General features: G+C 39.9%; 1 protein-coding gene across 1 annotated transcript; it reads left to right on the top strand.

Moving 5' to 3' along the window:
• The first annotated feature begins 129,136 nt into the window (after positions 1-129,136).
• LOC113415035 (tetraspanin-3-like) lies at positions 129,137-130,180 on the top strand. Its single transcript, XM_026672259.2, has one exon. It carries the CDS (start codon positions 129,137-129,139, stop codon positions 129,953-129,955), a length of 819 nt encoding a protein of 272 aa, XP_026528044.2. The 3' UTR covers positions 129,956-130,180.
• Positions 130,181-144,179: the final 13,999 nt, after the last annotated feature.

The following is a 144,179-nucleotide window of genomic DNA, read 5'->3' as shown; positions in this document are numbered from 1 at the left end:
CATTCTGTATTCAGATTTGCATATGGAATATGCAAACTGCCTAGCAATCAGAGGTCCTACTTTCTGTTCTGTAGATAGTGGCATTACAGCAAGCTTTCCGGCTTTGTGGATCATTGGGTGGGGGGGGGGGCAGGGGATGGTTCCATGCCAGCGACAGGTGAGCACGCATGCATCTCCATTTGCGCGAGTGGACATGCGTGCCTGCCGCTCGCACAAATGGAGCTGCGCACACTTTTCCCTCCCCCACTGCATGCAGAAGTGGATCTGTGCGTGCGCTCGTCCACTGCATCCACGGCCTGGTTCTGAACCGGCTACAGCCCAGTGGTTGGCCACAGCCTGGGGGTTGTGGCCCCCTGCATTACAGAATGTAATCACTTAGGAAGCACCAGATTTAGAGCCTTTACCAGAAACTGGCCTGTGATATATTATTATAATATGATGGCATACTGATATACAATCAGCACACAGTATTTGAAGGCACTAACTGACCAACAGAAAGCCAATAATATAGCAATAACAATAGCATTTAGACTTACATACTGCTTTACAATGCTTTTATAGCCCTCTGTAAGTGGTTTACAGAGTCAGCATATTGCCCCTAATAGTCTGGGACCTCATTTTACCTACCTCAGAAGGATGGAAGGCTGAGTCAACCTTGAGCCTGGTGAGATTCGAACTGCCAAATCACAGTAAGCTGGCAGGCAGCAGAAGTAGCCTGCAGTACTGCACTCTAACCACTGCACCACCAAGGCAATGTCTTCTTGTTTCTTATTAAGAAATTAATAAGAAACAAGAAACACCACCCTCAAGTTAATGTTACCTTGACTAATGAAACACTAAGTTAATCTTTTTGCATAAATACCCCTCTTCAAAAAAAGGAAGCACTAACTATTTCATCCACCTAAAACAGTACTGGAATAAAAACAATAATGAATATGCCAAGTTGAACTGGAGAGTTATTTGGCATCCTTGAAATCCTAACAAGTAGTGCCAACAGAATTTGAAGCAAAAACAATTTATCTCCTATTCCTGATCAATCTGTCATTGTTTTGTTTTATTTTATGCCTTAATGTTTAAATCCATTAAGAGACTCCGACATAGATTGGCCCCATAACCATTCATTTAGTGACTGTTCAAAGTTACAATGACATTGAAAAAAGTGACTTATGACCATTTTTCACACTTACAACTGTTGCAGCATCCCCATGGACAGGTGATCAACATTTGAATGTTTGGTAACTGGCATGTATTTATGACAGTTGCAGTGTCTCAGGGTCATCTCCTTTTGTGACCTTCTGACAATCAAAGTCAATGGAGAAGCCAGATTCAGTTAACAATCATATTACTAACTGGACAACTGCAGGGATTCACTTAACAAATGTGGCAAGAATGGTGGTAAAATGGGGCAAAGCTCACTTAACAAAATGATCACTTGGCAACAAAAATGTTGGGCTCAATTGTGGTCGTAATTTGAGGATTCTCCATATTAGGGGTAGGGATGCAGAGGTGGTATTCAGCCAGTTCGGACCAGTACTGGTGTACCAATAGCAGAAATTTTGAGTAGTTCGGAGAACTGGAAAATACCACCTCTAGCTGGGCCTGCCACCCTTCCCTGCCATTACCTCTCTTATATTCCCTTGTTTTTTTTACCTCAGCTGATTCAAACAGCAGAGCAGATTGCCGCATCTCAGCTGAGCTAAAAAAACAGCTCAGCTTACCAGCATTGACAGAGATTAGTCTTTGAGCCCTGCGCGCGCGAAGCCTGCTCTCAGAACCAATAGGAAAAAATTTGGAAACCCACCACTGGTAGGGCTGTCAAAAAAAAAAAAGGCAAAAGGATGGTCACAATAGCGTGATGGAAGCTCCACCTAATTGTAAATATGTGCAAAATAGATGAGTGTGCAAAAGAGGCAAGACTTTGTGCTCTGGCTCTTACAGACTTTTTTGACCTTTCCCTGCACTGCTGGTCTGAGAAAGCCTGATTGATTTTTGTAATCAGTTGCTCTCATGAGGGATTGAAAGCGGCAGGACCTCTGGGCTATTTCTTTCCTCACAAATAATTTCCATCCCCCTATGAACAGATCTCCATGGGAAAAGGCTGCCCAGCAATTCAAAAGGGACATGGGGATGTGAGGAAAAGCTTTCTGTGAAGAAAACAAAACCAAGCTTTAAAATGCACATCTAATTTAAAAAGACGTTTTGTTTGCCACAGGCCCGCGATGGCAAAGTACAATCTGTCCTTTCGCAGAGGAGCCAAAATGCATTGAGGGATCCTGTGTCGGTGAGATTAATAGTTAATGTTACAACTACACTTCTGTTCAATAAAAGACAAGCGAGTGACCAAGTGGAAATCCAATAGATAAACAAAGAGAGAGAGATGCAGTAATGGCTCCTGTCCTACATCATATCACTATGATATTAGGCAGGGGTCCCCAAACTTGGTAACTTTAAGACTTGTGGATTTCAACCCCCAGAATTCTCCAGCCAGCTATTCTGGCTGGAGAATTCTGGGAGTTGAAGTCCACAAGTCTTAAAGTTGCCAAGTTTGGAGACCTCTGATATTAGGCGATAAACAAGTGAGCCAGCCACGCACGCTCTGTCTGCCCTGGTAATTATTCTGGGTGGATAAAACAATCAGTTTTCCCATGTCTGTAATTTAAAGTGAAATTTTAAAATATAGAGAAAACCTTTAGGTTGCAAATGGGAAACTTACAAGAAAAAAGAATTCAAATAGTTGTGCCTAAATATTTGCTTCTCCATAGGTATTAGAAAAGAGAGAGCAAATGAATCTGATTGCCATCGTGCTATACCAGAAATACATAGTGAACGCCTTTAGAGATTTTGGTAGATGTTTTTCTTCTTTTGTCTCTCTTATAAATTAGGGGGGAGAGATAATACTCCTCTATCTTAGGAAATAGGTAGGAAAGAAAGGTGGAAAATATATATAATAAGAGCTATTATCTCTTGCACTGTCCTCCAAGTGAAATGTACCAAATTCAAAGCATTAGAAGTTCCTCTTATTGGTGGGATTTACAGTATCAGCCTGTCAGAATATTTCATTTTATCCTTTTTAAGAAGGTTTCTCTGAACTTTGTACTGCAAAGAACTAGGATTGAAACATTTCCTGCACTGACTCACATCAAAGTGTTATTTCTGTCTCAGGCAGAGTGGGAAACCCACATAATTCTTGGTCTCTCATTATCTTTTCATTCCCTTGCTTAGCACAGTAGGTCCAAATGTCAGCACCATTTTCCTTTCATCCTCCACAGTTCCAGGTCATTTACCCAGTCTGCCGGGCACTAGTGCCATGGTCTTATATATAAATACAATCATTAACTTTAATAGTAGCCCATTCACAGATTTGTTGCCTGTAAATAAATTGCCATCACTTACCTCCCTAGTTAATATAATAATTGCAATAAAATAGGTGTCTTTGATATCATTCATCTTGTGAATTCTCCCCAAATTACAATCACACACTTATTTTATCTCTGAACTCATCAGTCTAAATCTTGTTCAGTCTTATTCTTATTGTTATGAGTTCACTTATCAACGCTGTTTCATCAAAACTTCTATAAGTTAAAAATGAAAGATCTGCATGAGTTGTATGCAAATTTGTGTCAGTTTTATTTATTTATTTGATTTGATTTGTCAATCACTTATAAGATAATAGAGATAAGAGTAAACATAAGTATAAATACAGGAAATAGGTATGAATAATTGGGAACAATAGGACAGGGATAGTAGGCACGATTGTCCTTACATACCTCTTAGGAATGGGGTGAGGTGGTTAGTTTGAGGGAAAAGGGGTGTATTTTTATACTGTATGCAGGCACTCAAGGCAGTCTACAAGATTTCCCCCCTCCCCCCAGTATTTTTTCCCACAAGAACAAATTTGTGATGTGGGTAGAGCTGAAAATGAACTCCTGGGCAAAGTCACTCCATGAGCTTCCATGGCTGAAGCTGGACTTGAACGTGGACCTCTTGGTCCTATTCTAGCATCCTAACCACCACACATTGGCTCCTCATTACATCATACATAGCTACCCAGAGTCACCTTGTAGGGAGATGGGTGACATAAAAACAAACAAATATACTTCCTCTAGGATATATTGAAGGGGACATTTTGCCTCAGTTGCTAAGACACTGAGCTTGTCGATCAGAAAGGTTGGCAGTTCAGCAGTTCGAATCCCTAGAGCCGCATAATGGAGTGAGCTCCCATTACTTGTCCCATCTTCTGTGAACCTAGCAGTTCAAAAGAATGTAAGTAGAAAAATAGGGACCATTTTGGTGGGAAGATAACAGCATTCCATGCACCTTCAGCGTTTAGTCATGCTGGCCACATGACCACGGAGATGTCTTCAGACAACACTGGCTCTTCGGCTTTAAAACAGAGATGAGCACTGCCTCCTAGAGCCAGAAATGACTAGTACGTATGTGTGAGGAGAACCTTTACATTTACTAGGATATTACTGTGTAAACATGTTTAAGATCTTTCAAACAGGTGAGGGTTGTCATCCTTCCCAACAATACAATGATTTGAATGAAATGTTTGGCTTTGAGTGGCTGCTAATGGACTTCACCCATTCCTGCTGTTATGAATATATTAATATGATTTATATCCCATCGTTCATCAAGAGCTCAAAGTGGCATAGATAATATTCCCTTCTTCTCCTTCTCCTTATGGCAACCCTATTTTTCTTTACAACTTCAATGTGCTTCCCTGGCTGAAGGTGACTTAGAACCAATATCTTCCTGTTCCTGGTTTAGTATCTTGAACACAACACTGTGCTGCCAGTTCACACAATCTTTCAATTAAAGAACTATTATTTGAATCTAGATGCTGTGTTACTCTGAACTGCAGCGATGGGGGGGGGGGGGGGGCGAAGAAGTAACATCACCTAAGAGAGTAATTTGGGAGTGGAACAATAGTCTATGATGACATTAGATTTCTCATGAATATCAGATTGGCTCTTCCCATGATATATAGTCTCAGCTTGTTAGAAGAGATCCAAAATAAAAGTAAATGTCATGAATTGGTAATGCTGCTTTTGTTCAGCTATCAAAGAAATTCTACATCTGCACACCCCTTCCTCAGTATTTTCCAGTGTACTGAATGAAGCCTGGAGAATATTCATTATATAAGCTAGTAGAAAATGTATTGAGATTAAATTTCCATATATTCCTTCTATTCTAAACAAGACTAGTCAATTCTATCCTGCTTAATATGTATTCACTTTCATATGCTAGCATCAATCTTGCAGCAAGGTGTGAAGATGAAAGAAGGACAATTAGCCGGGCTGTATTCACCGCTGAAGCGATTCAGTGAATAAAATATATGACTTCTTCCTTTCAATCTATAGGCTTACATCTTTGGCATATTGAAACCGAAGTGGCCAGTGAAACATTGTATAGAAGATGGGCTAAGAGACAGGGAGTCCAGAGTGAGTTAGAAAAACTGAAGATGGTAGTTGCAACTATGAGATTGAAGTGCTACCTTGATTGTTTGAGCAGTAGTTAGAATGCAGCAGTTAGAATGCAGTAGTTAGAATTGCAGTATTGCAGGCTATCTCTGCTCACTGCCAGCAGCTCGATCCTGACAGGCTCAGGGTTGACTGAACCTTACATCCTTCTGAAGTTGGTAAAATGAAAACCCAGATTGTTGCGGGCAATACGCTGACTCTGTACAACTGCTTAGACAGGGTTATAAAGCACTGTAAAGTGGTATATAAGGCTAAGTGCTCCTGCTATTGCTATTTTTGGTCCCTTCCCCATCCTCTTAAAAGACCATATAAGACAATGAATCTAAAAACCATTTAGTTCATGGGTTTGATTTAAAAAAAATTACAATAAACCACACCTTATCTCATTTCCCCCCCCTTCTGCAACATGGGAGGGATTGAAAATAAATAAATAAATGTACTTATTACATTCATGTCCTGCCTTTCCTCTTGGGCTCTAGGCTGCATACTTATGGATATTTCCTCATTCTATGTTCATCGTTCTGCTGAGGGCTAACACCTATCTGAAAATCATCCAATTTTTTTCTGTTTGGTGGGAGGGGGGTGAAAATTAAAACCAAAGTTACGAATGGTAAGAGAGATCATTTGGAGGGCGAGAATGGGTGAGAAGCTATTTGTACTGTTGGGCAACGTTTGTCAACCTTGGCAACTTTAAGATGTCTGGACTACAACTCCCAGAATTTCCCAGCCAACTAGGCGAATTCTGGGAGTTGAAGTCCAGATATCTTTAAAGTTGCTAAGGTTGTGTAACACTGCTGTAGGATTATAATTTTCTCTTTGATTAAGACTGCAACCCAATAAACATCTGTGGATATCTAGTCACTCAGTTGCTTCCAAGTCTTCATAACCAGATGAACCTCATTTAGCTAGAACTATTTATCAATTAACTGTTTATCTGATTTCTTACAAGCTCTTGTTTCTGTCATTAGTCATTCTATCTAGCACCTTTTGCCTGGCATCTTTTTTCAATTGCTTTACATTTCCAAACACGATGATCTGTTACAATGACTCTTGTCTTCATGCTATATGTCTGAATATTGATCTATCCAAAACTAATTTCTTTTTGGATTTATTAAATTATAACATGGTGATTCTAACGTGAGCTCATGGATTAAACCAATCAGAATCAACCCATATCTTTCTTTGTAACTCACTTTGAACTGGACTTTAATTCCCCTCAACTCTGTCTACCTTAGCTAATGATGCATGTCTCTCACTCAATGACTGGCAATATCTGGTATTTTCCCTTCTCTAGATCCTAGAAGGGTTGTAATCAACATCACCTTAATTTGCCTGAAAGTCTTTTTTTAAAAAGAATAAGCTAATAACTGAACTATTTTGAAAGAGAAGGAAAAAAAAGAGGGGCTAGTCAGTGGTCCAAAACTGGACCCTAATCAAATTTCTTCTCATAATACAGGAATGGAGAACTATGGTCCTTTTATGACCTATGTACTTTAACTCCCAGAATTCTTCAGCCAGCATGACTCTGGAAGTTGAAGTCCAAAAGTCATAAAGGAGCCATAGTTCCCCATCTCTGCCATAAAACAATGTTTGTGCCTATTTGTTGAAACCTAGTGGGAAATGTTGCAATGGTTTACAGGTTGCAGAAATCAGATACAAGCCATTTTCTGGATATTTGCTTTAGCACATACACTTACAAGGACTTTCTCCACTTCCTTATCTTATATGCACTTTTTTCAACTGAAGCTCTTCAACCTAGTCTATGACTTGCTACATCAGGTCAACTTGGGCAGAGTTGGGCAACCTTTGAGAGTTGTGGGGAGATGGTTGTTTACCTACTAGAATCCATAATTTTGGGCTGTTTCTTGTTTTTCAGGGGACGATTAGGAATAAGAATGTTAACAAGATGTTCTGAAAGGCAAATCACACTCATTATAAGGTTTTTAAGAAGAGATTGGACAACCATTTGTCTGAAATGGTATAAGGGCTCCTTCTTGAGCAGAGGATTGGCTAGAAAAACTGCAAGGTCCCTCCCAGTTCTGTTATTGTTATTTCCTTCATTAATTCCCATCCCCCTTTCTCCCCTCCCATACATGCTGCTAAACAGTCACTGCCAAAATGACTTGATTTCATCATGATCTGGACCCAGTAGGATTGAGGGTTATGGTGGATTAAGAATGGAAACAAGAGCAGCTGCTCCAATCTTTATCCATATTCCCATTCTTATTTTCTGGAGATTAAAGAAAAAACCATAGACCTGTGATGGCAAACCTATGGCACGCGTCCACACAGAGCCATTTGTGCCGGCACACGAGCTGCAGGCCAATTTACCTCACTGCGCATGTGTGTGCCTCACAGCTGATTTTCGGCCAGTTTGAGGCCTTTTTCAGTCTCCCAAAGGCTTGAGGAAGGCTTCTGCAGGCTCCTGCAAGCTTTGTAGGCCGAAACCGAGCCCCGTTTCGTCACTTCTGGTATTTTTGGAAAAACAGGAAGTGATGAAACAGGTCTAGATTTTGGCCTACAAAGCTTGTAGAAGCCTGCAGAAGCCTTCCTCAAGTCTTTGGGAGGCCGAAAAAGACCTCAAACTGGCCAAAAATCAGCTGTGAGGTGCAGTGCAGGTAAGGGGGTGGTGAGGGTGAGGGTGGGTGTAGGCATGCATAGGGGACATGGCGGCGCGCGCATTGCCTTCTGGGTGCTGGCAAGTGAGCACAAACGTGCAAGCGCGCACACAATTTTTTTGCACAGGAGTCCAAAAAGGTTAGTCATCACTGCCATAGACAATAATAATGATGGTAATTAGAACATATTTTAATAAGTTAGGCATGAAGTCCTTAAGACCTAAAACAATAAATAGATGGATATTTGAATCAATTTGTTTGCATATGTTTGATGAGTAAAACAAAGAGCATGCAGATAGAGAATGCAATGAAACATTAGGCCAAATGTTTCTGGAGCAGAACACATAAAGAAACCATTTGTAGAAATGCAAAGGAAATCGACATCTAGTTTTTCAATGAAATGCTCTTCTTTTCTCCCTATTATTCCTTTCTTGTTCAATCTGTCTCAAAGTGCTTTCCTAAAGAAATTGCAACAACCACACACTTAAACTTCCTGAATACAACAAAAACTTAATATGGGCAGCAGCAGTTTCTCCCATATTTATTTATTTATTTATTTATTGGATTTCTACCCATTGCAATTGAGGAATCCTCGGTGGTTTACAGTACACCTATAAAATATCTTGAAACTTCCACAACATAGTAATAAAAAATAAATGCAATGCATTAAAACATTCATGGCAATAGCAAAGAATGGAAATAAAATAGTTTCAAACATGCTCATATATCATAACAAAAGCAACTCCTTCCCCCCCCCCCAAAAAAAACCCATAAGCAAAACAAGCCAATAAACTAATGTCAAATTTTCCCAGCCAAATGGCTCTTTAAAATAGCTTTCATAGGTTGCACTAAGCCAACACAGTGAAACCTGATATTTTGGGGGTGGGGGAGGCTATTTTAAGGCATAGGTGGCCAACAGAAAAGTTGCACCCGTGACAGTGGTGAAATGCTACCAGTTCGGCCCAGTTCAGCTGAACCAGTAGCAAAAATTGGTACCAGTTCAGCCAAACTGGTAGTTTAAAAAAACGCTCTGCCCCTGCGCTTTTCTTTATCCTCTCAGCTGATTGGCGCAAAGCCTCACCTGGTGTTTGGAAAGCTGCGTGTGCACGTGTTAGATGCGCGATCACCGAACCAGTAAGGAAACTGGTAGAATCCCGCTATTAACCTTTTATTTTTTTTATTTTTTATTTATTTTGATTTGTCAATTGTTTACAAGATAATAAGTACAAGTGTATACATAGTTGTGAATATATGAAATGGGTACATATAAGAAAAATAAAAGAATAAGAGAAACAATAGGACAGGGACGGTAGGCACGTTGGTGCGCTTATGCACGCCCCCTACAGACCTCTTAGGAAAGGGGTGAGGTCAATAGTAGACAGTCTAAGGTTAAAGTTTTTGGGGTTTGGGGAAGAGACTACAGAGTCGGGTAGAGTATTCCAGACATTGACCACTCTATTGCTGAAGTCGTATTTCCTGCAATCAAGTTTGGTGCGGTTTACTTTGAGTTTGTATCTGTTGTGTGCTCTTGTGTTGTTATGGTTAAAGCTGAAGTATTCATTGACAGGTAGGACATTGCAATGTATGATTTTATATACCATGCTTAAGTCGGACCGAAGACGGCGTAATTCAAGGTTTTCTAGTTTTAGAATTTCGAGTCTGGTGGCATAAGGTATTCTACAACGAGTAGAAGAGTGGAGAACTCTTCTTGTGAAATACTTCTGGACTTTCTCAATTGTGCTAATATCACATAGGTAATAAGGATTCCAGACTGATGAACTGTATTCGAGTATTGGTCTAGCAAATGTTTTGTATGCTCTGGTTAGTAGTGAGATATTACCAGAGAAAAAGCAATGTAGGATTAGGTTAACAACTCTTAATGCCTTTTTGGCTATGTAGTTGCAGTGTGCTCTAGCACTTAGATCATTAGAGGTGAGTATTCCCAGGTCCTTTACAGAGCTTGGGTCATCAACAAGATCTTGACTATTCAGCTTGTATTTTATTTTCTGATTTTTTTTACTAATATGTAAGACAGAGCATTTATTTGTTGAGATTTGAAGTTGCCATATGTTAGACCATTCAGATACATAGTCTAGGTCTTTTTGTAGGGTAGTAGTATTGTCTGTGGTATTGAACAGCTTTACATCATCAGCGAAGAGAACACAATTGCTCTTGATATGATCACAAAGGTCGTTTATGTAGATTATGAAGAGAGTTGGTCCTAGAACACTGCCTTGGGGAACACCACTATTGACAGGTACTGGATTTGATAGGGTGTTCCCGATTTTGACCATTTGTTGTCTGTTTGACAGGAATGCTTTTATCCAGTTATTCAGTTGTCCAGAGATACCATAAGATTTTATTTTTAGGAGTAGTTTGTCGGGTACCACTGAATCAAAGGCTTTACAGAAGTCTATGTAGATTGCGTCTATTGCTTTGCCCTGGTCGAGTTGTGTAGTCCATATGTTTTTGCAGTGTAAGAGTTGCAGATTACAGGATAGTTTTTTTCTGAAACCAAATTGTTTATTGGAGAGTAGGTTGTTTGTCTCTAAATGGAGGATGATGGATTGGTTAATAATTGATTCCATGACTTTACAGGTGACGCAGCATAAGGAGATTGGTCTGTAATTTTCAACTAGGCTTGGGTCTCCCTTTTTGAAGATAGGGATGACTGTGGCTTGTAACCATAGGTTAGGCAAGGAGCTGGTCCTGAAAGATTTTTCAAAGATTATGCTTAGAGGTTTGGCTATGGCAGTGGATAGCTTTCTTAAGAAGTAGGCACATATTCCATCCGGTCCAATAGATAGAGATGGTTTTAGGTTGCGTAGTGTTTTTTCAACGTTGTCTACTGTAAAATCGATATGTATTAGATCATTGTTGTTATCTGTGGTACGGCTAGGAAACATTGGGCATGATCCATTACTGTTTACAAATACTGAGCCGAAGAATGTGTTAAAGATGTTGGCTTTAATGGTGTCGTCGCTGCAGTCTTTACCATCGGGTCCTATCAAGGGAGGGATGGACCTTGAGTCTTTTAGTTTGTTGTTTACAAAATTGTAAAAAGCACGGTGGAATTGGTGCTTAGAAGGTTTTCCTCTTGTTTAATGTGATAATTGGTGCATTCGGTCTTTATCTGGTGGCATAAATTTTTGTATCGGTTTTTGAAATTAGCAACGTGACCAGATTTGTTTTTCCACCAGAGTGATCTCTTTTTGGATTGAAGTTTCCTTATTGATATGGGTAATCTGCTTTTTTGTTTTGTTTTGGAGTTGTTGTTGGAACATATAGTTTGATGACTCTTTTGACTTCAAGTAAAAATGTTGTAATGGTCTTCAACAGTATTGCATCCAGTGAATAGAGATTGCCAATCGAGGGATGAGAGATCGTTATCTATAAGATCATAGTTGCCTTTTTTGAAGTTACAATTAGGGATGACATCATTGTGGTGATTTTTGTGTGGACGTATGTTGAGGCAAAAGTCAATCGTATTGTGGTCACTACTGGAAAAGGGTTCTTTGGTTTGTATTCCGTAAATTAAATTCAAACTATTGCAGAAGATGAGATCGAGGCAGTTGTTCAGTCTAGTGTTGTTGGTTACTAGTTGTTCAAGACCTAGATTTGTAATAGCATTGTAGAAGGTTGTGTGTATGATTTCAGTTGTACAATTATTTAGGGTCCAGTCGATATGAGGTAGATTGAAATCTCCAAGAAAGATAAAAGGGTATGGGCAGGATGTAGCCCATGTTAGTAGTGTATTTAACTTGTTTACATGTTCGATGTCATAATCAGGTGCTCTGTAACATAGTAAGAATCGAATTGTGATATTTAAGGATAGTTCACAGATGATGGTTTCAGGAAGGGCAAGCTCCTGGGTAACTTGGATATTTTTTAGATGTAAGGATTTTTATAGAATATAGCAACACCACCTCCTCGACGATTTTCACGATCTGATCGGTAAACATGATAGTCTCTTACTGTGGTAATGGAGTCGGGGAGAGATGCATTGAGCCATGTTTCACAGACAAATATAATGTCGAAGTTAGCCATATTTAAGAGGATGAGAAATTCAGGTATTTTATTCACGAGGCTTCTTGCATTGAGTAGTTTGCATTTAAGTCTGGCAGCAGTTGGGATTGAGGTAGTTGGGGGCGTGCGTGCCTAGTCTTGGGTGATGGTGGGTGGTGGGTAGTTTTGGGTGATGGTGGGTGGTGGTAGGTGGTTGAGGTAGGGTGGTGGATGAGGGTAAAAGTTGGGTATTGGGTTACGTGTCTTACTTTTGATACAGTCAGCATGGTAGTCAATGTACAGGTCCTTCTCTCCATTGTCTAGACGGGTTTTGAGTTCGATGCGGAGTGCACGGGAGCGGGCACGTTGCTGTATGGTTAAGTCAGGGCGGCAACGGAGGTTTTTGTGGTTGGTGTTGGTTTTGGCGAGTGAGTTTATAGTGTAAATGAGTTTATGTTTGCTTGATTCATTTTTGCAAATGATCCTGCACAAGCGTGGGGCCACAGAGCCGTCTCTATTTTTGAGCTCTCGGTCAATGCGGGAAATGTCAAGTATTTCATCACCGGAGATGGTTGATGCTTGGTAATCTCTGATGATGTTTCGGACAGTTGTGATGTCATCATTGACAATGCTGTCTTCTAGTCCAACCTGTGAGGGTCTATCATCCCTCTCCTTGCAAAGTGGACAAACACTATCAGAATTTCCTGGGATATATTGATTAGACAGGCTGAAACTGGTTGGAGAAGACAGTCCTGGAGGAAGTTCTGTCCTTCCCCTGCCACCATTGAAAGATACCACCAACTGAAGAGGGATGGGAACTGCTGTGAAATTGTGCCTTCCAATTTCCAAACCCTGAAGGCAATCCAAAAGAGTACTACCATGGCTGGTGGTATTGAAGGCTGTCAAAAGATCAGGAATTTCACTAGCAAATGCTTTTTAACTATTGTTGTATTATAATTGCATTCACGGACAGAATGAGGATCTAGTTTAGGGGTCTTCAAACTTGACAGCTTTAAGACTTGTGGACTTCAACTCCCAGAATTCCTCCTCCAGTCATGTTAGCTCAAAAATTCTGGGAGTTGAAGTCCAAAAGTGTTAAACTTGCCAAGTTTGAAGACCCTTGATCTAGAGTACTGGTTCTCAAGCATGGCCACTTTAAGACATGTGGGCTTCAACTCTCAGAATTCCCCTATCAATCATTGGCTGGGAAATTTTGAAAGTACAGTAGTCTTAAAGTTGTCATGTTTGAGCAATGCTGATCTAGAGGAAACCAGGTTGAAGAAGAAGATTAAAAAGGGAGACCCCAGTCTAGTTGAAAATTACAGACCAATCTCCTTACGCTGCGTCACCTGTAAAGTCATGGAATCAATTATTAACCAATCCATTATCCTCCACTTAGAGACAAACAACCTACTCTCTAATAAACAATTTGGTTTCAGGAAAAAAAACTATCCTGTAATCTGCAACTCTTACACTGCAAAAACATATGGACTACACAACTCGATCAGGGCAAAGCAATAGACACAATATACATAGACTTCTGTAAAGCCTTTGATTCAGCGGTACATGACAAACTACTCCTAAAACTAAAATCTTATGGTATCTCTGGACAACTGCATAACTGGATAGAAGCATTCCTGTCAAACAGACAACAAATGGTCAAAATTGGGAGTGTCCTATCAAATTCTGTACCTGTCAATATTGGTGTCCCCCAAGGCAGTGTTCTAGGACCAACTCTCTTCATACTCTACATAAATGACCTCTGTGATCATATTAAGAGCAATACAGCTCATCAGTCTGGAACCCACATTACGTATCTGATATTAGCACAGTTGAGAAAGTCCAGAAATATTTCACAAGAAGAGTTCTCCACTCCTCTACTCATTGTAGAATACCTTATGCCACCAGACTTGAAATTCTAGACCTAGAAAATCTTGAATTACGCCGTCTTTGGTCTGATCTAAGTATGGTATATAAAATCATACATTGCAATGTCCTACCTGTCAATGAATACTTCAGCTTCAACCATAACAACACAAGAGCACACAATAGATACAAACTCAAGGTTAACCGCACCAAACTTGATTGCAGGAAATACGACTTCAGCAACAGAGTGGTCAATGTCTGGAATACTCTACCCGACTCTGTGGTTTCTTCCCCAAACCCCAAAAACTTTAACCTTAGACTGTCTACTATTGACCTCACCTCTTTCCTAAGAGGTCTGTAGGGAGCGTGCATAAGCGCACCAATGTGCCTACCGTCCCTGTCCTATTGTTTCTTTTATTTTTCTTATATGTACCCATTTCATGTATTCATAACTATGTATATACTTATACCTATTATCTTGTAAACGATTGACAAATCAAATAAATAAATAAAATAAATAAAATAAAAATACAGATCCTATAGACTTCCAGAGGAAAATGCATTAAGGGAACATTTTGAATGGAAGGAGGAGTTCCCCAGCCTAATCAAATAAGGAGTTGTATTGTACAATGTCTGCAAAATCAACTACTGAAGATGAAGAAGACAGCTCCTACAACAAGGGTCTTCAAACTTCAAAGTTTAAGACTTGTGGACTTCAACTCCCAGAATTCCTGAGCTAACATGATGGAGGAGGAATTCTGGGAATTGAAGTCCACAAGTCTTAAAGCTGCCAAGGTTGGAGACGTCTGTTCTACAACTTATTGTGCACCTTTTCTTTAACATTTATGTATTTGGAACTTCTTCTGGAATGCTGCCATAGCAAAGATTGCTTATCTGCTGCCACAAGTAGCAGATCCTATTATTTGATTAACAACCGACTTGACTTTTTGCTTCACTCTCTATTTCCTTTTTCTTGGCTATATATATATTTGGTTGCACAGAGCTTTTTCACAGTCTGCTTTTCATTTATAAGGCAAGAGTAAAAAGTAAATTCATAGCAAAACATGCAACAGAAAGATTGTACAGTGTTACATCACTTTGTAGGCCAGCAATTTTTATCTATGCTTTATTATTCATTTTAATCTTACAATGATTTACAGACAGATCTAATAGGATATACTGTACTTCATTGTTCAGCTGTCAGAAATTAAAGCTGGATAAAATTATGTACACTCAATTTGGTATTTGGGGAAAAAAAGGACACAAAAAGAATCTCTACCAGCATTTCTTATCTTAAACACTCATTGTTTTAGATGAATGAATAATAACAAGAATGCAAATAATTAATGTTACAATTAAATTATCATATTGTCCTATGCATTTCAGTCACACTGTATTTTATCTTTTTCCAGTGACTTCAACTTTCTATTTCCAAAAACAGTTTGTAACATGCATGTCTTCTGTTGCTTCATTGCACTGAATAATTAGAACAGAACATCAATAAGGCACTTGGAAAATACTCTTTTTCTTTCATTTGTCAATTAATGTCTACTCACTCTTCTTCTTTGCAAAACTTTAGATACTTAATGGGCTAAAATTAAGTAGGCCTAATAGGTTTCTGAGAGCCCATTTAGATGTGTATTATTTCACTATGAAGCAAATAATATTTCTCTTTGCTCTCTATCTTGCTATTCCACACTTCATAGCTGTTTTTAGATTCTGATTTGTTAGAGTAAAAGCATCAACCCAAAAAAGTTTGCAAAATCATCACCTCATCAACATCGGAAGATGTATGAATTCACATTATAAACCCATTTCCATCTTGGCCCTAATGAGAGTACAAGAATAAAACTGACTTTTCTCCTATATCTCTGATGCCAAACACATTTACCTGGCAATATTTATCTTTTTTGTTGAAGGGAAGGAAAATCTGTTTTCAAAATAAAAAGGAGCAATGTTTGCTAGCTCTCATGCCATCATCCTGTTTTTTTGTACTAAGCCATTTGGATTGAGTGCTAGTTTGGCCCAACATTTATTGGTCCCTATGGGTTGCACTGTTTCTTTCTTTACACTTAATTTGTATGGAGCTTTAACTTTGTAAAACCATCTTTTAATTTGGCAGCCTTATAAAGATAGAGATAAGATCCAACATTAGCTACACCACTGAGAATTGCTCCAATTGCAAGAAGAGAAATGGTAATTGTAACAAGAATGAAGACAGATGCTATGGACAACTCTCTCTAAGATCCCTTTCACATCCAGAGCACTCTAAGAAAACTGAGAAAAGTCCCCAGATGTCCCTATTATAATTGAGAGGGAGCTGAGACAAGTAACCAGGTATTCAATCAAGATGCCAAAGGAAATGCTGCAAAACAGCTTTTGCTCTGGAGCTACAATGATGAGTGGTTTCCCACTGCTGGGTCTTCTCTTTCATTCCAGATGCTGAAGAAAGTTCTGAAGTCCATTTTGAATCAGCAATACAGATGTTTTAAGCAAAAAAGAGGGCTGTGAAAATATCTACAGACCCCTCACATCCTGGACATAAATTGTTTCAACTCCTACCCTCAAAACGACGCTATAGAGCACTGCACACCAGAACAACTAGACACAAGGACAATTTTTCCCTGAACGCCATCGCTCTGCTAAACAAGTAATTCCCACAATGCTGTCAACTTATTTACTAAGACTGTATTACTATTATTCCTCTCATCCTTCCTAGTACCTATCTCTTCCCACTTATGAATATAACCGTGTTGCTTGTATCTTTACAATCCATATTGTTTTATTTGTTTCCTAGTATGATTTGATTGCTTATTAGTAACCTATGACTATCACTAAGTGTTGTATCTTATGATTCTTGATGAATGTATTTTTCTTCCTTTATATACTTTTATATACTCAACACAGATACTTTTATTAGAAATGTCTGTGGAGATTCTCAATCATCCAGGTCATGGTTGTCTTAAATGTTAACTGGACATTCTTGGGGGGTTTTTTTCCTTTGAAAATGTTTCATTTCTCATCCAAAAAGCTTCTTCAGTTCAACATTATTACAACATCCCACCAGTCCTGCAGAAATCAAATTCAGAAAGCATACAGAGATAACTGATTCAGCAGGATTCATTAATTTCTTTATATACATAATAACAGATCAGTAAATGTACAATACCAATAGTAGATTCTTCCAACATAGTAACTTCAGTTTCAACAGGCAGACAAGAAGAGACTTGTTTTTGGCTTTAGAGCTCAGAGCACAGAGCAGAGATAAGCCATGCCCAGACTCCCTCCTTAAGTTTCAGTTTCTAATTCATCTCCCATTGGCTGATCTGTTGCCATGCTATTCATTGGCTGACCTTATTACCATGTCTCTGCCAGTTCATGAATATTCTGACAAGTCCGTTCATTCTTGCAGTGAAACAACAGGTGATATATACATCATATCCCATGTCCTGTTAGTATCCCATTCTGATATCATAGGCACGGCACCTGTTTTCCAGTGTTGTGCCTCGCTATGGTCCGCATGTCTCTTAGTAAATAATATTTTTCATTAAGTTTTCTAGAAGCATTCCTATCAGAAATGTCTGTAGTTTCAATCCAAATAGGCTCCTTTATTAGTACAAATGTTATTTTTTAGAATTTTGGGGATGTAGTTTTTTCCCAATACTTTGAAACTTTTTTGTTTTTTGCATAACCACCAAGTGTGATGTTGAATATTCAACCACAAACAATGACTTGAACAAGTGACTTTAACTCAGTCTCAGTTTATTTGAAAACTTTCTTTCCCCAGAAAATCTTGAGTTAACAAACAATGCTTTTAGAAAGAAAGCCAGTCACTTAGAACCAGAAATATGCTAAAGATTCCAAAACAAAGGATTCATAGGAAACACCCATGAATAAGAATAAATGCCAAGAATCCATTTTCAGACATGCCAGACATGTATTTACAATCTTCCTATTTAGCTTTCCAAGAATTTCTCCCTCCCTTTCCCAATTTCCCTGAAAGTCGGTTCCTTTGAGATTATGCATCCAATTTTTAATCCATTTTTGTGAGGTGAAACCTGACCCACCTATTTATGTCCAGGCTACCATACAGTCTGGAGTGAAATTTGGGCCGTGGGTGTGTTTTAGGAAATAACACACCTCTGGATGATTAGCTGCAAAATTGCGGTGGAAATAATTCATTTTAATTTGCCTCCATTTTGATGCAGTACGTTTGCCTATATTTTGATGCTTGGTGCTTTGGGAAGGGGGGATTTAACTTCCAGGCTGGAAGTTTCATATTATTTTATTTTGTGGCTCAAACACTTAACGGGATTTACAGTGTACGGTTAGCTCTTGGGTTTTACGTTGGAGAACATAAAAGTGTTACGGATAGGAATGCCTGGGGCGGGAAACTACTCAGCAAACACTTTATACATTTCAATAGCATAGGTTAAAAAAAAGTTCTTTACTATTGCAGGTCCATATCACATCTGCCTATTTTCATCAGGGAGCCCTTTCCTGAATCAAATTACAGTTTTAAACAGGACAGCATAAAGACGCATACTTAAATATGCTCTTTAAATGTCAATTTTCCCTCAAAATATGCACTGAAATCACATTTACACTGCCAAGATCTGCGCTGGAAATTTAGAAAGTGTAAGTGTTGGTGAATAGATAATATCTCATCTGCATGTCGGTTTAAAGAACCGAAGAACTGGCAGTTCTGCAAATCAGTTTCAAGTTACAAGTAAGTTTCAGCTAAAGTAGAAGAGAGGCAGGCTTTTTCCCTCAATCCTTCCTAGATTTCACCTCTATAAAAGAAAGTTCCCAATTCAGGCTGTTCTTTTGTCAAAATGTTTGCCACCTTCCAAATAAAAAAATTGCTAGGTGCAATTGGGCCAGTAGGATTTTGAACCATGTGTGGTTGTCCCAAAAGTGCTTTTTCCAAAGGCAACTGGATGATTTATATTCAAATTTTTCAAAAGGATTTATATTCCTTGCAGTCATCTTCTCGTTAGGAAGGAATATTAAATCCTTCCATCCTCCATTCTTCCATCCTTCCATTTGGCCACAGCTTGAAGAAGCTTCTTGGGTGAGAAGCTAAACGTCTTCAAGGAAAAAACGAAATCCAGTTGCCTTTTGAAAAAGCACTTTTGGGACAACCATGACCTGGATGACTGAAAATCTCCATAAACATTGAACCATGTGGCTCCTGCCCTCATTACAACAAGCCCATCTATTAGTAGATGAAGATTGTTCAAGCTCTTGAGTCAACCAAAATGCTGAGTCTTGGCCCTACTGATAACTGCAACGAGTCACCTCCCCCTCAAACCATCCAATGAATCTGTTAATTTTAATTAATTATATTAATGTTAGTATGTTATGTTAATTTTTAATGAATCATGTTAATTTTAATTAATGACAACTATCCTTTTTGAGCAATGTTAGAGCACAGGGACAAATGCCTGATTCATTTTATGAATGATGTTCTCATTCTAGTAACACCATAAATAACTATTCTGTCTCTGCCTAAAACAGAAATAAGTGGAACACCTCTTCAGAAATAGCATCTCTTATCTTATAAGAAATTTCAGTGATGGGCGTGTAGGAATTTGGTCCGCTTATTATACAAATTTGTAATTTTGAACAACAATGTTATTTTTACTCAGGTTCATTTTTTTATTATTTAAGTTTTTATTGATTTTTAAAAACAAACATAAACAAACAAAACATAAAAACATCAAGCCATCTTCCATATGTATACATACAGTTTGCCGGTTGGTTTACAGATTGTTTTGTGCTTCCATTTCGTAGTCTTCAATTACAATTACATTGCATATAATCTCGTATTTTCAATCAAAAATTAAATACCTTAGTATCATTATTAATCAATCATTTGACTATACTTTTATTCATTCATGTTTTACAAGATAATCATAATTTACTTAGTTTGTTTTATAACAGTTCATATTATCATCCCAAATCTATCCTAAAATCATTTTGTAGATATAATAAGAAAGAAAGTACATCTTTATATATTTATTATTTTCTAAAAGTCTACATATATTTACTCAGGTTCATTGAGCAAGTGGTCCAAGTACGTAGAGAGTTTTTGTCAATATATCAGTCCTCAGCTCACAACCACAATTAATGCCACAATTTCCATTGCTAAGCAAGGTGGTTGAATCACGTCCAGTTTTATGACCTTTTTGCTGCGGTTAACTGAATCACTGCAGTCGTTAAGTGAATCAAGACAGTCATTAAGAGAATCCAGATTTCCCCATTAAGTTTGCTGGTAGGAAGCTGGTTGGAAAGATGGCAAATGGTGATCGCATGATCCCAGGACACTGCAACAGTCGTAAGTACATGCCAGTTGCCAAGTGCCCGAATTTTGATCATGTGACCGTGGGGATGCTACAATGGTCATAAGCACAAGATCCAGTCACAAGTCACATTTTTCAGGACCATTGTAACTTCAAACAGTTACTAAATGAATGGTTGTAAATCAAGGACTACCTACTGTACAGGTCTTTATTAGTAAGGTTAATGAATCCCATAAAATGGTCACCTTATTTGAATTTGTATTATTCAAAGCTTTTTCTATTTTGTGGAAAATAGAATAGAATAGAATAGAATAGAATAGAATAGAATAGAATAGAATAGAATAGAATTCTGTGGATAACTTGATGCAACTCAATGGAAATAGCCAATTAAAACTTTTAAAGATAATTTTGTATATGTTTATTAATGAAACACTGTACCAGTAATCCTCGACTACAACCACAATTAAGCCCAACATTTCTGTTGTTAAGTGAGGCATTTGTTAAGTGAGTTTTGCCCCATTTTATGAACTTTCTTGCCTCCATTGTTAAGTGAAGCACTGCAGTTAATAAATTACTAACCTGGTTGTTAAGTGAATCTGGTTTCCCTTTGCTTATCAGAAGATCGCAAAATGTGATCACATGATTTTGGGACACAACAATGGTCATAATGTGAACCAGTTGCCAAGCATCTGAATTTTGTTCACATGATCATGGAGATGCTGTAAAACAACGGACTGTGAAAAACGGTCATGTCACATTTTTCAGTGCTATTGTAATTTTGAATGGTCACTGAACGAACTGTTGTAAGTTGAGGACTACCTATAGAATAGTAGAAGAGGATAAACACAGGTTCAATGCATACCTGCTGTATTTCACTGTAGTTCTTCAAAAGGAGCCTCTTCGTTGTTAAGGTTTCTTCAAACAAAATCTTTGGATTTGTTTTGCATGCATGACAATTACCATAACATCTAAAACGACAACTATGCCTGTACTTCAACCTCAACCACATGTATGCTTCACTTGCACAACTTGAGTTTTGGGTCACATTAAATATAACCTGAGATCTATTTATAAATTGTACTAAATGGAATTTTGCATTATTCAAACTCATAGTAATTGTGACCTACCTGTGCTAATGTTATATATAGGTCTTTTAAAATATCTGCTCAATTATTCAGAGTCACCTCTTTAACTGATCAGTATGTTTTAGTTATTTAATTAAACAGACCAGATGCAAAATGCTATGACTATTCCCAATGATTTTTATGAGGTTATATTCCCAGAAGTGGAGGATTGTGCTCTAAATTTTGTAGGTGTAGCCCAAGAAGGGTGGATTGATGTTAACCTATTTTTGCATAGCAAATTTATGGTCCCCCAAATATTAAATATACATCGAACAGAAGACATACATTTGCTGATTTGTTAGAGGCACATCACATGATCAATCCAAAAACTATTGCAAAATATCATAATCCCTCAGGCTGACCCTATCCAGCAGATCATTTTTTTTTTTCTGTACGAAAAAAGCAAAAACTAAGAAATCCAGACCAATGGTAAAATGCTTTTACTGTGTATTCTTAGTGGCAAGCAACTAGATCTATTTCCTATATCATGGCTGTCAAACTCACCGCATCATGCTGCCGTCATGTGATGTTTTACAATGTTTTCCCCTTTGCGGAGCTGGGGTAGGCATGGCCTGTGCATGACGCATACAGCCCCTGGGCCACCAGTTTGACATCCCTGTAGATTCTCAGTTCAGGCACTGTCCTTGTTCCCTCCTAATCCCACCTCCTAGATAATTGTGTGTCAAGATCAGTATTATATTACATGCAACGTATGAATAATTTAAAAGACGATTTCCCTGGGCTACCTGTTTTGAAGAATGACTGGAGAAAAATAAGTGAATTAAGGATGCCTGCAGCTAGGTAGTTCTGTGTAAGCTAAATTAAGGATTCAACAAGCCTATGTAAGTAGTTCCCTGGTAATTGCTTTTGCATAGCTGTCTCTTAACTTCATGGCCTCTGTTCAGATTAGACTTTACCTCTTACACTTTTCAGTGCTCCCCAAAAGACTTAGACTTCAGGTACAGAACCAAACAGAATGAAGGTGGCTAGAGATGAAAAAATACAGAGGTGCACTAAGAGTAGATCTCGATTTACAACCGGGACCAGAACTTCCATAGCTAAATTATGCAGTCATTAGATGAATCGCAGTCGATTTTATGAGCTTTTTTTTTAACCTGGTCTATGACAATTCACCACGGACAACTCGTTATGGGGATAATTTGCTGCAAGACAAGAGTTACACTGATATAGAAGAAATGGTGGCAGAGGTGGTATTCAACTGGTTCGCACGTACTCAGGCGAACTGGTAGTGGTTATGTGGCATGGGTTGCTGAACCGGTGGCAACCCCTGGCTGGCCATGCCCCAACCTGGTCACCTGGTCGCTCACTTGCGATCGCTCTCCGAGCTTTCCGTTCCCCATGTCCTCTTTCTCCACAGGGGAAAGGAAGAAAGGCATGGATGCTGCAAGTATCACTTTCTCCGTGTGAGTTAAAGTGTCTGGAGTGAGAACGAGTGCGGTCTGACAGAGGGGGTGGGGGAATCCACTCAAGCCTTGGATAAATTTAAAGGAGCTGCTTCCAAAATGCTTGTCTGTTAGCTCTTCTCTCTCTCTCTGTGTGTGTGTGTGTATGAGAGAGAGAGAGAGAGAGAGAGAGAGAAAGAAAGAAAGAAAGAAAGAAAGAAAGAAAGAAAGAAAGAAAGAAAGAAAGAAAGAAAGAAAGAAAGAAAGAAAGAAAGAAAGAAAGAAAGAGGAAGGTAGAGAAAGAAAGAAAAAAAATAGGAAGAGAGAGAGAGAGAGAGAATACTCTGTGCTATTATTTTAAATTGTTCCATTATTTATCATGTGTTAATATTTTACACTGTCCCTACACCTAGAGTGATTTTTCTGCCTTTCTTTTGCCCAGGGCTACCACATATTTTTCAAGGTTTACATGCATTCTTTGTCAATAGTCCACACGTGTTTAACAAGAGTTGAAAGGGACCTTGGAGGTCTTCTAGTCCAACCCCCAGCCCAGGCAAGAAAACTGAGAATGCCAAACTCTGAGTAGAAATCCTGGGAAAGGTGTCAGAATAATACTTACAAGGGACCTTGGGGTGAACCCTATACCATTTCAGAGAAATGGCTGTCCAGTCTTTTCTTAAAAACTACCAGTGATTGAGCACCCAGAACTTCTGGAGACAGGCAGTTCCACGGGTTAATTGTTCTCACTCACGGGTTAATTGTTCTCCATTGCTTCTTGTTTTGCCTTCTGCTTCTTTAGAAAATTGTCCTCCTTTCTTTGTGGCAGCACCTTAAAAGCCTGTTGCCTATCACACTCTTGAGTAAAGCATGTGAGCCACTTCCTCCTTTCAGTGGTCCATGAAAGTACATCTATAGTATGCAGATAATAAAGTCAAAAAAGGTGAACAACATTTTTACAGAACTATAGATAAGTTGAGGCTGGGTGACAAGGAATGGCTGGGAGGGGAGGGGCCAGATGAGGCACCCCTTGATATGAGTGACATTGAGTTGGCCATGCCCACCCAGTGACATGACCACAAGCCACGCCCACAGAACCGGTAGTAAAAATTTTGAATTCCACCACTGAATTGTGGAATAGAATCATTAAAGAAACAATTCAAAAAGGAGAGACATAATGAAATGTAAATGACAAAATTAAAATGTTTTATTTTAAATGATTAAATTGAAATGTTAGATTGCCCAACAGAGAATTCTCCTGTGCCATTCCACAGTGGTTAAAGCAAATGTGGCTTTCCCAGCTGACTTCGTTGGAAGCCCTGTTGCAATCTCATGGCTGTAAGTTGTAAATCTTTGGACACATTGTAACTACAGTAACCTTTTTACTGCCACTGTTACTTTGGCCATTAAACAAATGGTCATAATTCATGGGACTACCTGTACATGTAAGAGAAAAGGAGAGAAGCAGTGTGATGACTCGGGGCATGGCACAAAGGCAACACAGTCAGTTAATAAGAGCCCCTTTATTAGCTCCAACTTTGCCCGCAGTGTCCTGGTTACCTTCTGCCTGGGGAAAAACTCTCCCAGGAAAAAGCCTTTGATTGCAGAGAATCAAGTCCAAAATGTGGTCCACAAAAACTGTAACTATAAGTCCAATCAAGGCAAAATGAGGTAATTAATTTGGCAGGGCAGGAGCAAGAATTCCAGACATGAAGGCACGGCAAAACTCAACACGGTTGGAAAGATGCCAGAAACACACATAAGCAAAGCCAACACAAAATAAATGTATGTTTGTTCCCAACAGCTGCCGCATGTAGCCTGCATGTCTCTTAAACTTTCTTCCCAGGTGTGGCTAATAAAGGGAATCATGGCCCTTTCCTCCCCCATAAGCCATGGAACCCACATTGTTCTCTTCTCCGTTCCTCCCTGTGTGCCCTAGGATGAAGAGGGGGTGGGCCTGGTTCTTTCTCTGAATTCCCTCTCCCTTGTTCTACCTCTTTCCTTCTCTGCCCAGCTGGACTTTGGCCTTCCCTAGTTTCCTCCACAGCCAACGGAGCCATACTCCCACTTCCTGTCAGCTGTTCATCTTCCTCCTCAGATTCGGACTCCGACAGCGGCATGACAAGCAGGAGAAAAGAGATGAAACTAAGCTACTGAAATCAAAGAACGTAACAGGTTTTTTTTGCTATTAAACAAATTCCCCCCTAAATATCTTCCCCAAATACCAAAGTCTAAAAAGCAATCGTATCATTAAAAGTTCCATCCTTCATGAAAGCCAAAATCAGCTATCTGGGCAGGGAGCCTTGCTGAATAAGACTAGAGGCAGGCAAAGCACAATGTCTAAGATTGTCAGTTGCTGCTCTGCCTTGATTGGCATAATGTATCCTCCATCGACCACTTTGTCCTTTTTCTAACAACCACCTTCAAACCGTGCCTCATCGTTCCACATTGAATTGAAAACTTCACCTCATTTAAGGTTACTGCCAATTTATTGCACTTCTTCGCTTTCACCTTTTTCAACCCCCTGTCACCTGCCTCTTGTTTATATTATTGAGAGAGCTGATTGGATCCACTAAAAAGGTGGGTGGTGTTCTGTACAGTTAATTAGCATTCTTGTAAACCCCGCGCCGTGATTGGCTAAAGCGCACGGCGATCGGATTGGCCGAGCGAGCCGCACCGATTGGCCCGTTAAGGATCTCCCGCGATTGGACAAGCCAAGAGCGGGAGATTAAACGATGTCATTGGCCGCGGCCGCCGCGGCTTGAGAATAAAAAGCCGCAGGTTTTTCCCTTAAAGCCAAGCATGTAACTGGAGCACAATAAAGAGCTGAACTTGTCACTGACTCCGAGCTTCCTTCCTGCACCGGACACAACACTGGCGACGAAGGTGGGATGCAGGAAGAACCTCCAAGCACGTGTCTGGAGGAAGACAAAGACCGACGCGATGGCCGGCCTCACTCCGCCCGCGCCTTTCAACCCGGCTACCGAGGACTGGGAATCGTACGCAGACCATTTCCAAATGTTCCTCGAGAGTAGCAACTTGAAGGACGCAAACGGGAACAAGAAAAGGGCCGTTTTCCTGACACACTGCGGGCCCGCAGTGTTCAAGATGGCGAAAGCCCTCGCTAAACCCACCGATGTGAAGGCGATGGACCTTGCACCATTACTCCAAAACCACTACGCCCCACCGCACCCATTCTCATCCGGCGAAACGAATTCTATCGGCGGAACCAGCGGCAGGACGAGAGCATCAACGACTTCATAGCCGCTCTGAGGGACCTCGGGGTATGTGCAGTTCCAGGAACTAGACGACATCCTCCGGGACCGCGTGGTCCTAGGTCTCCGGGACCAGGCATTGAAGAGCCGCTTAATGGCAAAGGGCGACATCAGTCTCGATGTCGCCCTGGCAGAAGCGTCCCGCAGCCGAAGCCACCAAGAAATCAGCGCCCGACTGCGGAAGGCAGAGAACGGGACCTCGCCGACAACCCCGAGCAAGCCGCCGAGAAACCGCCATACACCACGGCGACCTGGACTCCGCCTCAGACACCCCGGACGAAGGAGAAGAAGAAGACGCCCATCGACTCCAGACAGGACGAGACCGACGAGACCAACGAAGTCGTAAGTCGGGGACTCAGTGCGCAGGGTGCGGGGGAAACCACTACCGAGCAGACTGCCGCTTTTTCGACGCGACATGCCGGCATTGCAATAAGAGGGGTCACATCGCCCGAGTCTCGCCGGCTTAGGAAAACTTACAGCCCCGACACCGAGAACCGAGCAACCGGAGGCGAGACAACACACCCCAGGCACCGAGAGCGCCAAGCCGACACTCGCTGGAACAGAGACAGCCGGGGCCGACGAAACGGGAAGACCGACAGAGGAGGAAACCCACCAGACATTCACGACCACGCCGAGACCAACGATACCCGAAAGGTCTATGTGGAAGTGAGCATCGAGGGCGAGCCCTGCCGAATGGAAGTGGACTCGGATCCTACCTCTCCATGATCGCCTGAAAGAAATCAAGCGGCTGGTGCCTAACATCCACAGGGCAGGGCTGGAGAACCAAAATTGATAGTCAAGGACTACCAAGGAAACCGAATCCCGTCATCGGGACCGGACAGTTCGAGGTGACCTTCAAGGGCCGCACCGCAAAACTTCCCCTGACAATCGTGGACCGGAACCGACCCAGCCTCCTAGGACTCCAATGGTTCGCACCACTGGGCATCGAGGTCACCGGAATAAACCACATTGAGGAAGCCGACTGGGAGCAGCAGCTGGCTAAGGACTTCCAAGAAGTATTTGACGGCACTTTAGGCAAGTACCGAGGGCCCCCTATCTCCTTCAGTCTAGACCCAAACATCGCCCCATACGCCTAAAGCCGAGGCGGGTGCCTTTCGCACTCACGGGAAAAATAGACGAGCAGCTTGACAAGCTCGTCAAGCAGGGGGTTCTGCAACCCATTGATCACGCCCGGTGGGAGACCCCAATAGTCACCCCAGTTAAGCCAGATGGGTCAGTAAGGATCTGTGGGGACTATAAGGCCACCCTCAATTGCGCCTTGCAACAAAGCGCATACCCCGTCCCAGTCGTGCAACATCTACTTCACTCACTGGGGGCAAAGCCGCAAAGCTCGACCTGGCACAAGCCTATCAGCAACTGCCGGTCGACGAAGAAACCGCCGAGGCACAGACTATTGTCACCCACCGGGGCATTTCGTTTTAACCGACTCCAGTTTGGAGTCAGCGTGGCCCCGGGATTTTCCAAAGCCTCATGGAGAGACTCCTACAAGGAATAAAAGGGGTGGTCCCTTATTTCGATGACGTACTAGTATCAGCAGCCAACCGGAAAGAACTAGAGGGTCGCCTAAGGGAGGTACTTGAAAAATTCAAGAGGGCCGTTTAAAAGTAAAAAGGGAAAAATGCCAGCTTTACACAGAGCAAGTCGAGTTGCTGGGTACCTCCTAGACAGACATGGCATCCACCCGACCGGAAACAAAGTAAAAGCCATCAAGGAAGCCCCAACTCCCAAAAACAAAACAGAGTTACAGGCATTTCTGGGACTGCTCAATTTTTATAATGTATTCTTACCCCAAAGGCGACGCGGCAGAGCCTTTGCATAGGCTCCTCGACAAAACGGCAAATGGACCTGGGGGACACGTGAGGACACCGCTTTCAGGAAAACAAAGACCTCTTAACCTCGGATGCCATCCTCATACAGTACAACGAGACTCTACCCCTCACCATCACATGCGACGCTCACCTTTTGGGCGTAGGTGCCATCCTCAGCCATGCCCTAACGGACGGGAGAGAAGCACCCATTGCCTTTTTCTCAAGAACACTTAGCAAGCCAGAAAGGAACTACAGCCAACTGGACAAGGAAGCCCTTGCCATCGTTGCGGCCGTAAAGAAATTCCACGAGTACCTTTACGGCCGCCGATTCACAATTATCACAGACCACAAGCCGTTGTTAGGAATCCTGGCGGGAATAAGGCTACACCGAACATCCTATCCCCCAGGATGACAAGGTGGTCCGAATTCCTCGCCGCCACGACTACCGGCTCACACACCGTCCCGGTAAGACAATCACCCATGCAGACGCACTGAGCCGCTCGCCATTACCCGACCTCGAAGACGACCCAGCACCCACAACGACCACCCTCAGCATAGAGGCGTTACCCGATCTACCCATAACCGCGCAGACATTGCCCGAGAAACTAATAAAGACAAACGTCTGGCGCGGGTATTGCATTGGGTAGAAAAAGGGTGGCCGGAAAAAGACAACGACGAATCATTCAGGACATTCAGAAACCGGCAAACAGAACTGTCTTTGCAGAAAGGTTGTTTGTTATGGGGGACAGGGTGGTCATACCAGAAAAGCTGCAAGGGAAAGTATTAAAACTTTTACATGAAGGGCACCCGGCATCGTACGAACAAAAGCCTTGGCCAGAAGCTATGCTTGGTGGCCAGGCATAGATAAGGATATTGAGGGTTGGGTGGCCAGGTGCTCACGCTGCCAAGAGACCAGACCAAACCCCTGCCGCACCAATACTAGAATGGGAGACCCCAGGGGACCTTGGTCTAGAATACATATAGACTTTGCCGGTCCCACAAGAGGAAACACATTCCTCGTCACGGTGGACGCTTACTCCAATTGGCTGGAGGTAAGCAACATGAAAACCACCACAACTGAAGCTGTCACCAGGGTACTCAACAAACTGTTCGCGACCCACGGTCTCCCGGATGTCATCGTGTCAGACAACGGGCCCCAATTCACCTCGCTGGAATTGAAAAATTCCTAGCGGAACGGGGCATTCGACACGCACTGACAGCGACGGCTCATCCGGCGGCCAATGGTAGGGCGGAACGGATGGTTCAATTCTACGAAAAAACCATCCAGAAAATCGAACACGGGACATACAAGAAAAAAATAAATAAAATGCTCCTAATACAACATATAACCCCAAATACGACAACAAACAAAAGCCCGGCAGAATTATTAATGGGGAGGAAACTAAGTTCCCCACTTGACAGACTGCACCCCACATACAACCCGGAAAAACCCCAGACTCATCGAGCAAACACCGGGCATTTACACCGGGCGATGCAGTCTATGCAAAAACCTTACCGGAGACCCACTATGGGTACCGCAACCATAACCCAACAAACAGGCCCCCACTCATACAGACTGCAAACAACGGACGGACAAGCATGGAAACGCCACATCGATCAATTAAGATCAAGGGCAAGAAACACAACCGACACGCAAGCAAACACAGGCAACCCCATTAACACAAACCAAGTGGGAGGGAAGATACAGGGGGCCAAGGAAGGATAGAATATAACCAGCAATACTCACCAGATAACAGCCAACTCGAAGCCTCACCAGAGAGAAGCAGCCAGGCCAGCTCAACCAGCCCGGAAAGACCAGGCGGGAGCGGGCGAAAAATCGCAGCTCGACCAACCCGGTAGACCGGGAGGGAGCTGCAACAACAGGCCAGGCAACACCTTCCAGACGATTCCATCCCATGGACAAAGAGAAACAAAAACCCGACCAAGCAGGTCGAAAACCAAGGAACAACTGACCTGCAAGTCCAGTAGACAGGTACGGAGCCCCGCCTACTTACGGGACTACATTACGTAGGAACAAACCAAGAGGGAGGGGTGTTCTGTACAGTTAATTAGCATTCTTGTAAACCCCGCCGTGATTGGCTAAAGCGCGCGGTGACCGGATTGGCCGAGCGAGCCGCACCGATTGGCCTTAAGGATCTCCCGTGATTGGACAAGCCAAGAGCAGGAGATTCGAAACGATGTCATTGGCCGCGGCCGCCGCGTCTTGAGAATAAAAAGCCGCAGGTTTTTCCCTTAAAGCCAAGCATGTAACTGGAGCACAATAAAGAGCTGAACTTGTCACTGACTCCGAGCTTCCTTCCTGCACCGGACACAACAGGTGGGTTGCTGATGATTTAAAGGGGCAACCTGAAACTTTAATTTTATTGTACTGGCCGCATTCTGCACCAACATATGTTCAGAAGTTAAAGAGGGAGAAAAGGGCTACTTCAGAGTTCACATATTGGCAGATGAATAGTCACTTGTATGGGCTATATTTTTATGTGTTGGAGTTCTTCAAGAGTTACAATATTTGACCATGAAAGGCATAAATTATAATATTAAAAGTACATGCAGTTGTAAGTTTAAGGAGCCCAAGTTTTATTGGAACAGATGTGGCTTCAAATGAGCCAGGAAATAAAGAAAGAATTCATTGTTTGGATGCCATCAAAGGGGCAGTAGTGTCACCAGTTGTAATTGCCATCTGGCACAGGGCAGAAGCTGTCTGACTGGCTTTTATTTAACCTTCCTAGTCTGAAACAGCCCCTTAGCATCTCTTTTACACCTGCATAAAGGAGTTTTCCCATTTGTTTTTCAGTCACCGGATTCACCAGTTCTAAATATATCGGAATGTGCAGGTCCTTGTTCAAAGATGAAGTTAGAAAAAGAAACAGAAATTCAACCATGTTTTGCCAGGTATTGGTTTAAAACGACATTATACAACAGGGCTATGCAAATCATTTCTCACAGGATTTCAACCCTCTGGATGTACTTCTCCCATTTACCAGTGGAAACATTTCTGTACGTGCATACACAATTCCAGAAGGCCTTTAGAGACCCTTAAAGCGGGCCCTGCTTTTCAGCAACTGCAACTGCTTTTCATTTTGAGAAACAGACCGACCAGAGCAGCTGAGCTAATGATTGGTGCAGGTTTATTCTTGGGGATATATGGGCTGCAAAAATCCATACAACTAATAGATGGCAGCAAACAGATACACAAAATTCTAATTCTTTGTCACTAATAATTCAGTAATAAATCCATATTTCAGCAAACTAGATATGGTAATCCTTCTATTCTATAATTCTGCAAACACTTCCCTCCCCCAACTTCAGTAAGAGGTCCCGCCCTCAATCCCCAAATTGTGGAGGGGGCGCTCAGGGATAGATGCTCGCTATCTCCTATTTCACTTCTATATGAAGCTGCTGGTGGAGGCCATCCCAACTACAGATCTCCATCCCTAGTAAAGGAATTATGGTGCCAGTGTCCCTGCCTTGTGCCTGGAGGGTGAGTGGTTTAGATGGGGAAGCTTTGGGCCAAGTCTGGATCTAAGAATTCGCTATTTATGGTTCTGGATCAGTGGTGGGATTCAAAAAATTTTTACTACCGGTTCTGTGGGTGTGGCTTGGTGGGCATGGCAGGGGAAGGATACTGTAAAATCTCCATTTCCTCCCCACCCCACTAACTTGCTTTCCAGCTCCGTTCTCCTGTGCAGGGCAACAAAAGAAGACCCAGCCGATCAGCTGGGACTCAATGGGGGACAGAGAATAGATGGGGATGGGGCCAGTCAGAGATGGTATTTGCTGGTTCTCCAAACTACTCGAAATTTCCACTACCGGTTCTCCAGAACTGGTCAGAACCTGCTGAATACCATCTCTATTCTAGATGGGTTCCTACTTCCCCATCTAGAACCAGTGCACAATCTGGGAGTCCTTTTGCATCCCAACTCCTGCTTGAAGAGGAAATGGAATTTGGAGCTAGGAGGACCTTTGCACAGCTTGAAGGTGTGTGCTCATTCCTGAAAGAGGAGGCTCTATGCTCCGCCTCTCACACCCTGGACAGCTTGCGTATGGATTCCTAGAATGCACTGTGCATGGGGTTGCCCTAAGGTTATTTGAAAGCTTCAATTGGTGCAAACTGGGGAGGCATGGGCAGTTATGTATGCATCTAGTTCTGTGCCCATTACACCTCTGGTCTCTGTGAGCTGCACCGGTTACCAACTTGATTCTGGATCCAATTCAAGGTGTTGGTGATGACCTGTATAGGGCACTACATGTCATCAGCCAGGTTATTTTTTTAAAAAAAGTGAAAGATGGGCAGTGGGAGTTATTGGTGGGTCAAGTTTTGCATGCAGGTGGAAGATACCATTCAGATGCTTTGATTATATGAAAATCCTTTCACATTTGAAAATTGAGCCTCCACCACTACAGCTAGGACTTAATCTAGGGCTTTTTTTTTTAAGGAGGGGAACCACTATTCACAGTGCCAAGGAACTCGTCACTATGCTTACATGCTTAATGTCACTCAAAAAGCTATCTATTTCTATGGTTTGCAACAGTGGCAATTATCTGTAGCTTGAGTATAGGAGAAGTTTCATTCTCCGAGCTTCTCGGAATGTTTCATTACCAGACTAGGTAAAATCTTCAGCAGAGTTTAGGGGATGGCAGTGTTCTTCTAAATATAAGGAACAGTAGCAGGGGTGGGATTCTACCCGTTCGCACCTATTCGCTAGAACTGGTTGTTAACATTCTAAGCAGTTTGGAGAACCGGTTATTAGAAGAAATTACTGGCCTAATCCTGTAAGGAAGGCAGGCAGGAAACATTCTGGTGTTGCTTACAGAAACTGCCTCTCCGTTAACCCTTATTACATTCTTGGCAGGACTAGACTTCCTGTCTCAGGAACTTCTCTGGAGTTATTTTCCCCTCCTTTGCTGGTACTTTGCTTGTGTGGAGTGACCATTCAAAGTTACAATGGCACTGAAAAAAGTGACTTATGACCCTTTTTCACACTTACGACTGTTGCAGCATCCCCACAGTCATGAGAGGCCAGGTGAGGAGATACGTGCCTCAATGTGAGTGATATTGAATTGGCCACGCCCACCAACTAAGCTATGCCCACAGAACCGGTTGTTAAAAAATTTGAATCCCACCCCTGAATAGCACCTACCCTCAACCAACCCACGCAAGTCCCTCCCCAGCATCACTTCACCTCCCAATGACCCTCACCTGATGTAACCCATCACAGACACATGAAATGAAAACAAACAAAATATTTAAAAGTTATATTTATGTAGTTATTTACCAAGCACATCTAAATTATATGACTTGAACATTGGGTGCTATCTAACAAAATGAAATTCAATGGTGAAAAAAGTAAGGGTCATGCCCCTGTCAGAATCTGATTCTGAAGGGGAGGTCAAGCAGCTGATAGGGAGTAGGAGTGTGGCTCCGTTGGCTGTGGAAGAAACTGGAGAAGGGTACAGTCCAGCTGGACAGAGCCAGGGGAGAGGTAGAGCAAGGGAGAGGGAATTCAGAGGAAGATCCATGCCCACTCCCTCTTCACCCTAGGGCACACAGTGAGGAATGGAGAAGGGAGCAACGTGTGTTGCATGGCTTGCAGGGGAGGAAAGGGCCCTGATTCCCTTTGTTAGCTGCAGCTGGGAACACAGTGTTTAAAAAGGGAAGCTGAGCACAGCAAACTGTTGAGAGCAAATCGTGAATTAGCTGGTATTGTCGAGGCTTATCTGGGTTCCTGGCATCTTCCCAACTGTGTGCGTTTTGCTGGCCTTTCAAGTGTGCAATTCCTTCTCCTGCCCTGTCAAATTAATTACTGCAGCGTGGTTTGTGTGGATTTTTATGTACAGTTTTTATGTACTTTGTTTTTGGACTGAATTTACTCCACTTAAAGACTATTCTTGGGAGAGTTTCTCCAGCTGAAGTTAACCTGGACATTGAGACCAAAGTTGGAGGTACTAAAGGGACTCTTCTTACTTATGTGACTGCGTTGCCTTTATGCCATGCCCTGGATCATCACAGTAAGGTTCTATATTTAGGCAAGAAAAATCAAATGCACAGGTACAGTATATATGGGACCTTGCTCAATAGTAGTAACTGTGAGAGAGATCTTGGAGTCCTAGTCGACAACCATTTAAATATGAACCAGCACTGTTAAGCAACTGCCAAAAAAGCCAACACAGTTCTAGGCTGCATAAACAGAGGGATAGAATTAAGATCACATGAAGTGTTAATACCACTTTATAATGCCTTGGTAAGGCCACACTTGGAATACTGCATCCAGTTTTGGTTGCCATGATGTAAAAAAGATGTTGAGACTCTAGAAAGAGTGCAGAGAAGAGCAACAAAGATGATTAGGGGACTGGAGGCTAAAACATTCGAAGAACTGGGTATGTCTAGTTTAATGAAAAGAAGGACTAGGGGAGACATGATAGCAGTGTTCCAATATCTCAGGGGCTGCCCCAAAGAAGAGGGAGTCAAGCTATTCTCCAGAGCACCTGAGGGCAGGACAAGAAGCAATGGGTGGAAACTAATCAAGGAGAGAAGCAACTTAGAATTAAGGAGAAATTTCCTGACAGAACAAATAATCAGTGGAACAACTTGCCTCCAGAAGTTGTGAATGCTGGAAGTTTTTAAAAAGATGTTGGATAATCATTTGTCTGAAGTGACGTAGGGTTTCCTTCCTAGGCAGGGGTTGGACTAGAAGACCTCCAAGGTCCCTTCTGTTATTCTATTCTATATTAAAGTAACCAAAATATCTTTACAATCCCCAAGGCATGTCACCTTGAGCACCCCTAATGTTTGGAAATTGAAAATTGGAAAGTTTGATGCCCCACCATCACAAGACTCTCACTGATGACTCACACCTGACCCATCAGATGACCATCATATTGACACACCCACAAAAAACCTCCTGACAACACAAAGCCCTTATAAACAGTGGAACCCTAACATCCCCTAAACTCCGCTGAAGATGTTACCTAGCTTGGTAACAAACGTTTGGAAACCAATGCACGAGCTTGGAGAATGAACCTTCACCCTCATCCACTTCTATGGCTACTAAATCTGGGCTGCAAACATCCAGTAGCTGCAAAGAGGTGTTTTGGGTGTGTCTGTACAATCTGTGTTGTGTGTACATCAATGGTGGGATTCATTTTTTACCACCAGTTCTGTGGCCGTGGCTTGGTGAGCGTGGCAAGGGAAGGATACTGTAAAATCTCCAGTCAAAGGTGGTATTTGCCAGTTCTCCTAACTACTCAAAATTTCCGCTACCAGTTCTCCAGAACTGGTCAGAACCTGCTGAATACCACTACTGCTGTACATTCTGTCTAGTAGTCTTTTGGCAGCCAACCAATCCTTTGTTTAAGCTTACTTTATTACCTTATTAGTTTTGTCACATGGATCTTTGAGAGATTGAAACAGTGGATGTACAGCTTCCTCCTATTTTCCCTACAACAATTACACCTCTAGTTTTACAATAAAACATTCTCGGAAAATATTCCAACCAAGGAATAAACTGAGAAAGAGGGAATGCATCCTTTTAGTTCTAGTTTTTAAAAATGCTTTCAGGATGCATTCTTTTTTATGTGCAACGATTACATTATGTCATCTATGTGTTCACTTGATTTTAAACAGGACTCAAAGTTGCTACTGCTTTAATCCTTGATTCTATTATTTTAACATGAATGACTCAAAACTTGTTTTTAATGCCGCCATTTACAAAAGTAACCTAAGTATTTAAATAAGCAACTGGTTTCACCAAAATTTCCAGAATTTCATGTCAGCATCTCAGTCTGTTGCTGCAAAATTGCCTGTCATTATGGTTTATATGCAATAAGTTTCCCCCAAAGTTTAATTAACCTCTTCTGCTGTGCTGAAATATTACATATTATAGTTAATTTAGAATGCATCACCTTCTATCTGGGGCAAAATTAAGAAGAGGGGAAAAAGGTAGCAATAAAGATTCAGAGGTAGTAGGAATATATCAATTATTTATATTAACATTCATTATCATACTAAAAGGCAGCACAAAGACCACAGGGAATTGTTGGGTTCATATAATTTTGTTCTAATTATTCCAATTTACTGTAATTAAATCAGCAGGAAAAAACCCCAGTGAGAGAAATAGTGATGTCCCTTATAATGCCAACTGACAGAAAAGCTTTTTTAATTATTTTTTATTGTTCTTACAATGATATTTACAAGAATTATATGTGGGAGTGACAGAATAGAGACCTACTAAATTCATCAGAGTTTCAAAAAGGGAATTGCTTTATAAATTTATAAATTCGGACTGCAGCTGGATGATAATGATTTGCAGTTATTAAGGAAAGGTGAAAAAGAGGACATGGAATAAAGCACTTGCAAAAGAAGATGGGAATAATTAGTCCAGTGTTTCTCAATCTTAGCAACTTTAAAATGTGTGAATTTCAACTCCCAGAATTCCCAGCCATCTTTCTGATACATACATCTTAAAGGTTGCCAAGGTTGAGAAACATTACTCTAGCACACAACGAGTCAAACTTGTGGTGTTACAATGTTGTTACGTGGCATATCATGACTTTTTACCTCTTTGCTAAACCGGGCATGGGTGTGGCCAGTGTGAAATGCATCCAGCCTGCGGGCCGCAAATTTGACACTCCTGCTTTAGCAGGATGTGAATACAAGGTAGTTATTCTTGTGGAGTTGGGTATATAGTGAACCTATATGCTCCCAAATACCATTGACCTAACCTGCTATTAGCTAATGTGGCAATGCATTAACTAATAGGCAAAGCTGCTTTTCGAAATATTCTACCATCCCAAGATTAACATGAGATGTCTTTTTGGGCAGTTGAGCAGCAGAGAGAGGCCGACTGGGGTCTTTGCTTTCCCACTATGATCATCAGTAACCTGTTTCACTTGAAACATCCCCTTCCCCTGCAAGGAACCCTTAGAAAACCACCATAAACTGCCTTCTCTCTTTTTTACTAAGCCTATTTGGCTTTTCCATAGTTTTAGCACCAGAGGACAAGGCATGTATGCTCAGACCACTGAGAGCCGAATGGATGATGGAATAGACCAGGGCTGTCAAATTCACGGCCCGCAGGCTGGATGTGTCACGTGCTGGCCACGTCCACACTCAGTTTAGCGAAGGGGGGGAAAGTCACGATACTTCACATGATGCCACTGTGATGCCACAAGTTTGACAGACCTGGAATAGACATCTACATCCATAGCAAATTTTCTAGGGAAAGACTAGGCTTCTCAGCTGACATTTGGAAGCCCCATCTCCAGAAGGCATTTATGCTTAGGACAGTTTCTTACTCTGTCAGCATCTGAGAGGTAGGAAATGGAAGGTCCAGCAAAAATTTATTTTTTGTATGGCTTACATGACCTCAGAAACTTTGAAATCTCTGGAGTAGGGAGACAGCAATAGCATGTTCCTTGTATAAGTTCTCTTGACAGATACATTTGCAGAGATTATAAAATTCACTGGGTGGGTATATCACCTCAGTAGATAAGACGCTGAGCTTGTCGATCAGAAAGGTCGCAAGTTCAGCGGTTCGAATCCCTAACGCCGTGTAATGGAGTGAGCTCCCGTTACTTGTCCCAGCTTCTGCCAACCTAACAGTTTGAAAGCATGTAAAAATACAGGTAGAAAAATAGGGACCACTTTGATAGGAAGGTAACAGCGTTCCATGTGCCTTCGGCATTTAGTCATGCTGGCCACATGACCACAGAGATGTCTTCGGACAGTGCTGGCTCTTTGGCTTTGTAACAGAGATGAGCACCACCCCCTAGAGTTGGAAACGACTAGCACGTATGTGCAAAGGGAACCTTTACCTTTTAGATACATCAGTATCAGGGAGCCGATCACACTACTCAACTCCTTGAGCTTTGTTATAGAGGGCAGGAAAACTAACAATGCAACAAATGCTGCGAAGTTCTAGAATAGGGGTAGGCAACTATGATCCCTTTACGACCTGTGGACTTCAACTCCCAGAATTCCTGAGCCAGCTGGGTCAGGAATTCTGGGAGTTGAAGTCCACAGGTTGTAAAGGGGTCATAGTTGCCGATCCCTGTTCTATAATATCTACTGAATCATGGAATCAGTTGAAATCACTCTGAAGTGTATCCGTGAGGATTCAAGAATTTGATTAGATTGAATTGGATTCCATTCATTGCTTTGAATAATTGGGGAAATATGACTGACAAATAGCTTGATTCTAAGCTGGAATTAAATCTTAATCAAATTCAAGATTTGAATTAAAATTCTATAAAATTTATTGATGATTTTGAGCACTATTTTTTTAAAAAAAACTTTTTATAACAATTTATTAAAATGCCAAACTCAAAATGAGGAAAAATATGATTTTTAATTGATAAATAACTAAAACTTTAGTTCACCATTGTGCAAAATGCACATTTTAAAAATTCAATGTTTAGGACATGTTTGTTTATTTTTAATCATTAATTTTTGGTGCACAAGGTAATAAGTAACTAGCCAGATAATATTAGAAAGTTCCATCTTTATAATAAAAGTTAAAGTGTAAGTTATATATACTGTACATTACATTAAATAATGATAGACAGTGTGGTCTAATGGTTGAGGCTAGAAACTAGGAGACAACGTGAGTTCAAGTCCCACATTAGGCATGAAACCAGCTGGGTGACTTTGGGCCAGTCACACTCTCAGCCTAACTCACCTCACAGGGTTGTTATTGTGAGGATGGAAGGAGGGGTATAAAATATAAAAATCCTATGGTATCTCTGGACAACTGAATAACTGGATAGAAGCATTCCTGGCAAACAGACAACAAATTGTCAAAATTGGGAGCGTCCTATCAAATTCTGTACCTGTCAATAGTGGTGTCCCCAAGGCAGTGTTCTAGGACCAACTCTCTTCATACTCTACATAAATGACCTCTGCGATCATATTAAGAGCAATTGCGTTCTTTTTCGCTGATGATGTAAAGCTGTTCAATACCACAGACAATACTGCTACCCTACAAAAAGATCTCGACTATGTATCAGAATGGTCAAACAAATGGTTACTTCAAATCTCAACAAATAAATGCTCTGTCTTACATATTGGCAAAAAAAAAATCAGAAAATAAAATACAAGCTGAATAGTCAAGATCTTGTTGATGACCCAAGCTCTGTAAAGGACCTTGGAATACTCACCTCTAATGATCTAAGTGCTAGAGCCCACTGCAACTACATAGCCAAAAAGGCATTAAGAGTTGTTAACCTAATCCTACGTAGCTTTTTCTCTGGTAATATCACACTACTAACCAGAGCATACAAAACATTTGCTAGACCAATACTCGAATACAGTTCATCAGTCTGGAACCCACATTACAATCTATTTAAAATTGAATGTTTAGGACATGTTTAAAAACCCCCCCCCGTAATTACCTTAGCCACCAGACTTGAAATTTAGAACTGAAAATTAATTTTTTGGTCTGAAAAGGTAATAAAATATACTGTATGTCCTACCTATTAATGAAAGTTCCAGCTTCACATAACAACAAAGTTAAAGTGTAAGTTATATATACTGTACAAACTATTGCAGGAAATAATGACTTCAGACAGTGTGGTCAATGTTGAATACTCGACCCGACCTGTAGTTTCTTCCCAACCCAAAAACTTTAACCTGTAGAGTTCTATTGTCCCACCCCTTTGCCAAGACGACCACCAACGTACCACCGTGACTATTGTGTCTCTTAGTCCCTTATTTCTTAGCCCATATGTACTCACCTTACACTTATGCTTATTATTGTAAACGATTGGCAAATCAAATAAATAATAATATAGATAATGTTAACTACCTGTGGTATGTTATTTATAAAACTAACAAAGGCTGGATAAAAATATTTAAAGAACCCACTAGATCATATAAATTGTTGGATCATTTACCTTTCATTTCCATATGTTCTATTAATAATTTAAAGGTTAGCTAGTAAATAAAATACATAAAGGCTCCAAATGCAGTTGCTTTAGTAAAGGTTTCCCTGTCATTCTTGTCCGATTCTAAGGCATGGTGCTCATCTCCATTTGTTGGCCGAGAAAGGCAGCATTATCCGAAACAATTCCATGCCCATGTGGCAGGCATGGTTGTATGCCAAAGGTGCATGGAATGCTGTTACCTTCTCACCAAAGTGGTACCTATTAATCTGTTCACGTTTGCATGCTTTCAAACTGCTAGGAAGGCAGGAGCTGGAGCAAATAATGGGAACTCACCCATTGTGCGGAGCTCAGGTCTCGGACGCGGGCTATCAGGTCTCCATCTGACAGCGTCTTTAACCACTCAGCTATCGCACCCCATCTCTTTAGTAATATCAATATATTCAAAACATTCTTTTAATACCAATCTAACGTGATTTTTTTTTCAATCAGTGTTTTTAACAGTCTTGCCACTGCTGTGGGGTTAAAATAAAGGCTAAAGTCCTTCAAATCAAGCTTGACTTTTGCTGAACTCATCTATGCAAGTTTGGGAGGATGTGGGGTGGGTGTGGGGAGGATGGACAAATTGCATTTATCTCCTTTTGAGGTGTTACTTTTTTTTTTTTTTCTTTATCTACCTTACAGACTTGGTATTCCCTTGTCATCTTCCATTTGAGCATTAGTCAGGTCCAATACTGCTTCGTTGGCTAATTAGCTTTTTTAAATCGGACAGTTCAGCTAGGTGATGACACGTAGCTGGGCAGATTTCAAATAGCTATATAGTAAACCATTAGAACTCTTCTTCTGAACAAGTCAATACTTCGTGCTTTTGTTAATTGTTCCAAGCATCTTTTTAAGGGAATGCACATTAATTTTGCACTCTTTGATAGGCTAGTATTATTTATATCTCTTTGTTTTTGGTTTGAAGGGGGGAATAGGCTGGGAGTGAGGTTTGAGATTAGGCGCTGAATAATTAGGAAACTTGATTCATGGAAATTTTCTTTGCTGGGAAAGGGTTCTGCATCAACTTTATTTTATTTATTTATTTTGTCAAAAGCTTGCAATACAATAGAAATAAGAATAAAAATGTTTAAATATAAGAAATAGGAACTAATAATTGGGGACAATAGGACAGGGATGGGAGGCACGATTGTGCGCTTATGCACGCCCCTTACAGACCTCTTAGGAGTGGAGTGAGGTCAATAGAGGCTACTTTGAGGGTAAAGGAGTGGGGGTTTGACCAGGTGACAACAGAATCAGGTAGTGAGTTCCAGACATTGACCAGTCTGTTGCAGAAATCGTACTTCCTGCAATGGAGTTTGGAGTGGTTTACATTAAGTTTGTATCTGTTGTGTGCTCTTGTGTTGCGGTTAAAGCTGAAATATTCATTAACTGGTAAGATGTTGTAACAGAAGGCTTTATGTACTATGCTTAAGTCCAATCTTAGTTCAAGGTAGTCTAAGCCTAGAATCTCAAGTCTGGTGGTGTAGGGTATTCTGTTGGGAACAGAGGAGTGTAGTACTCTTCTGGTAAAATACTTCTGGACTCACTCAATTGTATTTATGTCTGATATACAGTGTGGATTCCAGACAGTGGAGCTGAATTCAAGTATTGGTCTCGCAAAGGTTTTGAATGCCCCAGTTTGCAAATCAGTATTACCAGAGGAGAAGCTTTGTAAAATTAATTTTTTATGGGGCTTAAAATTGTGCACCATACGGTACTCTTCTGTAGTTGCACATTCTGGGAAGTGATAGTGCTAAGGAAGAAGGTTTTAAATAAATTGTCTGATTGAGATGAATCAAATTGAACATCTCCAATAACTATGAACAGATGACCTTCTCACATTTGATTTATTACAGCATCTCATTTTTTCCAATCTTAATTCTAGCCCATTTCCATATTTGTTTGTGATTTATATTAAAACTCTGCATGAAAACACATATGCATATTTTTTTTCTACTATATGTATTTTTGTACAGTTCTCTCTAATATGAATAGTCCCTAATAGCCTTCCTGCATTTTAATACACGTCTTTGCAACGAATTCTTTATGGTCCTAAACCTTTTGTTGTAGTACATTAGCAGAAAGTTGTTACAAATAACTAAAAATATTCTGTAATTTCTATGCAAATGTTCTTCGAATAGAGGTAGTCCTTGGCTTGCAATCATTCATTTAGCATTCGTTCAAAGTTACAATGGCACTGAAAAAAAAATGACATGAACATTTTTCACACGACCGTTGCAGCATTCCATAATCATGCGATCAAAATTTGGATGCTTGACAACTGGCATATATTTATGATAGCTGCAGTGTCCCAGGGTCATGTGAACACTTTTTGCAACCTTCTGACAAATAAAGTCAACAGGAAACAAAGTCACTTAACAACCTTAATTTAACAATTGCAGTGATTCACTTAACAACGGTAGCAAGAAAGGTGTAAAATGGAGTAAAACTCATTTCACAGTCTTGTTTAGCAATGGAAATGTTGGGCTCAATTGTAGTTGTATATTGAGGACCATTTATATTCAGTTTGTTGCATATTGTATATATGTTGTATATTGTATGTGTTGTATATTTTGATTGTTGAATATGAGTCAAATAAATTCCTTGCAGAGAACCTCAATATTCATGTTCATATTTTTCAAAGGATGTCTACAGAGATTCTAGGTCATCCAGGTCATGGTTGTGCCAAAGATGCTTTTTCAAAAGGCAACTGGGCTGTGTTTCTCCTTGAAGACACTTCACTTCTTATCCAAGAACTGAAGAAGCTTCTTGGATGAGAAGCAAAACTTCTTCAAGGAAAAAGAAAACACAGTTGTCTTTTGGAAAAGCCCTTTGGGATTTTTCAAGGAATTCCAGGAAAACTTGGAAAACTTGTCCAAGCTTGGACAAAATTACCTTTATGGAAAAGGATAATGATTTCAATAGTTTTATGCAAGCTCAGTTAAACAGATATTCTGCCCATTACCATTCAAGCAAGCTTAGCTAAGCAAGCATAGGAAATGTAACAAATTTGTCCTAAGGGGAGAGAAAAATATCCAAAAGAAATGAGCTATATAGTGCGGGGGGAGGTGGAATCAATATCCTCCTCCTCTTAAGATGTAAAGCTAGTAATCAAAAGGGAAAGCTCTTTATCAGAAAGCTCATATTTCACCTGTCAAAGAAAATGGAGAAGGATTTAATTAAATGGCATGATATCTGAAGAGAAAATATATTTCCACATGTTGGGGCCTTATCTTTAGTCGAACCAAATAGAAAGACACATTTTGGAAAAGGATTGTTTATGAGTTGCAATCCATCAAGCGATGCTATAGGCATCATACACAAAGTCCCTGCTTACAACAGGTTGTCAAAAGAAGTCAACACCTCCCTGATGTGTTCTGAAAACCTGACACAACCTATTGAGGAGTAATTCTTTATAGCCATCTTATATCCAGCAAAAGGCATGCTGTGCAAAGTGAGCTTGCCTGTGTTATCCGATGCCACGTGGAGATATACCGTATGATGAGGGCCTGATATAACAGAATAACAGAATTAGAAGGAATCTAGTGTGATGACCTGGGACAAGGCACAAAGCCAGCTGAGAGTTCAAACTCTCCTTTAATACTCCCCACATTATGCAAATCGCAGAGCAAAGTGCTGAGAGAGAGAGAGAGGGCGCAGCAAAATGCGAGTAGCACAATGGCTTTAAAGCAAGAAGTCCAACCAGGCAAAGGAACTAAGAAATGAGTCCACAAAGCAAGCAGGGGTGGGATTCTACCAGTTCGCACTTATTCGCTAGAACCGCTTGTTAACATTCTAAGCAGTTCGGAGAACCGGTTGTTAGAAGAAATTACTGGCCTAATCCTATAAGGAAGGCAGGAAGGAAACATTCTGGTGTTGCTTACAGAAACTGCCTCTCTGTTAACCCTTATTACATTCTTGACAGGACTAGACTTCCTGTCTCGGAAACTTCTCTGGAGTTTTTTTCCCTCCTTTGCTAGTACTTTGCTTGTGTGGAGTGACCATTCAAAGTTACAATGGCACTGAAAAAAGTGACTTATGACCATTTTTCACACTTACGACTGTTGCAGCATCCCCACAGTCACGAGAGGCCAGGGGAGGAGATGCGTGCTTCGATGTGAGTGATGTTGAGTTCGCCACACCCAGCCAATAACATGACCACCAAGCCATGTCCACCCAGTCACATGACCACCAAGCCACGCCCACCAACTATGACCAACTAACCCATGCCCACAGAACCGGTTGTTAAAAAATTTGAATCCCACCCCTGAAAGCATGGAAAAAGCAATGAATCCATGATGCAAAGAATAAGCAATAGTCCAAAAAGCAAGAAAGAAGCAAGTAGTGCAGCAAATGCCAGACGTTGGCAATGGCACACAAAACTACACAAATTCCGCATTTGTTCCCAACAAACACTCCTCCCCACAGCGTAAGTTTCAGTCCCCAGATGTGCTTTGTGAAGAGGGGCGGGGGAACGCTCTCCTCCCGAGGCCCTTGTGTTGTTCCCACCTCCTCTTCACTCTCTGTGCTGAGGGATCAGGAGAAGGCGGTCCTTGCTCATCGCCTGAGCTCTGTCGCTTCTCATTCCCACTGCCTGCCCTCTCTCAGTTGTCCTCCTGCTGGCAAGCCATCCCAAACGAGAGGGGCCCAGGGCTGCCTCATCCTGCTCCTCCCGGGATTCCTCCAAAGCCAACGAGGCCACCCGCTGTACCTCCATCAGCACTAGCTCCTGATCGTCCTCCTCCATGGATTCAGGCTCTGATGGGAGCATGACATCTAGGAGGTCTTTTAGTCCAACCTCTATACCATTTCAGACAAGTGGTTGTCCAGTCTCTTGTTAAAAGCTGTCATGCCCACCATATAACAAATGTCCTCTCTAGATTTGGTTTTCAGAGCAGTGGCAGTGTGATCTGGAGAGATCCTCACATACAGATGGATCACTTTCTGATTGACTTGGTGCTGCCTTCTTTCACAGGGAGGCCTATCTGATCATTCCGCCCCAGAATAATGGACCCCTCGCTCAGTGACAAATGGTTCTTGGGGTTGTTCCTGAAGGTCTGGCACACACTGATCGAAGTCTCAGTTGCTGGTAATGAGAGAATGGCTGGCTGGCTGGCCTGAATTGAATCTCAACTATGAGGCCTTTCTCCCCTCGGGCTTAGTGAGGCACTGAGAGAGATGAAACATAAAAAGAGATACATGGAGCATAGCTAGGAGACAACAAGGAGTGGATTTGACTCAGCACGATGGCTTCTCGAGATATCTTTGTCAGATGTTTTTATCCTTAATGATCATTATAAATTTTTATGCTTTCCAAATACACTATTTTTTAAAAAAATGTTTTCGTAATTTGATAGCCACTCAGACTTCATTTGCAAGATGGACAACCTTATAAACTGATCCAGTAAATAAATCATGCGGAAAACAATACTGTAATATATATATAAACAGGCAGCAACCTCCCACCAGGCGTGGGATTGAAAAATCCCAGCAACCAGTTTGCTGCCCAGTTGCTGGGTGGACATGGCCATGGTGGACACGGCCTACAAGAACTTCCGGGGGGGGCATTTTTCACCTTCCCAATGATCTGGAGGCTTCCCTCAGGCCTCTGGGAGGACAAAAACAGCTCCCTGAGGCCCTGGAGGCCCTCCAGAAGCCGGAAACAGGCCCGTTTCACAACTTCCTTTACTTTACATTTTCGCCTTCCCAAGGTCTGGAGCCTCTGGGAGGGAAAAAACAGCCTCTCCCGGGGTTTGGAGGCCCTCCAGAAGCTGGAAACTGCCCTATTTCCAGACTTCCGGAAGACCCGTTTCCTCCCTCCCAGAGCTTCCGCATGGACCCTGCATTTATCTGCATTGAAAATGGGCCACTTGTGAGGGGAAGGGAGGGGTAGGTGGGGCCTGTTGGTTAGTTCAAACACCAGTTCGGGGAACCAGATGCAAATTTAACATCTGGTTCACCCGAATCGGCCCAAACTGGTAGAATCTAACCCTGCCTCCCATACTCCTTCATACTCATGATTTTACTTACCTAGGCAATAAAACATCTGCAAGGAAACAACCAAGCTCAGAAAGCATCAAGAACTTCACAAATAAATGATATCTTAACCATAAAAGTGATAGGAAATTCATTGTGCTCTGCATGCCGTTTAGCATATCTAGTAGCAAAATCAGGGACAAAAGCTTTTTTCTTTTTGTCACATATACTTTTCTAGTTGGTCTCTATTATCATTCTGGGGGGAAAAATACCAAAAGAAAGAAAGTAGCTTCATAGAAGAAAAAAAATAGCATTTAATTTTATAACGAGTTATTAGAAAGTTCATCAAGCAATCTGAAATTCAATCATGACGCAGGTATTGCTCACTTGAAACAGTCATAAATATCCGGCATGGCCTTAAACATGATTTCACGCAACTCATTGTTGTGATGAAAATGAGGCTGTTCCATCAGAAGGAGCAGACAAAAAACCCTCTGGAATCTTAGATGAACAAGCATTCAAAAATGACAATTTGTTCATGCAATTATACTTTAGTTCAAGAAGTTTAATGACTTACACCATCTTCTGAATTAGAATCAAATATAGGTAGTCTTCGACTTACAGCCAAACTGTAATTGTTTAGCAATTTCTGTTGCTAAACAAGACAGTTGTTAAGTGAGTTTTGCCCCATTTTACAACCTTTCTTACCGTAGTTTTTAAGTGAATAATGGCAGCTGTTAAGTTAGTAACACAGTTGTTAGATAGAATCTGGTTTCCCCATTGACTTTGTTTATCGGAAGTTCACAAAAGGTGATCACGTGACCTCAGGACATGCAACTGTCATAAATACATGCCAGTTGCCAAGCGTCTGAATTTTGATCACGTAACCATGGGGATGCTCAGGGGTGGGCTGCTGGACGTTCGCAGGGAGAGCCCCTAGCTAAGATTCTGTGCAGTTCGGAGAACCCCCAAACCCCACCCCTGGCTGCTCCCCCTGCCCCTCCCCTCCCCACCCAGGAGTCCCCAGGCAACCCGTTTTGGATGCAGGTAAGTGCAGGGCATGCACAGAGGCTCAGGAAGGGCAAAAAACGGGCCCCCGGGAAGTTCGGGAAGGCCGGAAATGGGCCCGTTTCTGGCTTCCAGAGAGCCTCCGGAACCTGGAGAGGCTGTTTTCGCCCTCCCAGAGACAGGGGAGGGCAAAAAGGTCCCGCCACCTGCTGTGTGGCATGGCCAACATGGCCAACTAGGCCATCCAGCAACTGGGCAGAGAACCCTTTGCTAAAAATTTTATAGCCCACCCCTGGGTATACTGCAACAGTCATGTGTGGGAAATGGTCATAAGTCACTTTTTTCAGGGCTGTTGTAACTTTGAATGGTCACTGTTTCTATTGGTATCACTAAGAGAAACTTCCAGAAGCCATACCACGTTTGCAAGTTTCCTGTACTGGCAGCCGATGAAGGAGATGGATCAATTGGAAATTCAGCATCTCCAACTGAAACACAAACTTTAAGCTTCTCATTGATAGATGCTCTGTTGGAAAAATTGTCTGTTTTTATTAACATAAAGCTGACCACAGATCACTGCATGGGGTTTTTGAAGTGGGAGCCTGGCGGATTGATCTGCCATGGATCTGAGGAAATAGACCAGATCAGTGTCAACCTCAGTGATTTAAACAGCAGCTATGGGCCAATCAGAGTTGAGCAGTTCTCATTTTGTGAAATATATGCCCCTGATCCCCCATAATAATGTTTTCTGTTAAGGCATTTTTCAACATTATTACAGGAGGGTTGGGGAGGCCAATATTGCAAAGCGAAGTCAGCTGAAGACAGACTGCAGCTAGAGAATATGTAAAGTACACAGATGCTGCAGCAGAAACGCTTTGAATATGATACAAAAAAAGTCTTCCACATCTTACACTCAGCACTTCTCTGACATTTGCTCAAGCAGCCAAACTTTTTCAGGTTTCCTTTAAAAAAAAACCCAGTCATAAAGTATCATTTCAGCTCTTAAACCAGTAGCATCTTTTTTCAGGCTCTTGTTTGTTTGTTTGTTTTATGTATATATTTGTTGATTTGTTTATCAAATTTAGAATCTGTCTATTGCCCTCACAAAGGTAGGGTGCTTTAACAGAACTGAGGTGCTGGATATTTTCTCCACATGATTTTCAGTCTAATCCTCGATGTACAACAGTTCATTTTAGTGACCATTCGAAGTTCCAACGGCACTGGAAAAAAAGTGAATTAAGATGGTTTTCACACCTACAATCTTTGTAGCATCCCAAGGATCACGTGATCAAAATTCAGACACTTGGCAACTGATTTTTATTTATGATAGTTGCAGTGTCCCAGGGTCATATGATCTTCTTTTGCGATCTTCCGATAAGCAAGTCAGTAGGGAAACCAGATTAATTTAACAACTAGATTACTAATTTAACAACCGCAGAGATTTATTTACCAATTCTTGCAGGAAAGGTCATAAAATCAAGCAAAATTCACCTCACCACTGTCTTGCTTAGCAACAGAAACTTTGAGCTCAGTTGTGGTCGTAAGTCAAGGACTACCTATATTAAAAATTGTACCTCTGTAGTGATCAATATCAACTAAGAATCTATAAAGCAAAACCTTCTACTGACAAATACTTGCTGAAAATACCTTCTTAATAGTGACAAGTTCTTTTTTATTTCCCAGTTAACTATTACCGTGTTTTCAAGTATAGTTCTTGGTTTGGCCTTAAAGAAAACTTCTCCTCAGGAGGGACCTGTCATTCCCCTGTTAGAGTCTGACTCTGAGGGAGAGGAGGAACAGCCGACAGGGAGTGGAAGTGTGGCTCCGGAGGTTGTGGAGGAGACTGGACAGTCAGGGGAAGACCCAGGCCCATCCCCTCCCCATCCTAGGGCATGAAGGGAGGAGAGAGATACATGAATGGCATGGTCTATGGGGGAGAAAAGGGCCTTGATCCTCTTCATGGGCTGCAGCTGTGAGAACTGGTTAAAAGTACAGACATGCGTAAGGGCCAGTGCTGGAAACAAAGCATGGAAATATCTCTAGTCTGTCATTCCTCTCTGAGTTTGGCGTCCTTCCCAGTTTGTGTTCCGATAACTGTGGACATTTTCAAGCCCTTATCTTGCATGGTTCCCTTAATTGCTTCAGTGTGGTTTGTGTTGTTTTTACTCTTTATAATTTATAGGCATATTTATTTTAAATGACATTTCCTCCTTTTCGTAACTGTTTGTGGGGGAGTTTTTTGTCTCCAGTTAAGGATATTTGGAGCTTTGAAGCAAAGTGAAGGAATAAAAGGGGTTTCACCTGTTTTTGTGACTGTGTTTATTTTGTATCCCACCCTAGGTCATCACAGGACCCACATTGTACAACCCTCATTATTAACACCTTGTTTTTTTATGGATATCTTCTTTTAGAGCTTAGTAGAACTTGTGCAAAAGTGTAATCTGCATACCACATGGTGCATTACATTAATCATGTCTCTATTTTTGATCCTGATATATTGGCAGCTCTAAAGGACGTTTATTTATTTAATCCAATGTGCACCAGCAAATCACATGACCAAAACGAAACCAAATTTGGTATGAAGAGAAACTGCTGAAAGGAAGATCGGTATTGAAAATGGACTGAATTCAGTAGAGACTTCGGAAAATAAAATCTGTTAAAATAGTCCATGTTTTGATAGATTTCGGTATTTTCAAGCAAGATCTCATGAGCTACTGGGCATTCTCACTTTCAATCTTTGAAACATTCATAAGCTGGCATTATTTTAAAATTTTAATCAACTTATAATTGATTTGTTTCCCCTCTCCAGATGCCTGCTGGGAGTGTTCTGTGTGGCATGATACCCATATGTACCTCATTAACCATCTCGTTAATTGCATGTAAGAAGAGTTTTGCATTTTTTTTAGAGAGTCACTGAGGACACAGATAAACCTCCAAAGGGCCTCAATGACTATCTAAAAAAGAATGCAAATGACTAGCTGTCTCCAAGGAAGATAAATCCTTCCGTTTCCCACCATCCAGTCAGAGCTGAAGAAGCTTCTCGAATGAGAAGCAAAAAGTCTTCAAAGAAAAAAACCAGAAAGTCCAGTTTGGGACATTGATTATGATAGTTCATGTTTTAATATATTATATAACATGTTATGATTTGCCAGTCACCAAATCCTTGGTGCATTGTCTATCAGTTAATCTGTTCCTGTTCTACAGGTATACAGCATCCTGATAATGTAGCAATAATGATCCTTTTGCCCAAGGCATCTGAAACAGACAAACAAAACTACCAGATGCCCATTACAGCTCAAGGCACTGCTAATAGCTAGTTTTCTACATCCGGCTTGCTTTTGTTTTGGTGAGTTTTGACACAGTGTCTTCCCTAGGGATAATGTTCCGTGCTTTGGATTATTTGACTCTCACTGATGGCCCAAATCTATGTCCTGCAGCAATTGCTTTATCTTTTAGTCCCGTGGCAGGACTATGTCGGCAAAAGCGAGCAATTAATTGTGGTGGCTGTGGTGAAGAGTATGAAGGATTCGAGCACTTGTCTGTGTCGGTGCCAGCTCAAACACCATGTGTTCTTTAGGTCCCATGCAGTGATCAGAAGGAAATAACTATTTCAGAGAAGAGCCAGGCCCTTGGTGTGGGCCACCCATAAACCGAGAGGAAAGGTTATACATAAGAAGCATCCTGCTGTTCAAAGCTCTGTCAATTTCACAAGCTTTTCATCTTTTCTACTCTCCAGGGACTTTGGGGAAAAAAGAAGAAAAAGGAAAAACAACATTTTTCTTTGCAGTGTAAAATCTTTCTAGTCTTATCTGCTTTTTTTGGAGGAAAGATCCATTTATATGAGCCTTTTTTACATGATTCAGATGCTCGATTCCATTATTGTAATTTCTCAGATTTTTACATTTTGAAAGCAATCCTTTTTTTAAAAAAAATCATAATCCTATTATTCATAAATAGCCTTTGATATGATGTGTCAAAAGTTTACTTAAGGCACTCTTCCTTTGGAGCGTAGCCAGTTCTGTACACCGACCATCAGGATGTGCAAATTTAACCATATTTTTCTCATAACAACTTTTCCACTTCTATGTTGCCCTGGTTCATTTCTTTCCTCTAAGGCCATTTTCAGTTCATGTTGATTGGAGGCAAGAGGTTCCTGCACCCCCTGGGACCTGCACAGTGATGGGATTCAATTTTGTTTTACTATCGGTTCTGTGGGCATGGCTTGGTGGCCGTGGCATCGCTTGGTGGGCATAGTAGGTGAAGGATACTGCAAAATCCCCATTCCCTTCCCAGTCCTGGGGTAAGGTTACTGCAAAATCCTCATTCCCTCCCCATCCCACTAACCTGCTTTCCAGCTCCATTCTCCTGTGCAGGGCAACAAAAGAAGACCCAGCCAATCATCTGGGACTCAGGAGGCAGAGAATAGATGGAGGCGATGCCAGTCAGAGGTGATATTTGCTGGTTCTCTGAACTACTCAAAATTTCTGCTACCGGTTCTCCAGAACTGGCCAGAACCTGCTGAATACCACCTCTGGACTTGCACCCCATGCTGAAAGTGGTTAGTGGATTCAGAAGAAGACTTTTCCTCCACCCTGTGGTAGTAGTGAAATAGGTAGAATTGTATGAGGTTTTTTTTTAACGTTGTAAACCACCAGAGCCTGCTGTAAAGCACTATGGATCAGTATATGTCTTAATGTTATTCCTATTGCTATTAACATTCTTTTACATGAAAATCCACATTGAACCTCATGAATCAATTCTTACATTATTTTTAGTCTGTCAGCCACAATCAATCAATCAGAATAGAGCTGGAAGGGACCTTGGAGGTCTTCTAGTCCAACCCCCTGCTCAAACAGGAGACCCTATACCATTTTAGATAGGTGGCTGTCCAGTCTTTTCTTACAAACCTCCAGTGATGGAGCACCTACAACTTCTGAAGCTGTAGCTGTTCCACTGGTTAATTGTTCTCACTGTTAGGAAGTTTCTCCTTAGTTCCAGGTTGCTTAATTAGTTTCCATCCATTGTTTCTTGCCTTGCCTTCTGGTGCTTTGGAAAATAAGTATTACAAATAATCATTTGAAACAACTTGTAGTCATTATTCAGTGGGGATATTGGCCTATAGTTTGTTCTTAAAATCAAATATTGTCCCTCTTTAAGTATTAGTACTATACTAACCTCCTTTCAACTCTATAGCATATTTCCTCCCTGTAAGCTAAAGCTGTTTTGTACAGATTGTAAAAGATCATCCACAAAACATTTATAATAAGAACCTGATGATGCATCTGGTCAAAGTACCTTCCTAGTTTAATCTTTGTATAGCTTCAGAAACCTCTGCTATAGGTCCATTCATAATCTGTTTCTGTTCCTCTGTACTCCTCAGTAAGTTGTGTTTCTTGAGATATTCATTTATTTTTCCCAGAGAAATGTCACTTTCTTTGTACAAGTGAGAATAATATTGATGAAATGATCTCTGTATGACCATGTTATCTGCTTATACAGCATCTCCCTCTTGTAGTTTCAATATAATTTTCTTTTTGTAATTTATATGCCAGCAACTTTCTGATTTGTTTGCAAACTGAAAGGGTTTGGGGGAGGAGGGGAGTGGGGTTGGCTTCACATAGTGCATTTTTATTTCTATTTCTCTTACTGTTACATAGTTAATCATCATTATAAAAGCTTCATTTGTTGAGAAATACTTATATTCTCTTGAAATTTCTGTAATTTTTTTTATTTTCATCTCATATAGCTTGTGTTTTTTCTTGTTCCTTGTATGAAGTAACTGCTGATAAAAGCTTTACCATTCTTTAATCAGTACTTTGGTTTAAATTATTTTCAGAAAATTTTTAAAATTACTTTTCACAATTCTCCACTCTTGCTCCTTTCTGCAACAGCATTTCATTTAATCTCCATCTAAGAAAATTGGATTTTCTTTTATAAACCAAACTCAGAGGATTATGATCTAAAAACTATCCCCCATCAAACATTGATTTTCATAAGAAAAATCTATTCGTCTGAATATGTCATTTATAGAACTGTACTTTATCCTCGTTTGAGGCATAAATTCCAATATCAGAGACTTAGTCCCATGCAAATTAACTTCCACCTCAACAAATCTACCATGGTCATCAGTCAATACAAATTCTGGTTTTAGTTGGGGCTTTATATACAAAACAACTCCATTCATACTATCTGGAATTCACTTAGTGCCATCTTAAGATATGGGCTCTCCTCTTGTGCACTAATTCTAAGAGACAGAGCATTTTTCAAGCAATGTGCCAGAGATATAGACCTGCAAAGTGATTTCAGCCAGCCCCCACCCTATATTATCCCAACAAGTCCAGAAAAAAGTGTCCCATCTGCCCGTTTAATATTATTTCCAAAAACACAAGAAAGGTTTTTTTACATTACAATCAGTCCTTATTAATTATAATTGGGAACAGCAAATCATTTGATTTGTATTTAGATTTTTACTTAGTGAAGTAGTCACTAAGGGAAAGAATCTCTGTGCTCATGATCTTACCTCAGCTTTCCTCTGCAAAGGTCCTAAATGCGAGGACTGGTCACAAACTTACATTTTGAACACCATCATAATTGCAGTTGCTGAATGAGATAGTTGCTAAATGAGGACTAGCTACAACCTGTTGCAATGATCTCCTCTTGGCTCGTTTTGGAGCAGGGTTGCCAACCTTTTGGACCTATGGGACCACCAAACTCACACTTTTAAATCCCACAGACCAGAGACCCTGGGAAAATCCCCCAAAAAGTCTTCAAGAAAATTCCCCACCCCGTTTTCCTACCAATCGATCATTCTTTATTTGGGATCACAGGTTACCATCTCCAGCTCCATTCTGGGGGGGGGGGGAGAGAGAGAGAGAGAGAGAGAGAGACTTTTCACTTCATGCAAGGAAAGCAGCAGAAGTCTTTCTTTCTCTCCCCCAAACTCCACCAAAAGTGAGTCTTTGTGAAACTTGTTGCACCAGCGCAGCCTCTTGGAGCAGGATGCCCTGAAGGGTCCCAAAGACTCATTTCTGGTGGAGTTTAGGGGAGAGAAAGAAAGGCTTTTGCTGCTTTCCTTGCGTGACACCAAAAGAAGAAGAAAGAAGTGGAAAGAAGCAGTCCGGTGGCCAGGCAAGGCATGTGGGGTGAATGGGGCAAGTTCCCCCCCTCTGCCTTTTCCCCCTCCCCTCACTACCTCATGTTGTTTGCAATGCAAGTGACGCAAGCCTTGTGTTCCCACGGGCCATGTGGGTGGCGCAGCCTTGTGTTCCTACACTGCCTGGATTAATTGCTGTAGGGGTGACATTTCTCTGCAGACCACCAAAATTTTCTTGCAGACCCACCAGTGGTCCCCAGCCCACTGGTTGGCAACCACTGTTTTGGAGGACAGGTTTTGCAGTATTACCAAAGTACAACAGCTTTGCCCTTGTGGTGAGGAGAAAATAGAAATGTTGTTGTGCCATGTGTTGCTGTGCTGCCTTTCTTAAGAAAAAAAGAAAAAATCGAGAAAGAGCTATGTCTTTGGGCTTTATAAATATCCCCATTCCTAACAATATTCAGGTGTAGAATGAAGGCCAAGTAGATTAAACTCCTTGTAGCTGAACAGAAACTAGTAACTTTAGGTAGCATAGCCAGGTTTGCATACAAGCTATTTTTTTCTTTTTATGATCCTTTATTTACCCTTTATTTGTGGTGGAGTTGGGGTGACTGAATGGAGCTGAGCATTTACTGGCCGGATGCCCTTCCTGACACCTATACAGAATTCATAGCAGATATTTTTCTCTTTGCATTCTGATAAAGCAACATCTGGTCCAGCTTGGATTAAAGTATCAATCATCCAAGTGGAGCTGATTGTCTTCACCTCTAGGCCACCATGCTGCTCTTTGTATACAAGCTATAAGCAAACATAAATAACTGCTACAACTGAGTTGGCCCCAAGGTATTTATATCTAATTATTCTTACACTTATCTCCTTATACTTCTGTAATCCTATATACATGTAATCCTATAGAAACCTTGCGATATCTCAGAGGCAAACATACTGAATAATTGTATCTTTATTGTGTTATTAATACCTAATTTTATATTTTAAATTCTATTGTATGAGTTGTGATTTTATTTATGTCATGAATGAAATAAAGAAATGCTAAAATTTGCCAGCTGGATAATAGATGCAGTGAGCTTTAGCAGATTAAATATATTGCAAGATGGAAATAAAGTGTAGGGAAAACATATTAATTCAGGAATATTAAGATTCCTGAGACATACTTTTGCAGAGCTTGAATATTTGACTTGAAATCTTCATAATATTCTGTTTTCACAATTTTAATTTTTTAATGAAAGGTAATAAATAATTCCCCACTTCACACCCATAAGCTACACACAAAATTAAAGATTTCAAGATAAAGGGGAGAAAAAAGAACTCTATTACTTCTAAGCAATAGTTCACACTGACATTTAACAGTTCGGCTATTTGTGTTTAATATATATTCATTATATTTATAACTCATCACTCTTGAGGAAACTCAAGGCAGCCTATACAATACTTCTACTTCCAATTTTATCTCTACCACAGCCCCTCTAAAATTGGTTCAAAGCTAGACTGTGAGTTTCTTGAACCTTTCCAGTTCTAGCTCAATAGCTTTATCATTACACCACATTGGGTCTTACATTTTACATACATCTTACATACATCTGCTGAATCTCTGGGCATGACTAAAATACCCTATTTGGCAGTCTCTTCTAACACACTTAGCAACAATGGATGGGAACTAATCAAGGAGAGAAGCAACCTGGAATTAAGGAGATATTTCCTGAGAACAATTAACCAGTGGAACAGCTTGCCTTCAGAAGCTGTGGCTGCTTCATCACTGGAGGTTTTCAAGAAGAGACTCAACAGTCACTTGTCTGAGATGGTATAGGGTTAGGGTTAGGATCTGGGTTAGGGTGAATGTTTTAGCATATAGAATCTAGTTATTATACCAAAAAAGTAAACTGGATTCTCCATTGTTTAGGCCATAGATCATAACCTTTATTGACAGATTATTATTATTTTTTTGTAAAAACCTGATCTTTACTTAGAACCAAGGGAAAGCAAGTATTCCAGGTAAATATGTAAATGAATTGCACAAAGGTGAATTGGTCCAATGAATTGCACAACGATAAAGAATTCAGTGGCTTCCTTCAATAAAAAATTTGACAAAATTAAAAGAAAATGTAGGCATTTTATCTCGGACAATATTTTTTTTGACTGATTCCACAGATAAAAATTCTAAACGTTAGGCTTTGCTGGAATAACATCCAGTCCTATTTGTAAAGAGCATTTATGATAAGACAGTGTGATCATTCTCTGGATAATGTATATATATCTCAGATCTCTTTTATATACTCTCCATTTTGTAGCTTCTGATTGTCAAGTAAGTCACAATATTATTAATTCATGATGAATATTTTCATGTCAAGTTCTTTTCAATATGAACAAGTAATCTCAGTAAAACTAGCACATGATCAAACAATTCATGTATTCCTTACCATTCCTACTGGATCCCACTGTAACATATGCTTTGCATCTGATTATCAAAGTTGTTTAATAAAGGAGGATATTTATAATTGGGGTTGAAATGAGGGCTCCTTGGTGCTCTCAGAGCTTGGTTATTTTCTTGCAGATGTTTCATTATCCAAACTAGGTAACATCATCAGTACTAATAAGGAATCCCCACTCCCTACTAGCACTGATGACATTACCTAGTTTGGGTAATGAAACATCTGCAAGAAAACAACCATACTCAAAAGAACACCAAGGAGCCCTCAAAGGTATTTAATTAGCTAAGGTAAAATGCGAAAATATTTCATACCTTGGTCCCTTAAGTCATGTAAAAAACAGCCAGGTTTAGAACAGTTGCTTTAAAGCGTCTGACAGTTAAGTCCAAGCTAGGGGATAAGATCAGAAGGGTGGCTTAAGAGAGGTTCTTAAAGGCCATTCCATACAATTGTTTCACTTTACTGATGGTAGATAGTAAATAATAGAAGTGCCATCTAAAAGAAAAGCAAGGTTAAACTCAGGTGTTCTGTAGGGTATGATTAGTCTTCTGTTTATCAGCTGGCACCAATATTCAATAAAACGCTGAAACTTGAACACCACACAAGGTCAAACTAGCAATAAACTATAGTGAAGTATATCAACCACAGACCATGAAAGTGTACTCAGAAAAATGTTTCAAGGGTGATTTTTTTTCTCTCTTTCCTTCTTTCCCTGCAAACTTTCAAAAACATTGCAACACTGTGAAGTATTGTGTTGCAAAAATCTTGTGGCTCCCAACATCAATAGGAGAGTGCTGCTGTTACTTTCCTGTAGTAAAGAAAAAATGCTTTTAGGTGGACAAAACCCCCTTTGATGCTGGCAAAGAGAAAATGGGAATGGTTTTGCCAGTCCATTAAATGCTGTGAATTTCTTTGTGCTCAGGTTCCAATTAATACACAGAAACAAAACCCAGCACTCCACGATGTTAAAGCTGGGTGAAAAACTAAAAACTAGATTTCTCCTCAGTGACTCTGAAAGACCAAACTGTTAAAACAAATATAAGTTTTTTTCCCCCAGTTGTAGTCAATATACAATAAAGGTCAAAGCTTCATGAATTGACAAAGCGATTTATGATAATCCTATTACCTTGTTACTTTGCTTGTTTGCCTTGTATTAATAGAATGGAGAATTCTATTAGGAGGTTTTGATCCCTTATAGATTAAGCCATATAGCTGATAAAAATGAAAATAGCTGGTAAGATGTACATGAACAGAATCAGATATTGGTTAGAGATGTGGACATCACCAGTTACACAAACAAAGGCTTCTCTTTATGCTGAGGAAATGCAACCTAAATACACCACCTAAAGCCACTTCAGAATCATTGAACCAGTACAGAAAATACAGGTGCCAAATTTTGTATCCCAAATGCATTGACAAATACACTCACAAACTTTTATGACCTTATTCTTAATTTAAGGATAACATTCCACGTACAGTGAAAGCATTTTCCCTATCTTTTCTCCAGCTGGATTTCTAATATTTGTGGGTTTTTTGGAAAAGATGTAGAATGCATCATCACAACACTACAAATTTTATCCATTTCAAGTTTCTATATAAAAGTATTGCCAATCTGAGGGAAATGGTGCTCCATTATTCTCTTGTACAACAATTGAAACCACAATGTTCTGTGTTCAATTTTATGATCTACTGTATATTCTAAGTAGGTTTAACGAAGTGTGATGACCCGGGGCGTAGCACAAAGGCAACACAGTAAAATAAGCAAGAAGAGTCCCTTTATTATCTGCAACTTTGCCTCCAATGTCCAGGTTACCTTCAGCTGGAGAAAAACTCTCCCAGGAACAGCCTTTGACTGTAGAAAATTCAGTCCAGAACAAGGTACGTACAGACTGTAACTAAAAATCCAAACAAACAAAGCTGCAGTAATTAACTTGACAGGGCAGAAGAAGGAATTTCAGACTTGAAAACATGGCAAAACTCACACAGTTGGGAAGATGCCAGGAACACAGATAAGCCACGACGATATCAGATAAATTCACGATTTGTTCCCAACAATTTACTGCATGCAGCTTCCCTTTTTAAATACTGTGTTCCCAGCCGCAGAGCTAATGAAGGGAATCAGGACCCTTTCCTCCCCCGTAAGCCATGCAACTCATGTTGCTCCCTTCTCCGTTCCTCCCTGCGTGCCCTAGGATGAAGAGGGGGTGGGCCTGGGTCTTCCTCTGAATTCCCTCTCCCTTGCACTACCTCTCCCCTGGCTCTGTCCAGCTGGACTGTACCCTTCTCCAGTTTCTTCCACAGCCAACAGAGCCACACTCCCATTCCCTGTCAGCTGCTGGCCTCCCCCTCGGAATCAGATTCCGATAGGGGCATGACACAAAGCTTGTTTTAGATCAGGGTTGTCAAACTCACGGCATAACATTGTCATTATGTGACATATCATGACTTTTTCCCCTTCACTAAACTGGGGTAGGCGTGGCCAGAATAGGATGCATCCGGCCTGCAGGCCACGAGTTTGACACCCCTGTTTTAGATCATCTTGTCAGCAAAATATAACACTTGCATCTATTTTTGGTAGCTGTGAAAAGAAGGGCTTCATCAGGTATGGCAGAGGCCATTGTAGTCAGAAAAGCAGAGAGCTTATTAACAAGTAATGGAGAACAAACACTCCACTATCCATGGGTGTGCAGAGAACCAGCTGAAGTTTATCCTGTTCAGTCATTTAGCATTCATGAGCAAGGTATGAAAACAAAAACAGAAAACAAAAGTAGACTCTTTGCAGCCTCAAGGGCCCACACTAAACACTTAAATAATGTTCAGATTAAAGTGCCTTTGCAAGGTGTTTAAAACTGTTCTGGCAGTAGCGATAGGAAGCTTGTCCCAAAGGTGCTTTTTCAAGAGGCAATCTTGGATGAGAAACAAAATGTCTTCAAAGAAAAACCAGAAAGTCCAGTTGCCTCTTGAAAAAGCACCTTTGGGACAACCATGACCTGGATGACTGAGAATCTCCACAGACAATAGGAAGTTTGTTTTCCTGTTCTCTCACCAACAGTCTTGGTACATCTTCCAGCCACTGTGGATCTATAGGCAGCTCCTTACTTGTATAGTCTTCAGCTCTTTTTCTTCTCACCTGAGGAAAACTTCCCAGCTTGAGGAACCCTGAACAAGGTTTGTTTCTCTGGACAATGAATTAAGGCCAGGCAAAGTAGGAGGGTCGGAGAACTGAACAGGCCTTGTAAGAGTAATTTATCTGCTACTTTCTTCATTTCCTCTTTGTTGACCTCTGCCACCTGCCACTTTCTTCAACCTTCTCCAACCTTCTATGCCTCCTCCTTCATTAGAGGCCATCTTTCCTTCTGGTCACTTTGTACAAAAAAAAAAACACCAAAACCGAAGGTAAAAACATAAAAAAAAAAAAAAAAAAAAAAAAACAAAACAAAAAACCCCACCCCCCACAAAATACACCACCCCCCAAAAAAAAAAAAAAAAAAAAAAAAAAAACCCACCACCAACAAAAAAAAAAAAAAAAAAAAAAAAAAAAAAAAAAAAAAAAAAAAAAACTAAAAAAAAAAAAAAAAAAAAAAAAAAAAAAAAAAAAAAAAAAAAAAAAAATATCATTACTTCAGAGATCCTTAAGGTTAAATTCAATTAAAAATAGTAAAAGTAGCCATGGTGATCTGATCCCTATTCCACTTTTAAAACTTAATATAGAATGGTGCCTCCTCCCTCTCTTGGCCACCACTGTATTTATTCATTTTGATCAATGCCTAATGAGTGAAACCATTAAATAATCATTTCATTCTTTTTTAAAAAAAGGCTAAAAGTCAGTTCCAGTCAATTATCACCTTGCTATTGAATTAAATATAATAAGGAGAGTATATGCTGACATCTCTACATGAAATTGATGGATTCAAGAAAATATTTCAGCCATAAAACAAGCTGGCTTTAGACAAAGTTTCTTGATTTCTAACCAAGCCATCATTTTTATAATATTTGGCTGAAAAATATTCTATCCTCCCTCTCAGACTCTTTAAATCAGGGATCTCCAACTTGTGGAGTTCAGCTCCCAGAATTCCTCAGCCAAAGCATCGGTCCCGTCCTGGACCGTCCTGGACTGATGACTTCTGCTCAAGGAACATGTGGCAGCCATGGCTAATGGGATTTTGCACTGATTTATCTTGGTGTACCAGTTGACCCTTTTCCTGGACTTGTAGGCCTTTCTCATGGTCACCCATTGGTCATCTCTGAATTGGATTACTTCACTATGCTATAGTTTCCTTCCAGATGCAATTCAAGGGGTTGGTTATCACCTTTAAAGCTCCATATTGTTGTGAACTAAAGAATATAGTAATAAAGATTCATTTGCCTAGCAGGATCGTAATCCTGCACGTCCTATTGGCCCATAAAATGGCAAGTTACGATTGGTTCATTCCGAGCAATCTGACTGGCTGTTGGCGGGCCGCGCCAAGATTCAAACGATATAACAACATCCATTGGTTATCCGGATAGCAGCTTACACTATAAAAGAGTGACTGCTAGCCGGGGTGTTTTGTCTCTGTTATGCTTGTGAATAAAGAGCTGAAGTTCAAGGTTGACAGTCTGGTCTCCGTTCATATTACCCATGCTTCAAACTTAACACATATGGCACAGGATCAGGTTATGTGTGGAATTATCTTTCCCTAAAGACTTCAGCCCATCCTACCAGATTAGATAGGGTTGGCCCCCTTATAGTCCCTTGCTGTAACAATCCCACTTTATGGAACAAGGAAGCCCCTGCTGTATGGAACACCCTTCCCCCTGAGGTTGGCAGGGCCTCTACCATCCCAGCCTTCCAAAAAGTACTGAAGACCTGGCTTTTCCCCAAGCTCTGGGATAAGAAGGGTTGACTGCGTGTCAGAAATTTATCTTGGTGCCATGTTTTTTTTTTTGCTTGTAATGGCTATGGTTTTTATGTTGTTTTATTACTGATTTGTTTTAATCCTTAATTGGGAGCCACACAGATTTTGGTATAAGTTGGGTGGCTATATAAATGTTTTAAATAATTGAATAAAATTATGTATTCTGTGGACTAATTCTAATGCTTCATGGGGATACCCTTGGGCAAGTTAAATATGATGTCAAGAGTACAGGTGCTTGAGTTCTGCTCCCATTTCTGTTAATATTTTTGTGTTAATGGACTGTACAGGCCCTCTCCAACTGCAAATCTTATCCTTCTTCACTAACAAATTATTTTCCGATAACACAACACTCCTTTTCCCCGGGCAAAGAGGGCAGTATACGAACAGCAAAAAAAAAAACCAAGCCTGTCCTTCTCTCGGGTCACTGTCAGTCGCCTCGCTCCTCCACCAGCAGGAGAACGCTTCAAAGCCAGGCCCCGCACCTCAGCCCCCCCCCCCCCCCCCCCCCCCCCCCCCGCGCCCGCTCGCCCCCCTGCCCGCCTGCCCCCCCCCCCCCCTTCTTTAATGGTTGAACGAACAGCCGCTGAGTAAAAGAGGCGAATAGTATACTCCCAAACACCCAGGCAGGCGCAGGCGCGGGACCGGGGAAGCGCTTCTAAATATAAATGATATGCGTAAATAATATAAAAATGTAAAATAAAATTAATTTCCATGTTCCTTTAATGCTAATGATAATTACTTCCCTGACCCAAATTGGCTTCCATCATAATCTTTAGGGGTTGACTAAATATTGCCAAATTGAGCATCTAAGAATAAACTATTTTAAAACTGGAGCTGAGCTTCATACAGAAACATCACCAATACAGGTTGTTGTATTTTTTTTTAACCAAGGATCTCAAAGTATTTAAATATGTAGTTATCTATTTTCTGGTGTCTAATTCCTGGACACAGCAAATTTGAGAGGTTATGGCCCAAGTTCAAAAAGATGCCAGCACAGGAATTAGATTTGCTAGCTGCAATTGGAACATAACATTCCCTGCAGCTATTTAAGTATATAATGCAAAGATGCTGCACCTATTATTGTTTAGTATCCATTTTTATGCTTACCCTTATTTTGGAGCTATTCGAGCTAGAGCAATTAGAATCCTGTTGTGAGTCTCCTGTACCAATTCAAACGTCCTCCTCCAGTTAGAACTTGGATGTCTCTTTATAGCAGCCTGAGTGAGAATCTACTGCCTAAAATATTGGCTGAGACAGACTCTCCAGGTTGAATCACTGGCCCGGCTCACTTTTGCTGATGAGGTCATTTTCATCTGAAAGAAGAATACTGCCAGTGACAAGTCCATTTGTGGCTTTTCTGCCTCGTTCCTAATATCCCTTGAAATTGATAAAGCCCTGTGCGCCATGAAAGAAAGGGCTCTTGATCTGGATACACAGAACGTTAGACCTAATATTCCATCTTATTGTCTCAAAGACCTTTTCTATAATCCTTCCGTGAACTCTAACTCTTCTTACAGGATTGCTTTTGCTACACACCGAACAGCACTCACACTAGGAAAGTTTAATGCCTTGCTGTATCTTCAGCGTTGTTGGGGGAAGATACAATAACCACCTGTCCTTTGATATTTATTTATTTATTTAGGAAATTTATATTGCCAGCTATTCACACATGGCAACTCAAGGCGGCTTACAGAATATAAAACCTCATATAAAAACAATAAAACTAATAAAAGAAGAGTCATATAATACATTAATATAATAAAATCACCCCCCCAGCCCTGGTGACATTACCTCACATGAGCCATTTAATGGGGTCCATCCTGTTCTGGGTTCCCCAGGCTGGCTGGTACAACCAGGTCTTTGGTGCCTTCTGGAAAAGTGCTAGAGTGGGAGCCATTCTAATCTCTGGGAGGAGGATGTTCCATAGAGAGGGAGCCACCATGGAGAAGGCCCTTCTTCTGGGTCCCAGCAGGTGTATCTCCCTAGGGAATAGGAGTCACAACATTCCCTACCTCCTTGCTCTTATAGGTCAGGTAGATATGACTGGCAAGAGACCGGCAAGATATGTTTCTGCTTCTGTTACTGAGTCAGAACTTCAATCAGTGGTATGGCGTTACTTGTAGAACTTGAAGGAACCTGTTCCAAGCCTTTACCCAAGGCAGGAGTTTTTATATCATGCTGGACAAATGTTTGGCCTTTTTTTTTTTATGGAAAACCTTGATGGGAGATGAGCTGTTCCACTGATTAAATTCCTTCTTAGTTCCAGGTTGAATTTATCTGAGAGAACCTTAGAGTCTTTGCTTCTTGTCCTGTCTTCAGGTGCTTTAGAAAATAAATCAACCCTCTCTTCCCTGTAGGTCTTACTTAATTGTCCCTTGTTCATCCCTTGGCATGCAGAGCTCATGTCGCTCACTTATGAAGGAGGGCATTAACCAAAGTTATTCACTTTTTTACTGCTGACTTTTCATCTGAAATTTCTAGGAATGTAGCAAAATTCTGGTTAATCACAATACAATAGAATAGAATAACAGAGTTGGAAGGGACCTTGGAGGTCTTCTAGTCCAACCCCCTGCCTAGGCAGGAAACCCTATACTATTTCAGACAAATGGTTATCCAACATCTTTTTAAAAATTTTCAGTGTTGGAACATTCACAACATTTGGAGGCAAGTTGTTCCACTGATTAATTGTTCCAACTGTCAGGAAATTTCTCCTTAGTTCTAAGTTGATTGTTATGCTTTGGGATTGACTTTTAAGCCTGTTTGGGATGGTGGTGTTGATTTCTTGATTTTTAGAAAACCACTAATAATTACTTTGACTAAGGTTCTTTTTTTAAAAAAATCATCCTGAATTGTTTAGTTTTTTTACTATGAATCAATAAAGTAAATAACTAAAATCAACCTGCTCTTCAATGTATTAAAAACTTACAATCAATGAATAGGATATCTGTTATAAAGTGCCCAACCCATTCTTTTTACATACTTCATACCTTGTGGTTCCAAGGTAAGTTTATATCCATTCATTTGGCCTATTTTCCTTTCTTTTCATTTTGATTTATTTGACAAAAATACTGCCTGGACATTTTTTTTCCCTGTAAGAGACATTTAATATTTAAGCATGCTGGCTTGATTGATAGTGCTAAACAGAATCTGCTTGTTAACCTATGTTTTCAAGAACACAAGAAAATAATTTCTCCCTTTATTCCCATGATAAATTTTCAGTCAGAGACAATCCCAATTTGAACATTGCATTTCTTTTTTTAATATTATTATTCATAAACTAAAGGTGTACTAATCATTTAGATAAAATTATTGCTAATCGTATTTTTAAACAATCTGTGATATTGGATAAGAAATGCGGATGGATTAAAACTGTGGATTGGCCATAAACCACAATTTTTTTTTTGATTATGCAATTTGGCCTACATGCCTTGGTTGCCCTTCTGAACTCCTGAAATAAAATATATTTCAGAGGATTCCAAATCAACAGGATTTTTATAGATTATTAAGGCAACTAACTATCCATTATCCACTATGACACTTTGGAACAAGTTGGAATATCTATATTAACAAGTCAATGGTTAAAATTTTAAAGTTTTCTCATGACTTTAAGATAAAATTTATTCAAAATATATTATTTTTCATGTTTTTGGACCCAGGCTATGTTTGGAACATATTGGCTGTCAATACTATTAGGTGGAAGTATAAAATGATGGAAAGAACAATACATTTATGATACAGGCTTGTCCGATGTTGTCCTGGTTTGGTTAAATATCTCTGTATTCATTAATATGTTTTAGAAAGAGTATTAAATAAAAATACATCAGTATGATATTCAATTATATACTGAGATTTTGGAATTTATCAATAAATGTAGAATTCTAAATTTGTCAGAGATGCAGCAAATGTTATTTGTTATAATAGGAAGTTAGTGAAATACCAAATGTCCTCTGCTATGTAATAGAAAGACTTTTAATATAAAACATGTAATTATTTTTATTTTAAAGAAAAATAAAACCGATCAGAAACTAGGTTCTAGTTACATTTCTCATTAATATTTTTTTCCAATATTTTTTTTGAAAAAGTAAATCTATAAATAAATTTGCCAAACAAGATTGATAATGAGCACTGTAGTTACATTTTAAAATGTACAACATAGCTGAGGTGTTTAATTTGCCTTTCTTCTTTCTTCAAAATTTTAAAAAAAGATTAGTTTAAGAGGGACTTGAGATTTTTCCATGGCATTTTCTGGAATGGCTTAAGAGGGGAGTATAGATTTTTCTTTTTTCTAAAAGCAAGTTATATTAGCTGGACTTTTATCATTAGCTAGTGTTTGTCCCATCATCTGTTCAATCCACTGGAAATAAAGACCCCCCCCTCCAAAATAATCAATTCTTAACATAGTAGGGTTCTTTTTTAATCTTTACTTGACTCCTATAACATCTTTAGCCTTATATTCTCTGAAATCAATAATATTTCATTATGTTTTTTAAATTTCTTAACCGATACGACATTTCATCACTTAAAAGTTATGTGATACTGCTTGTATCTGCTTGGTACTTTGTCATAAATTATGATTGGATGGCCAGAATAAATTTCACTCTTTTGTATTCTGCAGTCAAATATCATCTATTGCCAGAGGGAAAAAATTATATGTGTAAACAGCTTCTTAAAATTATTACAAGGAGGAAACACATCAATGAACTGTGACTGTCCTTCAGTGTGACACCTTGATTAGACAGGACATAGTAGTCAAAAGGAATATTATTTCAAAATACCATATTCTTCCTTTATTAATTCTATTACTGTAGACCAGAAGTTCAAGTACGTCTGTTTGGGATGAGTTATGTCTATGTATAATTACATACCACAGTAATTTCTCCCAAAATATTTCTTCCAGAATAAAGAAACAGCTGTTCAGCGTTAACAATGTATGCCTGGATTTAGCAGCAATATTTTTCAACACTCCTTTGACAACTGACAAATAGTAAATGCCCTTGGAGATCTCATTAAATGTACAAATTAAACCCTATACTGAATTTACTACTCAAAGTAGTACTTGAAAGGACTTTCACCTTGAAACATATTAAACACAGAGGAGTGAATTCAAACAGACTTCAAACTTAAATAAAATATTAATCATGTTTTCTTTTTTGCCTGTGTGTTAGCCAGTATACAATCTCTCTCTCTCTCTCTCTCTCTCTCTCTCTCTCTCTCTCTGTGTGTGTGTGTGTGTGTGTGTGTGTGTGTGTGTGTGTATACTCACAAACAAAAAAATTTCCACACCACAAGCCAAGCAAGCACCTGGGCACAAACAGACACCCCTTGATATCTCCTGCCCAAACACACCCCAGCCAGCCACCCAGATGAAACTAGCTTCCTAATAAATGACACCAAGCCACACTGAAAGCCCCCATTACATGAAAAACAATGTTGTCAGCTAATCAAGACAAAAAAATTCTACAAAACAGACAGAAGATATTAGAAACACCAATCAAACAGAACACAGCCAACTCCAAGACCAATAAACACAGACCAAGACTCCCAACCAATCAGGATGAAGAAGAAAACCATTCAAACAAAGCATGAGGCTAGCACCAAATTTAAAACAGAAACAGCTGCGAAAGCCTGACACACACTACGAAGACTAACCTAATACATGAGCCTGATGATGGCAGATGAGATTCTGCCAAAACATTGCTACAATTTTAAAAGCACAACTATAAAGACGTGGGAAAATACCCGAACAAAACTTAATACCATACATATAAATACCCACGAAAACATAAGAAAACATATATAGATATGGATATGGATATGGATATGGATATGGATATGGATATGGATATGGATATGGATACGGATACGGATATAGATATAGATACACACACATACACACAAATATATATATACATATAAAATAAGTAGTAATATTAAGTATGTACGTGTATGTACATGTGTATATATAATAGCATTTTAATAAAAATTAATTCTAATCTCTCAGTTCTCATTAATATTCAACTAGCTGTTGGATAAAAGACAGCAAACATGTTTCTTCAACAAACACCTTAGCTGTCATTCTTCAGCTGTTTTTAGCACTCTTTGTCAGATCCAAAGAGAGTTGGAAGTAATATTTTAATAATAATAATAATAATAATAATAATAATAATAATAATAATAATAATAATAATAATAATAGTTCTATTTTAAGGTTTTCTGGAAGGTATTCATTGTAGGTTTGTCACTGTTTAAAGAGACACTCAAGAATAGAAAATTCAAGCTCTAAAAATCAAAAGCTTGATGTGGAATCAGTAAATTATTCAAAAGGATAAGTGTCTCTGAAAATATAGGACTGGGACAGGACACTGGGACAGGACTCTGTGGGATACTCTTGAGTAGAGAGTATCTTGGAATTAGTCATGAATGACACCTGAATATTCGTAAGGAAACTATAATCTATCAAGGTAATTTCTTTTCAAATGGCCCCATTTACAAAGAATGGATGAGAAAGCAATGTTGTGATCAGTGAAGAATCGATTAAAATCTTTTATTTACTCATTTATTTTGCCTGGGAATGAAGGGGGAAAGGATACATTCTTCATTCCAGCTTCAAAAGCCGATAGGACTGGAAGTTGAACACAATGGGGATAATTAGTAATGGGGTAGCTTTCTTATCATTTTTCAGAGCCTCTAATAACTTAGCAGCCCAGAATGCATTCTTCCAACAAATGCAAACAGCCAGAGGACCTGCTAGTACAGGTAATCCATATTTAGCGACACCACAATTGGAACCAGCAGCTTGGTCAATAAGTGAAGTGCTTGTTAAGTGGAACAGTGACTGTGCGTATAATCTTGCTTTACAGATCTACGAAAGTTGTAAATCCAGCACAAGTCACAAAGTTACTTTTTTCAAAAAAAAAAATTCTATCTGCCCTGCTTGCACTGAAGCTATATCTGGTGCCTCATGGACCATACTTATCACAAGGGATTTGTGGGTTCATAGGACTTCTCTTAGCATATAACACATTTCTGGTGATTTCTCCCCTCCCCCTTCTTATGAACATTAGGAATATTCTAATTTTTGTTCCCAGGCATGTAAACAATTAAGGCAAGATTTAATTACAGGAGCTACATAAGCTGAATTCCTTTCCCTCAGTCTCCTGCCGTTCTTTCTTTCTTTCTTTTTGGTAAGCAGTATAACAGCAAGAAACAGAGGCTGGATTTATGAGTAGCTGGCAGTGTTCACAGAGAATAATTTAAAAAGCCAGGTAAAAGTTCAGTAGCACAATGCTTTCCCCTGCATGTATATGGCATTAAGGCATTTACAAAATGGATGAAATTTCAATCACTCTGGCTTTTTTTGATGGCCCTACAGATACTATTGAGAGCTGTCCAAGTATTTTTTAAAGCAACCAACTCAGAGGTAGTATTCGGCAGGTTCTGACCAGTTCTGGAGAACCGGTAGTGGAAATTTTGAGTAGTTCGGAGAACCGGCAAATACCACCTCTGAATGGCCCCGCCCCCATCTATTCTCTGCCTCCTGAGTCCCAGCTGATTGGCTGGGTCTTCTTTTGTTGCCCTGCACAGGAGAACAGAGCTGGAAAGCAGGTTAGTGGGGTGGGGAGGGAATGGAGATTTTGCAGTAACCTTCCCCCAGGAGTGGGGAGGGAATGGAGATTTTACAGTATCCTTCTCCTGCCACACCCACCAAGCTACGCCCACCAAGCCACACCATGCCATCAAGCTACGTCCACAGAACTGGTAGTAAAAAAAATTGAATCCCACCACTGAACCAACTTTGTAACGAGTATACAGTATATTCAATTCAAACTGGGTACATTGCTATTTAAAATTGAGAATTACTGCTCGAAGTCACTTTGGTGTAGTGATTAAGGCACCAGACTAGGAATCAGGAGAATGGGATTTCTAGTTCTGCTCCAGGCATGAAGCCATCTGAATAACATTCGGCCAGTTATGTTCCATCAGTCCTATGAAGAAAAAGGCAAAAGCATCTTTAAAAAAAACATGCCAAGAAAACTGCAGAGGCTAATCTAGGCAGCCATAATAAATCCACACTGACTCAAAGGCACAATCTAATAACAAAAAGCATAGGTGGGATGGAATATTGCAAGTATACTAGACAGTTAAAGAAGAAAATAGGAAAATGGAAGCATATTGGATAAACAATGAAGTAGTAGATACACTGAAGCTAATACATCACAAAGGCTTAGTGAAGACTGAACAAACCACACTGATCTAAAAGAAAGACCAAATAAGGACTGGAAAACAGACTTGGCAAGACAAAGTCTTACTTGGCCAGCATATTGAACACATAGGAGGCAAAGCAGATAACAACAAAACCTAGCAGTAACTAAGAGCAAGAAAGTTGAAGAAAAAGCTCATTGTGATTGTACAAGATCAGACCTTAAGACAAAATGCATATAAATCCAAAATGGAGAAGACGATAGGCAGCCAATGCCACCTCTGCAAAGAAGCTGAAGTGGACCATCCAGTTAGCTGCTGCAAGAAGATCACACAGACTGATTACAAACAGCGGTGTGACAAAGTAGCAACATTTACATAAGGCCACACGGCTTGGCTCTGCACAAATGCTATGCTGATACATCATGTCATCCTAGATTCTTGGGAAGAACTTAAATGTGTATGAACGCCAGGAGCAGGGGTGGGATTCAAAAAATTTTTACCACCGGTTTGGTCGGCGTGGCTTGGTGGGTGTGCATGTACACACTTCGCCCACCAAACGTGCACTTTGCACAGGCACAGAAGCATTCCAACTTACCTCCTGCAAGCCTGCACTCTCCCTGTTCCTTCAGCAGCTGCCGCGCAACACTCTACTGTGCCACGCAAAGCAGCTGTGCTTCAAAAGCAGGGAATCAAGGTGAGTATGGGAGCCTGGGTGGGCAGGTGGGCCCAACAGGAGATCTGGTCCGGTCTTCGCTGCTCATCGACGCTACCGGCTCGACAGAACCAGTCCGAACCGGTAGAATACCACCACTGGCTGGGAGGAGGTGGTGGAGGAGGAGATGGAGAAGTGGAGGAGGAAGAGAGGAAGAGGAAAAGGTGGAGGAGGCAGAAGAGGAGTCAGTTTTTCTCTTCTTCAGGTTGTCATCTTTCTCCCTACAGCCTGTTACTTTCTTGCCATCTTTTCTCTTTAGTGGACCTACTGTTTCCTTGATATTTTTTCTTGTTATTAATATGTTGAAAGAAACTTTTTTTATGATCTTTGACTTTTGTAGCAAGCCTTATTCACTCTGAGACTTTGCTTTCCTTTTTTTTTTTAAGCAAGTTTTATTAATTTCAAAAACAAACAAATCATCATCAACCATTACATATTTGAACCTTTTTCCATTATAGATTTAACAAGTCAGATAAAACCTTATCTTATACAATACATTTCTATATTATTTCATCTATTTCTTTCTGACTTGATTATCGTCACTCTCTTTCTATGTTTCTACAAGGTTTCACCAATACTCTCAAAGACATAAACAGACACAAACATACATATAAAAATCTTTTAGTAAAGTAACTTGGCCCCAGGTACCTCTCTTTATATGGGCTTTAATTATATTCATGCTCATCTTACAAATCATTACTTATTTTATTTACCATTCTGTATCTTCTATATAAACTTCTCCACACATTTCACTCTTCATAATTCTATCTTATTCAATCCATCTTAATTTAAATCATTATATTTGTATCTTTTGCCCATCCTTTATTATCCCTCTATCTCATTCCTTATAATGAAAAAAAAAAAAAAAAATTTCTCCTGAAATCACTAATCAGAGTATGATGCCTTTCTATCCTCTCCCTAAATTAATTAGATTAACATTTAAAATAACACCTAATACCCAATTTGATTCTGCTTGGTACATTCTATCTACTAATTTTTACTTTTAGTAACAATAAAAACAGAGTAAAAATCAAAAATGTTTAAATACATAGTATCCTCCTAAATACGTAGTTAAATAATAAATCTAAATAATAAATCTTATAGCATTCTCATTGCCTTTCCCTTCAATATTTTATTACATTTTAAAAATCAATCATTATTAAACATTTCAACATTTTAATTTCTTATTAACTCTTAAGCCATTCTAATTTTCTATTTCTAATACAAATGTTACAATACCATCTTGTGTACCTTGCAGAATCTTTTAAAGAAAATTTATGCTTTACCCATTATCCCTAAAAAGATTCCTCTTTTCCCATCTAATTTTAAAACTTTGTGGCTTTTCTCCGCCTTTCCCCTTTCTTTCTTCCCCGCACCAAATCTTCCTACCCACCTTCTTCTAACCTCTATCTTGCCGGCATCCCTTCTCTGTTGTATTCCCTTTTCTCTTGTTTGCTATCATTGTATTTATTTTGCATCATATTTTTCTCTTTCTTAAATGTTTTTTAGATCTTAAATCCTTCATTTTCCTCGCTTTCTTCCTTCCTTCTTTCTTAGATGAATTTTGGGATTCATTGAAGATGGCGTCTTCATCTTCTTCTTGTTGTTCTTCAGCTTCCATCTGTATTGTCTGTTCATAGTTAACCAACGCCATTTCTAAAAAAAAGAAAAGCTTTTTCCATACCATCCTTACAGGCTACTTTTGTTTGCTCATATTCATCCCTCAGTTCCTCAAAAGAAAAAGCCATTATAGATCTTTTCTTTTCTTTTTCCCTCTTTCTTCTCACACCAACCAAAATATTCCAAAAGAAAAATAAGACAATCCCAAAGTCCACAATCCTCAATCAATCCCCTTCTCTTCCAGGGTAGTATCAGACAAAGGAAAAAGAAAATTCAAATCTGTGTTTTGAAGCCTTATTAAGATTTTATTTCTGTTTTCAAATTCTTAAGGCATCTCCTCCAACAAAATCCAACCAGATAAATATATTTTTTGTCCTCTCCCTTCCGACTTATCCCCAAAAGCTAGTTTTACCTGAAAAAAAACAGGTTTCTCAATATCCATTTATTAATTCCGTCGGGGGGAGAGTAAACTTTCCTTTCAGCACCTCAGAATTGCCGCTTATTTTCTCTTGTGGAAAGAATCATCCAAAAAGCCATCATTTTCAGGAATTAAATTAAATATATCTTAAAGTCCTGGATCGACCAAGAAGACTTTCACTTTTAAAAACTTTCTCCTCTTCCTCCAGCGCATACTTGCCCAGCTGCCGGCTTCTTTGTGGCGGCCATTACGGACCGCCGCTGCACCGTCTTGGTAAAGGAGGTTCTGCCGGCTAGGGAGGGGTCTGCAGCACCCCAAACCCTTTCCCGGATCCCCCTACCTTCAGCTGCCCCTGCAGGCAGCCTTGCTCCGCACCCTTTCGGATCGGAGCCCCAAAAATGGCTAGCGCGGCAGGGATCGCGCAGCTTCGCGAATCCCTACCGCTCGCAAAGCCGACAAACCGAAATCCGAGACTTTGCTTTCCTGACTTCCTCTTTGCATGTTCTGGCTATCTGCTGATAATCAGCCTTAGTTATGTGCCCCTCTTTCCATTCTCTGTGCGTGTCCTTTTTGTGTTTCAGTTTGTCAGAGAGATCTTTGTGCAGCCATGCTGGTTTCTTCTTGAATTTCTTGTTTTTCTTTTTCAGTGGTATTGTAGTGGGCTGGGCTTTTATGATCACATTTTTCAGAGTTTCCTATGCTTCTTGATTTCTTTAAGATTTTCCTCCGTGGAATCTTTCTTAGGGTCTCTCTGAGTTTGTTAAAACCAACTCTTTAAAAGTTTAAGACACTGCTTGGATTATTATTATTATTATTATTATTATTATTATTATTATTATTATTATTATTATTATTATTATTATTATTCCAATATCACATAGTCACTTTCACCCAAAGTTCCAGTAACTTCAATTCCCTCTATCACTTCTTCTCTATTAGTAAGAATTAGGTCCAGTATACCTTTACTATATATCTGCAGAGAGTAGAAACCATACCTCATTGCCATCTATTCTACCTTACCTTCATGGATCTTCTCTAAGCCCTGAATGTACTTTCACTTCCAAAATATTATTCTGAGATCTCCTGGAACCAACAAGTTTTCGAAAGCCAGGACTGTGTGGAATCCATATTGGTTTTGCCAGCCACACAACAACAGTCTTTTCCCCTCTTTTTTAAGTCTTCGCTTCTCTCTTCTCCCTTGCCCGCTGAGGAACAGTTCCTCTTTTCCTTTTTTTTTTTTTTTTCCTATGGGAAAATTCTTGTCAATGAGAAAGTATCGGGAGCATGTTTGGCTGAATATTTGACAGCGTGGCAGGCAGCCCTGAGCTGTAATGTGCTCTCTCAGTGTCAAATGGTCAAACTGGTAGAAAGGTTTCTGCCGCTACTACCATCTGCAAAGAAACAGCATCAGGAGCAGAAAAACCTATAATCTCTCCCCTGAGAGAACTGTGGAATTTCTGCTCAATGAAAAATTCATTCAAGTCCCACACATACATTTCCCCTCCAAACAAAGTTTAGAAGACTTTTTTTAAAAAAAAAACCTAGGTTGGGATGGAAATGGATAAGGTTTCATTGTGAAAAAAAGTCCTAAATCTTCTTTATTTAAATGAGCTGGAAAAGGATAATAAAATTAACCGGCAGCTTTGTAAGACTCCAAAAGATGGCATGAAATTATGGTGACAGCTGTCATTTATCCACTGAATAAACAGACACTAGCTTGGGCTCCATTTTTCTTCAAATGCAGAGCATTTTAAATTTTACAGCTGGCTCTCTTCTTTTTCCTGGGAAAAAATCTGCATAATTCATGGCACACTGGCTAAAATTCTACAAAGCAGGTCTGTATATATATATATATATATAAGGATAGTTTGCATCAAGAAAGGTACACATTGTTCGCCTCCAGAGTCAGCTGCAAAACTGGAATTAAAAGCTAAAGCTTATTTTATAGCAAAACATGGAAACCACTGATAGGAAGGCATAGTGTACAAGTCCCATAGCCCAGTTCCAGCAAGGCTTTAGAAGACACTCAGTTGCACACTAACAATCTTGCAGTCGTGAATCTAAGATATTGTCAGGATTATTTATTTAGTACTAGCAGAGTTATCCATGCTTTGCTATGAAACTATGTGATCGGGCTTAGTTTTTGGGGAGGAAAATAAGGGGGGGCATGAAATTGTGCCTTTGCCTACCAGCATCCATCGGTATTCATCTGGCTAACATCCTGTCAGTGTGTGAGAGAGTTGAGGGCTGTTTGGAAACTGAAACAGTATTTGCTTTTTGAGCAAGAAGGAGACAAGGAGCCTGGGCGTAGCTTAGCTCAACCGTTCTGTACTAAAGCTGCTTGGTGCTGTGAAGCTAAAACTGAAAGTCCTCTCCTCTGCTTGTGTTTTGCATTTGGAAGAGATTTTTTTCAGGTGGGGAGGGGGAGTAGAACTCCTTAGCATCAGAGCGTGTTAATAATAATATACAAAATACTAATGTTCTGGTGGTCATTTCCAAAAATCTTTTCTTAGTGAGCAACTAGAAGCCAAGAGGAACATACGTGCCAAATTTCAAGTTTGTAGGCTTTACGGTTCTGGAGATTTTGTGATGATGTGTGGATTGTATTTCGCTTTTATATATATAGATTGTACAGCCATTATATAGAATATATTTTGGAAATCAATGTAATGAATGAGAAATGCATTGTAGCTATTTATTCTTTTTTTTAAAAAAAATGTGTCATTTGGATAAAGAATAACCTGGAACTGGTAAAATATTCAAGATGTCTTCTCATACCAGCCTTTATAGGAAAAATCCCTACTTGACATTATCTGAAGTGTTCTGTTTATGCAGGGTTGGTATCTTGAGTCCCAGTTGTTGGGGAAACATACTGATGTTGACAACATAGATATCACATGGGCTTAACAGATGGCTAATTCATTGAAAATTGTTGCATTTGTGTAATCAAATGTATTGCATGGGACTTCACAACTCTTGTTAGAATTAAAGCCCTGATTTATTAGTAGTTTGGTAATTAGTCCAGGAGAATCTATAAGTCATTGATAAAACCCAGATAAGGCACTCCAACTATCTATTTTTCAAATGTGTGCCTCAGAATAGCTTAAAGCAAGGCTGTTATGTAACTGGTTCTGTGTCTGAAATTGAAGAGCACCAGAAGACAATAGACAACCAAGAAATGGCGGGATTCAATCTTTTTTACTACCAGTTCCAGGAGTGGGATTCAAATTTTTTAACAACCGGTTCTGTGGGCTTAGTTGGTGGGCATGGCTTGGTGGTCATGTGACTGGGTGGGCGTGGCTTGGTGGTCATATTATTGGCTGGGCGTGGCCAACTCAACATCACTCACATCGAGGCACGCAACTCCTCGCCTGGCCTCTCGTGACTGTGGGGATGTTGCAACAGTCGTAAGTGTGAATAATGGTCATAAGTCACTTTTTTCAGTGGCATTGAATGGTCACTCCACACAAGCAAAGTACCAGCAAAGGAGGGGGGAAAAAACTCCAAAGACGTTCCTGAGACAGGAAGTCCAGCCCTGCCAAGAATGTAATAAGGATTAATGGAGAGGCAGTTTCTGTAAGCAACACCAGAATGTTTCCTTCCTGCCTTCCTTACAGGATTAGGCCAGTAATTTCTTCTAACAACCGGTTCTCCGAACTGCTTAGAATGTTAACAACCGGTTCTAGCGAATAGGTGCGAACTGGTAGAATCCCACCCCTGACCGGTTCTGTGGGTGTGACTTGGTGGGCTTGGCTTGGCTTGGTGGGTGTAGCTTGGTGGGCGTGGCAAGGGAAGGATACTGTAAAATCTCCATTCCCTCCGCGCTCCTGGGGGAAGATTACTGCAAAATCCCATTCCCCTCCCCACTAACCTGCTTTCCAGCTCCGTTCCCCTGTTCAGGGCAACAAAAGAAGACCCAGCCGATCAGCTGAGATTCAGGAGGCAGAGAATAGATGGGGGCGGGGTCAGTCAGAGGTGGTATTTGCCGGTTCTCCAAACTACTCAAAGTTTCCGCTACCAGTTCTCCAGAACTGGTCAGATCCTGCTGAATACCACCTTTGCAACCAAGACTGTGAACAACATTCCCCCAAATACAAGTGTTTTAAATACATACCAAGACAACTTACACTGAAAACCTTCAGTCAGCTTAATACTCTTTTTATAGATCACTCTTATCTGATTATTTATTTATTTGTGTTGTCCATCTCACTGATCAACCATCTCAGCTGACTCTGGACAGGTTTCTGCTACTTTTCTCCAAAGGAAGGCTTTTTGTAAAGCTCAAGAAAAATTCACCAATTATATATTACCATGTGATCTTGGGTAACTACAAATTATTATCAGAATTGATTGATGTTGCAGTTTAGATAATACCCCTGGATTAGGAATACATCTGTGTTTAAAATGGTAAAACTGTGTATCACGTTGAATAGATGGGAACAAACTTTATTATGGCTAGTCATCAGTGCAAAAAAGAAAAAAATACAGCAAAATATCCCTCTGCATAGAAGTAAAATAGGTAAATTAAACATAATATAAAAAAATTATAGACACCAAACTTATAAAACACGTTGAGCTGACCTAATTAACTATACTTATAAAACCTATTATCTGTAAAACCTATCTACTTTATTTGCTATTTTATTACCCTTGGTTGGGTACATATAAGAAAGAGTAAGAAAAAATAATAGAGAATACAATATTAAAGAGAGATAAAAGGTAGATATTTGTCTTGCTAAGCCTGCTGGTGCTTTTTTTTTTTATCTGTCAGGCATTTATGCTTTCATACAGCTTATGCAGAGATATATATCTGGGCAATAGATGAATATACAATTTTGGGGATGTCCTTTAAACCTTTAAATAAATTACCTTTCAGTGTCTGGTTCATACTTCTTATTAAGTATCATAAAGAATGTGAGCCATTGATCCTTCCTATTGGCAGTCTTTCTGGATATGGAGCCTTCATAAATACTGTAAGGCAGAAAGTGTTAATGTGTGTCCTTGAAAAGGCCCATCTATATTTGTAAATAAAAAAAAAAGATTCTGTCAATAATTATCTGGGGCTTTATATAGTACCTTCCACTAATGAGCGAACAAAGCATGATGCTTAGGCCAGTTCTTTCTGGTGTTCCATAGCAGCTATCCTTTAACTATTCCCATTCCATAGTTGGCTTAGAAATTCAGAGAGTAGCCACTGGGAATGAGCTATAGCCTCTAAACTAACAGGGCAGTTATCTTTATAAAGATCCATGAACAACAGTGGAAGAAATCCACTGAGGTTTCAGGTAATTCTGACCTAAGGCTATCATTAGGGAAAAAAGAAGCTTTAACTTCTTCCCTTAGTTAGTTATCAGGAATCCTGAGAGATGAAATCCATGACAACTCAAAGCCATAGTATTTAGCAAGGGTCTTCAAACTTAGCAACTTTAAGACTTGTGGACTTCAACTCCCAGAAATCCTGAGCTAATCCTGACTGGAGGAGGAATTCTGGGAGTTGAAGTCCACAAGTCTTAAAGCTGTCAAGTTTGAAGACCCCTGGTTTAGGATGGCTGGTTGGAGCTACTGACTGGCTTCATATCTTGTACTGAACCATGTGTGTGTTTGTTTGTAGCTTTGATGTTTTTTGGTTATGTGTATTGGAACAAACAAAAACATGGATGTTTTAATTAGGTCAAATCTGGTGGAGGTAGCTACCACTGGCTACTGGCTCTTTGTTGGAAACACTTTACCATATTTTCCTGCCGTTCTCTCTCTTTTTAATAGGAACCTTTATTATAAACATATGGTCACTTTATATTGTTTGATAGAAAAACAAAGCATGGATTTGGAAAACTGAGATACTGAAGTAAAATTTTAAAAAGTACAACGTTAAAATCTTAAGGAGGAACTTTTGGTAGTTCATTTTTTTTCCCCTTTATTCTCCCTAGAGAGTAATCACAATTTTAGTATTTTTCTTTTCTTTTCTCAAAATATTGGAGAAAGTTCATCAATGCTTTTGTCTGCTATTTTTTTTTAAATTGATCACTTCACTTTTAATTATTAGAAACCATTTTCCAAATGGTTAAACACGCCTTGCTGTGTGATGTTACCATATGTAAGTCTGCTTGGTTTGAATTTAGTTACATTAAATTCAATGGCTATCCGACTCTCAAATTCTTTTAATTTTTGATCGGCTGACTATACTTTGATGATGCCTGAATTTCCAGATTATTTCTGGGATTACACTTCTGTATGCTATCTGTAGCATCCCAGACAATCCTGCGGACTCTGCTCAAGCATCACTTATATGCAGGGGTAGGGTTCCATTTTTTTTGCCCTCCCAAGGATCCGGAGGCCTCCCTGGGCCTCTGGGAGGGCGAAAAGAGCCTCCCCCGGGCTCTGGAGGCCCTCTGGAAGCCAGAAACAGGCCTGTTTCCGGACTTCTGGAAAGCCCGTCTTTCCCCCTCCCAGAGCCTCTGCACGGACCCTGCACTTACCTCTATCAAAAATGGGTGGTGTGAAGACTCCTAGGAGGGGTGGGAGGGGCGGGGCCAGCCGGTCAGTTGAAATATCAGTTCGGTGAACCAGATGTAACTTTAACATCCGGTTCCCTCAAACTGGTAGAATCCCACCCCTGCTTATATGCTAAGTCCTGGATAGAAGGGAGTGAACTGCCAATAATGTTTTTCTGCCATCCTTACCACTCTCTGCACGGCTTTTCTGTCTGAAATGGTAATCCTTCCAAACCAGACTGTTAAGTGATGCAAATCTAGCACAAAATAGTAAGAATGAATATATATATATATATATATATACATATATATATATATATATATATATATATAAAGCCTGTGATGTGTGTGTGTGTGTGTGAAACGTGTATGTATATGTATATGTATAAGTATATGTATATGTATGTATGTATGTATGTATATGTATAAGTATATACCATATATGTGTGTATATATATTCATTATATAACTTAAGATAAATATTATATATATATAACCTAGCAGATGATCTCTTAAGTAGGCTAATGTCTGGTGCTTGATATGGTATCTTTTAATCTCACTCAGTGGAACTACAACCTCTCCTTCCTAGCTAGAGGTATTGCCTAACTTTGCTTCACAGGGATGTTTAGCTGTCACATCAACATGAATGCTTAAAAAGGAACCAAAAGAGAGAGCAGCTATTTCTTACACAGAGACAATGGATTGCCCCTGTAATGGCTGACAGTGGACTTTAGAAGTATTATTGATGTTGCCTTGTGACACGCTGCCTCATTGACCTTATTCTCTTTTTAAATTCCTGTTGGATAAGGTGAAAGAAAAAGGACTGACTATTTTAGCACAGTTATCATCCTATAGGAAGACATGGAAACTCCTAAAACTCTGTGCTGCATTGTAAAGAAGGAACAAATCCTTCAATCACTGAGCAGAGATGGAAATACTCGGGAAACCTCTTGATGTCTGTCAGTTTGGCCTTGAATGTCAAAAAGCCTGTAATAAAACTCAGAGTGAAATAAGGCACAAATTGCCCAAGGCACAAATTGAGAAATTCCTCACTCAGATCTAATCTCAGCAGGATGGTCCCTCTAAGACTCAGTGGATCCCTGAGCTGCAGGCTGATCAAGCTGGATGATGGACAGATGACAAATGAATTTTAATATTTAATCATTGCAAGCAAGCCCTCCAAAATCTGGAAGTAAATTGATTTCTTCTGTCTCTTATGACCTGATTGACTAAGTTTTACTTCTGTACGTGACTTTAAAAATTATTTGAAGAAATCCAAGGTCAGTCGAGAGATTTTAAGGAAGAAAGGATATTTCTTGATCACTAGACTCTATGGAATTATTATTTGTGATTCAGTATATCTCCACTTCAGCTTTTAATTTCTTAGTGCAGAGGTTGCCAACCGTTGGTCCGTGAGAAAATTTTGGTGGTCCACAGCGCACCCATGTCTGCAACAGCAGCGGATAGACTGATGCGTGCGGGAGGGTAGCGCGTGGGAGATTGCAACATCAGAGCCCTTCCTGGGTGTTCCCTGGGCTGCAAGGGGAGGGCATGATCTCCCATGCCCCTCCCTTCAAGAGCTGCAAAGCGCTCACTGCCTCTCTGGCAGCTGCCAAGCCTCCTCCCACTGTGCTTCTCTTCCTCCTCACCAGAAGCGCTCACATGCCCAGTGGAGGGGGGGAGGCTTGGCAGGTGACAGAGGGCTGGTGAGTGCTTGTGGCTTCTGAGGGGAGGGGTCGAGCCTCCACCTTGCAACATCTTCACCTGAGGGCATCGCTGGCATCTGCTTCCTGTGGCTCAGGAGGTCCGCGTTCTTCCCACTGCTGCTCGGCCTCCTTGATTCACAGAGGTAGGAGGCAGGAGGCAACAGCCATGACACAGGTTTGCAGGATTGCTCCACCTCCCCGCCAGCCATCTGGTCTTCAGCACGTGGCTCGTCAGCCTCCAGACATCAGATTCCTACCACCCAGCACCAGTTCAGAGGTTCCTTTCCCCCCCAACCCCAGGACAGAGAGGAGGGGAGAGAGAGAGCGAGAAAGGGAGAAAGAGAGAGAGGGAAAGAGAGAGACAAGACACAGAGAGAGGGGGGGAGAAAGAGGGAAAGAGAGGGGGAGGGAAAGAGAGAGAGAAGACACACACACACACACACACACAGAGAGAGAAAGGGAGAAAGGGAGAAAGAGAGGGGGAAGAGAGAGAGAGAGACAATACAGACAGAGCGAGAAAGAGGAAGAAAAAGGGAGAAAGAGAGGGGGATGGAAAGAGAGACAGAGACAAGACACACACAGAGAGAGAAAGAGGGACAAAGGGAGAGGGGGAAGAGAGAAAGACAAGACACAGAGAGAGAGAGAAAGAGAGAGAAAGGGAGAAAGAGAGGGAGGAAAGAGAGAGAAAGAAGGAGAGATGAGAGATCCCAGTGTTTTGTTTTCTGTGGGGAATGGGTCCAAATGACTCTTTGAGTATTTAAGTTTGCAGAAACAGGCAGCCAAGCTAAGTGCCTGAAGGACCCCATCCCAGCAGTGGGAGTCCAGGTGCTTCAGCGAGTGGCATGCTGGATTCATATTAGTGGTCCACAGGATTTAAAATTATGAATTTGGTGGTCCCTGAGGTCCAAAAATTTGGAGACCCCTGTCTTAGTGAGTGCCAGAAGTGTAAATAAATCAGTAGTTTTTCTCATTAAGCCTATGAACTACAGGTAGTCTTTGGGTCACCATGGCGATTAGGACCAGAATTTCTGTTGCTAAGCGATGTGGCCATAAAGCACAGTATCACGTGACTGCATCATTTAGCAATGGCAATCCCAGCAGTCCTGGTTGCTTTTTTTTAAATCCCAAGACTGCATAGGTCATTAAGCCAGAAGTGGCAAGAAATCCAGTAAGCAGGTTGCTATGGGTGAGAGCTAGAGGTCATGATGGGGTAAAACACAGGCAGGTGAGCAGGTGCACAAGTGCTGCAGAGGGGTGCCATGGGCAGGTACTGTGGAGAATGGGCGAGTAAGTAGGTGCTGCAAAGAGATAGTTAACATAGCAGGTAGGCACTATGGAGCATGGGTAAGCAAAAAACTACTACCAACTTCCTGCCAGCTTCCCCACTGACTTTGCTTGTGGGAAGCCAAGAAGAGACATCAGAAATCACAATCTGGTGACCATAATCATGAACTGAGCACTTATATCTCAGTTGTAATCATTCCACTCCTATTCTGCTGCTGCTGTTAGATACATAAAAGGATCATGATCAGTGGTGGGATTCAAATATTTTAACAACTGGTTTGCCCAGGGTCAGGTTGCTATTGTGGGAGGCATGGCCCATCTCTCCCATGATGGCTACCCTGACCCTGGGCAAACTGGTTGTTCAATTACGCCCTATGGCTGGTGCGAGGGGAGAAGGAGGAGCAGGGAGAAGAAAGAGAGAAAGTGGCCTTCTCCTTCCTTCATGCTGGCCGCTTCGTTGCCTGTTTCTGCATTGCAGCACAGCACAGCGCCCAAGAGCCATTTTGATAGTGAAGGTGGGTAATTTAACAACCGGTTCGCTCAAACCGGTGTGAGCTGGCAGAATCCCACCACTGGTTAAGATGAAATAACTACTGTTAAGCCTGAATTCCCCAACGAGTGTTAAGGAAAACAAACTAAACAGAATGTGTAGCGTAGTCAGATAGGCAGACAGGTAAATGTGTGAGATAAGTTTGTATTTTAGTTAACACGCAGTAAAAAAAAAATACAGATACGCTTGTGCTATCAAAAATATAGTTTATTCCATTAGGAATTATGGCATAGTCGAAATAAACGGTCCATTAGTCATGTATCATTTCAGTCAGTCCAGTCGGGGATACTCAATTTGCAAAGTCCGTGTTGAATAGCCAATGTCAGTTTACTTACAATAAATCAGTCCGTATTATCTCTTCTCTCCGTTGAGAAATCAACACTCCTTTCTCTCCTCCGTTCCAGTAAGGAAAAACACAGTCATCAATCCATCCAGTAATTAGGGATCATTAAGCCAGAGAGAGAGAGCTGCAATTGACTTGCTTCTTTTATGGTGCTTTTACAACCACACCCTTAATTACATTCTTGTAGTTAAAGTTACACACACTTTAACCAACAAACCATGATAACTTATTTATTATTTTTTACCCAAACCAGTTAGGGTAAACAATGTTATCCCTAACAACTACTACCACTAGGGTAATATAGCCCTGCACTGGAGGAAGATTATGTTGAAATCTAGAAAAACAGAGTCCCAGAGTGTGCATGGTTGCAACAATTCACTGGGAATGCTGTAATGAACAGAACATGGAGGAATGGATTATAAGCCCTCCTCATTTGATGCCATGTTAATTTTGAACAGTCACTGAATGAGTAGTTGTGTCTTTGAGGACTGTCTATACAATGTTAAAAAAAAGTAAACACCTTCAGAGAAAACAGCACTGTACATGCTTATCATTGATTTTGATCTTCCCTTTTCCAAACTATCCCCCTTTTAGCAAAGCAACCGGGCCTTTATAGAATACCATTCTTTATTCTACCTATTTCCCACTCTAAGATGAAAGGAGAAGACCTTATTAAAAAATTATTTCCCAGTGCAGCTATTTAATTTTAAATGTTCTCCTGACAGTGACTGCTTATAATTTGAAAACTTTAACATAAGCATATTCACAGTGTTTTAAAAGTTACAATTTTAACAAATCACAAAGACTTTCACATTCACTGTCAGTTTTGATTGAAAGAAGATACCCACAGGCCCTGAAAGCTCCAAGTTCCCTTTTTTAAAATGGCCAAAATATTTTGTGCAAGAATATGCTTAATTTGATGCTACATTAAAAATAAGACCTTTGATGAAAATGACTTCCAAAAGGCTATTTTAAGTTGGGGAGCAGCCCCCCCCCCAATACATATTCATAATTCTGTCCAGTCCCATCCCACTTATTAAAAATGATTCTGAAAGAGATGCCAATATACAAATTGCAGTCAATGAAAGCCATTTGCATAGTTTGTCATAAGTGCTCACTCCATTTTTCTGATACATCTTTGTTACGGAAATATTATTTTTCAGTTCCACATACCTCTTCCCATCATATAATATATCGTGAATTTCTGTTTACTACAAATTATCTGGGTTCATCCAGTAATATGAATATGTACATAGCAATGTACATACAATCATGTCCCCAACACACCTCTTGTGTCACCATAAGCCACTATTTATCCATACATCGGTTAAACAGCCAAAGAGGCATTGCATATCCTTGTTTATTCCCTGTTCAGTGTTGAACCATTCTATCAGTATTCAATTTACTTTTGATGCTTTACGTCTATTGTACCATTCTTACCACATCTACAACCAACCTTCAATACCAAACATTCTATAATTCAAGCCTATGTGCTTTCTATATAACAATGTCCAATAAAATTTCTTTCTCACATGCGTATAATTCTCAGTTACCTTCTGAAAAGGGAAAAGTTGGGCTGCATAGCCCCTGTGTGGCAAAAAGCAGGGCTCTCCAACCTTGGCAACTTTAAGCCTTCGGGAATTTTGGGAGTTGTAGTCACCCAGTCTTAAAGTTCCCAAAGTTGGAGACCCTGGCATAAAGCATCCTTCACTATACTGTATTTCTCACATTTTGTACATCTTTCTGCCAAATATTTTTTGAGATACACTGATAGCTTTTACATTCACTTTTTCAACCTTTCCCATGTAACAGTATCCACAAGTTCCCCCTGAGATCCAAATGACCCCCAATCTGCTGTTATTTAGAAGAGCTGTAATGTTCTGGCTTTTCCCTCAGGTGTTTGGCAAGTGAAAGTGAATTTTTCTAAAAATGTTGGCTGGCCCTGTAAGACTGCTTGGTGGGCCACACTCACTAAAGCTTACAGCTGCTCCAGTGACAGCTCACACATTCATACTTCAACATTTCTCCAATTCTCCAACAGACTTCCTGTTTTTCAGCATCTCGTAACATTTATGATTTGTTTCTCATGAATTGCCTCTTAGACATATTTATTTATTTATTTATAATTAATAAATTTTAAAAAAAAAAAAAAAAAAAAAAAAAAAAAAAAAAAAAAAAAAAAAAAAAAAAAAAAAAAAAAAAAAAAAAAAAAAAAAAAAAAAAAAAAAAAAAAAAAAAAACAACCAAAAAAAAAAAAAAAAAAAAAAAAAAAATATAAAAAAAAAAAAAAAAAAAAAAAAAAAAAAAAAAAAAAAAAAAAAAAAAAAAAAAAAAATATAACTTATGTTTATTCCACTGTTGGACATATCACAAATCGTGATCATTTCTATATTGATCTGAAGCATTGCTTCCTGCACTTCCTCATGTCAGTTTCATCCAAATGATTTTTATCAATTTTTTTTTCAAAAAAAAAGAAGAAAAATTTTGAAGAATTTTTCTTCAAAAAGAAAAAAAAATCCTCTCATTCTAAGAGTGTCTCTTTGTTTACCTCTCTTCACCCAATTCCAAAACAATTTTCATCAAATCATTCTGGGTTTGTTTTTTTCCTGCCACTTCTAACCTTAACTATTCATTGTTCTCTTTCATTGCATATATTTCCTCATCCTTGTAGAGCCCTTGCAGCAGACCACTGTATTTGGAGAGTATGGTGACATCTTTTAATTTCTCCTTCACATTAAGAAGTTTCTAGGAGTTTAAAATTCATTCTGAGTCACGATAATGTTTATCTCACTTGTTTTTCATTCCTGCTTATTAAATAAAGAAAAAAAAGGGGGGGAGAATCTCCACACAGCAGTAGGAAACCCCCCAAGATTTGGATTAATCCTAGTTTATCTGTATACTTCCCAGACTCTTGTTCCCATCACAGAATTTTGTCAGTTTGCATGATAAAGAGATGCACCATCCAATCAAGGCCAGGCCTTGCAGTTTTGTTACCGGGGAAACGGAATTATGAGATTTTAGTACCAGGCTTTAATAAAAATCCTAATGTTGCCCTTTGAGCTTCAACCCAGACATAAGCCCTGATGCTTTATAATCTGGCTGGTTTTGGGTTTCTTCTTTGTTGTTTCACTGAGACTTCCAACAGATAGAGATTTGTCACCTTGCTGGCATGCTATACTTTCATCTTTCTGTTTACACCTGTCTGCTAAAGTTAACAAAAGGTAAAGGTTTCCCCTATCCAGTCCTATCCAACTTTTGTGGGAGGTCAGGGATGAGATTCTACCGGTTCGGCCCAGTTCGGGTGAACTGGTATCTTCGAGGATCAGCTGGGAGTGAACCAGTTTGGTTTGCTCTGATGATCAGCTGTTGGGCCCACCCACCTGCCTGGGCTCTAGGCTGTGCTTTATATCCTGTTTACAAGCTCAGCTGATTCGTGTGGCATAGCGGATTTCCGCGCATCAGCTGTTTAACACAGAGGGATTGCTGGAAAAGGTCAGTAGCAAATGCTTTGTGCACGTGAGAAGCGCATGCTCACCAAACTTGTTATACCACTTGAATCACACCCCTGGAGGGGGTGTTCATCTCCATTTCTTAGCCAAAGGAGCCAGCACTGTCCAAAGATATTCCATGGTCATGCTGACTATATGATGCGATATATTGAACACTGTTAGTTTCCCACCGAAGTGGTACCTATTTATCTACTCACATTTGCATGTTTCCAAACTGCTGGATGGGCAGGAGCTGCGGGCAGGAATGGGAGTTAATTCCTGTCGCACGGTGCTCAGGTCTTGAATCTGGATTGTCAGCTTTCCAGCTGAGAAGATCAGAATCTTTAACTGCTGAGTCATCACATTCTCCCCTGCTAAAGTTAATCATAAAGCTTAAAAATCTCCCTACTTGTTTGTCTTTCTCTGGATCCTCAAAGAACCAATTTTCTGGCCCCTGGCCATTGCCTGACACTTGTCAATACATTCCTCATTTTGGCAGCAAATATTCTCTTATGTGCATTTTTCACCTCCATAGCCTCTTCCACTTAATCATTCTACCACCCTTTTTCAGTCTTCCCATTAATGTAACTCCACACTTGAGCACTTTGTCACATAATTCACTCTTCCAAGCACTTTTCACATCCTCCTTCCTTATGTCCACATTTCATTAGTGGCTCATTACTGGATATTAAGGGAATTTCATTGAACAACACTGAAAGCAAAATATCTATGAAATGTTTTATCCTCCACAACTTCCTTTTAAAAGGCAGGTATTAGAGAAATGTAACCTCAATTAATAACATTGAAATCAGAGGTGGGATTCAATTTTTTCAACAACCGGTTCTGTGGACGTGGCTTAGTTGGTGGACATGTCTTGGTGGTCATGTGACTGGGTGGACGTGGCTTGGTGGTCATGTTGTTGGCTGGGCATGGCCAACTCAATATCACTCACATTGAGGCACACATCTCCTCACCTGGCCTCTCATGACTGTGGAGATGCTGCAACAGTCATAAGTGTGAAAAATGGTCATAAGTCACTTTTTTCAGTGCCATTGTAACTTTGAATGGTCACTCCACACAAGCAAAGTACCAGCAAAGGAGGGGGAAAAAGCTCCAGAGAAGTTCCTGAGACAGGAAGTCTAGTCCTGCCAAGAATGTAATAAGGGTTAACGGAGAAGCAGTTTCTGTAAGCAACACTAGAATGTTTCCTTCCTGCCTTCCTTATAGGATTAGGCCAGTAATTTCTTCTAACAACCGGTTCTCCAAACTGCTTAGAAACTGCTTAGAATGTTAACAACCGGTTCTAGAGAATAGGTGCGAACTGGTAGAATCCAACCCCCGATTGAAATGTATTATTACTGTAGCATTTTGGATCTTTGGATCCAAAAAAATCCTTTGACTTTTTTTTTTAAACTTCAGTTCTCTTGTTGATTATAATTTTCTCCTGGAGTTTATCAGCTTCCAAGAATTTCCTTCTGCTCCAATATCAGCTTGGCTTTTCTGTCAAAGATCTGGAATGCTAGAAAGAATGTCAAATGTAGCATTCACTGGCCCTACCAACTGGTGCAAGATTAAATATATTCCTTAGTCATCCTGCTATTATGATTCAAATCTTGAATTAGGGAATACAATTCTGATACAGTCCTGTGAGTACTGAGGGAAATAAATTCTTGGTTTGCTATACATCACTAATACAGAGAGCCATACAGTACATTAAAAAGGTCTGCTCCACAGTATTGCACAAAAGGAATGCAATCTTGAAAAGATAATGAACGCCCAAATGAAAAGTGTACTTTCCCCTCTGCCAGGCATGTATTTCCAAAAGTATCTTATGTGGTTGTTAAAACTTTGCCAGTATAAATTTAGCTTTCTAAAGAATTAGACTCTGTATGCCTTGAATAAGGGATCTCTTTTAACTTGTGCATATACTATAAAAATGCTGTTAGTGAAAGTGTCTAAATGGTTTTAATTATTTAATTATTTGTTTAATTATCTAATTGGTTTTAATTAAGCATATTTTAATTGGTACCTTTGCTTTCTACTAAGTTATTTCTTGGGAGGAACATAACAACTCATCTTCATAGACACTGCTAATGTATCCCACTTAGGCTCTTAGTCCAATCACTTAATAAGGAAACAAAACAAGGAACAGATACAGTGGTACTTTGATCTTCGTGTGCTTTCATTAGTCCTTTCTATTTCTTTTGAGTTCTAGAATGATTTGGTTTTTCATTCTCTTTGATGAAGTTCCTCTAGTCCAGTGGTTCTCAAACCTTGGTGCTACAAACTCATCTTCGGTGCTCCCCACCCAGGACTGGGATTCAAATTTCTATGGGTGTGGCCTAATTTGAGGGCATGGCTTGTTAGTCACGTGACTGGGTGGGTGTGGCTTGCTGGTCATGTGACTGGCTGGCGTGGCTTGCTGGCTGGGCGTGGCTTGCTGGTCACATGACCGGGTAGGTGTGGTTTGGTGGTCATGTAACTGGGTGGGCCTGGCCAGGTGACTGGCAAACCAAATACAAGCGGTCCTCACTTAATGGCCGATTGTTTAGCAAGTGTTCTAATTTATGACTGGCCTCCCCAGAGCTACTTGACCTGTTTTTGGAGTTTTGACAGCCATGCACACACATACACACACACTCCCTTCTAACCCTTCTGGAGCAGGTCATTGGACTAGAATTGGCAAAGCATCTCTCATTAGATTCTAGTAGTGAATAAAATCTAATCAGAGATGCTTTGCTGATTCTTGTTGATTTATTTTATTTTTATTTCGTTATTTTATGTTGCTGAATTGCATTGACATGTGTGTCCCTTCTTATGCACAGCCTAGAAGCTTTTGTGATTCTTTGCAGCAAAATTTACTAACCTCTGGCTTTGCTCTACTTTTCAAATGTGCCGCCACTGCTGTGTTCTGGGTGCCGGTCCCACATGTCCACCCCATTGAGCCTGTTCCCCCGGAGGGACCTGCCCAAGCAAGTCCGAGCGGAGCAGTGCACCAAGTCAATGGGGTGAGCCTGACAGAGGGAAAGAGAGAGAGAGAAAAGAAAGAGAGAGAGAAAGACAGAAAGAAGAAAAGAAAGAGAAAAGAAAGAAAAAGGGACAGACAAAGAAAGAGGGGGAGATGGAAGGAAGGGACCGAAAGAAAAAGAAATAAAGGAGGGAGGGAGGAGAAAGATGATGAGATATCTATTCTAGTCCAATCACCTGCTCCAGCAGGGTTTAGAAGGGAGTGTGTGTGTGTCTGTGTGTTCTCCTTGTAATTTACCAGTACATTTTGGTTTTGCCTTCTTCAGAATTGGCACTGTAATACATTGGGGGAAAGTAATTTTTTAGGATGGAGATCTGGTCCAATGGATCCTGTTTAAAGCCTCAACAAAATGTGAGAGCTTCCTGATAGTCTTGACCATGTTTCATCCACAAAACCTTTAATAGAAGCCAAAGATGTTTCAATGTGGAAAAGGGCCTCAGTCTAAACTAGGCCTCATTTCAATCTGATGCATCAGCTCTCTCCCTCTCTTTCTCTCTCTCCCTCCCAGACTGGCTTTGCTCTACTTTCCCGATGTACCTGCGGGGCCAGCGCCTCGAATATGGATGGATGGATGGATGGATAGAGAGAGAGAGAGACAGAGACAGGTAGGTAAGTAGGTAGATAGGTATGTAGCCAGCCAGGCAGGCAGGCAGGAAGACAGACAGACCTTTTGGATGGACGGATGGATGGATAGGTAGGCAGGTAGATAGGTAGGTAGGTAGATAAGTAGTTAGATAAGTAGGTAGGTAGGTAGGTAGGTAGGTAGATAGATAGATCTATATTGGTAGATAGATAGATAGATGATAGATAGATAGATGATAGATAGATAGATAGATAGATAGATAGATAGATAGATAGATAGATAGATAGATAGATAGATAGATAGATAGATAGATAGATAGATAGATCTATATTGGTAGATAGATCTATATTGGTAGATAGGTAGGTAGGTAGGCAGGCAGGCAGACAGACAGAATGCTACAGCGGCGGCACTTTGGGAAAGTAAAGCAAAGCCGCCACCACCGCATTTGAGGCGCCAGCTCTGGAGCGGTGCAACAGTCAATGGGGTGAGCCTGCGGTGCCGGCGCCTCAAACACCCCCTTGCCACCTTTTATCACCCCTCTGCCAGCCCCCTTGGGGGCGCTAAGAGGCAGCAGGGGGGCGTTCGAGGCGCCGGCACTGCAGGCTCACCCCTTTTACTGTTGTACCAGAGCAGTGCAAGGGGCTCAATGGGGTGAGCCTGAGGAGCCAGCACGTCAAACACAGCAGCGGCACGTTGCGAAAGTAGAGCAAAGCTACCTGCCCTGGGCTTCCTCAACCCTGCCCTACTCCAGGAAGGAGGGAACAGCACCACCCTCTACGACGTGAGTGCCCCAGGAAGGGGGGCAGCTTGGGAGGCTGCTCCATGGTGAGAGGGGCAGCCTGTGAACTTGCTGTCAGGCATGGTGTTATATTCTGGGCATGGGTGCAAGTAATTGAGATGAGTCAGTGACTTAGTGAACTTCAACTCTTTATTAAAGGATCAGAATTAGAGAGCAAACTCTTGGACAGCAGTAGCCCTTTTATAGAGCTTGCTACTGACCTGTTAACCAATGACCTGTGTCCACATGCTTAACTTTCGCCCAATGAAAAGATGTTAACTAATAGCCAATCAGGTTGCTCCGTGAGGACCAATCCCAGTTCGCTATTCAAGGGCCAATCCAAAGTGCAGAATTTCAAGCCTGCTTAACATAATGTTAATAAGTTTTATTAAATGGTTTTTTGTTAGTTCATAACACATGGCAACTACAAAGAGGGGTGGGCTTGGCTGAGTGGGATACTGGATATTGGGCATGTGGTCAAAGCCCCTCTTCCTCTGCCTCCCCCTAGGTGATCCATGGATGCCATTGACTATTGCACTGGAGCTGCCACATTCAAAGCGCCGGCTCCGGAGCGTTGCAACAGTCAATGGGGTGACCTTGCAAGGCTGGTGCCTTGAACGCCCCCCTGCTGCCTCATAGTGCCCCCCTGCCAACCCCCTTGCCTCTTAGTGCCCCCCTAAGGCATCCCACCACCCCCAGGGGGCGATACTGCCCACTTTGGGAACCACTGCTCTAGTCTCTAGCTCCCTTCAAGAAATCAGATGCTAGGCTCTGCTGCCACCTGAAAGTTTCATTGCTGCCTCATAGTAGTTTCATGTCTGATTTTTAGATCTTTTTCCCAGCAAGATTTGGTCTGGATGGAAGGAGTGCTTTTTCCTCCCAACTTCAAACTCTTCTCATGCTTAGACCCAGTCACCAACTCTTCTGTCGTTTCCTGATGCTCTTAGTATCACTATATTAATAGCTCACGGTATGAATTTTATACATGAATTTTCATGTATCTCCCCCAGGAAGGAAATTAATGCCATTGTTCAGGAAAAGTAAAAGTTCTTTCTTCACTGCAAGAAACCGATTACTATTACTTGTTATTTTAAAGAGCCATTCCAGAAATCAAAGTGGATTTAAGAGCTAAATGAAAGTGGGGAATTCTACTAGCTGTGTCCTACTGTCACTACAGCACTGCCTTCTGACAAGATGCGAGTAGCAACTACAATTGTTCTCCAAGCTGTTTAGCGGGAAAATAAATCAGAATGAATTGATTTTAAATGCTTTTGAATTAGAAGCAGAATGCAAGTATCTAGTAATGATAAGCTTTCCGAGTTAAAACTATTTTGCACAGCAAATCCTCATAGCCTTCATGGACCATTTTACTTCATATGCAAGCTACCTTCCAGGAAAGGAAGCTCACCTTATTTTCAATGTGCTAGTTCAAATATGCAGTCTCAGCTTTGCAAGTGATTGTATAAACGTAACCAGGAAAAGATGGATGAACTGAATTCATCTGAATAAAAACAAAAGAGATGACATCTTGTTTGCAAGAAAAGGCCGGATAAAAGATTGCTTGTCATCTAACATGTCATGTAATGAAGATTGCATCAAGTGTTGGTAATGCTGGGATTCTCTTCAGGAGAAGCTTTTCAATTAACCTCATTAGACTGAATTTATGATTTGTGATTGAGGCTATGATAATTATTAATTCCTACTCCTTAGACAGTGCTCTTCTGAAAAAGAACACATTTTCTTATGATGGTGGAAGGTGCTTTATTTTTCACCTTTCATGAGTAACCCAGCTGTTGTCTAGCATGGAAAGTTAAACTAACTTCCCAGAAGAACACAGAGGCAAATGGCTTCTGTATTGCTGCCAAAAAATCTCCACGAAGTTGCCAAAGTCGTACCTGATTCAAAAAAGTCACCTTTTCTACAAGATAATATCCTTCTATACAGCCATTACATTCTTCTCAATTTGATGCCACGGTGGTTCCATATTTTTTTTTTAACCAACTATGGAATTAAAGGAGAAATAATTCTGAAGATTATGTTGCTACTTTCCTTGTGCACAATGTATGTGGGATGACTTGGGAAAACTGGAGGAAGAGTGAAGACCAGACAACAATCAGACAAGCATCAGATGAGCTTGCAGAAACTTGGCATACATCTTAGAAGGTCCCTAGTTTTTTGGATTGTAAAAGTAAGGGGGGGAAAGAGATGTACTTTCAGACTTGCAAGATTCTATTAATATAAACTTTGCATAAAGTTAGAGCTAGTTTTTGGGTACTGCTTCTGTTTTTGTGTGTGCTTCTTGTCTGGATTATCTCACAAGTTTAACATTATTATTTATTTATTTAATTTATATTGTCACCTATATGCCCAAGGCGACTCGAGGCAGCTTACGAAATGTAAAACCATATTTAAATACAAGAAATAAAAGTAAAAATAAAAAACAATAAAAACTAACAGAAAGAATTAAATAAATTAATAAAGTACAATAGAACAAAATCTGGAAATATAATAATAATTTTTAAAAAATCATCCCCCGACTCCTACCCCCGCCCCGACGACAGCAGGTCACACGAGCCATTTGATGGGCTCCATCCCACTCTGGGTTCCCCAGGCCCACTGGCAGAAACAGGTCTTCAGTGCCTTTTGAAAGAGTGCTAGAGTGGGGGCCATTCTAATCTCTGGGGGAATGATATTCCAGAGAGAGGGAGCCACCATGGAGAAGGCCCTTCTTCTGGGTCCAACCAAGTGTATCTCCCTCAGGGATGGGATCCGCAACATTCCCTGCCTCCCCGCTCTTATGGGTCGGGTAGATCAGAGGTGGTATTCAGCAGGTTCTGACACGTTCTGGAGAACCAATAGTGGAAATTTTGAATAGTTCAGAGAACTGGCAAATATCACCTCTGATTGGCTCTGCCCCCATCTATTCTCTGCCTCCCAAGTCCCAGCTGATCGGCTGGGTCTTCTTTTGTTGCTCTGCACAGGAGAATGGAGCTGGAAAGCAGGTTAGTGGGGTGGGGAGGGAATGGAGATTTTACAGTATCCTTCCCCTGCCACACCCACCAAGCTACACCCACAGACCCTGTAGTAAAAATTTTTGAATCCCATCACTGGGGTAGATGTGACCAGCAAGAGATGCTCCCTCAAATAACCTGGTCCCAAGCCATGGAGGGCTTTAAAGGTGACAACCAGCACCTTGAATTGCACCCAGAAGCAAATCGGCAACCAATGCAGCTCCTGCAGGAGAAGTGATAGATGTGCACACCGGGGTCTGCATAAAACCACTTCATTATGCCCCTTCACTAAAGAGCAGACGGATTTTCCAGGAAAAGAGCTTTATCCAATGTAAAGCATAAAACTGTTAGGTGACCCTTGGCTAGTTAACGATATTTTTTGGACCCATCTTACAGGCTAGGTGTATATGTGTGTGTATAGAAGTTATATTCATCTTGAGCCCTGTGAATAAACATTGTAGCCTTTTTTTTAATGTATATACCACATTTTGGTCCCACTGATCTCTCAATTGGGTCATTATAAAATAAGCAAGCCAGAGAAATAGTTTTATTATGTAAGGTGGTAGTAGAATTCATGGCAATTGGTATGTAAGACCGGTTTCAAGCTGATACTTTAAAAATTATTACTTGAATTGGTCAAAAGCTCCAGGTATTTAGACTGGGATTTAGAAGCCCATAATGAACATGATTAATTAGACTTCAGGTGCAGATAAAACTCTCAGTTTGATATTAAGACAGTTTGGTTCATTTCCTAATGCAAGAAAGGGACTGAAAATCTTTTCTTTTTCAACTTGCACTGCTTACTTGGTTATTTCTTTGGCTCCCTTGTGTAGCCACTAAATATCTCCTCAATTTTCTGTTTCTTTGATTCTTAATTAATTTTCTAAGACATCTTATCAGCTTGTTTCTTGTTCTCCATTTCAATACATGTCAGCTCTTCAAGGTAGGTTAGGCTAGAAAAGAGACCTTTAAAAAATTACTTGAACTCTCCTTTTTTGATGTAGGATGTATCAATAGCATCTTGAAAGCTTGTCAGAGATTCTTTCTCACCTACCTACTCAAAGATAATCAAGGTAGGGCAGCGTTTCTCATTCACTCCTCCCCGTGATCTTGGATTCACTGGATGAAATATTTCAGAATTCCTGGAGCACCAGAGAACTACCAGAGGACTGGAAAAGAGCTAATGTTATTCCAGTCTTCAAAAAGGGTACAAAAGTGGATCCAGGAAACTACAGACCAATCAGGTTGACATCAATACTCAGGAAAATCCTGGAAAACATAGTCACACTGTGGATTTATGAGAAATGAACAAGGTGATTATTCAAAGCCACCATGGGTTTGTTAAAATACGGATCATGGCAGACAAACCTTGATGCTTTTTTTTTGATAAAGTGACTAAATTAGTTCCCTAAATTAAAGTGACTAAATAAATATACTTTATGTTCTGGATATATTGTACTTGAGCTTCAGGAAGACATTTGATAAAATAGACCATAATCCACTCCTTGATAAGATGGAACCATGTCAAATAGACAGTATCACCATCAGATGAATTGACAGTTGCAACTGCACTCAGTGTACACTCCTTAGTGAAGCTACATCTAGGTTGAGGAAAGCATACAGTGAGGTATTTCAAGGTCTGTCTTGGACCCAATGGTCTTCAACATGTTGATATATGATCTAGATGAGGTGAGAGAAAGGGAACTCATCAAATTTGTAGATGATACCAAGTTGGAGGAAATTGCCAACACTTTGGAAGATAGACTTAAGTTTCAGAAGGATCTTGACAGACTTGAGCATAGAGCCTTTATCCAACCAGATGCAGTTCAGTGGTGAGAAAAGTAAGATCCTGTACTTAGGCAGGGAAAACCAAATGCATAAGTACAGAATCAAAGGTACCTGGCTCAACTGTAGTAACCATGAGAGCAGGTGGTATTCAGTAGGTTCTGACCAGTTCTGGAGAACTAGTAGTGGAAATTTTGAGTAGTTCAGAGAACCGGCAAATAGCACCTCTGATTGACCCCGCCCCCTAGTCTCTACCTCCCGAGTCCCAGCTAATTGGCTGGATTTTCTTTTGTTGCCCTGCACAGGAAAATGGAGCTGGAAAGCAGGTTGGGGGGAGGAGGAATGGGGATTTTGCAGTAACCTTCCCCCAGGAATGGGGAAGGAATGGGGATTTTGCAGTATCCTTCCCCTGAAGTGGGGTGGGAATGGAGATTTTGAAGTTTCCTTCCCCTGCCACACCTATCAAGCCATGCCCACCAAGCCATGGCCACAGAACCAGTAGTAAAAACTTTTGAATCCCACCACTGAATGAGAGGGCTCTAGGTGTCCTGATGGATCACCTCTTAAACATGAGTCAGCACTGTGCTGCAGTTGCCAAAAAAAAGCCAATGCAGGTCTAGGATGCATCAACAAAGAGATAGTGTTAAGATCATGGGAAATGATACTACCACTCTATACTACACTAGTGAGACCACATTTGGAGTACTGCATCCAGTTCTGGTCACCACAATATAAAAAAAAGATGCTGAGGCTCTAGAAAGCATGCAGATATTAAGAGCAACACAGATGTTAAGGGGTCTGAAGGCTAAACTGTATGATGAACAGCTAAGGATATGTTTAACTTTGGCTGAATGTCTTAGGTATGTTTAGCCTAACAAAGAAAAGGAACAATATGTGGAAACCCATCAGAGAGAGATTCAACCTGGAAATAAGGAGGAATTCCCTGACAATTTAACAATGATTAATCAATGGAACAACTTGCCTACTGGAGTCCGGATGCTTCATTGCTGGAAGTCTTCATGAAAAGATTGTACAACCATTTGTTCAGGATAATATAAAGACTCCTGCCTTGCCCGGGATTGGACTTGAAGACCTGCAAGATTTCTTCCAGCCCTATGATTCTTTCAGGGATAAGCTGTCTTTTATTTAGTCATTTGAAATTCTTCTTCAAGCCCACCACCCACGTGCCTATTCTATTTTCTATTCTTCAAAGATTTCAGTTGGGCATCTTTCTGACCATCTAAAAGACAAGCCATAACTTTACACCCACTCTTTTGACAGACAAAATACATTTGTTTCTGTAATCAAAACTTTTCTTCAACTTCTGAGTGCTGAAGTGCTATTTCCTATTTTTTCTTTTGAAATTCACTAGACTTAAGCAGGCTAGCAGGCCCTGCTATTTTCATTAGTCCAAAATAATACCTAATTGCTATTATCCACAGCAACATTCTGCACAATCACTACTTGAGTTTCTTTTGAATCTCAGCAATAATCTGCAACACTTATGTCAGTATTGCTTCTTCTTAATAGTCAATCTCCTTCGTCCTCTCTTTGGCAACAAGAAGCAACTTATAGACGTTGCTGAGGCTGAAATAGACTTTTAACCAGGGGTGGGATTCAATTTTTTTAACAACCGGTTCTGTGGGCGTGGCTTCGTTGGTGGGTGTGGCTTGCTGGTCATGTGACTGGGTGGGCGTGGCCAACTCGACATCACTCACATCAAGGGGTGCTTCTCCTCGCCTGGCCTCTCATGACAGTGGGGATGCTGCAATGGTCATGTGTGAAAAATGGTCGTAAGTCACTTTTTTCAGTGCCATTGTAACTTTGAATGGTCACCAGTTTTAGATCAAAACTCATAAAGGGTATGCAAACTCACGTTTGAATGTCAATCTTTCTAGCTAGCCATTTCTTGCTGAATGTCACTCATCTTGGTTCCTTGTCATTGAAAGCTTCTTTCTGGCAGCTCTGCTTCATTATTCAATTATTTCTTCAAAGTGCTAACTCCAACAGGGGAGTATTTCCTCCCAACAGCAGTGTAAAAAGCTTAAAACAACCCTTCTCCTTTAAGAAAGTGCCAGCAGAGAAAAGAAAAAAAAACCTCCTTCGGAGACAGTAAGTCTAGGCATACTGCCAAGAATGCAAGAAGGGTGGAAAAAAACAAAAGGAGATTTCTTCCAACAACGAACTGCTTAGAAAGTTAACAACCGGTTCTAGCAAATAGGTGAGAACCTGTAGAATCCCACCCCTGCTTTTAACTACATACACATATATTTAATACTTCATGCAGCAACAGCCAAACTGGAAATTAACAATAAACTTGTTTATTATTCTATTTCAGTATAACTAAAGCCAATATAGTCAACTTTGGGGATCCAGAACTACGGTTAATGGTCAGTGCCAGGCCAAAGCAGACTAAGCACCAATTCCTTTAGCTGCAACTTTCAGAATGTAAGAATGTTTTGAAAAGGATATAATACATGAACATATCACTTTGCAACCCAGAGCTATGATAATTGGTTGCTGATTGATGGTTCTGAACTTAGTTTAGGTATTCTGAAATACATATTTTTTTCCTATTAGAACTAAGTTTCATTTTTGGATGATTTAATTTGAATTCCATCTGTTCAGATGCAAATATGTCAAGGGCAGAAAGAAACATTACTGAGGGAAAAGACAGTTTGTTGAATATTAGAGAATTTAAAAAGAGCTACACGTTTATAGTCTCTATTCGATCAGTGAAGAAAAGAAGGCAGTTGGAGGAAAGGAAGGAAATGGTTTGTTTCTTACATTGAAACTTGTCATATTTTTATTTTCTCTTTCAAAAAAAAAAACACTGGTGAAAGTGATGAATAGTATGGTAGTTAGGGGCTGGTTTTGGCCTGGGGAGACCATGATCCAATTTCAATTCAGACATGGAAGTGGAATGGATAGTTTTGATCCTGTCTCTGTCTCTGTCTGTTTCTCTGTCTCTGCCTCTGCCTCTGTCCCTCTCTGTCTCTCTATCTGTCTCTTTCTGTCTGTCTGTCTGTCTGTCTGTCTCTGTCTCTGTCTAGGCAGTCAACATTATAAAATGTGACTGCAGGATAACAGCAAAGGAGATAATCATGCCTTGAGCTCCTGGAGGACAAACTGGATATAAATCAAACTAATAAATAAAAGTCTACCTCATAGGAATCCCATGAGGATAAAATTGGAGGAGGATGTACATAAAGTTTTGTGTTCCAAAGAAAAAGTGTATTCATCAAGTACATAATCAATCAATTTAATCTGTAAATGATTCTATGCCCAGGAGATCTGTTTAGGGATGATTGTATTCCAACAATCTATCCCTCTATTTCAAGCTGCATGCAGCATTCAAACTAAAAGTCCAAAATCCTTTGCTGGAGAAAGAGCAATTGCCCAATGATGACCAAACTACAATAATTGCTGTTTTGCACATTAACTTTGCAAGTGGGAAACTGCAAGCTTTCCTTTCCTATCTTACCCACTGTCACTCTACCTTTGGTTTCCTCTTTTTTTTTTTTTACTAACCTAAAATAGTATGGCTGCTTGCCTTGTTTTAATCCCTGGCATACAAGGCTTTGAATAAAGCATAGATAGGAAACTTAAACTACTTTTCATTTTTATTCATTCTCTCTCTCTCTCTCTCTCTCTCTCTCTCTCTCTCACACACACACACACACACACACACAGGTCACTTCTGCTAACATCTTTTAAAACTTTGCTGCTTTTGGCAAGACATCTAATTCTCATCATACATTATCTATTTGCTTCTCATTAAAGGTACAAAAATTATAATGTCAGATTAGTAAGTAGTAGAGGCCATTGTCAAAAATGCTTTCATTATTCAAAGCAACCTGAATTTAAGGGTTCACTGGAGCCTCACTGCTTCTCTTCCAAACACGCTTTTCTGTGTTAACTCTTCACCTGACTCTGAGCTTAAAATGGAGTTAAGAATGATTGGCATGGGTTCAGAGGAAAATTTGCCAGGGATTCAGAAAGGAAAGGAATTTGCTCCTTACTCACAATGTCCACTATAATCAATCAGACTGTCTTCTGTATGAATATAGGCAGACTGAAAATGAAATCTGAGCTAGTAAAGAAAAAAAAACTTAAGGAAGTACGATTCAGTCTAAACCAACAGATCATTTTTTGTCAGCATCCTGTTTGCCAATACAATGAGCAGACAGATATCATGATAAGTTTTATCAGTGAAATAAAACTATTTCCTTTAATTAATTTTAATCTCTACCATTTGATGGTGGAAATGTCTTTGGACAGCACTGGCACAATGGCCATGAAACGGAAATGAGCACTGTCCACTCTAATTGGCAACCACTAGCAGAATAAAATCCAGAGGGACTTGTTTTTTTAAACTACTTGATGGCAAGGTATACACTGGGGAAAATTCCACAAAATGATATCATGTGGAATGTTCTTAAGGCATCGTCATAGCAACAACATTGTAGGGCTCCCAAATCTTGGCAGCAAAGCTCTGGAGGACCGTTAGATAGCAGTACATAGATGGATTTTTTTTCTGTACTGTAAGGTCCTTGGTGCTCTCTGAGCTTAGTTGTTTTCATGCAGGCGCTTCATTACCCATCTAATTCAACACTGAACTGCAAATACTGTCTTCTGTTTGGCATTTATGAATTGTTCTGCCACCATTTTCTTACTATGCAAATGTTTGCAGTCCAGATCTGGTAGCCATCTGCCAATTGATTTTTCAGGTTCTTCCATGCCTCTAATCACTCCATATTAAATGCTCACCAAACCTGGTCAACTGGAGTATTTTGCCATCACCACAATGCACTGTTATAGATTTCTTTTGGTGAGGGCAAATAATGCTACCAACCTTGGGGATTTTTTTCAAACATGCTAATATCCCCTCTTGAGTACAGTCATGTTATTGATGAGAAATAAGAATCATACTTAACTCAGTATAGGAACGTGACATGGAGGGGTAGATATTATTGGATATGCTGTTAGACATAAATGCTAAATGTTGCTGTTCTTAGTTTTTATTTATTTTATTTATTTATATTTATTATGTTTCCTATTCCTAAACTGCCTTTCCCCTCAGAGCTCTTGTTGATTTTGTGATGGTGAGTTTTAAAATTGGACTGCCTGGTGTACAAAGATCTCTTATTTGCCTTAAGCCAGTAGCTTATCTAGTTTAGCAAACAACTCTGGTTTCTTTTTTCTGTTGTAAATGAAAGCATTATTTCGATGAGATGGTTTTCTTAATAGCTAAGATTTTCAGATCTGGACTGAACCCAGATCAAAAACAGACATTTTATACCACTGTCAACTATGGCTAGTACAGAGCCCTCAAGTTTGTAGATTAAGATTTTTCACAAAACTTTGGCTTTCGCCTACTTTTTAAAACTGAAGATGCAACCCTTGAAATTGCTTAAAGCACAGGCTCCATTACAGAGCTGCAAATCTTTCCCAGTGAGAAAAAGAACTATTCAGAAAATCATTCAGCAGTGACAATTGTTATATGATCCTATTTCAGTTCATAAATCACAATGCAAAACCCACAGTATACAAAATCTTCTCTAATATACATGTTCTCCTCTTGTTACATTCCCTAGTTCTGCCTCATTCTAATCAGCAATAATTATAATCAAACAGTGCCTGCTATCTAGCTCTGTCCCAAATCAGAACATCAAAATAGAGACTGAACCTGTTTTCAACCCTGATTTGTAGGTATATTGTGGCTTGTGCTTGTGGTAATTATTGGATAGATTGTACAGCAAAAACAGTGCATGGAATGAGAGGCACTGCAGTTAGGAGTCCAGTCTTTTATGAGGAAGTATTCCCAAGGCTGCTGCTTATATGAAAAAAAATAAAAACTAAATTGTATTTAGGAAATACCTTTATGTCATTACAGCAGCAGCACATCTAAATTTATACCTCAATTTTATCCCCCTGCTCTAAAAGCTTTCCTAAGAGCTTTTCCCACATCATATCCACCACCTTCTTCTCTTCTATTGGAGAGAGAGTCTATTTAAGAAATCCATTCCTGGATTTTAACCCTTTCTTCCATGTTGCTCACAGTGATGGCCAAGAGTTCTGTCCACACAAGGGTTAAGAAGTCCTCCAAATGCTGGATTTCACTACCGCTTTTCCCACCTCACCCAAGCCAACAAATTAAGCCAGCAAATTAAGAACCAATTGCTTCTCTTTCTGTGTGTGAGCCTTTGCAGGATTGATGATTAAAAAATGGACAACACATTATTCTTGGGCTAGCACATGGCAAACTATTATCAAGTTCGCCCAGCTAATAAATAAGAAAACCACAATTCCTTAGGTGAACAAAGAAGGGAGGAGTACCCAACTTTTCACCATTCTACAAATGAATCTATAATCCCGCTTCAAAAGTGTCGTCCCCCCCCCCCCAAAAAAAGCCCAGAGCAATGAATAAAAAATAGCCTTAAAGGCAGAAAAAGATTTGGGCAGGGGGACGGCCAGCCAAAGCACATAGAGGTAGTCCTCAACATATGACCACAATTGACCCCCAAAATTATGTTGCTAAGTTAGACATTTGTTAAGTGAATTTTGACACATTTTATGACATTTCTTGCCGCTGCGGTTAAGTGAATCACTGCCGTTAGTAACATGGTTGTTAAACGAATCCGAATTCCCCGTTGCCTTTGCTTGTCAGTAGGTCACAAAAGGGAAACACTGCAACTGTCATAGAATAGAATAGAATTAGAATTCTTTTATTGAGCAAGTGTGATTGGACACACAAGGAATTTGTCTTGGTGCAAATGCTCTCAGTATACATAGAATAGAATAGAATAGAATAGAATAGAATAGAATAGAATAGAATAGAATAGAATAGAATAGAATAGAATAGAATAGAACAGAATTATTTATTGGCCAAGTGTGGTTGGACACATAAGGAATTTGTCTTGGTTCAAATGCTCTCAGTATACATAGAATAGAATAGAATAGAATAGAATAGAATAGAATAGAATAGAATAGAATAGAATAGAATAGAATAGAATAGAATTATTTATTGGCCAAGTGTGGTTGGACACATAAGGAATTTGTCTTGGTGCAAATGCTCTCAGTGTACATAAAAGAAAAGATACATTCGCCCAGAGTCATAAATATGAATCAATTGCCAAGCATCTAAAGTTTGATCACATGACCATGGTGATGCTTCAAGGGTTGTTAAGTGTAAACAAATGGCCATAAGTCACTTTTTTCAGTGATGTTGTAACTTTGAACAGTCACTAAATGAACTCTGAGGACTCCCTATTTTGGCTAATGTGAGCGGTAGCATTTGTATAAAATGGAATGAAATGGGTAAACATGACATCCATGCTTGGAGCAAGGCAGGTGGGTACTTTCTAGTCAACTTCCCAGCAGGGTACAGTCAGGCTGAGGATGTCATGATGCACTTCTATATTTCCAGAAGGGTAGTAGAAGGCCAGTCCTCAGATTAAATGTAGAAGAAAGTGGGAACAAGAGGAGGAGCAGGCAACTGTGAGATAAAAGAGATTTGAGTGCAGACCAAGAATGTAATGAGTGATGACCCGGGGCGTGACACAAAAATAAGTAAATCACAAAAGTAGAATAAATTCCCTTGGCCTCCAACTTGGCCCCAATGTCCAATTATCCTTGGCTAGATAACAAACTCTTCAAAAAACAGTCTACGAAGGGCAGAAATGCAGTCCAAACCCAAAGTAAAGATAATTAGAAATAAAAAACCCAACACAAACCACACTAAAGTAAGTAACACGGCAGGCCAGGATGATAAATTGCAGACTTTCAAAGGTTAACGTAGCACCCACAGTTGGGAGGACGCCAAAACCCAGATAAGACTTGACCAAGTTTTGCTTCCAGCAAGGAGCCGTGTGCAAACGCCCCACTTATATCCTGTTCTCCCAGCTGCAACTAATGAAAGGGATCAGGGCCTTCTTCTCTCTCATAAGCCACATTGGTCCCTTCTCCATTCCTCCCTGCGTGCCCTAGGATGAAGAGGGGATGGCTCTGGGTCTTCCTCTGAATGCCCAGCCGGACTGTGCCCTTCCCCCATTTCTTCCACAGCTACCAGAGCCACACTCCCACTCCCTGTCAACTGCTCAATCTCCCCCTCAGACAGACTCCAATAAGGGCATGACAGTAATGTGTGTAAATGACTCAGACAAGTTCACACGAAGAAGTAAAGGGAAGTACATTCCAACTTATAAGATTCTACTTTTATTGCTTTTTGGTAAAATTTGTCCTGACTTAAATAGCATTGGTTTTCTAGTGTGGTACAGCTAGTCCCCGACTTACAACAGTTCACTAAGTGATCTTTTGAAGTTACAACAGCAATGAAAAAAGTTAATTATGACCATTGAAGCATCCCCATGTTAACATGATTTACATTCGGATACTTGACAACTGACTCACATTTATGACCATTGCAGTGTCAAGTGATTGGGGTCATGAAATCACCTTCTGCATCTTTCTGACAAGCAAAGTCAATGGGAAAACCAGATTCACTTAACATCCGTGTTACTAATTTAACAACAGCAGGAATTCACTTAACAAATGCAGCAAGAAAAATGGGACAAGACTCACGTATCGAATTTCTCATTGAATAAGTTACATTTTGTTATTTTGGGCCCAGTTGTGGTCATATGGTGAGGACTATCTGTATATAATAACTGGAGGGGTTGACCCTGGACAAGATGTGTTAAAATTATAGGTCCTAGAAGTCTTAATATCAGGGATGGGATTTTACCGATTTGGACTGGTTCAGGTGAACCGGTAGTTGCAGTGATCATTTGGCCCCACCCACCCGCTCCTGCCCTTTTCCTGTGCTTTATTTCCTTGTTTTTAAGCACAGCTGATTCACGTGGCAGAGCAATTTGCCATGCATCAGCTGTTTTACTCACTGAGGCTGCAGCAGAAGGTAAGTATTATAGCTGAAAATGGTCTTTTCTAAATGGTGTGTGCACGTGCAAAGCACGCACTCACTGAACCGGTTGTTACACTGGTTGAATTGCACCACTGATTAATATGTTTAAAGTCTGGCAACTGTAATTTCAATTCATCTAGGTTAAGAAAGGATGACTTCAAAATATAGGAGAAAGCTTCGATTTAATATCAAAATTAATATGGAAGCCAGTTGGATTCTACTTGCTGTAGTGAAACTGAAGATGCAAGAAAAGTAGAAGTATAGAAAATAAAAACAAACAAATATTCTTTTTTATCACAAATCTTCAGAAATAACTTTTAAGGTGATATGAATGAAGAAAAGAAAAACACTTCATTTAACTATATCCTAGATTTGACAGGCTGGCATCATCATTTTTAGGTCTTTTTTTGGACTGTTTTTACCGGTATTGGGTCATCAAGTTGTTAGTAATAGCTGTGTTCCCAAATTACTCTGCCCTCTTGTTGACTTCCCTTCTTCTATAACCTCTATTTTCTTATCCTGCTTGCTTAGGGGAATTTCAAATCACAGTTTACCTCCTGGTTTAACAAAGTAACCTTAAAGAAAATCAAGTATTTCTGTAAAAATATTTAAAAAGTACAATACAGGATTGGGTTTGTATGGACAATCATCTTCAACGCCTGACTCTTTTTCCTTTTTTTATTTTAACAATTGGAATTGTCTGGAACAACCTCAAAGAAGTGTTACCAATAAAGGAGAATATTTTGTAGTTCAGGATTGAAATTAGGCATCCTTGGCGCTCTTTGAGTTTGGTTGTTTTCTTGCAAGCATTTCATTACCAAACTAGGTAACATCATCAGTGCTAGTTTGAAACGTAAATAAGTTCAACCTGCAAGTTCTCCAGAAACTACTTTGTCTCAAAAACAACAACGATGATGATGATGGGGGAAAAAACAACAATCAAGAAAAGCACCAAGGACTCCTCATTTCAATCTTGAAGTAAAATATTCTCTTTTATTGTTAACATTTCTTTGGTGCCATTCTCCTGACAATTCCAATTTGTCTCCTGAAGTGATGACAGTCACGCTAATAACTGCCTTTTTTTTTTTGCCTCAACAATCCTACAGGAAAATCAAAATCAGAGTGTTCATTCTTACTACTTATATAATATTTAGACAACATTGCCATCAAATTCATCAACATGAATATTGGCAGTTTGGCATTAATCTATAGCTTCAGGATTTTGGAACAATATGAATCTTCTCTTGAAAAGACAGAGCAAAAGTACTTGGAAGGAAAGTCTCATGTAAATGCTATAATAGGGTTGATCTGATTCAATTTAAAGGTCAGCTCGTCTGCCAAAATGTCTGTTGGATACTCATCAAATCAATCTGCTTTTCAGATTGATTTTTCAGAGTGAAGGATAACTTATTTAGTATTTCCAGTAACAGTATTCCTATCTTTTATTAGAAGTATGAGGGATTGAGCATGTGATTGAGATTCCAATTAGCCTCTTCAAAGAGATGTGGACTGGTCTCTAGCAAAACAGATCCTTCTAAATCTCTTCTTGCTGAAATGGGATGTTCCTAAAAACTCACTGTGCAGCTTTTAGGAAACCCAGATTGATTTTCTCTGTGTCGTTAAATTTATAGTAAAATTCCTATTGAAGGAGCCTCCTTTTAGTGGGTGCACTGTGAATACAGCAGACCAAGCTTACAAACATCTTGCAGAAAGAAGAGACAGGATAATTGCATCTAAAGAAGAGTGGATGAAGCAATTAGCCTTAGGTTAATTTTACCTTACGTTATTTACATAATAATGCTATTATACAAGAAATAAATTGTTGGAATTATTACTTTTATGTTTCACAAACAAATGGAAATAATGGGAAACTTGCTCCCCTTATAAGTCCATTACCTTGAGATTTTACTTATATTACATTTTTTCAAGCTTTTCTATTCTAGCCAAGAGAGAAACTGAGGGTAGGAATATGGTTTCAGGACAATTTCATATTTAAGCAATGGAACTTTAAGGGTTCTGCTATATTTCCAGTCACAGTGCTTTTGGGGAAGGGTGTAAAACATTGGTTAAACATAAAACTGAAATAAAAAAACAAAAGAACTCTTAAATCCTTGTCCATAATCTTTTGAACACCTGAGAATTATCAAGGTAATTTTATACTTTAAGGTGAGCTATGTTCTAGCATTGTGCATCTTTTAAAAATGAAGGGGTGTCTCAGACCTCAAATGAGCAACTTCAGGTTGTGTGTAAGTCTGAAAGTGTACACCATTTGTTTTAGAAATTAATTCATTAAGATGGTATTTACAGCTGCAGCATATTTTTTTCCAACAAATATGGAAGCTTAAAAAGAATGTGACTTCTTTAATTGATAGCAGAGAGGTGCTGTGTTTATCATTTTCTAAAACAAGTGGTTAGAAGGCAGTATTGCAGGCTGACTCTGCCTACTGCCAGGAGTTCAATTCTGATGTGCTCAAGGTTGACTCAGTCTTTTATCCTTCCGAGGTTGGTAAAATGAGATTGTTGGGAGTTATATGCTAACTCTGTAAACTGCTTAGAGAGTGCTTATATATGAAGCGTATATAAGTCTCAGTGCTTTTGCTATCTACCACCTAAAATGTATAGATAACTAACCTAGAGCATCAATAGATTAGGTTGACATATGTTAAATCATAGTTTGTTAAACAATCCACAAATAGCTGGGTTCACTATAAGGAGTCATAAACCATCACATCCATGTTGGAAGCTCCTAAGGCACTTCTGGGTTGAAAGGATCAACTAGTGACATAACTGTTGCCTAGGAGATGTTCGGTTGGGGGGGTCATTTCATGTCCCAATTGATGTGACCATTGAACTGGTACCTATCTACTTGCGATTGCACACTTTTGAACTGCTAAGTTGCCAGGAGCTGGAGCAAATGATGGGAACTCACCCTTTCACAGAGCAGCGCTCAGGTCTCAAATGCAAGCTTGCTGATTGTCAACCCAGTATCCTAACCACATAAGCCACCGCGCTCCTAGCCATAAATCATGATTTAGAATGAAAGAAATACTAATTCATTCATATTCTAACATAAATATTGGAAAGTGGGTTTTTTTTCCCTATGTAATCTTTGTTAATAGAAAGAGCAGCTCAACTATAGGCTCCATTATTCAGAAATGTGGTGGACTCCCCTTTATTGACTGGATTCTGAGAGAAGCTAGTTAGCTATCTATCTGTATTGTGCCTGGGTGGGGGAGTGTGTTATCAACATAATTTTTGTTTGTATTAACTAGGCAAGCAACCAACAATTAGGATTCCTGCTCTGAATAGGCAATTGGATTTGATGGCTTGAGTGGTCCCTTCTTTTTCTATTATTCTAAGGTGAGAATGACCTTTGTCAGATAAGATAATTGTCAACAAACTCCCACAACTGCCAATACCTGTCCTCAGGCTTGTTATCATTAGTAATGAAGTTTAGTCAAATGCCCCTAACAATGAGAAAAACAAGGAGATGTCCATGTTTTTTTCCCCTCCCTTTTTTTTGAAAAGGCCAGTTTATATATAACAATATAAATTCAGAATGTTCAGAGACAGCAACCATTTACAATTATACTTGGCATTAAGCTCAGGTACACTAAAGGTCAGAGCTTCTGTGCCTTTAAAAATTGCACAGAGCAGTAATTTGCATAGCAAAGTGCATCTGCTGAAATTCCATTTTCCACAGAGTTATTAAAAATACAGAAGCCTCCCCCCGCCTTTAATACATAAGCACATTGACCTAGATACATTTCAGACTGGGTTATTACTGTATTGCTACTAATTTTGGAAGATAATGACTAATTCAAATCTATGTTTTCTTTTTATTCCAACCAGATTCACACAGAATGCTATAGCATTAATTTTTTTTCAGGGGGAGAGTAATATAATATATTGTTATTATGGTCTATAAATAATGGAATGTGTAAACTCATTCATGGCTTATTGAACAACTGTATAGTTAAAAACCTTGGGATTAATTTCGTGTGTAAACCCAGTTGGGTTTACCAAGCTTTCGAATTGTTGAAACAATAACCACAGGGCAGTTCTATACTTGTTCATGGGGAAATAATTTCAATGGGAACTGTTCCTTCATTGGTGTATGTGGAATTGCATTCTTATTGACAGTATTTTATAAAGTAATAATTTATTAAACTTGTTTGCCACCTGACTCTTAATAACAGAATAACAGAGTTGGAAGGTAACTTGAAGGTCTTCTAGTCCATCCCACTACACAAGCAGGAAGCCCTGTAACCTTCCAAAAAGTGACTGTCAAGTGTCTTCTTAAAAGCCTCTGGGCAGCTCACAACTTGAATAAAATCAGCAAAACAAATTATACTGTAGAATTAAAAGATAAAGATACAACCACACAATTTGTTCTTTGATAACATATTTACATCAATGGTGGGATTCTAATTTTGTTACTACTGGTTCTGTGGGCATAGTGTGGGAGGCATGGCACAGGAGGGATACTGTAAAATCTCCAGTCAGAGGTGGTATTTGCCGGTTCTCCAAACTACTCAAAATTTCTGCCACCGGTTCTCCAGAACTGGTCAGAACCTGCTAAATACGATCTCTGATTGACATGTTATATTGAACTATTCACAGGGCCTTCTCAAATCTGATCTTCTTAGAATCAGTCAGGCAAGATAAAGTTCATATAGACAGATTAACACTTATATTTTCTTAAAGCAGTTACTAAATGTAGCCTGGGAAGGAAGAACCTTTTGTTTTTACATTGTATTGGGGGAAGATAAGAATTATGAAATTGCCTATGATTTATTAAAACAAGTATGACTAAGAAAAATGTCAGAAATTTCTAGCACTTCATTGGATATTGTTGTAAGCTTGGAATGGTAGTCTAGATTTTTCAACGCCCTATGTAGTACCAATATTAGAAAACACTGTTTTTGTTAAACTATTTCTACAATAAATACTTTATTTCTACATCCTCATCACGTAACATGGTATTTGATTGATAGTTGCATAGATTTAATCCTTCTATCAATCGAAGAAACTAGAAAACAGTTGCATTTTCTTCTCAATGAATCTCAACTCAAAGGCATCTTCTATTTTAGACCTTGTGGTGACAATGTTCTTCATTCCATTCTCAATTTGCTAATGAGACTGAATACCTTTATGGGAGTGAAGTAAAAAAAATGCTCACAATTTTGTTTTGTTTTATTCTGGGGACATGCAACATAGCAATAGCACTTAGACTTATATACCGCTTTATAGTGCTTTACAACCCTCTCTAAGCGGTTTACAGAGTCACCAACAATTTGGGTCCTCATTCTACCCACCTCAGAAGGATGGAAGCCTGAGTCAACCTGGAACCTGGTGGGATTTGAACTGCCAAGTTGTAGGCACCTGGCTGCAGAAGTAGTTTGCAGTACTGCACTCTAACCACTGCGCCACAGAAGCTCCATATGTCATACAGATGAGGTTTGCTGAAGACACTAATCCATAAGAATTGGTAACAAGTTTACAAATTATATTTTGTCTTACCCTGAAGTGTGAATCAGACTTAAAAATCTAGTGCTATACAGATATACTCAGAAATACATCTTGCTGAATCTTGTGAGACATATTACTAAGTAAATTACCTATTAGAGCCAAACAATGTGTAAAGTCTGAATTTAATCATGGTTACTGCTGGCTAAGTTTTAAAAGTGACCACTATGTGTCACAGCTCTACAACATAGTCTTATGTATTTACTTGGAAGCAAGTAGTAAAATGCACAGGGGAAACTTACAAATAAGAGTTCATAGGGCTTCAGTCACTAGGATACATTTATATTACAACTTATCTCTATTTTCATGCTTACTAAATTCAGATCCCATTGAATTAAATACAACATTGCAGTATTGATCTCACGTTTCTGCCTAAATGTGTGTTGATCCATCCTGAAATAGCAAATCAGCCAATTAAGGATTTCAATCCTCATTCCCTTCCATGGGAGTCAGGGCCTAAATCCCTAAGGCGAGCTTTACAAATTGAATGGTAAAGCTGTGTGAAGAAAACACATACTAGAATCCCTTTTCAGTTGTAAGTTTTGTTTGACATGTCTTTCCTGGAAACTCAAGCTTTCTATAGCAACAAGGCAGACCATCTGTTGTTGGAATCCTTTGCTAATGTTTGTATCATGCTGTCTACTATTTTGCTAAAGGCAAGGTTATATATCATATTTACAATTAAAATCTCTCTGAGCCTGTTTTGTCTCACACCTGCCTGCACTTTAAGGAGTGTTATGGTTCACATTTTCTGATTATGATTATATTTTCGGTGAATACATAACAGAAGAAAAACTGTAAAAGTGACATTCTGAAATATTGTTGTGGAAAATAGAGAAGAAACACTTTCACAGATTTCTCAGGGTCAAAAGCCTTCATACTATTTTTTTAACCACTGTACTTTAGCATTTCTGCTTTAAGTTCTATCTGCCTCCTGCAAAAATGTTCTTCTCTTATACCAGATAAGTTATCTGCCTATGTAACCAATACTATCAATCACCCAAATCTTTCCTGATCCGAATGACTACTTGAAAATACAATCATTGGGGGAAAGGATGAAGCAAGAACATTAAAAGGAAGCAAAGTTTCTGCCAACACCTTGCTTGCTATCTATATTGACTGTTTCCTAGTATGATTTGATTGCTTATTGTACCCTATGACTATCAATAAGTGTTGTACCTTATGATTCTTGAGGAATGTATCTTTTCTTTTATGTATACTGAGAGTATTTGCACCAAGACAAATTCCTTGTGTGTCCAACCACACTTGGCCAATAAAGAATTCTATTCTATTCTATTCTATTCTATTCTATTCTATTCTATTCTATTCTATTCTATTCTATTCTATTCTATTATTCTATTCTATTGGGCTAAGAGTCTAAGCATGGTTGCGCCTAGTTAATACAAACAAAAATTATGTTGATAACACACTCCCCCACCCAGGCACAATCCAACCACTGTAAAACTTAACAAATACAAATAACAGTTAAAATTACACAAACATAAAATCAATATACATCGTAATAGTTACAGTCAGAATGAAAATATTGTAGAAGTATAAAAGCCTGAACCTACTTGCCACCTACCTTTGCCAGTCCAATTTACAATAAACAGTCATGCAATTGGCATCCACGGGATCTCCAAACAGCCGCTTCCACCAATCAATCTTTTTTTATTAAATAAACGGATCTTCAAAATCTTCAAAAATGCCACTAAGGATATATGGACTTGAAGTCAAGATTGGTAGAGAGAACTACACAGTACATGCCAGGAGAATCTGAGATCTCCTGAGATTTGAGATCTCCTGAGATCTCCTGAGAAGTAAAATCAGGTTCGTAAAGCTAACCTCTATGCAAGAAAATAATAATAAACTATCTCCCCATTGATGCACAAAAAAAATTGTAAACCAACCGGCACACTGCTTGTATACTTATGGAAGAAAGTTTGATGTTTTTATGTTTTGTTTGTTTATGTTTGTTTTTAAAAACCAATAAAATTTACAAAAAAAAAACAACTATCTCCCCATTATTAGAAGAAAGCTGGGCAATATTTTTATTTCATTTTTTTTATTATGGCAAAATCTTTAAAGAAATTTGGTGTACTGGTTAAAGATAGAAGCCTGGAATTTTTGAGTTCTAATCCCACTTAAGGCATTAAGCCAGTTGGATGACTTTGGGCCAGCCTCTCTCTTTTTCTCTCAGCCATAGAAAAGCAGGTAACGGCAACCCACCTCTGAAATTTTGTCAAAACCCTGTAAGGATTGTCCAGGTAGTTACCAGGAGTTGATACTGACTTGAAAGGATCAAAAATAACAATAAAAACTATTGAAGGTAATAAGCCACAAATAGTCAAGGTTAAACTCTGCAAAGTCCACCATTCTTGCTTTTCCATTTTATTCTGACAGGAAAAAACGCAAGTGTAGGCATTTTGACTTTTATAACCAGACTGTTTTGTGAACTGATTTCAATGCAGCTCACTTGAAATTAGTTCACCATAAAATCCCATATTGCAAACATGAATTGAATCAGGCCCTCTTTAAATCCTGAATCACCAATCAAAGCTAAACCAGAATCTAAATCAATTGGCTGAGGCTTAGTCTCTCAAATATGTAAACTCTATTCCTTTTCCAGCCTACCTTTCTTCTTATCTAAAAATGTATTTGTGGGATTGTTTTTGACCAAAAATTTAAGAAGGTTCTTATTGTAGGAATTTCAAGAGGGCTTCCCTGTCCTCAAAATTCCTCTGGCCAAGAAAAATAAAATAATACTGTACATCAGAGTTCCTCTCCAATTTTAATTCTCCATCTCCTTTCTCAAAACATATAATAAAAAGTCAAATTCCATTTCTTCTAAGACTACTATCAATTGTTACCTTTCCAGGATTGTAAAGTCCTCTGAAGGTCTACATGGAGAATCATCAAGCTCCTTCTAAACTCAGCCTAAATGTTTCCCAATTTTGCATTCAAATAACGGTTCCAGTAAAGAACATTCAGTTACAATGTACTTGGGAACTTTCATTCCAGATGCTGCATCATCTCTTTTTATCTTGCTTTTCTTCAAGGTGATAGCTTTCTTGGTTGTCCAAGAAAATAAAAGAAAAACTGTAGTACAGTACCAGATTTGCCTAATCTCAAAGAAGTCCACAATCAACATACAATTGAAAAATGTACATCTTTCTTTTAGTAATTTTAATTATACTTTCTGAGTGACACAAGGAAGAAACAGCCAAATTCAAAATCCACGAAAAAAAAAAAAAAAAAAAACTTTAGAAGCATTTTTTTCCCTGAGCTCCAGTGGTTTCAGTGGGGACCTATTAAACAGTAAGAATTTAAATACTATCTCTCCTAATTATGGTTTTACTCAGGGATGGGATTCAAATTTCTTAACCAGTTCTGTGGCTGTGGGCTAATTTGTGGGTGTGGCTTGGTGGTCATGTGACTCGATGGCGGTGGCTTGCTGACTCGGCATGGCTTGGTGGTCATGTGACTGGCTGTGCAAGGCTTGTATGTAAATATTATAAATATTTATGTAAATATTGAATTTTTTTATTTAAAAAAGAGCAACTTTTACCCAAAATCAGGCAAAGCAGGCAGGCAGATTGAGTTGCTCACAGAATCACAGATTCATTCAGAGATCTATCTATCAATCGGCTACCTGAGTCTGCACTGAAAAATAGACGCTTCAGTCCCAAGGAAGGTTCAGCTCTGCTTTTAAATTAGCTAGAAAGTAAGAAATCCAACGATTTCCTGCTTTCTAACTAATCTAAATCTCCTGGCACAGCAGAACAGCTGATGGTCGGGGGGGGAAGGAAAAATAGCAACTTAGCAGGCATGTTTGATGGCACGCATACCAGGTAAGGTGTGAGTGGGCAGGGAGGAGAGGGGAGGAGCCAGCCAGTGGCATGATTTGCCGGTTCTCCGGCTGGTAGAATCTCACCCCTGGTGAGAGTGCATTTTGTTTGCATGTGTAGACCATTTCCCAGAAACCTCAGCTGTGCCGCCCGGACAGCTGACAAGCACTGCGCCAGGTGCGCAGCGTTTGAAAATCCTCTTCTTTGCTGCTTTTTCAACCTCAGCTCACGCAAAGCAGCTGAGGTTGAAAAAAGCAGGAAATAAAGGACAACCACGAGCCCGGGTGGGCGGCTGGGCCAAACAGAGCAGCAGACGCCGAACCAGTTCAGTGTCTGCTGCTCTTCAGAGCTACCAGTTCTATAGAACCGGGCCAAACCAGTAGCATCCCACCCCTGGTTTTACTAAAAAGAATAAGGTTTTGTTTTAAATTGTTGCTACCCTGTTGACTTTTCAGCAACAGCAAATTTAGTCCAGAGTAACTAAATATTTCTTCTACTTCTTCATTGGCAGGCAGACATCATACAGAAAAAAGACAACATTTAAATGCTCTGTTCTTTCCTTTCATCCCAATAGGATTTTTTACTCAGTCTTCAGCCCCCTCAGAGATTTCAGAGTTCCCAAGCTGCCTGGGCCTAAAAGCAAATATTATCCTAAACCTCGCATCTTGGCATCCTCTAAAGCAGTTTTGTTCTGGTAGGATTATCTGGAGGAAGTATCCACAAGGTTTCCTTTCTTCCTGCCATATTAACTTCAAAATCACAATAATTGGCATTGAATATAATATGTTTGGGCTATTGCATAACATTTGCCAGAAAACCTTGAGATGCCTCTCATACAAATAAAACAAGAACTCTTTTGAAAGTCATAAGTCATCCAATTCAAAGTCAGAAATAATGTTAGTCTCAACAAGAATGTTTTTTTGTGATTCAAAAGAAAGAGAGAGACAGTGAAAGGGAAGATGAGAGATCAAGCCTGGATTTGAAAGACATTCAAGAATTTCAGTTACAATCAAGGTAGCTTTCCAGTGTTGGGATTCAATTTTTTTTACTTCCGGTTCTGTGGGCATGGCTTGGTGGATGTGGCAGGGGAAGGATACTGTAAAATCTCCAGTCAGAGGTGGTATTTGCTGGTTCTCTGAACTACTCAAAATTTCCACTACCGGTTCTCCAGAACTGGGCAGAATCTGCTGAATACCACCTCTGCTTTCCACCAATCAATTCCTTGGTCTTTGTAGGTCTGAGAGAGGCCTATATTTATGCCTAATTTACCAAAAGTCATCAGTATCATTTCAGAATTCTATTTAAGAGTATGGGCTCCATTCCCAGAGAGTTTCCTGTTTTTTTTAAAAAAACTAATTATTGTAGTGGTAGCACAAAGTATTTATTTATTTAGCATATGGAATCATACATGGACCAGCACTATATATTAACATTTTATCTAGATTGATAAAACACAATAAAATATAAATGTTAAAAAGATCTATGTTCAAATACAAACTCAATTTCATTGAGGGCCACATCAGAGCTGTGGTTGACCTCGGGGGCTGGGCGAGCATGGCTGACTGGGTGGGCCTCGCCAGCTTGAAGCCACTCACTGGGTGTGGCTGACCTGGTGGGCATGGCCAGCTTGACACCACTCCCCAAACTGCTGTCATGCTTCCTCTTCACATTGGGTAGACTTGGCCGAAGCAATGTGAATAGACTGGGCCAAAGTGAAGCAGATCTGCGCCTTACATTTTCCAGGACAACCCCGCAGGCCAGATCAAGCCTTGAATTTGACAACCCTGGTCTAGGCCATCTAACCACTGAAGGGCAGCATTATTTACTTTTTAAAACTCATATACCGGACCACTATATGCCCTCAGCTTACATACAGTCACAGTACGCGCTACAGTTTGATGTGGGACCCCACCGTCTCACTGAGGGGAGGATACTATGCACCATTTATATAGAGAGTCCTGGCAGAGGTGCGAATCCTATTCAGGATTATCAATTGTCAATGTGGTAGTTCAAAGCCTTGCACCTTTTTTTGTGAAGTTTGAAACTAGTTCACCTCTTTGTGATGTGTCCTGAATAGTTTGATAACTCAAACTAAACAAACTAGCAACTGCTGGCAGACAGACTACTCTGTAGTACAAAGTATCCACTTATAATTGAGTGGTCTGTTTTTGTCCATCTTTCTAGAAAATTAGTGTTTGAAATTGACAAAATTCCTGGATGTCAAGATAATACACACACACACACACACACACATATCCTTGCAGTTTTGAAAGCTACTGTGAAGCTTCGATTTGCATTTTATGTTAAATTTCCCTACGGACATTATCATTTAAAGTTATATCTTGGGTAGCAATTACCTCTGCAAGGCAAATCTCTGAGGTACGATATAAAATAATTTATGTGTATTTAACAAGGATGGTGATCTTAGGACTAGGTACATCTATCCCTCTCAAAAACAGTTTTCTTTCATTTCACAGAGAACAGGAGTCATCTTTCCCTCTCTAAAACTTTTCATTCCCTGGAAAAGAAACTACAGAACCTAGAGGTAGGCAGGCTATATCCAATACAGGTAGTCTTCAACTTACAACAATTCACTTAGTGACTGTTTGAGGTTGCAACAGCACTGGGAAAAATAGTGACTTATTACCATTTTTCACACTCATGATCATTGTGGCATCCCCCATGGTCATGTGATCAAAATTCAGATGCTTGGCAACTGACTCATATTTATGACGATAGCAGTGTCCTGGGATCATATCATCATTTTTGCGGCTTTCTGACAAACAAAGTCAATAGGGAATCCAGGTTCAGTTAACAACTGGGTTACTAGCTTAAACAACTGCAGTGATTCACTTAACGCTTAACTTGGCAAGAAAGGTTGTAAAATGGGTCTGTAAAAAGGGGCAAAATCCACTTAACAAATTGTTGTGAACGAAAGAAATGTAATTAATAAAGATTCATTTGCCTAGCAGGATCGTAATCCTGCACGTCCTATTGGCCCATATAATGGCAAGTTATGATTGGTTCATTCCGAGCAATCTGACTGGCTGTTGGCGGGCTGCGCCAAGATTCAAACGCTATAACACTATCCATTGGTTATCCGGATAGCAGCTTACTCTATAAAAGAGTGACTGCTAGCCGGGGGTTTTTGTCTCTGTTATGCTCGTGAATAAAGAGCTGAAATTCACGGTTTACAGTCTGGTCTCCGTTCATTAAACCCATGCCTCAAACTTAACACAAATGTTCCAACTAGCCACAGAAATGTTGGGCTCAACTGCAGTCGTACGTCAAGGAGTCTCTGTGCACATCCAGTTTGCCAAAATGTTGAAGAAAGCAGAACAAAAATGGCCTTCTTCTGACTTTTCTAGAAGCTGAATATTTCTACCCTCAGACGCTGCCTATGCCAATGAGGGTTGCAGCTCAGAATGATAGGAGAAGCTCTATTTCTGACCGATTTGAATGAATGTTTCTGTTTCCGAAAGGCACCAGTGGCCATTTGGATTCCTTCTTCCACTTCTATCAGGCGTACAAAGCATATCCCTCTGTTGAGGCAAACTTTGGAAAAAGAGTCTAGAGCAGGGGGTTCTTCCTCCTCCTTAAATTTCATTTGGCTCAAATACATGTAAAGCAGAGGTGGTATTCAGCAGGTTCTCACCAGTTCTGGAGAACCGATAGCAGAAATTTTGAGTACCGGCAAATACCACCTCTGATTGGATATTTTACAGTATCCTTCCCCTGCAACACCCAGCAAACCACAACCACAGAACCGATAGTAAAACAATTTGAATCCCACCACTGATGTGAAGTATTCATACTGCTTTATAAAACCTTAGTAAGACCACACCTGGAATACTGCATCCAGTTTTGGTCAGCAATTTACCAAAAAAAGGGTGTTGAGTCTTTGGAAAGAGTGCAGAGAAGAGCAACTACGATGATTAAAGGCTTGGAAACTAAAACCTATGAAGAACGATTGAGGATTTGGGTATGGCTAGCCTAGAGAAAAGAAGGACAGGGAGTGACATGATAGCAGTGTTCTAGTATCTGAAGGACTGCCCCAAGAACAGGACGGTCAACTTATTTTCCAAAACACCAGAGGGCAGGACAAGAAACAATGGATGGAAACTAATTAAGGAGAGAAACAACCTGGAATTAAGAAGAAACTTCCAAACAGTGGGAACAATTAGCCAGGGGAACAGCTTGCCTTCAGACATTGTGGGTGCTTGATCACTGGGTGTTTTTAAGAAGAGGCTGGACAGCCATTGGTCTGAAATGGTATAGGATCTCCTGCTCGAGCATGAGTTGGACTAGAAGACCTCCAAGGTCCCTTCCAGCTTTATTCTGATACAAAATATTTTGGACTTGAGCTCCTACTGGAACAAATTACTCATGTCTAAACCTACTCTATCAGTCCCTGGCCTCTACGGAACCCATTGTAAGACTGCCTCCTTCCTGACAATTTGGAAGAGAAAATTTCTCTTTTTATTTCATATGAAGGAAGCATTCATTTGCCATACAGCAAAAGAGAGGAAAAATATATTTACTGTATTATCAGACATGCCATGGTTTCACTGGGATTTTTTGCTCATTTGCCTTCCTGCTTTACCCACTGTGATTATGAGCTTCTCTAGAGTTGTATTACTGTAATTAAAGATTTACCATTAAGAAGCTAGCAGAAATTATTAATTGAAGCCAGATCTTGGTCACAAATTTCCCACCTTCCTAGATACCTCCTTCGCATGAACCAGGAAGCAATCTTCACATTATATATTCAATATTTGTTTTTGTTTACCTGTGGGGTTTTTGCTTTGCAGATTATTCTTGAGCAAAGGGATGAGTCTTTTTTTAAATGGCCTTTAAAATTGATTACAGTAATTCATGCTCTAGATTTATAATAAAATGATTATTTTGCCTGGCACTTTCCTAAAGGAGGAAACATTTTAAGAAATATCTATTTTACAGTACTTGCTTTTTTGAAGTGTTATGCTTTAAGATACAAAGAGACTATAATGCTAATAGTGATCACAAAAAAATTATATTTTTTACAAAACGCCTGTAAATTAATTTATATATTCAACAGTTCCAAAATGTTATTCTCCTTGCTTCTTTATCAGAAAAATAAAATCTGGCTGAAATGTTGATAATGTCAAACAAAACGTCAGCATTGTTCTAAAATGGGTCCTTTCTAGCATTCCCTTAAACAGAAATTTTATATAAACCATCAGCATTATAATACAATCTATTCTTTATTTACCCCTCAAAAATCTACTTTTGGATATGAAAAGCTATATTTTAACAGCTTATATACCTTTTGCATGAAAATAAATTATTTAAGGATATGCAGCTATATTTTCTCATATTTATCTAATGTTACTTTTGCATCTACTTTTTTCAATCTATTTTCTTCCTGTCATCAATTCTCCAAGAATAAGGAATGTTAATTGTAAGCTCCCCACAGCACAGTTCTATTCTATATAGTTGTTAAAACACACTGAGCAATTATATTTGTTCATATGCATAAATAGATTGAGTTGTAACGCCTTCCCCCCCATGTAAGCCTGTTCTCTTGTGTGTATAATTTGAATATCGCCAGGCCATTTTTTGTCAGGAGTTGTAAAGAAATAGAAACAAAATATTTAACTTATGTATTATTTGTGGGTATGTCAGGCAACCATATTACCTGCTTCTATTAAACCCTATTTTTTCTCTGTGTTCCTTTCCAACATAATAATAAAGGATAGGCTGTATTACCACCGCTCTAATTTGGCACCACAACCAAATTTCATTTGTTACATAAATTCTCATGAAGCATTCGCTTCACATAGTCGATTAAAATTGTTTCTAATGCCACCTGAAGCTACTACATCAATGAAAGGATTGCTGTTCTAATTAAGAGACTCTTAGAGGCCCAAATCATGTTGCCAATGATGGGTATGGCTAATTTTTATTGCTTTCAATGGATATTTCCACTTAAATGAATGCTAAACAGAATTCTCAGATGAGAAGTGTAAACTATTATAGTTTATAAAAATTGTCCTGTATCTTTGAAAATGAGTTTGTGTCAGGGTAGCTAGTGAAGCTCTACTTTTATGAATTAGATGCCTGTTTCTTCATAAGAAGAGGAGGGGGAACGAGAGAGAGGGAGGGAGGGAGGGAGGAGGAAGGGAGGGAGGGAAAGAGGAAGGAAGAAAGAGAGAAAGAAAGAGAAAGAAAGAAGGAGGGAGGGAGGAAGAAAGAAAGAAAGAGTGAGAGGAAGGAAGGAAGGAAGGAAGGAAGGAAGGAAGGAAGGAAGGAAGGAAGGAAGGAAGGAAGGAAGGAAGGATGGATTAGTGGGTCTTTTTGTTATCTGAAGATGTATATTTGGTATATGTATGTATAAATATATGCATACCATACATACATATATAAACATATTTATTTTTTATTTATTTTATTTTGTCAAGTGATTATTAGATAACATATAGATATATAGTTTTCAAATGCCCGATCGATTGCCTTCAAAGTTATGTCAACATTCTCCAGTAGTGCTCAGAAATGACATCTGGAATCGGTCCAGATGTCATTTATAATATCTTTCTTCTTATGAATAAAATAAGGCGAAGGAAGCTCTAAAGCAAATCCAGTTTATGTTAATGAAGTATTTGATTGTCTGTCTCCCATCAAACATTTCACACTTTATCTTAAATTGGTATAAAAGTAAATGCAAAAAAAAAAAAAAAAACCACCTCACCATGCTAGCTGTTTTATTAACTTGAAGCATTGTGCTTTCAGCAATGTATCACTAAATATTTCATCTAAGCAATATTAATGATTACATTTCCATTTGAATTTCAGCCATCATTTCATATGCAGAAACAAACTTAGAGAAAACAGGACAACATTAATCATGTTCAAATGATCTGCCACAGGAAAAGAAATTGTGAGACTATTCTGATTTAATGTTTCGCCTAGATTCCCCTCTCTCCCAATCAAATTCAATAAACTGGGACTATAAAACCTTAGTGTATGACAAAAATAGCTCTGACAAGAATGACAGGAAAATCAACATTACCTCAAAAACACAAACCAAAGATGGAATAGAAGGTGAAACTTTGTGTAATAGAACGAGACTCAGGCATAACTTGGGGGCTATCCCCCAAAATATTTCTTCCCATATTTGATATTCTAACTTCGTACAAAAAAAGTCTTTTTAAAAAGTTTTGGGAAATGTATATTCTGAAGGGGTGGGATTCAAATATTTTAACAACCGATTCTGTGGGCATAGCTTAGTTGGTGGGTGTGGCTTGGTGGTCATGTGACCAGGTGGATGTGGCTTGGTGGTCATGTTATTGGCTGGACGTGGCCAACTCAATATCACATCCAGGCACAAATCTGCTCCCCTGGCCTCTCATGACTGTGGGGATGCTATAACAGTAGTAAGTATGAAAAATGGTCATAAGTCACTTTTTTTCAGTGCCATTTTAACTTTGAATGGTCACTGCACACAAGCAAAGTACCAGCAAAGGAGGGGAAAAAAACTCCAGAGAAGTTCCTGAGACAGGAAACCTAGTCCTGCCAAGCATGTAATAAGGGTTAACGGAGAGGCAATTTCTGTAAGCAACACCAGAATGTTTCCTTCCTGCCTTCCTTACAGGATTAGGCTAGTATTTTCTTCTAACAACCGGTTCTCTGAACTGCTTAGAATGTTAACAACCGGTTCTAGCGAATAGGTGCAAACTGGTAGAATCCCACCCCCGATATTCTTCCTTTATTTATGAGCTTAAGATATCATATGTAGCATTGACTGCTCCAATAAGGCAGGATGCACAAAACAAGGTGGATTGTAGCTCAATGCGGATTAAAACCTGTCAAAGAATCAGGACCATAGAAAATTTATTCAAGCCTATCCAGAACAATCTAGTGAACTAAAGTTCAACACAAAATTGCTACTAAATAAGAGTCAACAGCATTCAGAATTTGTACCCTTTGTGGCAATGCAGCAACTCTAATTTTCTGGCATGCACACTGCAGGGGAAACCACTTTCTGTCATGCTCCTGGTGGAGACTGACTCTGAGGGAGAGGAGGAACAGCCCACAGGGAGTGGAAGTGTGGCTCCAGAAGTGGTGGAGGAGGCTGGGGAAGGGCAGAGGCCGGCTGGGCAGTCAGAGGAGGACCCGGGCCCATCCCCTATCCATCCTAGTGCACCAGGGAGGAGAGGATAAGGGAGAGATGTGGTCTACTCGGGAGGAGAGGGCCTTGATCCTCTTCATGGGCTGCAGGGGTGAGAACTGCATAAGAGTTTAGACCTGCATACTGGTAAATGCTGGAAACAAAGCGTGTTTTATTTTGGTCTGAAGTTATCTTGGTTGGTGTCTTTCCAACAGACTGTGCCTTGTTATCTCCTTGAATTTGGTAAATACTTCTCCTGTTCCGTTGTGGAAATTTCATCATTGTAGTTTGTTTGATTTTTATTTTTACCTCTATCTGCTCATTAAATTCAGCCTGCATTGCTTTCTTTTGAAGACTATTTTTGAGTATGTTTTATCTCCAACTGAGAATTATTGAACAGTGGTGCCAAGCTGGAGGCATTAAAGGACATTTATTTACGTTTTGGATTTTGTTACATTTGTGTTACACTCTGGGTCATCACACTTTCCTTGATTCAACTGTATAGAATTATGACTGCATTCTTCATTTATCTGAATTACACATATTCACTCTTCTCCGTCAGTGTAAGCACAAGAAAACAATTGAAAAATTCCACTTCCATTTTAAACTACCTACTTTCTCATTAATTGGATTTTGCAGATTGGCCAAAACTCATCCTTGTTTTAATAAATCACAATGTTCCCATGTAATGTTAATTCAGAACTGTAGATTGCAGACCACGAAGGCTGTGTTCATGTATCACATTAAAGCACATGATGGCACAATATAATATGCTATCCCAGCCATTCAAAGCCAAATAGAATGTGGTTTGTTACAAGTATAGCTCAGAGAAACAGCCATATTCTTTTGTTAATTCATACCCGTCAGTATCCCTCTTTATTTCAATTATCATAGCTGCTATTAGGATAACTGAAAATTGAAATGAAAGAACATCTGAGGTTGTTCTTACAATATTGAACTGTGGTTGGTTCACAATTACATTTGCAAACAAGAATATTAATCAAAGTAGCAATACTTCTCTCACATTATTTCTACTGGTCTGCATGTCCTCCAAATATCCACAATGTAAGAAGTGAATTGCTAATAATACCCCTATGCCAAGCATCACTTCACCATCACCAATCAATACTACTGCTGAAAACTCTGTATTAGATTTGCTTACTCTCTCCTGTTTTAAATTGTAATCAAGCCATTCAAAATATATGTCTCCAATATATACTTCCAAATACAGTACAACTGTGTACAAATTATAGGGTATGCCTAGGGCTTTATTTATTGTTGTGAAATATTTTTCATCACTTTAAGCAAAATGGAAGCTCTCATACAAGTGTTTGTGTGTTTTACGCATATACATATATACGCAAGCACACACATACATATACACACACACAGTAAAGAAGCCCTGTATTTCCTTGTAATCATATATCACAACCCACAAGTAATGTCAGATTTTCAATCCACTGAGTAATTGGGACCATAAAATTGAGGGATTCACATCTTAAGAATAAGAACGGCATGGAGAATCCATTTCTATGCTCAACCAATTTCCAAGTAATAGATGGATAGTTAAAAAATATATATATAGATAACCAGATATTAAATCTTGCCTTGTGACAATTATTTATTTTTAAACCGTAATAACTTGAGCACATAGCAAAAAGTGTTTGAATAAAATGTTATTGTATCCCCATAGATGTTGTTGTGTTGTATTGTTGTTGGTTTTTTTTGTCCTTCACTATGATTGTATGCTTTATGTTTTTCTGTTTTATTAGATGCAAAGGCCTGTAACTGAATCATTATAATTTTGAAGGAACTGAAAGCTACAAGACTCTCAGTAGAGATGGCACATTCCCGCTTCTGATTGCTTTCTTCTTTTCTTAGTTCTGATGGAACATTTATCGCCAAATGACAGTTCTTGGAGTCAGGAGCTGGGTGTATTGACTTCTCTACAGAACTGATGATGCCTCTACCTCTCTTTTCTTTCTGCCTGCCTGATGGAATGCCCTTACTGTAAACATGAATCAATATATTTCTATACACACTAAAAGACTTGTCAAAAACAATATAGAATCCTCCTGTTCATTTCCTAGGGCCTATTTTATCAGAGCATATTTGGGCAAGCAGAACCAGGCCTGTTTATCTACAGAAAAATGCTTACAGTCCAAAGGGGCAAGCAAAGTTGATTGTGGAAGCTAATGTATTCCAATTAAAAAACCTTGCATTTCTGTGCTTGGTGGCCTCATGATGCACCTTGAGTTTCATTGGTTAGATAGGTGGCCATATAAATTATTTGACTGATTGGTTCAATTAGGATGCTACTTGACTCCAACCAATTCTGGGCAGCTCACAACAATATTAATACAACAAAATGCATACAATTAATCCAAAGAAAGTACAAAAATAATTACAAAGAAGTATTTTAAATAAATAAATGAGAGGGAGGCTGAGGAGAATACTGTTTTTCCTTAGGAAGTAGATGAAGGGAGAACTAATATCGTTAAGAAAAAGCAGTGCAGAGAAAAGAGAAAGGAAGAGGAAAGCCCTTGCTTACCCTCTCTTTGTGATACACTAGTAGAGCTCCATTACAGGGCCTACTTAATCTGAAATTAGATTATTGTGACCACCGGAATAAAGAAAACTGCTGTATATTCAATTCAACTATTTTCTTCCATTTAGTCCAGTATTATTTATTCTGACAAAGGACTTGCTATTCCTTGCTATTCTCAGGAATAGCAAGACACCTTTGCTACCATGTCTAAAAGCTGATCTTAAGATCTGAATTCAAAACACACATAGCACAGCCATGTTCCTGTGCTCCTTCCTCTAAAGCTGGTCTCTCAAAGATTACTAGATGCAAGTTCTTACCACTCCCAATCGAATGGCCACCAATTATGAATTTCAGGAGCTGCAGTCAATGCAGGCAGATGCAGAGGTTTAGCATCCCTGCCCTAAAGAATGGTAGTTCAGGGACTTGAATTACTGGAGTACAATTTTAATGAAGCATCTTTAAGAATTGAGAACTTGACTGGATAAGGACAGTGGTGCATGACAGAAGAAAGAAGAAAACTGTGATGGTTCACACAAGTGGATCTCCAGAATTCCTTAAACGGAAACCAATTTTGTGATCACTTCAAGATATATTAGTAGGTTCTGTTGGATCTTCAGGATTCTTTTCTTCTCACTCTTTCAGTGAAAAAGCACAATATTTCAACCGTATGCTCTCCTCCTCTCACCCCAGCTCTTGGTTTCACACAAGGTGCAAAGAATCCGAACTGAATGAATTATGTATCAGGAAAATGTTTAGGAAGACAGGCACCTTGATAATGTGCCAGAATTATCCTGTGCTCTTCAGAAAGAGAAAAGCAGCGCAGTCCTCACCAGAAGATATGTGAGGGGCTGTAAAATGTCTCTGGAGGCTGCCTTAGTCATCAAATGCCTTTTAAAACTTGTAGAATAAACTATAAAGAGAGCTGTAACTCAAATGTTAATATCTCATTAAGTTTTATGAGGAGAGAGAAATGGGGAAAATAGACACAATATAATTATTTCCCCAAAGAGAAGACTTGCCAATAAACCTGGGGGTCTTTTTCTACCTGTTTCTGACTCGCAGCTTAGTGGTTCTGTTTCAGTGAATGAAAACATAAGAAGCCTGATTGCTTTTCTTCTTAATATATACCTAACCTATGATCACAAACAGGTTGAGGACATGCAGAGAAAAGCTTTTACATTTAGGCAGGAAAAATCAAAGGAACAAGTACAGATTAGGTGAAACCTGGCTCAAAAACAGTAACAGTGAGAGGGACTTTGGAGTCCTGGTAGACAATCACTTAAACGTGAGTCAGCAGTGTGCAGCAGCAGCAAAAAAAGCTAATACAATCCTGGGTTACATAAACAGAAGCATAGAATCAAATTAATCTTAGTACCACTTTGTAAATCCTTAGTAAGACCACACCTGGAACACTGCCTCCAGGTTTGGTCACCACATTACAAAAATATGTTAAGAATTCAGGAAAAGGGCAAAACAGAACTACTAAGATGGATTAAGTATCATTGGTGGGATTCAATTTTTTGACTACCGGTTCTGTGGGCGTGGCTTGGTGGGGATGGCAGGGGAAAGTTACTGCAAAATCTCCATTCCCTCCCCACCCCACTAACCTGCTTTCCAGCTCCGTTCTCCTGTGCAGGGCAACAAAAGAAGACCCAGCCAATCAGCTGGGACTCAATGGGAGGCAGAGAATAGATGGGGGCGGGGACAGTCAGAGGTGGGATTTGCCGGTTCTCCAAACTACTCAAATTTTCTGCTACTGGTCAGAACCTATTGAATATCACCTCTGTTAAGTATGGCTAGTCTGGGGGAAAGAAGTATGAGGAGTGACATGGTAGCAGAATTCCAGTATCTGAAGGGCTGCCACAAAGAAGCGGGGGGGGGGGTCATTTTCCAAAGCACCAGAAGGCAGGACAAGAAACAATGGATGGAAACTAGTTAAAGAGAGAAGCAACCTGGAATTAAGGAGAAACTTTCTAACAGTAAGAACAATTAACCAATGGAACAGCTTGCCTCCAGAAGTTGTGGGTGTTTTGTCACTGGAGATTTTTAAGAAGAGACTGGACAGTCACTTGTCGGAAATGGTATGGAATCTCCTGCTTGAACAGGGGTTGGACTAGAGGACCTCCAAGGTCCCTTCCAGCTTTATTCTGATTGAAGCTAGTGATAGATTCTTTCTTCCTAGTACCTGTTCTTTTCCTGATACAGCAAAGATTGGTTAAAAGCGGGGGAGGGGAACGGACCCAAATCAAAATCAAAACTATGAGGTAAACAAGAATCATAAACTACAGGGGAAACTAAAAGAAAAGGGAAATTTCATATATCCTTCTTTCCAATGCGATTTTATCAATGCTATAAGGAAAGAAAGATTTTAAGGCTTAAGTTCAGGACTTCAAGGAATGCAAGACGACCATACGGATATTTATATTTGGAAACAATTTATGCTGAGGAAGTGGTAGAGTTATAGATGCTCATTTTGTTTCTTTGAATACATTTACCTTTAAAATATTACAACAGTGAGGCTTATTACTCAAGAAAGGTCTTCAACTTGGATAACAGAAACTGTTTTATTCCTACAGTCGTTGACACTGACAGCATGTTGAATGCAAAAACTGCATCAGTTCAGATTTTCCATTTTACCAGGAAGAAAAAGGACACCAAGTCTGGTTTGAAAAAACTGAGGTGGTCATTAGATAGCAACAATATCTTATATGCTGCCATCTAGAGGTCATCTCCGTTTTTGCAGCTGATATCTGGTAGCCCTAGGACAGGGGTGTCAAACTCCTGTCGTCACAACAGCATCATGTGATGTATTGGGATTTTTTTCCCCTTTTGCTAAACTGGATGTGGGTGTGGCCAGTGTGTGAAGTCTCCAGGCCGTGGGCTGAGAGTTTGACAGCCCTGCCCTAGGAAGTACCCTCCTTTTCAAGCCAGTTTGCAAAAGAAAAACTATATTTGAATTCATTATTGCATATTTTTAGTTAGAATTTATGGAGATGCAATTTAAATGACTTTGGGAGACTAACAGATATGACGTTTGCTATTAAAATTTTATCTTCAAGTAGAAAATTCAGATACTGAATGTACTTATTGAATTAGCAAAAGCAATAGCACTTAGACTTATATACAATGGTGGTTCTGTGGGCATGGCTTGGAGGGCGTGGTATGGCTTGGTGGGCATGGCAGGGGAAGAATATTGTAAAATCTCCATTCCTACCCCACTCCTGGGGAAAGGTTACTGCAAGATCCCATTCCCTCTCCCCTAACCTGCTTTCCAGCTCTGTTCTCCTGTGCAGGGCAACAAAAGAAGACCCAGCCAATCAGCTGGGACTCAGGAGGCAGCGAATAGATGGGGCGAGGCCAACCAGAGGTGGTATTTACCAGTTCTCCGAACTACTCCAAATTTCCACTACCAGTTCTCCAGGACCTGTCAGAACTGGCTGAATACCACCTCTGCTTATATACCAGTTTATAGTGTTTTACGGCCCTCTCTAAGTGATTTTACAGAGTCAGCATATTGCCCCTAACAATCTGGGTCCTCATTTTACCCACCCGGGAAGGATGAAAGGCTGAGTCAACCTTGAGCCTGGTGGGATTTGAACTGCCAAATTGCAGGCAGCTGATAAGTAGCCTGCAGTAGAAGTACCCTGCAGTACTGCACTCTAACCACTCTGCCAACACGGCTCTTTTAATGAACTACCCCACCCATTAAATGCCACTCAAATTTGGCTGAAATATTCTTTACTGGGACATCTTGTTATTGTTCATATTTTAATTTTCTAGTATTTGTTAAGGGATTTTATATTTTAGTATGCACATTTTTAAATTACAAGGCAACATGAGTATTCTAACAGGAAGATGGCATATAAATCCAGAAAGTAAATAATAACAATACAGTTGGTATTATATAGCTGCATGAGCTATAAACTAGCTGCTTCCAGTCTATTCCAACTATCAACAGCCTGAGAATTGCCAACTATCAACAGCCTTAAAATTGCACAAACTTAACCCTTCTCAGAATTCATTAACAAACTTAACTACAGTTTGCAGATGTAATTCAAGTTTCTGAGTTTTTGCAACAGGCTGAACTGTAAACTGATTCTGGGGTCATAAAACATGGTGGGCTAGTGCAATGATTCAATAATTTTACAAATCTACCCTGTTATAATCCTCACCCACTAAGCCAGCTTCTGTTCCAGGCATTAGAATAGAGTTAGGCAGGTCTGTTTGTTTGGTTTAATCCACTGGCAATTTTACAAGGCAAACTGGTTGCAGAATGTTTAGTAATCTACTTTCACAGTGACTGTCACACATCCTGTATTTTTCAGGAGATCTGCTCACCCAAAATTACAAGTGTGTCTAATAAACAACTATCTCTTAAATCCGACTTTCATTTTGTTGTTCCTTGTTGTATCCTGAAAACAAAAGGGCAATAACTGCAACATGTGTTTTCATCTTCCTCTAAATATCTTAGGATTCTTAGGCTTTTTTTTTGCTATGTGCCAAATTGTTTATTCCCCTTTAATTCACCACTTAAATGAAAGGCAAAGGGGATTAAAAAGGAGAAAACAGAAATGAGAACGCTTTGTAAACCCAGCTAATGTGGTTTATAAAAGAACCACAGTTAGAATATATTCAAGAAACTGAGTGGACTAAGCATGTTTTATGTGAAGTATGAACAAACACAGTTTCTCTAATTAGCATTGGGTCATAAGTTTTGCAGGATGGGGCCTGCAAAACTATAAAGAACAGAGACTGATAGTCTCCAAGCAATTGGGAATCTAGCTTGGATCTTATCTGTACCTGCTTAAAGATGGAGGTATTTCTGGAAGGAGGGAGCGAGGTAGAGAGGAAAAGGGAAAGGAAGAATGTACATAGGAGCATAATGAAATATTGTAAAATTAGAAGGATTTGGCATAATCTCAATTTCAATCCTTTTTTGGTACTGGACACTGAGCCCTGGGACAGAGCCTTACCTAAAGTTATTCTGACTTTCATTGGTTTGTTTCTTTGGGGAGCTTCCCTGCTATTACTGTTTGGAGGAATATTTGTGATTCTTACCTATAAAAGCTATAGAGTTTTCTTTCCAAATCAATTCCTCATTCTGCCGGGCTGGCTGGCTATCCTGGCTGCTGTTTTGCTTTTCCCAGCTGGGTTGTTGGCAGTCTCTATCCCTGTGAGAAGTTCTCATTATAGTCAAGGAATTCTAATGTATTTGCTGCTGGTCCTGTTCTGCTTGGAAACTTCCTCGGTTGCCATGACCCAAGTCTACTCTGCCAAAGCATGCTACCAACTGAAAAGCAGCCTGGATCACATTTTTCACCAATACAACTGGAGTTTTCCACATCATTGCAGCACTGAGATGGTGGATTCCATCCACAAACAATTGAAGTGTTGTGGGATCTACAATTACACTGACTGGACAGAAGGACTCCCAAAATATCTCCACAGTGGACACATCCTTGTTCCAAAAAGCTGTTGCAAAGAGACTTTCTTGGATTGCAATAGTGACCTAAACCAATCGGAGAAACTCTTCAAGGAAGGATGCCTTATGAAGCTACAGAAAAGGCTGCGTTTTATCACACAGTATATGGCTTGGTGTTGTGTGCTGGCCATTTGCCTGGAAGTATTAGCTGCTGTCAGCAATGGAATACTAATGAAGGCACCCCTAGCCCAGGACTTTCACATTTCTCCTTTTTCTTAAAGGGCCACACTGGCTCTACCTTCTGTATTTCCGGTGGTTTTACACACTCCTTTTAATATTAGGCTATATAAAAATTTGTCCTCTGGTAATACTTGGTGTCTTAAAGAACGCAATTTCCTTTGTGTATAGTGATCAGATTGGTGTGCTTAGATACAATTTTTTAAAAGTTAACATAACTAAAATTAAGTAATTGCAGGTATTGTACTGGAAAAGTAGCATTTATTATATTGTATATGTGACAATTAAGTTGTTGATATTCCACTGGTTGAGGTGTTCAGGAAGTATTTAGAGAGTTGGCATGAATGAAATGGTAGGAATTTAACATCACAAAGACCCTTCAAGAGGTTGAGGTCCGAAGGAGAAAGGAAAAGACAGAATAATTATTTTTGGGAGGCGCATGGAGTATATCATATACTTGGCAAGTGAAAGAGAGCTAGAAGGATAAAACTCCTCCCCCCCAAGAGAAGTCAAGAAGGAAAGAGTGAGAAGAAACACACAGATTGTAAGAAATTATTCAGAGTAGGAAGTAGGAAGCACTGACTTCTCAATATATGGCTCTGTGGCATAAGAGCTGATTGAAAGATAATTATTTGGGTTGGGGTTTGTATTGTCAGGAGACCAGTGTGATTTTGCAAATTTTGAAGATGAGGGTGTGGAGGCCAGGCTGGGAGTTGAATATGCCTTGGCTACAGACATCTGCTTAATGTGTATTTGGGCATCAACAAATGTCTGGTTTTGAAACAAATATGTATTGTTCTTCGGATGGGTGTGTACAGATCTATTTTTCCATCAAGGAATATTGTCTCTTTAGGATCTCTACATCACGTTTGCATACAGTACGGACACACAGGATTGGAACTCTTCAATTAAGTTTATGTTGTACCAGTCTCTGATATGCAATTTAAAAATATATATAATTTGCTGTCTTTGTAGAAAAAACAGACAACACCAAACATAATGCCCTCCAGTGTTTATAACCAATGAAAACCAGGGCATTCTTTTGCAATGTCTGCATCATTTACAGTACAATGGCTGCCCTGAATTGGCTTCTAAAGCAATTTATTAATAAAGCAGCCGTAATAATTTCCTTTCCATTTATTTTTAAGTGCCCACCCTGCTTTTCAGCCTTTAAGTAAGCATAATGGGATGTTTACTCTTACAGCAAATCTGACAATGCTTTCAGAATAATTGGTGGCTTTCAAATGCCATTGCATGATACTTGCTTTACATGTACCTTGGTGATGAGGACACAAGGTTTTCCATGGGGGCATATGATCCCACCTTTTGGCTGTCAAAAAATGGCAAGTAATCCTAATGGCTAGTTGGCACAAATGCCTTATCACCTCTCAACTAGATTATTGAGATGTTCTGCTTGGGGCTGCTTCCTTCCAGCCTTGGGAAGCAATACCTCATTCACAGAATGCAGCAGTTTAAGTACTTAAAGATGTGCTATTGCATAGCCATGTCATGCCTTTGCACAGGCTAGCTACTATATGGATTCCAAGTGGTGGGTGTTATCTTTAAAGCCCATCAAAGTTAAAGACCTCAATATCTGCTGGATTATTCTCTCCTAGTAACATCAGCCCTTATGAAAGGATTGAGTAGGATGGGCTCACTTTGGCACTCTTCTTTCAGAAACCGCAGGGACCTCAGAAGTTTAACTTTTCAGTTGCAGCCTTCTCCTCTGGAACAGTTTGCCCCTGAACATCAGAATGGCTCCTTCTGACTTCTCGAAAGTCCATTGAAATGTGGCTGTTCTACCAGTCTGTGATGCTGGAATGCAATGACACTTTAATCCGATGAAGAATGATGCTTTAATATTTGTCCATTGAATGTGGAATTCTGTGCCTCTATACTTTACATGTCCCTATGTATTTAACTGTTGTAGTGTTATGTTTAATTTTGATTCTAACTTGATCAAGGTACACTTTTTGGCTTTGATTTGTGTGGTTCAAAAAGCCTTGTGAATGAATCCATTGTTAATAAACTACTTTCAAAAAGATACGTTCTGGGGGAGTGAGGTGATGGGAAAAAAGGACCTAAATTCAATCCTTGGCATCTCAGATACAACTTAGATCTCTACTGGGAATCTTTGAGTTGGGATAGACCAAAAATGAGACTCTGTATCTGCTCTAGGTGTAACTGAACTACAATTCCTAGTATTTCACTGAGGACTATAACTCTCTTATAAGGTAGCCCTCACCTTGCAACCCAACATTTCTGTCAAGTGAGACATTTGTTAAGTGGGCTTTGCCCCAATTTACCACCTTTCTTGCCACAGTTGTTAAGTGAATCACTGGAGTTGATAAGTTAGTAACATGGCTATTAAGTGAATCTGACTTCCCCATTGATTTTGCTTGTGAAAAGATTGCCAAGAGAATCACATGACCTTGGGACACTGCAAGGGTCATAAGTAGGAACCAGTTGCCAAGCATCTGAATTTTGATCTCCCAAGCATGTTACAAGGATCATAAGTGTGAAACATGGTCGTAAATCCCCTTTTTCACTGCCTGTGTAACTTTGGCCACTAAATGAACTGTTGTAAGTCAAGGACTACCTGTGGCATCTTCATAGCATCACCCAGCCATGACTAAGCAACATCCAATCTGTCCTCGTTGCTGCTATTGTAGCATAATTATAGTTGGAAGATGCTGTAGATTAGCTATGAATTGTCAGCGTTTCAAGTAACAAACTCCAACCCAAAAGACTCCGAGACAAATATCTTGTCATGCCCTTGTTAGAGTCAGACTCTGAGGGAGAGGAGGAACAGCTGACAGGGAGTGGAAGTGTGGCTCCAGAGGTTGGGGAGGAAGCTGGGGAAGGGCAGAGGCCAGCTGGGCAGTCAGAGGAAGAACCAGGCCCATCCCCTCTTCATCCTAGGACATGCAGGGAGGAATGGAGAAGGCAACAACTTGGCTTACGAGAGAGGAAGTGGCCATAATCCCCCTCATTGGTTGCAGCTGGGGAGAATAGTATATAAGAGAGACAGTTAAAACACAGCATTTCCAGAAGTCAAGTGTGTGTTATTTTGGACTGAAGTTATTTTGGTTGGTGTCCTTCCAACAGACTGTGCCTTGTTATCACCTTGAAGTTGGTAATTTCCTTCATTGTGGTTTGTTTTAGGTTTTTATTTCACCTCTATCTGCTCATTAAGTTCAGACTGTATTGCTTTCTTTTTAAAGACTATTTTTGAATATGTTTTATCTCCAACTGAAAATTATTGAACAGTGGGGCCAAGTTGGTGGCATTAAAGGACATTTAACAGATAACAGATAATCAGAGTTGGAAGGGACCTTGTAGGTCATCTAGTCCAACCCCCTGCCCAAGTGGGAGACCCTACACCATTTCTGACAAATGGCAGTCTAATCTCTCCTTGAAAGTCTCAAGTGATGGCGCTCCCACAACTTCCGAGGGCAAGCTGTTCCATTGGTTGATTGTTCTCACTGTCAGAAAGTTTCTCCTTATTTCCAGGTTAAATCTCTCCTTGTTCAGTTTCCATCCATTATTCCTTGTCTGGACTACAGGCGCTTTAGAAAATAGCTTGACCCCTTCCTCCCTGTGGCAGCCCCTCAAATATTGGAAGACTGCTATCGTGTCTCCCCTGGTCCTTCTCTTCACTAGACTAGCCAAGCCCAGTTCCTGCAACCGTTCCTTGTATGTTTTAGCCTCCAGTCCCCTAATCATCCCGGTTGCTCTTCTCTGTACTTTTTCTTGAGTCTCAACATCTTTTTAATAATGTGGTGACCAAAACTGGATGCAGTACTCTAGGTGTGGTCTTCCTAAGGCTTTATAGAGTGGTATTAGTACTTCCCTTGATCTTGACTGTATCCCTCTGTTAATACAACTTAGGATTTATTTATGTTTTGGATTTTGTACACAATTCCATCAAGAGTAATAAATGAACCAAATAGGGCCCAGAAGGCATTTGTATAAACAGTAACATTGTCTTAATGGGAGTCAGTTTCAGTTTGCTCACCCTCATCCAATCCTCACAATCTTAAGGTACTAGATCTTAAGGTACTAGTCGGGTAAGGAGATCGAGCGATCTGCTGAAAAACTTGAGGGAGACGACGGGCAGCGAGGGAAGAAAAAGACGGAGGAGACGCCGCTGCCGCTGCTGCCACTTCGCTCCGGCCCCCACTTAAGCTGCCGTCTCCGACTCTTGTGACCGCCGCTGCAACTCGCCGAGAGCTCCCGGGGACTGGAGAGAGAAGGAAGAAAATCCAAGAAGCGCCGGCCGGGAGGATCGCTGGGTGAGAGCGCTCCAACTTTCTCTCCCAATTCGGTCTCCTGTTGTGGGGTCGCTCCGGAGAGGTTTCCTTCTGGTTCTAAGTCCCGTGTGAATCCAGAGAAAGGGCGATTCGGTAGCCACGTTCTCCATCCCTTGAAGAAATTGAAGAGCTCCGAGGACGGTAATCCCTTCCTCACGATCTAAAAGCCCTTAAATAAGAGTGGAGGGGTACGCCATTTTAACTAGGACGAGCCCCGCAGACAAAGAAGACTCCTAATACTACCTCATCACCTCAAAACTTTCAACTTTTCTACCTCATCACCTATATCAACGATTAGATAATCAATTTCTATAAAATATTTTATTAATGGTTTAATTGATTTATTGTTTTTTAATTGATTAGTGTGATTAGAGTGTTTAGTACAAATAGTATGATTACTGACTAGTTTAAAAGACCAAAATTCATGTAATTTAATTGAATAGTAAAATCTTTTATTTAAATGAACAGTGTGAGTAATGATTAGTGTAAATAATTGACTAGTGATTAGAGTAATTAATTGATCAGGCTGATTGTTGCTTAGGAATATTATCTGACTTGAGAGATTACTACAATAGATTGTTTGATATTGTTTGATGTAATATTGACTATATAGATTACCCTAAATTGTTCATTTAATTAATTCAATCAACGTACTATTTTACCAATATTACCATGCCAAAAAGAAAATCCTACCTCAAACCACAACTCAATGAGAAGACAATCCCCACCAATGAACTACAAGACTCCTGCACCAATGAACTTCAAGACTCCTGCACATGCCTTAAATGCTGCAAAAATCTAAAGGATAATAAATACTCCATCAAATGTTCTCTGTGTAAAAAATACACTCACCATGACTGCTTGGGATTACCTGAGCAAATGATTCGATACCTAGAATCATCCAATGAGTTTCCATATTTCTGCAAATTATGCATATCCAAACTAGATCTGTCTAAAAGAGATGATACCTTGAAACCATCAAAACATCCCCAAACATTGAAACCATTGAAACATCCTCAACCATCGAAACCATTAAAACATCCCTCAACACCATATTAGCATCCCTGGACGCCGTAAAAGAAAGAATAACCAACCTTGAAAAAAAGACACAACACAAAAACCTGAACATCAAATAGCTACAAACCACATCTCCACCCAACAACCACAATCCAATCCAAAACCCAATCCACAAATAAACACAACCCAGAAAAATATTGATATCCCAATCCTCATCAGAGAAGCTGTTGAGCGTGAACGGAAACGTCAAACGCCACCTTATTTGGACTAGAAGACAGCATTGTCAATGATGACATCTCAACTGTCCGAAACATCATCAGAGATTACCAAGCATCAACCATCTCCGGTGATGAAATACTTGACATTTCCCGCATTGACCGAGAGCTCAAAAATAGAGACGGCTCTGTGGCCCCACGCTTGTGCAGGATCATTTGCAAAAATGAATCAAGCAAACGTAAACTCATTTACACTATAAACTCACTCGCCAAAACCAACACCAACCACAAAAACCTCCGTTGCCGCCCTGACTTAACCATACAGCAACGTGCCCGCTCCCGTACACTCCGCATCGAACTCAAACCCGTCTAGACAATGGAGAGAAGGACCTGTACATTGACTACCATGCTGACTGTATCAAAAGTAAGACACGCAACCCAATACCCAACTTTTACCCTCAACCACCACCCTACCTCAACCACCTACCACCACCCACCATCACCCAAAACTACCCACCACCCACCATCACCCAAGACTAGGCACGCACGCCCCCAATTACCTGAATCCCAACTGCTGCCGGACTTAAATGCAAACTACTCAATGCAAGAAGCCTCGTGAATAAAATACCTGAATTTCTCATCCTCTTAAATATGGCTAACTTCGACATTATATTTGTCTGTGAAACATGGCTCAATGCATCTCTCCCGACTCCATTACCACAGTAAGAGACTATCATGTTTACCGATCAGATCGTGAAAATCGTCGAGGAGGTGGTGTTGCTATATTCTATAAAAAATCCTTACATCTAAAAAATATCCAAGTTACCCAGGAGCTTGCCCTTCCTGAAACCATCATCTGTGAACTATCCTTTAACATCACAATTCGATTCTTACTATGTTACAGAGCACCTGATTATGACATCGAACATGTAAACAGGCTAAATACACTACTAACATGGGCTACATCCTGCCCATACCCTTTTATCTTTCTTGGAGATTTCAATCTACCTCATATTGACTGGACCCTAAATAATTGTACAACTGAAATCATACACACAACCTTCTACAATGCTATTACAAATCTAGGTCTTGAACAACTAGTAACCAACAACACTAGACTAAACAACTGCCTCGATCTCATCTTCTGCAATAGTTTGAATTTAATTTACGGAATACAAACCAAAGAACCCTTTTCCAGTAGTGACCACAATATGATTGACTTTTGCCTCAACATACGTCCACACAAAAATCACCACAATGACGTCATCCCTAATTGTAACTTCAAAAAGGCAACTATGATCTTATAGATAACGATCTCTCATCCCTCGATTGGCAATCTCTATTCACTGGATGCAATACTGTTGAAGACCATTACAACATTTTTACTTGAAGTCAAAAGAGTCATCAAACTATATGTTCCAACAACAACTCCAAAAACAAAACAAAAAAGCAGATTACCCATATCAATAAGGAAACTTCAATCCAAAAAGAGATCACTCTGGCGGATGGAAAACAAATCTGGTCACGTTGCTAATTTCAAAAACCGATACAAAAATTTATGCCACCAGATAAAGACCGAATGCACCAATTATCACATTAAACAAGAGGAAAACCTTCTAAGCACCAATTCCACCCGTGCTTTTACAATTTTGTAAACAACAAACTAAAAGACTCAAGGTCCATCCCTCCTTGATAGGACCCGATGGTAAAGACTGCAGCGACGACACCATTAAAGCCAACATCTTTAACACATTCTTCGGCTCAGTGTTTGTAAACAGTAATGGATCATGCCCAATGTTTCCTAGCCGTACCACAGATAACAACAATGATCTAATACATATCGATTTTACAGTAGACAACGTTGAAAAAGCACTACGCAATCTAAAACCATCTCTATCTATTGGACCGGATGGAATATGTGCCTACTTCTTAAGAAAGCTATCCACTGCCATAGCCAAACCTCTAAGCATAATCTTTGAAAAATCTTTCAGGACCAGCTCCTTGCCTAACCTATGGTTACAAGCCACAGTCATCCCTATCTTCAAAAAGGGAGACCCAAGCCTAGTTGAAAATTACAGACCAATCTCCTTATGCTGCGTCACCTGTAAAGTCATGGAATCAATTATTAACCAATCCATCATCCTCCATTTAGAGACAAACAACCTACTCTCCAATAAACAATTTGGTTTCAGAAAAAAACTATCCTGTAATCTGCAACTCTTACACTGCAAAAACATATGGACTACACAACTCGACCAGGGCAAAGCAATAGACGCAATCTACATAGACTTCTGTAAAGCCTTTGATTCAGTGGTACCGACAAACTACTCCTAAAAATAAAATCTTATGGTATCTCTGGACAACTGAATAACTGGATAGAAGCATTCCTGTCAAACAGACAACAAATGGTCAAAATCGGGAACGCCCTATCAGATCCAGTACCTGTCAATAGTGGTGTTCCCCAAGGCAGTGTTCTAGGACCAACTCTCTTCATAATCTACATAAACGACCTTGTGATCATATCAAGAGCAATTGCGTTCTCTTCGCTGATGATGTAAAGCTGTTCAATACCACAGACAATACTACTACCCTACAAAAAGACCTAGACTATGTATCTGAATGGTCTAACATATGGCAACTTCAAATCTCAACAAATAAATGCTCTGTCTTACATATTGGTAAAAAAATCAGAAAATAAAATACAAGCTGAATAGTCAAGATCTTGTTGATGACCCAAGCTCTGTAAAGGACCTGGGAATACTCACCTCTAATGATCTAAGTGCTAGAGCCCACTGCAACTACATAGCCAAAAAGGCATTAAGAGTTGTTAACCTAATCCTACGTTGCTTTTTCTCTGGTAATATCTCACTACTAACCAGAGCATACAAAACATTTGCTAGACCAATACTCGAATACAGTTCATCAGTCTGGAATCCTTATTACGTATGTGATATTAGCACAATTGAGAAAGTCCAGAAGTATTTCACAAGAAGAGTTCTCCACTCTTCTACTCGTTGTAGAATACCTTATGCCACCAGACTCGAAATTCTAAAACTAGAAAACCTTGAATTACGCCGTCTTCGGTCCGACTTAAGCATGGTATATAAAATCATACATTGCAATGTCCTACCTGTCAATGAATACTTCAGCTTTAACCATAACAACACAGAGCACACAACAGATACAAACTCAAAGTAAACCGCACCAAACTTGATTGCAGGAAATACGACTTCAGCAATAGAGTGGTCAATGTCTGGAATACTCTACCCGACTCTGTAGTCTCTTCCCCAAACCCCAAAAACTTTAACCTTAGACTGTCTACTATTGACCTCACCCCTTTCCTAAGAGGTCTGTAGGGGGCGTGCATAAGCGCACCAACGTGCCTACCGTCCCTGTCCTATTGTTTCTCTTATTCTATTATTTTTCTTATATGTACCCATTTCATATATTCACAACTATGTATACACTTGTACTTATTATCTTGTAAACAATTGACAAATCAAATAAATAAATAAAATAAATAAATAAATAAATTTGTGTTACACTCTGGGTCATCGCACATCTTCTCAAAGTTCCATTTTATTAGAATTGTCGTATTGGCACATCTGGGGAAACCTGAACCTGGTTTTCCTTTGGTAATTGATAATCAAAATCCCATTCCCTTGCACCCATCAGTCCATCACATGGTCCAATCACCATCCGTACCAACTGGAGACCTTCTTCTAACCACACCTTTTCTTGGTGCAGGATTGACTTGTCCTTGACTGAGACTAAGAATGTTGTTATGACTAACTACCTCCACTCTATGAGATTCCCCCCTCCCAATTTCCCAGGCACTAGAATGTGGCAGCATGGAAGCTTCTAATCATCATCCATTCCAACTTGAGATGTCCCCTCTACTATTCCTCAACCAGGTGCAGGAACAACATGACCTTGACTCTAAAGAAGAATGCTATTATGTCTAACCCAGGGGTGGGCAAACTACGGCCCGTGGGCCACATCCGGCCCGTTGGTCTGTCCAATGCAGCCCGCCCCTGAAAAAAAATCGCAGCCATTGGTCTGTCCAATCCGCCCGCCCCTGGAAAAAAAATCGTTGGGTGTGGCGTATTGCCCTGTGCCGCGTGGCCCCCAAAGCTGCAAAACAGTGCGGAGCGATCTAGGGTAGGAAAGAAAAGAAATTTGCAAAGGCCCCAGCTGGGAGTTCGAAATCACCTTCGAGTGCGGCCTCTCCGAAGGTGAGTCCCGCCGATCCCCCTTTTTTTTTTCGGTGCTTCCAGGCTTAAACTTTGCAAAGGCAAAGCTTGCAGGCTGGAGCGTCTTCCCGCAATGCGGGACTGGAGCCAGCGCCGGCGGTAGCAACTCCTGACTCAGGGGGCCTCCGAGGGGAGGGGAAGGAGGAGAAGTGGGGAAGGGGGCGATTCCCAAAAAATCTTGTGCTGACCCGGCCCGTCTGTCAAATTTTAAAAGTCAATGCGGCCCCCGAGCCAAAATGTTTGCCCACCCCTGGTCTAACCACATACGCTCCATGCAATTCCCCCCTCCCATCTTCCCAGGCTCAAGAATGTGTCAGCGTGGAAGCTTCTGGTTCTAATATGGCTTCCATAGCTGATAAATCACAACCAAATGGCACAGGGAGTTTTCTCTATTGCTTGATATCAGTCAGAAAATGAAATCGAGGGAAATCTTAACAGAGTAAGGTCTCAGCCATGTCTCCCACAAACATCATCCTCAAAAGGTTGCACGGTTTGCAGCTGATAAATAGGGACAATTGGTGCGTAAGGAGAGCCATCTTGCTAACATAACATAACATAACATAAGCGCACCAACGTGCCTACCGTCCCTGTCCTATTGTTTCTCTATTCTTTTATTTTTCTTATATGTACCCATCTCATGTATTCACAACTATGTATACACTTATACTTATTATCTTGTAAACAATTGACAAATCAAATAAATAAATAAATAAATAAATAAAATAACATGCTTCTGAAATATTTCTTTTTAATTAAAGGGGTTTTTGTGTGGGTAGCTAATTACATTAGAGCGCAAAAAGAAATGCTTATTTCCAGGAGACTTCTGGGTGTATTTGATCTTTTAAAGCTTGCCAACAACTGCCTTTCCTTATGACAGAGCCAGCAATTCTAACAGCAGCTATTCCCTTTTTTTTTTCTTTGCTAGGGCCATGCATCTGTCAATTTCTTATCTGGGATTATTGAGGCAGCTTCTTAGGGAGATTAGCCAGAATTTCTGCTTTCTTTGCTGCTAAATTTGTGAAGTTTGTATGTCTGTGTTAATTAAAAGGACTTTGATGCCTGTTTTTCTTTCTCTCTATGAAAGAAAGGCAGAAAAGAAAGGCAACTACCACCAAACCGCTTTTGAAAAGTGAGAAGAAATCAGGCAGGTGTTTGAGCCTCCATATTAAACTGATCCTCCAGGCTAATAATTGAACTCTTACTGTTTCTGTTCCTACCTTGATCTAAATATGTAATCAAAACACTTTGATTTAAAGTTTATTCACATAAGTAAAAGGAAAAATGGATTTGCACCACATTGTATGCTTTGGCATGCAAGGAAGAACAAGAAACGGAACAACAGGTACAATGGGAGTTGCATAATATATTAATCCACGCTGTTCCTTCCATGAGCAATTCTGCATATTTTACTCACAGTCTATCATCTGCACCTCTATCACTGTCTGGTTTTGTTCTGCAACCCAACAGGACAGACACAGACTTCAGAGGATAATTAGGACTGCAGAAAAAACAATTACTACCCACCTGCCTTCAATCGAGGACCTGTATACTGCATGAGTCAAAAAGAGGGCTGTGAAAATATCTACAGACCCCTCACATCCCGGACATAAACTGTTTCAACTCCTACCCTCAAAATGACGCGATAGAGCATTGCACACTAGAACAACTAGACACAAGGACAGTTTTTTCCCTGAAAGCCATCACTCTGCTAAACAAATAATTCCCTCAATGCTGTCCAACTATTTACAAAGTATTTTGTGATTCTTGACTCTTGATGAATGCATCTTTTCTTTTATGTACACTAAGAGCATTTGCAACAAGACAAATTCCTTGTGTGTCCAATCATACTTGGCCAATAAAGAATGTTCTATTCTATTCTATTTTATTCTATTCTATTCTATTCTATTCTATAGGCCTCTTAAAGCAAATGCAGGTAATCCTTGACTTACAACACTTCATTTAGTGATGAAGTTACAACTGTAATGAAAAAAGTGACTTTTGTCCATTTTTCACACTTATGACCATTGCAACATCCCCGTGGACAGGTGATTTACATTAGGATGTTTAACAACTGACCCATATTTAGTGTCCTGGGGTCACGTGATCCCCTTTTGCGAGCTTCTGACAAGCAAAGTCAATGTGGAAACCAGATTCACCGAACAACTTTGTTACTAATTTAACAACTGCAGGGATTCACCTAACAAATCTGGCAAGAAAAATTGTAAAATGGGGCAAGACTCACTTAACAAATTTCTCACTTAGCAAGATAAATTTTGGGTTCAGTTGTGGTCATAAGTCAAGGACCACCTGTATATGTTGTCTACTGTAGGATATTTGTGCCAGCATGATGGCACAATGGTTAGAATGCAATATTGTAGACTATTGTCAGCTAACTCTGCCCACTGCCTGAAATTCAATTCTGACAGGCTCAGGATTGATTCAGCCTTTCATCCTTCCAAGGTCGGTAAAATGAGGATACAAATTGTTGGGGGTGATATGCTGACTCTGGGAATCACTTAGAGAGGGCTGTAAAGCACTATGGAGCGGTATATAAGTCCTAAGTGCTATTGCTACCCTGTTTCTCCAACAATACGGCCTCCCCCAATAGGAAGTCCCAGCATGTTTTATAGGCATGAAATGAAATTAAGCCCCTCCCCCCAAATTAAGGCCTATATTAAAACATGAGAAATGGGGGGGAATGGTGGTGGTGGGGGCTTGCCGTTAGGAAGTACTTTTGTTGCACACCCGGATATGGTGCTGCCTGCGTTGACCCCGATACGAAGTGCCCCACCAACATCGAGGTCAACATCCAAGCCGTCGCCACCCACCCGCCTGAAGATGCAAGGGGGGGAATTAAGTCACTCCCAAAAAGATGGCCTAGCCATTTTTTCGGGGCTCAAAAAAAATAAGACCCAGCCTTATTATATGAGAAAAACGGTATTTATTAAATGAGCAGCACTGTCTTGTCCTAATTAATATATCCCCTTGCACAACTGACCATGATATGCAACATTACACAACTAAAGTCTATTGAACTTAAGTCTCTTACACTGGAATGAGTAAGAATCAAAACTGCCTCCACTGACATAGCTATCAACTTTATTATTATTAATTAAATATGGATGCTGCCAACTGCTGGCAATTCTTCCTTGCTGCATGAATTTTAGACCTTGTAAAGTTATTGATGTACACATGTTACCATGCATACAGTGCATCATATTTCTGGCAGTGCCCTTTTTAAAAATATATATTAAGGAATGGAGTAGTTGAATATAGAGAGTACAATTTCCAGTGACTCACTTAAATGTGTGAAGGAACCATCACATAAATAGCACTATCTAAAGAACAATCATTTGCCTCTCATATTTAATATTTTTAAATGACTCGATTCATTTTACTATTCACCAGTAAAACGTTTTTCCAATGTTCAAATAAATGTTCATTATCGATGTCTTTTGAGTTGAGTTTGTTTTTAGGTTTCTGACTCTGATGCCTTTGAAATACAATAGGTTTTTTGCCCTTTGGAATACAGAACGAAGCTTAAGAACCTGATAATAATATGTGCTAAAGAGATAAGAAGAAAAATAGGTAACCTTACACCTCACCATAATGTGCACATTCCACTAAACCCCCTTCTGGAGTGCCAACAACGTTTTACACTTTCTTTTTTTAAGGAAGTGCAGTTGCAGGGTTTTAATAATTGTCTTGTCTCAAGCAAGATTTATCTCCTCAAAATACTTGAGATAAGGAGTTAAACACCACAAAGGCTTCCACACAAAGTTTCTTTATTGAACTATATCAGGCATCCACAAGGTATAACTCACAGTTATGTTGAGATTCATCGAATGCCCAATCTTTGCATAGTTGTCTTCATAGTGTGAAAAGATGGTGATCTTCATCCCATAATGATACAGCAAATGATACAGCATGGTGCTGGGGTCCAAGCAAGAATGACTGAAACTCCTCTCAACCTAACTAGAAGTCACTTCAATAACCAATCAGGATTACAGATGTGACCACATGATATGAACTACATCTCCCATGAAGCATTAACTACACTATATATATATGTGTTTTCTTAAGTTTTCGTGGGTACTTACATGTATGGTATTCAGCTTTGTTCGGGTATTTTCCCACGTCATTATAGTTGTGCTTTTAAAGTTGTAGCAATGTTTCGGCAGAATCTCATTTGCCATCATCAGGCTTCTGTATTGAGTTCGTCTGTGAGTCAGACTTTTACAGTGGTTTCAGTTTTAAATTTGGGGCTAGCCTACTGCTGTGCCAGAAGGGTTTTTTCTTCATCCTGATTGGTTGGGAGTCTTGGTCTGTGTTTATTGGTCTTGGAGTTTGCTGTGTTCTGCTTGATTGGTGTTTCTAATATCTTCTCTCTGTTTTGTGGCTTTTTTTGTCTTGATTGGCTGGCAACATTGTGTTCCTGTATTGGAGGCTTTTAGTGCAGCTTGGCTCC

This window comes from Notechis scutatus, chromosome 2 (genome assembly GCF_049901735.1).
Source record: "Notechis scutatus isolate UNSWTSFEM ecotype Mainland chromosome 2, rNotScu1.2, whole genome shotgun sequence".
NCBI lineage: Eukaryota > Metazoa > Chordata > Lepidosauria > Squamata > Elapidae > Notechis > Notechis scutatus.
Note: the sequence above shows the minus strand (reverse complement) of the source record. Positions and strands in the feature narration are given on the sequence as shown.

Excerpts from the sequence above, each read along its gene's own strand:
- LOC113415035 (XM_026672259.2), top strand. The coding sequence starts at position 129,137 with ATGAAATATTGTAAAATTAGAAGGATTTGGCATAATCTCAATTTCAAT.